At 45.8% G+C, this 126931-nt stretch overlaps 2 protein-coding genes across 2 annotated transcripts; both read right to left on the reverse strand.

Annotated features, from left to right (window-relative positions):
• Window positions 1–7845: 7845 nt before the first annotated feature.
• Window positions 7846–67526, reverse strand: LOC137541159 (F-box and WD repeat domain containing protein 10B-like). The gene is made up of 13 exons (XM_068262318.1): window positions 67016–67526; window positions 62890–63072; window positions 60977–61104; window positions 59163–59282; window positions 58967–59076; window positions 37605–37808; window positions 36077–36198; window positions 26570–26718; window positions 19059–19201; window positions 17850–18008; window positions 11169–11458; window positions 10101–10301; window positions 7846–8888 (listed from the first exon to the last, which is right to left on the reverse strand). Exons 1-13 carry the CDS (start codon window positions 67524–67526, stop codon window positions 8014–8016), a joined length of 3195 nt encoding a protein of 1064 aa, XP_068118419.1. The 3' UTR covers window positions 7846–8013.
• Window positions 67527–82060: 14534 nt separating this feature from the next.
• Window positions 82061–103569, reverse strand: LOC137540844 (cytochrome P450 2F2-like). Its single transcript, XM_068262015.1, has 9 exons — window positions 103345–103569; window positions 99576–99738; window positions 98461–98610; window positions 95964–96124; window positions 93103–93279; window positions 91611–91752; window positions 87287–87474; window positions 85493–85634; window positions 82061–82822 (listed from the first exon to the last, which is right to left on the reverse strand). The coding sequence occupies exons 1-9, from the start codon at window positions 103504–103506 to the stop codon at window positions 82644–82646; spliced, it is 1464 nt and encodes a 487-aa protein (XP_068118116.1). The 5' UTR covers window positions 103507–103569; the 3' UTR covers window positions 82061–82643.
• Window positions 103570–126931: the final 23362 nt, after the last annotated feature.

Below are 126931 nucleotides of genomic sequence, written 5' to 3' on the forward strand. Positions count from 1 at the left end.
GGCCACACTTTAGAGTGTAATGTGCGTTTATAGGTTAATGGGCCGATGTGTTGTCTTTACCTCTTAGTTTCAATTCCATGGAGATGTTTACTTTATATAAGGTTGTAACTTGTATAAGATTAGGGTATTCTTTAGATTTCCATGTGGAGGCTATGAGGTGTCTCGTAGCACAAATAACATGTGTTATATATAACCTTAGGTGAACAGGAATTTTGTTGAGGCCTATATGTAGAATAGCCAATTCAGGAGACATAGTGAATTGGTCCCATATATTAGTTACAATGAAATCTGTCACTTCTTGCCAAAGGTTTTTTATTAATGGGCAATGCCAGAAGATGTGTACTAAAGAGCCTGGCATTCCACACTCTCTCCAACACAGTGGAGATGTTCGAGGATCAAATTTAGAGATTTGAAGTGGCGTAGAATACCACCTAAGAATTAATTTTTGGAGAGTTTCCCAATGGGTGGTACATCTAGTATAGTGTGTTAGATTGTTGGAAGCCAGCTGGATATCAGATAGAGAGATTTGAGAGTGCAGATCATGCGACCATTTCGCAGTGAATTTTGTTAGTTGATTTTCACTACCTTCTAGCAGAGTTTCATAGCATAACTTAATCCCTTTACTAAGTGCAATAGGGGCTGTAATATATTGCAGTATATTTTTAGGGATACTTGGTATGTTATGTTTAATTTTGGACCAGAGGTGTTGGAGTTGAAAAAAGGTGAATTCTTCTGCTGATGGAATATGGAATTGCTCTTGGATTTGAGGGAAGGATTTAAATTTGTCCTTGGAAATTAGTTGAGAAAGATTGTTGATACCAGCTGTTTTCCAATCATATATATTAATATTGTCTATCAGGCATGGGGCAGACAATAGTGGTATTTCTGGCGTTGCATAATCTTTTGTGTTCGTATGTTTGAGAAGATGTCTCCAGGACTCTATAGTAGCTTTTATTGTAGGGGAAGGGGGAATCTTAATATCTTCTTTTATTAAGGAGGCAAGTAAAAAGGCTGCTAGGTCCTTTTTTAGGAGTTGTTTTTCTATGTGTACCCAGAGGGGGGCTGAAGGTAACTGTTGCCACCATGCTTTGGATACCTCTAGGTTACAGGCTATGTAGAGGGATCTGAGACACGGTACACCCATACCTCCCAACTTTTTGGGTGTCGATAAAATAGATAATTTGGTTCTATGACGTTTCCCGTTCCATACGTAGTCAGCAACTATTTTGTTAAGGTCTCTAAAGAAGCTTTGCTTAAGTGGGATGTGGACCGTTCTGAAAATATAGGTTATTTTGGGCAGTGTCTGCATCTTGTAAGCTGCTAACCTACCTGCCCAGGAGAGGTTGTGACCAGATAGATTGTGAAGTTCGGTTTTTATTTTCTGTAGAAGGGGTGAATAATTGTCTTTGAAGAGGTTATGATGAGATTTGGATAGGGTGATGCCCAAATACTTTATTGAGTTACTTACCCAGGGGAAGGGGTAGTGGGCTTTAAGGGTATTGGAAATCTGGGAAGGTATATGTACTCCCATAATTAAAGATTTGGATTGGTTAACTTTATAGTATGAGGCCTGAGAGAAGGCTTCCAATGTGTTTATTACATGAGGCATAGAATTTGTTGGGTCAGTTATCGCTAAGATGGTATCATCGGCGAATAAGCCAATTTTATGCTTATAGTTACCAATATCCAAGCCCTTGATCTGAGGATTGTTTCTAATGGCTATAGCCAGGGTCTCCATAATGAGGGTAAATATTAGGGGGGATAGAGGACACCCCTGGCGAGTTCCGTTAGTTATTGAGAACGATTTAGAGGTGAAGCCTGAGGATACTACAGTTGCCGTTGGGAAAGTGTACAATGCCATAATACTTTTTTGTATGTTACCAACCAGTCCAAATTTTGACAATGTATGCTTCAAAAAACCCCAGTGGACCCTATCAAATGCCTTCTCTGCATCGAGAAGGCACCTTGTTTGTATTTGCAAAATGCAACATATTTATAAACCTTCTTGTTCCGTCACTAGCTTGCCTTCCTTTCATGAAGCCTACCTGATCTAGACCAATTATGGAAGGTAATACTTTTAGAAGTCTAGAGGCTATAATCTTAGAAAATAACTTTGTGTCACCATTTAATAAGGAGATCGGTCTATAATTGGCCGTATTGCTTTCATCTTTGCCAGTTTTGGGAATGATTGAGATTCTTGCCTCCAGAAATTCTTTGGGAAGGAAGCCTTGATGAATGAAGGTGTTGAAAAGTTTACATAATCTAGGTGCTAGAAGTATGGGGAAAGTTTTATAATAGTTGTTTGTGAAGCCGTCCGGGCCTGGGGCCTTGTTTAATTTCAGATCTTTAATAGAAGAGTAGATCTCATCTATTGATACTGGAGCATTGAGTTTTCTTAGTTGCTCTTCAGATATCTTGGGTATATTTAGAGCATCTAGAAATTTGGTAATAATGGGGTCAGAGGGTTGTGGGGTGTGAGGATCATTTTTAAGATTATAGAGCGAACTATAAAAGTCACTAAAGGCATCCACTATTTGCTTTGGATTACAAAACTTTTCTTTAGTATGCGGGTGAATTATATATTGAATCCTTGTTTTGGCTTGTCTATGCTTTATCACATTTGCTAGCTTTATTGTTCTGAGAGTATTGTAAGAGTTTAGCTCTCTGCAGCATGTATTGGTATTCGTCTAACATGCATATTCTGAGCTCTTGTTTGGCATTGAACAATTTGGTTTGTGTTTCATACGAAAAGTTTTGCTTGAGGGAGGCCTCCAATGATTTGATTTGGTCAAGTATATTATTTATCTTAGTGATTTTGGCTCGCTTCTTAATAGCTCCCATTTTAATAAATGAACCCCTTATGACGGCCTTATGGGCAGCCCAAATATTAATTGGGCTAGAGTCGTCGGTTTCATTTATGGAGAAGTAATCTCTAAGGTGATTTTTAATCTGTTGTTGATCTGGATCAGACAAAAGTAGGGAGTTATTTAATTTCCATGAGTTTGATGAGGGCTGATGTCCACTAGTTTGTAGGGTCAGTGTGATCGGGGAATGATCCGACCAAGTGATGTTGTGAATCTCAGCATTCTTACATCTTAAAAGGGTGTTTCTTTCAACCAAATAAAAATCTATGCGCGACCAAGATTTATGCACTGATGAGTAATAGGAAAAATCCTTCTCTGAAGCGTGCATAGATCTCCATGGATCATACAAATCTTCTAGAGAAATAGTTTTAAGTAAGGAAGGAGTACGTGTTCTATTTGGATGTGTGGAATCATTTTTGGGGTCAATGCAGATGTTAAAATCTCCCCCTATGATCAGTTGGCCTTGTTTATGCTGGTTAACTTTAGAGAGCATTGACTTTAAAAAGGATATTTGTCTACTGTTAGGGGCATACACATTCACAATTGTAAATAATTGGTTTTCAATATTGCATATCACAATTATAAATATGGCCTGTGAGTCTTTAATAACCTCTTTGACTTGTACTGAGAGTTTTTGATGAAAACCCACCAATAGTCCCCTTTTTTTTGTGTGGTAATTATGGAAGATAACCGAGCTAAAGTCTTTTAGCTTGCAGAAATGTTCAGTTGTATCTAAAAGGTGAGTCTCTTGGGCAAGTATTATATCCGTTTTGAGAATTCTCAGTTCTTTGTTTAATGCAAACCGCTTAATAGGTGAATTGAGACCATTAACATTTAGTGATGTAAATCTAAGTTCCATAATGTCCTGGAAAGATGCAATTTAATAATGATAAAAGAAGCCAAGAGGTTGCAGAGTGTAACCAGGGATTATTGGGCGCGAGTTGGGTCTGGTGCATTGTCAGCCCAGAGTCTTTAAAGAACAAGTGACACCCATGCTAACCTAGAAATAAAAAACACATATATAAGTAGATAAATACTAGCTCTACTTACATAACAGATGTATTGCACTGTCCATGTTATGATTCCTGTGAATTGTATAAAAGAAAAGCAGAGAATCCTATTCTAGGCAGTTTCCATCTTGGTTACCTTTGAATGAAGCTAATCCTGACATCATTTCCTCCCTCACTCTTTTTTTTTTTTCTCCTCTTGATAATTGTGTATTGGTTACCCGCCCTCCTCCCAGAGTCTTCAGACACTCCCACTGAGGACTATACTAGGAAGTGCACTGTCTTATGTCATTAGAAGGAGGGGGAAATAAAGGGAAGAGGGGGAATATATTATAGATACAAAAATACCCCCCAGCATGCAACTGTTTTGCCAGCCGATGGCAATGGCAATTAAGTTTTGAATGCAGGATTAGCATCTTTATCACTTAATACACTCAGACCAGTTGCTGTTGAAATTTTTATGGTGACAATCCCACTTCAAAAACACTCACTAAAAGGCCCGCCCATTGAAAAACGGGCGCTAGGCTTCGGACACGCCTTTCCCTAACCCACGCATGAATGTGCCCACGCACAAGCCTGCTCGTCCCCCTGCTCCCGTCCTCCGCTCTCTGAAGTCTGTCCGCGTGCCGTGCATGCTCCCCCTGCACAACGCACAGACACAGGTACACTTTACTGGTAGATTTGGATTGGCACACTTTCCCGTACATGCAGGTGGGTGCATAACCTGGGTGTCAAGCCACGCCCCTAAAGTTACAGCAAAAGTCCAAAATAGATTTGCACACCATTTGTAAATGCTGATGTGGTTTATTTTTCACGGTATATGCCAACACAGCAGCTGACAATTGTTTCGGGGCCACGGAGGGTCCCTTCTTCAGGAATACGATCTGCACTTTCTGATGAAAGGGACCCTCCCAGGCACAGGACAGGTTTCTTGGGGGGACTTATGATTTAGGTTGTCGACCAGCCAATCTGTTCCACTTGCTGAGAAATTATACATCACTAGGGACGCTCTTTCGCATTCCGCGGAACTTTAAATTTCAGCATTTCCGATTGGAAAACGGAAATCAAAAAACGGAAATCTAATTCCTTGAAAATCCGATTTACCGCAGCTCGGGAATTTTAGCCCAATCACAGAACTTGGAAGCATTGCACCGATCAGAGAACGCAGAATTTATCTGCAAAACTTGGATCGCCGCGGTCACATTAGACCAATCGCAACACTGATTTCCCAATTTTTAATTTTTATTGTTTATTTTTTATTTGCATTTTTTATGCAAAAAAATAACTAAGGAAATACTCCTCAAATATCGGAAATCGGAATTGAGAAAAACCAGTGATTGGCGTTGGTGGAAATCGTAATTTTGGTGAAATCGGAAAAGGGCTTTCCCGACCATCCCTATTCGTCGGCTGCTCCGCTCTGTTCCTCAGCACAGCATGTAATCTGCTTCCCTGTAATCTGCTTCCCTGGAGCAGGTGCTCTGGCGCCTCTCAGTGGATCTGATAGAAAGTACACATACATTTACAACAATTCAAATAAATGAAGAATGAACGTATTAACTTAATATAATAAACTGACAGCTGATCTCTTCAACGGATGGCAGCTCAGTGCTGCCTGAGGGTGGTGAGACCCCGGGGAAAACACCATGCACGCCACCAACCCAATAGGCTTAACAAAGGTGCATGAGTAGAAAGGGCAAGGGTTGGGCCAAGGAAGAGGCGAGAGAGGCTCCAGCCTCAGGGCGCAGTGTGGGAGGGGGCGCAGGGCCAGGCAGAGGCGAGAAAGGCTCTAGCCTCAGGTTACAGTGTAGGAGGGGGGTGCAGGGCGAGGCAGAGGTGAGAGAGACTCCAGCCTCAGAGCGCAGTGTAGGAGGGGATGCAGGGCGAGGCAGAGGCAAGAGAGGCTCCAGCCTCAGGACACAGTGTAAGAGGGGGCGGAGGCAGAGGCGAGAGAGGCTCCAGCCTCAGGGCGCAGTGTAGGAGGGCCCGAGGGGCGCACAGCTCACTCAGCTATTATTGTTTGAAGTAGAGAGAAATAAGAAAAGGGGATACATGGCAGTGCCTGCAAGCCAGATAACTAGAGATGAAGGTGTTGGGGACCCTGGGGTGCCTCTTAGTCTAATAGCAATCAGTGTGTGACGGCTGGGGTGGGAGGGATGGAGGGGCGCACTTTGGTGTCTCTGCCTTGGGTGCTGGAGGACCTTGTCCCACCGCCGCGAGTGGAGGCGGTATCCAAAGCAATTGCCCAGCGGCCTGAACACCACAGGCGAGGGTCCCGGTGTGCAATATTATCCGCGGACAGCACTGGGCTGCCGTATGTGAAATCAGCTGTTTATTTATTATGCAGGTTTAATATTTTATTTATTTCATTGTAAATTAATGTGTACTTTTTATTTGATCCACTAAGAGGCGCCAGAGCAGCTCCAGTGAGGGCAGGCGTATGTTTTTTCCATCCCTAGGTCATCTGGCTCCACTCCCATGTGTAGCAGTCCCATTCCCATTCCATGTGCAGCCCCCTTTCCATGTGTACCCCAGCCCCTCACTTCCATGCACAGCCCCCTTGGCATAAACTCCCTTCTTCTATGTGTTGCTTCCCATTTGCAGCTAGCGATGCTCATTACGAGTGATAGCCACACCTAATCAAAATGTAAATAAATTTGGGCTGCCAACGGCCAAGGGGGGGTTAACTTACCCAGGCGCCAATGCACTCTATGCGTGTCCCACGTCACTCCCATGCTTCCCTCTCCAGCTTGGTAGAAGGAAGCATGGGAGTGACGTGGAACGCGATTAGATGTGGCGTAGGATGCTTTGTGGGATTCGAGTTAAACCCCCTCCGCCACAAGCAGTCCAAACTCGTCTACAGCTCCCCCTGTCCATGCTTAGCAGCCAGGGGAAAGGTGACAAGAGGTGATGGCCAGTGCGGACAAACAGACGGATGCCCGTTCACATTGGGATTTACGGGTACACCAGACGGCAGGTTTGTTGGTGGCTGGTGAACTGAAAGGCAAGCCGCTCACCCAGGAAACTGCACAGCAGCAAGTTTGTCCAACACTATTGTGGCCTCACTCGTGATGGGGGATTCATGGTTCTCACTGTTATGGTGACCGCATTGGTGTATGACACCTCTTAGATGGGGCCTTCATATCATATCAGGCAGGGATTAAACACCTCCTACCTCCAACGGATCTTCTAACCATAATGCCTTCATCACATCAAGGCTGGATTGCTGCAATGTTCTCTATACAGGCCTTCCAAACAAAGACCTGCCCCGCCTGCAGCTAGTAAAGAATGCCGCCGAAAGGCTGTTAACTAACCCACCCCACCATTGCCACATAACACTAATCCTTCACAAACTCCACTGGCTACCGATAAAATGGAGTATTAGCTTATTGACATTCAAATCCTTGCACAATCTGGGCCCTGGGTATCAGAAGGACTTGTTGCAACTGCATCATACCTCCCACAATCTTGGATCAGAAGGATGTAATACCTTGGTCACTCCCAGAGTACACCTCAAAACCTTTGAGGACAGAGCCTTTTGTCATGCTGCCCCTACACTTTGGAACTCCTTGCCACACCCACTCAGGACAGCTCCATTCCTGGAAACATTTAAGTCCAAACTGAAAAGCCATTTGTTTAGTCTGGGTTTTACAAACACCTGACTGTTTCTTCTGTAACACAGTCCAGCCTGCAGCCCTTTACTGATCTGAGACATATCCATGCACTTTGAGTCCAATGAGAGAGAAGCACTTTACAAATGGTATTGTATTGTTTTGTCTATCATAGGGCCACCGTGAGGGGATGGGGAGGGTTTGTCAACATTGGGGAAAGGGCATATCGTTTTCACTGATCTTAATAATTTGTAGTTCAAAGAGGTGAAATTCACAGTGACTTTAGCATCTATATTCATACTTCTAATTTCGATTGAACATTGATCAATCAAGATGTCTCCAGAACCCATCAAATACAATCGCAATTATCAGTAATGTTCCAACTCTGAGCCAGTGGACCACTCATGATCTCCATAGTTCATCAGTCTTAGAAAAACGTCCTCCATAAGCAGGTAGATCACTCCTCAGTTCTCCACTCTTCGAACAACTTCCTCCATGAGCAGGAAACGAGTCCTGTGGATTTCAGTACTGTGATTATAGATAGACGTTTGGCCCAAATTCAGGCGCAGCAATTTTCCCCTCCTTGGTGAAGCTATCGATGTTCTCGCCCTTGATTTTCCTCAGCCAGGCCTTCCTGCTCTCTTTGGTTTTGGTGGCTTGTGTGAGGGCCTCAGCTTCTCTGTGCTGGAACATCTTCTCCTGCTGGAACTCCTTCAGCTGCTTCACGGTGAGTAACTGGAATCCGCTCTTCTCTCGGTACGGATCTACCGAGGCCACCGGCGCTGTTGCTGCCCGTTTAGAGATGACCTTCTGGTGATTCTGGCCCATGACCATCCTTATAGGCTGCACAGATTCAGGGCTGGTATATAAGCCAATTCTCTTCACGCCGATCTCCACTGCTGAAGTGGACCTTCTGGGCAAGGCTGGCCTTCGCTCCTTCTTCCTGTAACCACAGCTGGTCTGAGGTCGCACAACTGCTGGAGCTGGTATGGTGGACTGAATCTCTGGCCCATGGAGAGACTCCTTCAATTTAAGACTCAATTTTCTCATCTCAAATGCCGTAATGATGTTCTTCATCTCAGCAGGAGCGGTGGAAGACTTGAGATACTCGAGAATGGCCGAAACGTCAACCTTTTCCGCTTCTTTTGAACGGGAAGCTTGACCCGCCTTCTCCTCTTGGCTTCTGGACAAAGGAGGTCGCCAGACATCCCGAATCCTGGAGTTGTACTCCAGATTTAGCCCGATCTCATCCACTCGTTGGAGATTCTGTAAGGTGCTGACTTTGAGGAGGATGTGGTCGGGACTCATTGGAGTGTGAGGGCCCCGCCCCTTCATACGACGCAATGTCGCGCTCTCGCTTATCGAAATGGCTGATTTTCGTCCAGGGGATCCGTAGCCTGACTCTCCATCTGGAATCAAATAAGAAAAGTAATATTAAGGGGCCTAAACACAATGGCCTCAACTCACTAAGGGCAGTTTGGTAAAATAATTTAGATAAAATACTGCATTCGGTAATTTACACTTTTTTTTTTTTTTTACAAATTCACTAAGATTTCCTGCATGCGGTAGAACTTCGGTAATATACCGAAAAAACATGCTTCAATTCACGAAGCCCTGCTTGGTAGTCTCACCGGCTGTGGAGCAGGTCAGGCAGCAAGCTATCAGTCTTCTCTTACAAATCTGTGTATGAGCCATTCTATTTTCTGTCCAGTGCATCTATGCTAACTATAGAGAGCTCTTCTGTGTATCAGTATACAGATATGCACAGCTATAGGGATACAGAAAAGCTTTTTTAAATGTCTCTTTCTCCTGATCTGCTGTTCTGAAGTACCACCCACTGGAGTATCGGATCAAATAGGGTGAGAAGCAGGGCTATGTGGCTCTCCCTATTGGCTGTCTGCTACATCTGACAATACGTTACTGCATGGAGATTGTGAGTTACCGGCTGGTCATAGCTGGAGATAAATACCGGACAGTTTTACTTGTTACCCAATGCTTTAATCGTTGTGCATTTCAATTTCTGGAGGTATTTACGGCACAAGTCAGTAATTTACCTCACAAGTTGGTAATTTTCAGTGCGGTAATAAGTTTAATGAATTGGCATTGGGCAAGGGGATCGGTAAAATCGGCTGATTTCTGCATTACCGAATGCGCTATTGCTTAGTGAATTGAGGCCAATGTCTCTACAGTCACCAGAAATGATCCATAGAGCTGTCAGTGTGGCCACGCTAACACCAAACAGCCAGTTATGAAATGTAATTATTCTCATTAGATGCTGGGATCTTTCTCTGAAAAGCTATGCAGAGAATTCCTATGTACTCTGTACAAAACTTCCTGATCACCACATCGACGACATACAGTATCGACTCGTGTCAGTGATTGTATGTGTATGCAGACCCCTTGGGAAGAGAGAGGAGGTTATATCACCTTCCCTGTCCTACCTGCAACACCCACACAATGAGTGGGGGAGGGAATTATACCACACAACAGAAATATGAATTGGAGGAGGAGACATCTTGCACTCTGCAAGACAGTCTTATATCAGCTGTATACACTGGGGCGAGAACTATCCCACAGGTCTCTGCCCTCTGTATAAGAACAATCATTGAATCTCTGTATACCTGAATCCTCATTGGCCTTCACATCGGGGGCAGTACTGGCTCTGCTATAGGCCTCTGCGCTGCTGTGCGCTGCTGTGTGCGGTCTGCAGGCTGATGGCGGCTTTCTAATGAACTCGGGCTGTAAGTCGATGTAGGCGTAGCTCCGGCGGTATTTTACTAGCTCTGGCCACGTCGACGGCTTTAGAGACTCCACATGCAGATCTGCAGAGAGACAAACAGGTTCACGTCTTGTGGACAAACCCACCAATGGCTGCTGTAACTGCCAGCCCCTAATGAGAGGGAGAATTCTGATCATCCTTTAACCAGTTGACCGCTGAGGAGTTTTTCCCCTTATGGTCCAGAGCAATTTTCACCTTTCAGTGCTCCTCCCATTCATTCGCCATTAACTTTATCACTACTTATCACACTGCAATGATCTATAGCTTGTTTTTTTTTCCACCACCAATTAGGTTTTCTTTGGATGGTACTTATTTGCTAAGAATTATTTTATACTATAAGCGTTTTAGCGGGAATAATAAGAAAAAAATGGGAAAAAAAATAATGACTTCTCAGCCATTATAGTTTTGAAATAAAACGTGATACTGTGGATAAAACCCCCCACATTTTATTTGCCCATTAGTCCTGGTTATTACAAAAGTTTAAAGGTTTAAAATATGTCCCAAGTATAATGTATGGTGACAATATTTTATTTGGAAATAAAGGTGTATTTTTTTCAGTTTTGCATCTGTCACCAATTACAAGCTCTTATTTGTGAAAAAATAAACAGTAATAAGCCCTGATGACAAACCTATTAAAAAAAAAGTTGAGCTCCTATTTATGTATTTTTTTTAAAATGTCACTTTTTTAATTTTATTTTTTTTATTCATGGGGGGGGGGGGGGGGGGTAAATTGATTACTATTCATTAGTATAGTGTATTCAATTTGGTGTACGTAGGTGTAATTTTATTTGGCCACTAGAGGTCCCCCCACTTATTCCTGTGTACTGTTAGCAGTTATGTTCTGTTTTCTGTAGTTATAAGTGGAGCATTGCAGTAATGCTGACTGTAGTGTCACTGTATTATACAGTACCGTGGGCCCGCTTGGTGCTCCTGGTGGACAGACTGCGTGCGTGATGGGTCAGCTGACTCCCGGCCTCCAGTCCCTCCCCTTCTCCCGTCTGGTAGATCTTCCTGTTGCTGGAGCCCACGCGTTTCATGCGCTGCGCCCGTACGTAGCTGTAGGGGCGGACCTTGATGGGGGAGGAGTGAAACCTCTCCCTCTCCTTCAGGACGTCCACGCGCTCTGAGGTCTGCGAGTAATCCCAGGAGACATCCTCAAACTGGAAGATCATGATGCTGCTCAGGACATTAATCACCATTCTGCAGACAGAATCTCGGCATTAATACAACAATCAAAACAAGGAGACACATCTATATTCATCAAGAGGACTGGCTTCTGCCCTCCCAATCAGTGATGAGCGTAATCTGCTCATTACGATTACGCAAATTTACGCATACATTTTCACAATTACGCCTATACGTAATTGTAAGTTCATAATTCAATTAACTTTGCATAATCAATCGTAATGTATGCATAATTTTTTGTCGACATTGCTATATATGTTCAGAAGAAGAGTGGGTACTAAAAAATAATTTTTTAAAAAGATTGTGTAGTTTTTGAGAAAATAAATTTAAAAAATGCAAAGAAAAATGGTTTTTAAAACTATTTTTGTATTTTTAAAATTGATTTTCTCAAAATCTTTTTGAACAATTCTTTTTGTAACTTGTACACACTATTCTACTTAACATATGTAGCAATTGTGGTAGCAATGGCATGTATGGGGACTTTGCTGTTCACCGCCAAAGTCGGCATGAAATTGCGCGTAAATGACGCGGAAATCCATGCGTAATTACAAATGGTAACATTTACCTACGAAAATTATTTACGCTATTCCCTCGAAATTTCACATTGCAATTACGATGCATAATTGCGTATTGCGATGCATAATTACGTATGTGCATCATTTCTGCTCATCACTACTCCCAATAACTGACAGCTATATGCATCCCTCCTAGCAACAGGGGGAGATACATGTTCCTAAACAGCTTCATATCATTTCTCTACATGGGGGTTCTTAGAGTTGTGTCAAGCAAAAGAACCCATAAAACTTCTTTCACACTCATACACACACAAACGCTGCTTGCTTAACCACTTAAAGGAGTTATCAGGCAAAATAATGTCAGTTAAAATGGCCTACCTGCAGCTGCTCACAAGCCTGATCTGTGCAGGATCGCATCCCTTTTTTTTCCCCCAGGGCTTCACCGGCTCCACAATTCGGGCCGTTTGTATTTGCTGCCCCGGAAGTAATATTACCATACAATGGCCATACTTCCCTGATCCTTTACTTGGAATGCAGGGGGAAGTTGTTTTGCAATGCGTGCTTCCATACATTCTTGTACGGCTGCACACACGTAGTAGAGCGCCGGAGGAGGGGTTGAGCTTGCCTTCGTCACTCGCAAGCCATACCCTCCGCATCAGCCACCGCCCATCAACACTCCCACTCCTTTCAGCCCACTCCCGTCAGCCGCCGCCTCGTCTCGTGCGCGCTCCCAGCACAGATCATCCGCGCATGAGACGCGGAGGCTGAGACCTTATTGGATTATTTCATCAGGCTAGGCGGCGGCTGAAGGGAGTGGGCGTGTTTTAGGGCGGTGGCTGAAGCGGAGGGTTTGGCGTGCGAGTGACGAAGCAAGCTCAAACCCTCCTCCGGCGGCTCAGTACGCGTAAACGGATGCACGCTTTGGAAGCTCTCTACGCCAGCGTCCGCACAGTGTTAATCATTATACTGCGCCTGCATTACCAATGTAGTTCCGGGTCGCTGAGGAGCCCGACCTCGGGGTCGGGTCCCCGACCGGAGCTTACCACAGAAAATAGATACATTTCTCAGGGAGAACGGAGAGGGCGATTCAGCTACAAAAAAGGTTAGTTACACGCAGACATGCGTGTTTAACTCCTTTAAGTCTATCTGGACAGATATATCCGTCTAGATAGACTATGCAGCTCCTGCTGCCTGAAGTGCACTCCTGCGCGTGCTCCCGCTGCCTGCCATTAGCCCCCCGATCAGTGAATGGGAATAAAGTTCCCATTCACCAATCTAAGTCCCCCGCAGAAAAACCAACGGTCTCTTATCAGAGGCCGCGGTCTTTCTGCCCCCAAAAAAAGTTTCCCGCCTTCTTTCTAGTTCCTGGAAGCGTGATCGTACGCTTCCAGGACTTTTTTGACCTTTTTGACTTTTTTGATAGTAAACTACACCCACATACATTTTTTATTAAATAATTACATTATATTACATTTAAAATTAGCCGTTTACCTCCCACACTAAAAATGACCCAAATACATTTTTTAATAACATTTTTTTTTTTAAATTACAATAAAAACAAACAAACAACATAAATAGTTACCTAAGGGTCTGAACTTTTTAAATATACATGTCAAAGGAGTATATTAATATATTTTTTAAAATTATAAGCTTGTAAATAGTGATGGACGCAAATTGAAAAAATGCACTATTATTTCTAAATAAAATATCGGCGCCATACATTGTGATAGGGACATAATTTAAATGGTGAAATAACCGGGACAAATGGGCAAATAAAATACGTGGATTTTAATTACAGTAGCATGTATTATTTTCAAACTATAACGGCCAAAAACGGAGAAATAATTATTTTTTTTCCATTTCTTTCTAAGGCCTCTTTCACAGTGGGACATTGCGTTTGATGCGACGTTAAGGTCGCATAACATGCCCCTAATGCAACGCATTGAAAGACTATAACTTGGACGTTATTTAGCCCTGTGTTTGGTGCGCCGTTTTCGTCGCACAGTGATTGAACAAAAACGGCGCATGCGTTAATTTTTTTTTTTTTTTTAAAACCTTACTGAGCATGTGCAACACACATAACGCAGCAAATGTATTGCTAAACGCACAGCATGCAGCACTTTCTAAATATTGCTACACGTTACACACAACGCAACGTGTGCACTGTGAGTGTTGCACAGACTTTAGTATTGATGTGCGGTATTCTGTGTTAAAATATTATCTAACGTGCGACTTTAACGTCGTGCTGTGAAAGAGGCCTTAAAGTGAACCTTAAGCCAGAAAAAAAAAAAGTTTTACTTACCTGGGGCTTCTACCAGCCCCCTGCAGCAGTCCTGTGCCCTCGCAGCCACTCACTAATCCTCCGGTCCCCCGCTGCCAGCTAGTTCTGCTCCTACCAGCCCCCTGCAGCAGTCCTGTGCCCTCGCAGCCACTCACTAATCCTCCGGTCCCCCGCTGCCAGCTAGTTCTGCCTCTACCAGCCCCCTGCAGCAGTCCTGTGCCCTCGCAGCCACTCACTAATCCTCTGGTCCCCCGCTGCCAGCTAGTTTCGTTTTTGCCGACAGGCCCGTCAGGACTGGCCACGCGTAGCTTTTTCCGCATTCCCGACTGTAATTCGCGCTATTGCGGGCCACAACGCGTACAAAAATCTATGCGTTTGTAATGTGGCAACGCGTATTTTTGTACGCGTTGCGGTCCGCAATAGCGCTAATTACAGTCGGGAATGCGGAGAAAGCTACGCGTGGCCAGTCCTGACGGGCCTGTCGGCAAAAACTAAACTAGCTGGCAGCGGGGGACCAGAGGATTAGTGAGTGGCTGCGAGGGCACAGGACTGCTGCAGGGAGCTGGTAGAAGCCCCAGGTGAGTAAAACTCATTTTTTATGTCTGGCTTAAGTGTCTCTTTAATCTTCTTGTTAAAATGGGTTTAAAATAAAATAATTCTTAGCAAAATGTACCACCCAAACAAAGCCTAATTGGTGGCGGAAAAAACAAGATATAGATCATTTCATTGTGATAAATAGTGATAAAGTTATTGGCAAATGAATGGGAGGTGCAGAAGGTGAACAACACTGTAGGCTGAAGTGGTTAAAGTAAACCTGTCATAAAAAAAAAACAGCCCCTGGGAGGTACTTACCTCGGGAGGGGGAAGCCTCTGGGTCCTAATGAGGCTTCCCTGTCCTCCGCTGTCCTGGTGATGCAGAGCTGCAGCACCCCAACAGCAGAGAGGTAAATCTATATCTATCGCAATCCAGCGCAGGCGCAGTAGAGTGGACCCGATCGGGCTCGGGTATTTCCGCAGAAGCCCATCAGAGAGCGGTCACTGCGCTGGATTGCAATAGGTAAATATTGCCGTGCCTGCTCGGTGCTTATCGGCACTTATTGGGGGAGCCATCAGGGCACTTTTTTTGTTACAGGTGTACATTAAAGGACAGCTACAGTGAGAGGCTGCCATATTTATTTCCTTGTAAACATTACCAGTTGCCTGGCTGTCCTGCTAATCCTCTGCCTCTAATACATTTAGCCACAGCCCCTGAACAAGCATACAGCCGAGCAGGTGACTTTAGTGTAACTGGATTAGCTGCATGCTGGTTTCTGGTGTGGTTCAGACACTACTGCAGCCAAATAGATCAGCAGGACAGCCAGGCAACTGGTATAGTTTATTTATTTAGTTAATAACTATGGCAGCCTCCATATCACTCTCACTTCAGTTGTCCTTCACTTCAGGGCAGGTTTAAGGCCCCGTTCACATCTAAAATCGCAAAACGAGAGCTAATCGCTAGAGTTTTGCTCAAGTCATTTTACTATGATTAGCGGGGTAAAAATCACTGGACACTTCCGAGATTTCAGAGCAATCTCGGTCATCGCTTTGTAAGCACTGTACCGTGATCGCTCCTGAATCATTCCAAAAATGCTGCAAGTAACGCGTTTGCGATTCGTTTTTTGGAACTGAGCTTAATATTTCAAAACTCTGATCGATGTTCCAGACACATATTTTACATTTTTCTCCCACTAATGGAAACAAAAAATGAGTGAAAATGCTGAGAGATTGCTTGGTTCTATACATCGAGAAATCGTCACTCTACCAAACACACCATTTAATTTTCATAAACATTGATCAGAAAAATCCACCTCTCCCGATCTTATTTTTTTTTTTTTTTGCAAAGAAAAATGGGAAATTCAAACAGATTAAAACAAATAATAAAAAAAAAGCTTTCAATTTCTCTGTACAACCGATCGTTTTTACCAAACTGCCAAAAAATTTGAACTTTTTATTGTATAGTGTGTGGCCACCTTGGAACATACTGTCATACACAGAGATTTGTTCTGTATCCGCTGTAAGGGCTGGAACCCCCTAGAGCGATTTTCTGAGCATTTAGGGAGCGATTCAAACCGCTAGCGATTTCCCTAAACGCTCAGCTAATGTTAATGGATGGGCCAAATTCCACTGGAGCGATTGCGATTACCAAATCGCAAAACGCAGGACATGCAGCATTTTTGAGCGTTAGCGATTAGCGTTTAGGCAATGTAAAGTATATAAACGCTGGCGTAATCACTCGTCAAAAGCTACATAGAGCGATTTTGCTAGCGTTTTTACATTACTGCACAATGTAACAAAATGAAAATTAATGAAAAGGACCAATCAGAATTAAAAATGCTAATCGCTACACAACCGCTGGTAAATTGATTATACTTTTTAAAATCGCTACCTAAAACGCTCATGAAATCACTTACAAACCGCTCATACAGAACGCTAGCGATTGCGATTAGCGATAGTGTTTTGTAGTTCCAGGCCTGAGAATGTTGTCCGTTCAAGTGAACTTTCACACTCTTTCACGCCCCCCCCCCCCCCCCCCCCCACTGCAGACCAATCAAAGTCTATGGGGACTTACACACGGACGCGGTACGACGGAAGTCTAGGGTGACGCGCGTGTGAAAACCCGCTGCAAGTTTTACGCATCACGCATGCGCGAACACGTATTGTTAACAATACGCTTCTGCGTACGTGACAGATTCGGCCACATGAAGTGAGTGTCACTTCGAGCTTGGCCGGCTGCCAGACGGGGATTACCGCGTATCAACGCGGTAATCCCTGAAGATCTGTTTTTGGCGGTGCGGTCGCCGCATCGCTACTGCCAATTCTCAGTGTGAAACCGGCCTTATAGTTCAGGGTCTGTCCCTAAATCTAATGGAAAGTGGGGAGTGTGTGCCTGCGCCCTACAGATCAGGTATGTTGCACTATTATGCGTCACAGATTCGTGCTCCCAGGCCTGTGTGTGGGGGGTGATCCTGATCTTTGTATACAGCCTGTTGTTTTCAGTAGTCACCAGGGCCGGGCCGCCCATGAGGCCAGGTAAGGCGGGTTCCTCAGGCGGCAAAGTCGGGGGGCGCACCTGCCTGGCCGTGGGTGGGAGGGGGCAGGAAGAGGGGCAGTGGCACAGCGGCGGGGAGGAGTATCAGACCCCCCTTCCCTCAACTGGGTACCCCGATCTGCGCTCCCCCTCCAGCTATTAAGCGCAACCGCATGGTATGATCACTGTGGCCTCTGCCCCCAACCTGCCTGCTACCCCCTCCAGCTACCTATTCTGGGGGGGGGGGGGGGGGGGGGGTTATTATACTGGGGGAGGGTGAGGAGAGGGGGCGGCATCTCCCAAGTTTGCATCAGGCGGCAAAAAGTCTAGATCCGGCCCTGGTAGTCATAGATGCAGAATAACTGGAACTGGGTTAATGTACAAGCTTCAGCAGCTCTCTGCGTAATGCAGTACTTTCCGGTGCGTCTCCAACATGCATAAAACAGGAACCAACAGCCCTCAGCAGTGCAGATCATCCTATAAGAAATGCAAGTAGCATAGTGCCATCTGCAGGCCAGATGTATGAACACGCCTCTGTCATACCTGTTGTCTTGGATGCACAATGCGGCCACCGGATCTCCACGGCTATTGGCCCTCATGACCCGCAGGCAGTCGCCATTCAGCAGATTAAATACGCGGATCTTACCGTCCGCACAACCCGTAATTACCCTGAGGAAGAGGAGCTCCAGGCACATCACCTCTCTGCAGAAACAAGATTATGTCATTATTATAATTATAGTATTATAATGAATCCCCCCCCTCCCCCCCAAAAAATCTCAGTGACTCTCTGCAGAGCACCAAATCTCAGTGACTCTCTGCAGAGCACCAAATCTCAGGGACTCTCTGCAGAGCACCAAATCACAGTGACTCTCTGCAGAGCACCAAATCTCAGTGACTCTCTGCAGAGCACCAAATCTCAGTGACTCTCTGCAGAGCACCAAATCACAGTGACTCTCTGCAGAGCACCAAATCACAGTGACTCTCTGCAGAGCACCAAATCTCAGTGACTCTCTGCAGAGCACCAAATCTCAGTGACTCTCTGCAGAGCACCAAATCACAGTGACTCTCTGCAGAGCACCAAATCACAGTGACTCTCTGCAGAGCACCAAATCTCAGTGACTCTCTGCAGAGCACCAAATCTCAGTGACTCTCTGCAGAGCACCAAATCTCAGTAACTCTCTGCAGAGCACCAAATCTCAGTGACTCTCTGCAGAGCACCAAATCTCAGTGACTCTCTGCAGAGCTCCAAATCTCAGTGACTCTCTGCAGAGCACCAAATCTCAGTGACTCTCTGCAGAGCACCAAATCTCAGTGACTCTCTGCAGAGCACCAAATCTCAGTGACCCTCTGCAGAGCACCAAATCTCAGTGACTCTCTGCAGAGCACCAAATCTCAGTCACCCTCTGCAGAGCACCAAATCTCAGTGACTCTCTGCAGAGCACCAAATCTCAGTAACTCTCTGCAGAGCACCAAATCTCAGTGACTCTCTGCAGAGCACCAAATCTCAGTCACCCTCTGCAGAGCACCAAATCTCAGTGACTCTCTGCAGAGCACCAAATCTCAGTGACCATGTGCAACTTTGCCTATATGAAGCAGGTATATAATAAGACCCTGTGATGGCCTGATGGTGGTGCTCTAACTGCTCTGAAGGAGTGGAGGATTTACCACTATAGGCGTTTAGCTATCAGGAATCAGCGGGCAAGTCCCTCCTCCTCAGTCTCACATATTATTAGCACATGATGGTCTCCTTACTTCGGATGTCTGAAGGTCATCAGTCGCTTCTGGAACTTTCCCATCATGCTCCAGGCATTGGCGTATCCATCCGCAGCCCCCGAAACCAGGTGCCACTGGTCAAAGGAGAGGCACTTGATCGCCCCCTGGTGGCCAGTTAATGTCTATGCATGAAACAAAAAGGCATGGCACTCCGTCAGACCGAACTGAAGTATTATCGTTATACATTGTGCCAATCTCCATCAAAACATTCTTCCATGTTATTTTTACAGCTTACCACAAGGTGGTGCTGGTTGCTCACGAGTTTTGTTGTTAGCGGTTTAACACCCAGCATTACAACTTTGCTTTAAAAGATTGCTTACAGCTTACAAACTATTATGCCAGATTTTTTTTTAAGCAGAAATTCACTGAATGGGTTAAACATGACATTTTAGTGTTGGATTTAACTAGGAATCCGCATCCGTTCTTATCTTTAGTTACAAAATGTATCTTTATTTGGAATACAAATAGACCTTTGAAAAGCCTGCCGGGGAAGCCCTCTTTGTTCTCTCAGAGCAGTGTTTGTTTGTTACATTGTAGATAGATACATTCGTAACTAAACAAGCAAGCACTGAGGAGGATTTCTAGCTAAATGCAGCACTAAAATGTCATTCAGTGAATTTCTGCTAAAAAAAAAAATCTGGCATAATAGTTTATAAGCTGTAAGCAATCTTTTAAAGCAAAGTTGAAATGCTGGGTGTTAGACCACTTTAAAGGGAACCCGAGATGAGAGGTATATGGAGGCTGCCATACAGTATTTACTGACTTTTTTAAAAAAAATACTAGTTGTCCGGTAGTCTCCCTGATCTGTGTCTCTAATACCTTTAGCCATAGACCCCGAACAAGCATGTGCAGATCAGGTACTCTGACCCAGGCTTTACTGGATTAGCCATATGCTTGTTCCAGGGTTTTGACTGACACTACAGTGGGTTGCAAAAGTTTGGGCAATTAATCGTCATAATTTTCCTGTATAAATGATTTTCCTGTATAAATCGTTGGTTGTTAGGATGAAAAATGTCAGTTAAATGTATCATATAGGAGACACACACAGTGATATTTGAGAAGTGAAATTAAATTTATTGGATTTACAGAAAGTGCACAATAATTGTTTAAACAAAATTAGGAAGGTGCATAAATTTGGGCACGACAAAAAAGAAATGAAATCAATATTTAGTAGATCTTCCTTTTGCAGAAATTACAGCCTCTAAACGCTTCCTGCAGGTTCCAATGAGAGTCTGGATTCTGGTTGAAGGTATTTTGGACCATTTCTCTTTGCAAAGCATCTCTAATTCATTCAGGTTTGAAGGCTTCCGAGCATGGACAGCTCTCTTTAACTCACACCACAGATTTTCAATTATATTCAGGTCTGGGGACTGAGATGGCCATTCCAGAACATTGTACTTGTTCCTCTGCATGAATGCCTTAGTGGATTTTGAGCACTGTTTAGGGTCGTTGTCTTGTGGAAAGATCCAGCCCCAGCGCAGCTTCAGCTTTGTCACTGATTCCTAGACATTGGAATCCAGAATCTGCTGATAGTGAGTGGAATCCATGCATCCCTCAACTTTGACAAGATTCCCAGTCCCTGCACTGGCCACACAGCACCACAGCATGATGGAACCACCACCATATTTTACTTTAGGTAGCAGGTGTTTTTTTGGAATGCTGTGTTTTCCTCCATGCATAACGCCTCTTGTTATGCCCAAATAACTCAATTTTAGTTTCATCAGTCCACAGCACCTTGTTCTAAAGGTGCTTTAGCATACCTAAAGCGGCTCTGTTTGTGCTGTGGGCAGAGAAAAGGCTTCCTCTGCATCACTCTCGCATACAGCCTCTCCTTGTGTAAAGTGCGCCGATGGTTGAACGATGCACAGTGACTCCATCTGCAGCAAGATGATGTTGTAGGTCTCTGGTGCTGGCCTGTGGGTTGACTGTTCTCACCATTCATCGCTTCTGTTTATCCGAGATTTTTCTTGGTCTGCCACTTCGAGCCTTAACTTGAACTGAGCCTGTGGTCTTCCATTTCCTCAATATGTTCCTAACTGTGGAAACAGACAGCTGAAATCTGAGACGGCTTTGTGTATCCTTCCCCAACCATGATGGTGAACAATCTTTGTCTTCAGGACATTTGAGAGTTGTTTTGAGACCCCAATGTTGCTACTCTTCAGAGAAAATTAAGAGTAGGGAAACTTACAATGGACTCCGTTAAATACTTTTTCTCATAATTTGATTCACCTGTGTATGTAGGTCAGGGGTGTCAGGCTAGTCTGGTCAATGACTATAGGTCAGGCTGTATGCCCATATGACTGACCTATAGCCCAGCCCGTAACACCTGCACAAATTCCTACCTAAGACAGAACTACAGTAACCCTGCAGGTAGATGTAGCATACAGACTGACAGATAGTATTCACAAACCAGTAGTGATTATACAAGGCACAGTATTCACAAGTAGTATAGTCACCTGAAGGCTGAGGCAGTCCAGATGATAGTCAGGTGACTGCAGGCTGGTGAGGCAGTTCAAAAGGTGCGTACACACGCATTACCAGATGCAACAACGGGTCCGTTGGACCCTCCCGCTGGGCGGTCTTTAGCCGACAGTGTGCGCGTATGTACGCGCTGTCGGCGGACTGATAAGGCTCTTTCTGAACAATCCGCTCAGAACGTCCACCTACACCTAAACACTTTACAGGTAGCGTGGTCAGTTCAAGTCAATGTCGGTCCAGGCAGAGTTCAAGGGAGTCCTTAATCAAGCAGGGGTCTATCCAGGCGGCAATCAGACGAGTCCAGGTACAAAGCAAAGTCGGCAACAGGTAATCCAATCGAAGACAAAGTCAGGAACAAGCAGTGGTCGGCAACAGGAAACAATCTAGAGTAAAGCTTGGTCAGGATACAAGGCAAAGTCGGCAACAGAGATCAATCATAGTGTGAGCGCATACCCAGCAACAAGCCACAGCTAATGCTATCACGGGCGATGTCTGAGGGCGCTCACCTTAGCTATATACAAGGACTAACCAATCAGAAAGTAAAGGAATCCAAATTAACCAATAACTCAGCAGCGTGTCCGCAGATCAGCTGACACGCAATGAACCCATGTGGCTACTGTTTACAGCGGCGAAGCGCGTACTGAGAACACGTCGACCGCTTATCCAATGGAAGCTGACATTTTTTATCATAACAACCAATTTATACAGGAAAATCATGACGATTAACAAGGTTGCCCAAACTTTTGCATCCCACTGTATTTATGCCAGAAGATCAACAGGACTGCCAGGCAACTGGCATTGTTTACAATAAAATAAATATGGCAATATATCCTTCTCACCTCGGGTTCCTTTAAAAGAACAACTGAAGTGAGAGGGATATGGAGGCTGCCATAGTTTCTTTCCTGTTAAACAATACCAGTTGCCCGGCAGCCCTGCTGGTGTATTTGGCTGCAGTAGTGTCTGAATCACACCAGAAACAAGCATGTGGCTAATCTTGTCAGATCGGACAATAATGTCAGAAACACCTGATCTGCTGCATGCTTGTTCAGGGGCTATGGCTAATAGTATTACAGGCAGAGGATCAGTAGGGCTGCCAGGCAACTGGTATCGCTTAACCACTTCACCCTAACTGGACGAACATTTTCGTCCAGTTAGGGTGCGCGCACTCCCGCGGGTCGTGTGCGCTCCCGTGCCCCCCCCCCCCCCCCCGTGCGCGCCCCCACTGCTGGACATTAGCCCAGCGATCAATAAAAGGGATTATAAATCCCTTTCACTGATCGGACCCCCCCCGGAGAAAAGCCGACAGCATCTCTTCAGACGCTGTGGATTTTCTGAGATCAAAACGTTTCCCGTCTGCATACTTCTTCCTGGGAGCGAGATCGATCGCTCCCAGGACTTTTTGACTGTGGCCATCTTGTGGCCAAATAGCAAACTACACCAAAAAACACTTTGTATTGAATAAATACCGTATTTTTCGGACTATAAGACGCACTTTTTCTCCCCCAAAAGTGGGGGGAAAAAGTCACTGCGTCTTATAGTCCGAATACAGGGAGTCCCGGTTTGTTTAATCCCACTGCCCGGGTGTTATGTAGTTATCGGCAGCCATGTGTCACCGCCCCCCGCATTGTAATTAGCTACATCAGTATAATCTGATTGGCCCCCGCTGTGTAGTTAGCCGCTGCCATGAATACCTGATTGTCCCCGGGCCTGCAGTGTAATTCGCCGCATCAGCATAATCCAATGCGCCCCGCTGTGTAATTAGCAGCCATATCTCACCCGATCTCGGGAAGTCCACGCTGCTTAGAGACCCCCGCTGTGTAGTTAGCCGCTGCCATGGATAACCTGATTGTCCCCGGGCAGGCAGTGTAATTCGCCGCATCAGTGTAATCCAATGCGCCCCGCTGTGTAATTAGCAGCCATATCTCACCCCATCTCGGGAAGTCCGTGCTGCTTAGAGACCTCTCATATACGTCATTCTTTCCCCTAGTTCCGGCTTTTCATGTTGCGTCATTACAGGCGGCCGGCACTAGAGGAAAGAATGACGTATATGAGAGGTCTCTAAGCAGCGCGGACTTCCCGAGATGGGGTGAGATATGGCTGCTAATTACACAGCGGGGCGCATTGGATTACACTGATGCGGCGAATTACACTGCCTGCCCGGGGACAATCAGGTTATCCATGGCAGCGGCTAACTACACAGCGGGGGTCTCTAAGCAGCGTGGACTTCCCGAGATCGGGTGAGATATGGCTGCTAATTACACAGCGGGGCGCATTGGATTATGCTGATGCGGCGAATTACACTGCCTGCCCGGGGACAATCAGGTATTCATGGCAGCGGCTAACTACACAGCGGGGGCCAATCAGATTATACTGATGTAGCTAATTACACTGCGGGGGGCGGTGACACATGGCTGCCAATAACTACATAACACTCGGGCAATGCCCCCGGGGGGGGGGGGGGGATAGCTGAGGACACAACAGGACAAGCTAGGGACACACAGATTACACAAAAAGGACAAGCCTAGCACATAGGGGGACAAGCTGAGGACACAGAGGGACAAGCAGAGGAAACAGGTTGACAAGCTGAGGTCACAACAGGGCAAACATAGCACACAGGGGGACAAACAGAGGACACAGTTAGACAAGCTATGGGCACAACAGGACAAGCATAGCACACAGGGACAAACAGAGGAACAAGCATAGCATAGGGGGACAAACATAGGATACAGGGGCACAAACAGAGTAGGATACAGGGGGACAGATAGGGACACAGGAAGACACAAGGGGCATAGGAGGACACAGGGAGACGCACAAAGTACAGGAGGGCTATAATAATTGCTGTGAGAACATCCACAAGATGCCCCTGGACCATAGACACACCAGGTTTGCTATATTTTTTTTCCCCTGGTTTTTGCCCTCTAAACCTGGGTGCGTCTTATGGTCCGGAGCGTCTTATAGTCCGAAAAATACGGTACATTTTTAAACATTTAAAATCCCCTGTTTACCTCCCACACCAAAAAATACCCACATACAAGTTTTAATAAAAAATAAAATAAATTACAATAATAAGAAAAACAAAACAAACAAATAGTTACCTAAGGGCTGAACTTTTTTAAATATTCATGTCAAAGGAGTATATCAATATGATTTATTAAATTATGGGCTTGTAAATAGTGATGGATGCAAATTGAAAAAATGCACCTTTATTTCCAAATAAAATATCGGCGCCATACATTGTGATAGGGACATAATTGAAATGGTGTAATAAGCGGGACACATTGGTAAATAAAGTACATAGGTTTTAATTATGGTAGCATGTATTAATTTCAAACTAATGGCCAAAAGCTGAGCAGTAATGATTTTTTTCCATTTCTTTCTTAATATTCCTGTTAAAATGGATTTAGAATAAATTAATTCTCAGCAAAATGTATCACCCACAGAAAGCCTAATTGGTGGTGGAAAAAAACAAGATATAGACCAATTCATTGTGATGAGTAGTGCTAAAGTTATTGGCAAATGAATGGGAGGTGAAAGTTGCTCAGATGTAAAAAAAAATCTCAACCCTGTAAGCTGAATTGGTTAAAAGGAAATAAACATGGCAGCTGTCATACCCCTTTCACTACAGTTGTTCTTTAAATATAATACATTTCTATGGGTGATGAGAACTCAAAGGTAGCAAGGCCTAAGCAGCACATTTCAATTTTAAAGTTAAAAATGCATTTTTAAAGTTCTAGTTAAATCATTAGCTGCGCTCTCATATGAAATGAAGCAAATCAACTGCAGTTCTACTTAAATGCAAAGCTGAACTGAAAAATGAGAATCTAAATAAACATACACACATCATACTTACCTCCTGTCTGCGTAGTCTGCTCCTCACTCTCTTTCTCCTCTCCCGCATCCTGTTTGTCCACTGTGATCAATGGAATTCTCCGTCCTCCATTTTAAAAATGGCCATTACCCCATAACAGCTTCCTGGTTAGTACACTGCTGAACTGTAATATTTCCCACTTGAGCCATAGGGAAACATGGACATTACCTTGCACACCAGTTGCTCTTTCAGTTGTAACTGACAGCAACTGATGTATAACTGACAGCAACTGATATAGTGCAAAAGGGCCCTAATGGCTTCAGCTTCCTGAGAGACAAGTTTGACTAGATCTAGTCAGAACTGGAAGGAATTGTTGTTAGAAGAAAATGGTGAGCTTCTGAGAGGAACTGACGGCGAGGTAAGTATGTAATATTCATGGGAAGGTACATCATGTGTTTGTTTTACATCATTTTTCTCGGTTCAGGTTCCCTTTAAGCAGGAGTCAGGAACCTTTTTGGCTGAGAGAGCCATTAACGTCACATATTTTAAAATGTAATTCTGTGAGAGCCATACAATATGTTTTAAACTGGCACAGTGCGCATGCGCAGCAGAGGGCTCATGTCCCTGTTGCCATGGTGACGTGTATACAGTTATTCCTCCGGGCAGCGGAAGTGTCAGACACGTCTTCAGCCTCTCTTGGGTTTCAGCAACATCAGCAATTTCCCCGCCAGACAGGAGAAATGCCGACTAACCGCTTGTACAATTAGCTAGCTAAGTCGGGGGTTGATTCACTTTATTAGATAAGATCGCTGCACTTTGGCCCAATAGGTTGCTTGTCAAGTGACAGGCAGCCTATTGGGCCAATCAAAGTGCAGGGATCTCGTCCTACAAAGTCACTGGACCTGACGGGGTGTAGGGTGAGACAATTGGAGCAGTTGTTGGTTTTGGGGGAGCACAAGTAAGTTAGTAGTGCATGCTACAGCAGTAGAGTGCCTACTTTGAAAATGTTACTTGCACTGCCACACTGAGCTGTGCTGCTTGAGCAGTGTATATTAGTGAATCAACCCTTACTACTGATTTGTCTGTGAGCCAGATGCAGCCATCAGAAGAGCCACATCTGGCTCCCGAGCCATAGGTCCCCTACCCCTGCCCCCCTGTAATGCCGGTAGTGACAGTACCAGCAGCGACCCCTCCCCCGCTTTACCTTCATTAGTTCTGCAGACTCGATGTGCCAGACTTTCACCACTCCCTTCTCGCAGCCGCTCACCGCCATATTCTCCCGCATTTTCACCGCCAGCACCGCCTCCTTGTGCTTAAAGGTCCGCAGGCATTTCCCGGTCTCCACATTCCACACTGAGGAATAGAAAAGAGGCAGATTTACTGATATAAATAATGTGCAGAACAGGAGAAGTTCTGGTGTCGTGCACTTTGCCATGCCGGGCTTATGGGAAGGCAACACAGGCAACAGCCTAGGGAAGAAGAGCATTGTGGGTGAGAGGCTAGCTTTCCGTTTCATTGTCTTCACATATTTTCTTCTTCTATAAACACACGGCCATAAAGCAAAATACGTTTCCATCATTAGTATCCCCAGAGAGACACTTATCCTGTAAGTCCCTGATCATGGAAGATTGAAATAATGAAAACAAAATCACCGATAATTACCACAACATACATCTTCTGTGGTGATGCTCAGCTTGTAATAAACAATGCCGGTTGCCTGGCTTCTGTACTGATGCCCCGCCTCCAATGGTATAATTCATTGCCCCGGAATATACAATACAATAAATACAATAACATTTCTATAGCGCTTTTCTCCCATAGGACTCAAAGCGCTTAGGCTCTCTCAGATTCAGTAATTAGTAGGATGAAGTATTCACACAACAAAAGTTATAATTCTGCAAATGCCAAACTTAACAGGTGGGTTTTCAGTCTGGATTTAAACACGGCCAGGGATGGAGCTGTCCTGATCTGTTGAGGTAGGGAGTTCCAAAACATAGGGGCAGCATGACAGAAGGCTCTGGGACCAAAAGTTTCCAAGTGGACTCTGGGTATGACTAGATTATTAGAACCTGTGGATCTGAGAATGCGGGGATTGCTATGCAGCTGCAACATATCTTTCATGTATCCAGGGCCTAGATTATTCAGGGATTTAAATGTCAGTAGGCCGATCTTGAATAGAACCCTCTATTCTATAGGTAGCCAGTGAAGGGAGTGCAGAACTGGCGTTATGTGGCAGTGACGGGGTTGGTTGGTTAGCATGCAGATTAGATGTGTGACTCTGCTGGCGGCGTGCTTGTTCCAGGTCTGATTCCACTGGCTGCATGCTTGTTCCAGGTGTGACTGCTGGCTGCATGCTTGTTCCAGGTCTGATTCCACTGGCTGCATGCTTGTTCCAGGTGTGACTCTGCTGGCTGCATGCTTGTTCCAGGTGTGACTCCGCTGGCTGCATGCTTGTTCCAGGTCTGATTCCACTGGCTGCATGCTTGTTCCAGGTGTGACTCTGCTGGCTGCATGCTTGTTCCAGGTGTGACTCTGCTGGCTGCATGCTTGTTCCAGGTGTGACTCCGCTGGCTGCATGCTTGTTACAGGTAAGGCTCAGCTGGCTGCATGCTTGTTCCAGGTGTGACTGCACTGGCTGCATGCTTGCTGCAGGTGTGACTCTGCTGGCTGCATGCTTGTTCCAGGTGTGACCCCGCTGGCTGCATGCTTGTTCCAGGTGTGACTCTGCTGGCTGCATGCTTGTTCCAGGTGTGACTCCGCTGGCTGCATGCTTATTCCAGGTGGGGCTCTGCTGGCTGCATGCTTGTTCCAGGTGGGGCTCTGCTGGCTGCATGCTTGTTCCAGGTGTGACTGCACTGGCTGCATGCTTGTTGCAGGTGTGACTGCACTGGCTGCATGCTTGTTGCAGGTGTGACTCTGCTGGCTGCATGCTTGTTCCAGGTGTGAGTGCGCTGGCTGCATGCTTGTTCCAGGTGTGTTCCCACTGGGTGCATGCTTGTTCCAGGTGTGACTCTGCTGGCTGCATGCTTGTTGCAGGTGTGACTCTGCTGGCTGCATGCTTGTTCCAGGTGTGACCCCGCTGGCTGCATGCTTGTTCCAGGTGTGACTCCGCTGGCTGCATGCTTGTTCCAGGTGAGACTCCGCTGGCTGCATGCTTGTTCCAGGTGGGGCTCTGCTGGCTGCATGCTTGTTCCAGGTGTGACTGCACTGGCTGCATGCATGTTGCAGGTGTGACTCTGCTGGCTGCATGCTTGTTCCAGGTGTGACTCTGCTGGCTGCATGCTTGTTCCAGGTGTGACTCTGCTGGCTGCATGCTTGTTCCAGGTGTGACTCCGCTGGCTGCATGCTTGTTACAGGTAAGGCTCAGATGGCTGCATGCTTGTTCCAGGTGTGACTGCACTGGCTGCATGCTTGCTGCAGGTGTGACTCTGCTGGCTGCATGCTTGTTCCAGGTGTGACCCCGCTGGCTGCATGCTTGTTCCAGGTGTGACTCCACTGGCTGCATGCTTGTTCCAGGTGTGACTCCGCTGGCTGCATGCTTGTTCCAGGTGGGGCTCTGCTGGCTGCATGCTTGTTCCAGGTGTGACTGCACTGGCTGCATGCTTGTTCCAGGTGTGACTGCACTGGCTGCATGCTTGTTGCAGGTGTGACTCTGCTGGCTGCATGCTTGTTCCAGGTGTGAGTGCGCTGGCTGCATGCTTGTTCCAGGTGTGTTCCCACTGGCTGCATGCTTGTTCTAGGTGTGACGCCGCTGGCTGCATGCTTGTTCCAGGTGTGACGCCGCTTGCCGCATGCTGGTTCCAGGTGTGATTCCGCTGGCCGCATGCTTGTTCCAGGTGTGATTCTGCTGGCCGCATACTTGTTCCAGGTGAGACTCCGCTGGCTGCATGCTTGTTCCAGGTGTTACACCGCTTGCCGCATGCTTGTTCTAGGTGTTACACCGCTTGCCGCATGCTTGTTCCAGGTGTGACTCTGCTGGCTGCATGCTTGTTCCAGGTGTGACTCCACTGGCTGCATGCTTGTTCCAGGTGTGACTCCGCTGGCTGCATGCTTGTTCCAGGTGTGACGCCGCTGGCTGCATGCTTGTTCCAGGTGTGACGCCGCTGGCTGCATGCTTGTTCCAGGTGTGACGCCGCTGGCTGCATGCTTGTTCCAGGTGTGACTCCACTGGCTGCATGCTTGTTCCAGGTGTGACTCCGCTGGCTGCATGCTTGTTCCAGGTGTGACTCCGCTGGCTACATGCTTGTTCCAGGTGTGACTCCGCTGGCTGCATGCTTGTTCCAGGTGTGCCTCTGCTGGTTGCATGCTTGTTCCAGGTGTGACTCCACTGGCTGCATGCTTGTTCCAGGTGTGACTCCGCTGGCTGCATGCTTGTTCCAGGTGTGACGTCGCTGGCTGCATGCTTGTTCCAGGTGTGACTGCGCTGGCTGCATGCTTGTTCCAGGTGTGACGTCGCTGGCTGCATGTTTGTTCCAGGTGTGACTGCGCTGGCTGCATGTTTGTTCCAGGTGTGACTGCGCTGGCTGCATGCTTGTTCCAGGTGTGACTGCGCTGGCTGCATGCTTGTTCCAGGTGTGACTCCGCTGGCTGCATGCTTGTTCCAGGTGTGACTCCGCTGGCTGCATGCTTGTTCCAGGTGTGACTCCGCTGGCTACATGCTTGTTCCAGGTGTGACGCCGCTGGCTGCATGCTTGTTCCAGGTGTGACTCCGCTGGTTGCATGCTTGTTCCAGGTGTGACGCCACTGGCTACATGCTTGTTCCAGGTGTGACTCTTTGCGGGATGTTTGTTTACTGGGAGTTCTAAAGCCAGATGAAAAAAATTCCTGATCTCCAGAATGCTCTGGGAGGAGAATTCTGCATAGCTAAACAGCCTAGGCTGTGACATCACTGGGAAGGCGGAGCTACATACCAAGATACAGAAATATATAGATACAGGAAGTGTTTCTGATGCTGAAACCAGGATAATTAACTGCATTCTGCTATATGTCACTACAGGGCCTTTTTACTGCATTCTGCTATATGTCACTACAGGGCCCCTTTACTGCATTCTGCTATATGTCACTACAGGGCCTCTTTACTGCATCCTACTATATGTTATTACAGGGCCTCTTTACTGCATCCTACTATATGTTACTACAGGGCCTCTTTACTGCATCCTACTATATGTCACTACAGGGCCTCTTTACTGCATTCTGCTATAGGTCACTACAGGGCCTCTTTACTGCATCCTACTATAGGTCACTACAGGGCCTCTTTACTGCATTCTGCTATATGTCACTACAGGGCCTCTTTACTGCATTCTACTATATGTCACTACAGGGCCTCTTTACTGCATTCTACTATATGTCACTACAGGGCCTCTTTACTGCATTCTGCTATATGTCACTACAGGGCCTCTTTACTGCATCCTACTATATGTCACTACAGGGCCTCTTTACTGCATCCTACTATATGTTACTACAGGGCCTCTTTACTGCATCCTACTATATGTCACTACAGGGCCTCTTTACTGCATTCTGCTATAGGTTACTACTGGGCCTCTTTACTGCATCCTACTATAGGTCACTACAGGGCCTCTTTACTGCATTCTGCTATATGTCACTACATGGCCTCTTTACTGCATTCTACTATATGTCACTACAGGGCCTCTTTACTGCATTCTACTATATGTCACTATAGGGCCTCTTTACTGCATTCTGCTATATGTCACTACAGGGCCTCTTTACTGCATCCTGCTATATGTCACTACAGGACCTCTTTACTGCATTCTGCTATATGTCAATACAGGGCCTCTTTACTGCATTCTGCTATATGTCACTACAGGGCCTCTTTACTGCATCCTACTAGATGTCACTACAGGGCCTCTTTACTGCCTTCTGCTATATGTCACTACAGGGCCTCTTTACTGCATCCTGCTATATGTCACTACAGGACCTCTTTACTGCATTCTGCTATATGTCAATACAGGGCCTCTTTACTGCATTCTGCTATATGTCACTACAGGGCCTCTTTACTGCATCCTACTAGATGTCACTACAGGGCCTCTTTACTGCCTTCTGCTATATGTCACTACAGGGCCTCTTTACTGCATCCTACTAGATGTCACTACAGGGCCTCTTTACTGCATTCTGCTATAGGTCACTACAGGGCCCCTTTACTGCATTCTGCTATAGGTCACTACAGGGCCCCTTCACTGCATTCTGCTATATGTCACTAGAGGCCTCTTTACTGCATTCTGCTATATGTCACTACAGGGCCTCTTTACTGCATTCTGCTATATGTCAGTGCAGGGCCTCTTTACTGCATTCTGCTATATGTCACTACAGGGCCTCTTTACTGCATTCTGCTATATGTCAGTACAGGGCCTCTTTACTGCATTCTGCTATAGGTCACTACAGGGCCCCTTTACTGCATTCTGCTATAGGTCACTGCAGGGCCCCTTTACTGCATTCTGCTATATGTCACTAGAGGCCTCTTTACTGCATTCTGCTATATGTCACTACATGGCCTCTTTACTGCATTCTGCTATATGTCAATACAGGGCCTCTTTACTGCATTCTGCTATATGTCACTACAGGGCCTCTTTACTGCATTCTACTATATGTCACTACAGGGCCTCTTTACTGCATTCTGCTATGTCACTACAGGGCCTCTTTACTGCATTCTGCTATATGTCACTACAGGGCCTCTTTACTGCATTCTACTATATGTCACTACAGGGCCTCTTTACTGCATTCTGCTATATGTCACTACAGGGCCTCTTTACTGCATTCTGCTCTATGTCACTACAGGGCCTCTTTACTACATTCTGCTATATGTCACTACAGGGCCTCTTTACTGCATTCTGCTATATATCACTACAGGGCCTCTTTACTGCATTCTACTATATGTCACTACAGGGCTTCTTTACTGCATTCTGCTCTATGTAACTACAGGGCCTCTTTACTGCATTCTGCTATATGTCACTACAGGACCTCTTTACTGCATTCCGTTCTATGTCACAACAGGGCCTCTTTGCTGCGTTCTGCTATATGTCACTACAGGGCCTCTTTACTGCATTCTGCTATATGTCACTACAGGGCCTCCTTACTGCATTCTGCTATATGTCACTACAGGGCCTCATTACTGCATTCCGCTATATGTCACTACTGGGCCTCATTACTGCATTCCGCTATATGTCACTACGGGGCCTCTTTACTGCATTCCGCTATATGTCACTACAGGGCCTCTTTACTGCCTTCTGCTATATGTCACTATAGGGCCTCTTTACTGCATTCTGCTATATGTCACTACAGGGCCTCTTCACTGCATTCTGCTATATGTCACTACAGGGCCTCTTTACTGCATTCTGCTATATGTCACTACAGGACCTCTTTACTGCATTCTGCTATATGTCACTACAGGGCCTCTTTACTGCATTCTGCTATATGTCAGTACAGGGCCTCTTTACTGCATTCTGCTATAGGTCACTACAGGGCCCCTTTACTGCATTCTGCTATAGGTCACTGCAGGGCCCCTTTACTGCATTCTGCTATATGTCACTAGAGGCCTCTTTACTGCATTCTGCTATATGTCACTACATGGCCTCTTTACTGCATTCTGCTATGTCACTACAGGGCCTCTTTACTGCATTCTGATATATGTCACTACAGGGCCTCTTTACTGCATTCTACTATATGTCACTACAGGGCCTCTTTACTGCATTCTGCTATGTCACTACAGGGCCTCTTTACTGCATTCTGCTATATGTCACTACAGGGCCTCTTTACTGCATTCTACTGTATGTCACTACAGGGCCTCTTTACTGCATTCTGCTATATGTCACTACAGGGCCTCTTTACTGCATTCTGCTCTATGTCACTACAGGGCCTCTTTACTACATTCTGCTATATGTCACTACAGGGCCTCTTTACTGCATTCTGCTATATATCACTACAGGGCCTCTTTACTGCATTCTACTATATGTCACTACAGGGCTTCTTTACTGCATTCTGCTCTATGTAACTACAGGGCCTCTTTACTGCATTCTGCTATATGTCACTACAGGACCTCTTTACTGCATTCCGTTCTATGTCACAACAGGGCCTCTTTGCTGCGTTCTGCTATATGTCACTACAGGGCCTCTTTACTGCATTCTGCTATATGTCACTACAGGGCCTCCTTACTGCATTCTGCTATATGTCACTACAGGGCCTCATTACTGCATTCCGCTATATGTCACTACTGGGCCTCATTACTGCATTCCGCTATATGTCACTACGGGGCCTCTTTACTGCATTCCGCTATATGTCACTACAGGGCCTCTTTACTGCCTTCTGCTATATGTCACTATAGGGCCTCTTTACTGCATTCTGCTATATGTCACTACAGGGCCTCTTCACTGCATTCTGCTATATGTCACTACAGGGCCTCTTTACTGCATTCTGCTATATGTCACTACAGGACCTCTTTACTGCATTCTGCTATATGTCACTACAGGGCCTCTTTACTGCATTCTGCTATATGTCACTACAGGGCCTCTTTACTGCCTTCTGCTATATGTCACTACAGGGCCTCTTTACTGCCTTCTGCTATATGTCACTACAGGGCCTCTTTACTGCCTTCTGCTATATGTCACTACAGGGCCTCTTTACTGCATTCTGCTATATGTCACTACAGGGCCTCTTTACTGCATTCTGCTATATGTCACTACAGGGCCTCTTTACTGCATTCTGCTATATGTCACTACAGGGCCTCTTTACTGCATTCTGCTATATATCACTACAGGGCCTCTTTACTGCATTCTACTATATGTCACTACAGGGCCTCTTTACTGCATTCTGCTCTATGTCACTACAGGGCCTCTTTACTGCATTCTGCTCTATGTCACTACAGGGCCTCTTTACTACATTCTGCTATATGTCACTACAGGACCTCTTTACTGCATTCCGTTCTATGTCACAACAGGGCCTCTTTACTGCGTTCCGCTATATGTCACTACAGGGCCTCTTTACTGCATTCCGCTATATGTCACTACAGGGCCTCTTTACTGCATTCTGCTATATGTCACTACAGGGCCTCTTTACTGCATTCCGCTCTATGTCACTACAGGGCCTCTTTACTGCATTCCGCTATATGTCACTACAGGGCCTCTTTACTGCATTCCGCTATATGTCACTACAGGGCCTCCTTACTGCATTCTGCTTTATGTCATTACAGGGCCTCTTTACTGCATTCCGCTATATGTCACTACAGGGCCTCTTTACTGCATTCCGCTATATGTCACTACAATGCCTCTTTACTGCATTCTGCTATATGTCACTACAGGGCCTCCTTACTGCATTCTGCTATATGTCATTACAGGGCCTCATTACTGCATTCCGCTATATGTCACTACAGGGCCTCTTTACTGCATTCCGCTATATGTCACTACATGGCCTCTTTACTGTATCCTGCTATATGTCACTACAGGACCTCATTACTGCATTCCGCTATATGTCACTACAGGGCCTCTTTACTGCATTCTGCTATATGTCACTACAGGGCCTCCTTACTGCATTCTGCTATATGTCATTACAGGGCCTCATTACTGTATTCCGCTATATGCCACTGCAGGGCATCTTTACTGCATTCTGCTATATGTCACTACAGGGCCTCTTTACTGCCTTCTGCTATATGTCACTACAGGGCCTCTTTACTGCATTCTGCTATAGGTCACTACAGGGCCTCTTCACTGCATTCTACTATATGTCACTACAGGGCCTCTGTACTGCATTCTACTATATGTCACTACAGGGCCCCTTACTACGTTCTACTATATGTCACTACAGGACCTCCTTACTGCATTCCACTATATGTCACTACAGGACCTCTTTACTGCATTTTACTATATGTCACTACAGGGCCTCTTTACTGCATTCTGCTATATGTCACTACAGGGCCTCTTTACTGCATTCGGCTATATGTCACTACAGGGCCTCTTTACTACATTCTGCTATATGTCACTACAGGGCCTCCTTACTGCATTCCACTATATGTCACTACAGGGCCTCTTTACTGCATTCTGCTATATGTCACTACAGGGCCTCTTTACTGCATTCTGCTATATGTCACTACAGGGCCTCTTACTGCATTCTACTATATGCCACTACAGGGCCTCTTTACTGCATTCTGCTATATGTCACTACAGGGCCTCTTTACTGCATTCTGCTATATGTCACTACAGGGCCTCTTTACTGCATTCTGCTATATGTCATTACAGGGCCTCTTTATTGCATTCTGCTATATGTCACTACAGGGCCTCTTTACTGCATTCTGCTATATGTCACTACATGGCCTCTCACTGCATTCTACTATATGTCACTACAGCGCCTCTTTACTGCATTCTGCTATATGTCACTACAGGGCCTCTTTACTGCATTCTGCTATATGTCACTACAGGGCCTCTTTACTGCATTCTGCTATATGTCACTACAGGGCCTCTTTACTGCATTCTGCTATATGTCATTACAGGGCCTCTTTACTGCATTCCGCTATATGTCACTACAGGGCCTCTTTACTGCATTCTGCTATATGTCACTACAGGGCCTCTTTACTGCATTCTGCTATATGTCACTACAGGGCGTCTTTACTGCATTCTGCTATATGTCACTACAGGGCCTCTTTACTGCATTCTGCTATATGTCACTACAGGACCTCTAAGTCATTATGTGTTTCAGTGTTGCAGCTCACCTTTGACATGGCCGTCCTTGGCTCCGGACAGCAGGAGGTCCTCTTGCACATCCAGGCATGTGATGGTCTTCATGTGACCATGGAAAATGTGAAGGCAGACCCCTGTGTGTATATCCCACTGCCTGCAAAAGAATGTACAGTGATATGCTGCTCCTCTCCTGCAGGTAGTGATACAACACCGCTGGACACTCCAGAGATACAGACAACATGCATAACTGCAGTACCTATACTCTCCATATAAGCTGTTACTCTGTGCTTCTACTGATAGTAAACTAGCTGCAGTGTGTGCTGATCCCTGCTGCCTCCAGTATGTACAGTATAAGCTGTTACTTTGTGCCTGTACTGATAGTAAACTAGATGTGGTGTGTGCTGATCTCTGCTGCCTTCAGTATGTACAGTATAAAATGTTTCTCTGTGCCTCTACTGATAGTAATCTAGCTGCAGTGTGTGCTGATCTCTGCTGCCTCCAGTATGTACAGTATAAGCTGTTACTCTGTGCCTGTACCGATAGTAAACTAGCTGCATTGTGTGCTGATATCTGCTGCCTCCAGTATGTACAGTATAAGCTGTTACTCTTTGCCTGTACTGGTAGTAAACTAGCTGCAGTGTGTGCTGATCTCTGCTACCTCCAGTATGTACAGCATAAGCTGCTACTCTGTGCTTGTACTGATAGTAAACTAGCTGCAGTGTGTGCTGGTATCTGCTTGCCCCAGTATGTACAGTATAAGCTGTTGCTCTGTGCCTGTACTGATAGTAAACTAGCTGCAGTGTGTGCTGATCTCTGCTGCCTCCAGTATGTACAGTATAAGCTGCTACTCTGTGCTTGTACTGATAGTAAACTAGCTGTATGCTCCACATCTTCAACTGCAATCTTAGCCCCCTCTCTTCAGACAATCATATAATCTGTCATTCCTCAGGAGGCCGCAATAGCAGCATAGGGGGCGATATACAGTCTGGGACCGCGAACAATCACTCGCGTTCCCATGCCTGTTGGCCGGTGACGGCCAAACCGGAAGTGTTCCCCGGCGGGTCCTGGACCATCGGAGCGGAGCTGCGAGGGCACCGATTGGCTGCAGGGGGCTGAGGGAAGCCCCAGGTGAGTTAATCTCATTTTTTTAACTTCACTTTAGGTTCACTTTAAGCTCAGCACACACCATACAATCTTGGTTGTACAGATTTACCAAATCTATGTAGTATAAGGGCCAACAGATTTAAAATACCTTGAATGATTGACTGGATAAGCTCTTATACTACATGAAAGTGGTACGATTGAACAACCAAGATTGTATGGTGTGTGTTGAGCCTTACCCAGTGTCACCCCTCTGTTAATTTATTGCCTTCTCAGCCATGTCTTGATATGACCCAGGGCTGCATGGTTTTGTTACATTATAGCAGATGTTGTATAATCATTGCAGGGCAGGTTTTCGGCATTACTCATATTCTCATACCCAGAGACGCGGGATATCATCAGTGACTTTGCATCCACCAGCTAGGTGCATTGTGGGTAAGAAGCAGATATTTCTCTCACCTGATACTGAGATCGAACCCTCCGCTGAACACAAAGCCTCTGTCCTCGCACAGCCGCACAACGCGAATGCTCCCGGAGTGCCCCTGGATAAGGGGCGGGGCTTGCGCCATCTCCGCCATATCGTACAGCTTCACCTTCCTGTCTGTGGATCCTGCCGCCACCAGCCGGCCGCCATCGAAGTGGATCACTCTGTGCGGATCCCCTCTGAGTGACGACAAAGAGATGCGTGTGAGATATATGTGACCGGGACCATACATCAGACAATCATAATCTCTCTCCTAACGTGTAAGCAATTTTATGGCCAGTTTCTCCCATGTTCACACTATGCTTATTTGGTAATAAGTTAGAGGTTAGGGTCCCTTACAGGACCCTGATAGCCTCATCGCGGTGGAAGGGTTCAGTACAGAACAATCTACATGCAAACTGTTTTTGGAAGCTAACATCCTCCATTATGGTAATTGGAGCATCTGCTTTGAATGCAGGATGTGTACCCTGCCTATAATTGGGCCCTGTACACCTCTGCTGGTAGTCATTCAGACGCAGCCTGCTTTGGGAAGAGCTGCCACCTCTCCCTTCTGTCATGTTATTGCACCTATGCTGGTAGTCATTCAGACGCAGCCTGCTTTGGGAAGCACTGCCACCTCTCCCTGCTGTCATGTTATTGCACCTATGCTGGTAGTCATTCAGACGCAGCCTGCTTTGGGAAGCACTGCCACCTCTCCCTGCTGTCATGTTATTGCACCTATGCTGGTAGTCATCCAGACGCAGCCTGCTTTTGGGAATAGCTGCCACCTCTCCCTGCTGTCATGTTATTGCACCTATGCTGGTAATCATTTAGACGCAGCCTGCTTTGGGAAGCACTGCCACCTCTCCCTGCTGTCATGTTATTGCACCTATGCTGGTAGTCAGACGCAGCCTGCTTTGGGAAGCACTGCCACCTCTCCCTGCTGTCATGTTATTGCACCTATGCTGGTAGTCATTCAGACGCAGCCTGCTTTGGGAGGAGCTGCCACCTCTCCCTGCTGTCATGTTATTGCACCTATGCTGGTAGTCATTCAGACGCAGTCTGCTTTGGGAAGAGCTGCCACCTCTCCCTGCTGTCATTTTATTGAACCTATGCTGGTAGTCATTCAGACGCAGTCTGCTTTGGAAGAGCTACCATCTCTCCCTTCTGTCTTTTTGAACCTATGCTGGTAGTCATTCAGACTCAGCCTGCTTTGGGAAGAGCTGCCACCTCTCCCTGCTGTCATTTTATTGCACCTATGCTGGTAGTCATTCAGACGCAGCCTGCTTTGCGAAGAGCTGCCATCTCTCCCTGCTGTCTTGTTGAACCTATGCTGGTAGTCATTCAGATGCTGCCTGCTTTGGGAAGAGCTGCCACCTCTCCCTGCTGTCATGTTATTGCACTTATGCTGGTAATCATTCAGACGCAGCCTGCTTTGGGAAGAGCTGCCACCTCCCCCTGCTGTCATGTTATTGCACCTCTGCTGGTAGTCATTCAGACGCAGACTGCTTTGGGAAGCGCTGCCACCTCTCCCTGCTGTCATGTTATTGCACCTATGCTGGTAGTCAGACGCAGCCTGCTTTGGGAAGCGCTGCCACCTCTCCCTGCTGTCATGTTATTGCACCTATGCTGGTAGTCATTCAGATGCAGCCTGCTTTGGGAGGAGCTGCCACTTCTCCCTGCTGTCATGTTATTGCACCTATGCTGGTAGTCATTCAGACACAGCCTGCTTTGGGAAGCGCGGCCACCTCTCCCTGCTGTCATGTTATTGCACCTATGCTGGTAGTCAGACGCAGCCTGCTTTGGGAAGCGCTGCCACCTCTCCCTGCTGTCATGTTATTGCACCTATGCTGGTAGTCATTCAGATGCAGCCTGCTTTGGGAGGAGCTGCCACTTCTCCCTGCTGTCATGTTATTGCACCTATGCTGGTAGTCATTCAGACACAGCCTGCTTTGGGAGGAGCTGCCACCTCTCCTTGCTGTCATGTTATTGCACCTATGCTGGTAGTCATTCAGACACAGCCTGCTTTGGGAGGAGCTGCCACCTCTCCCTGCTGTCATGTTATTGCACCTATGCTGGTTGTCATTCAGACGCAGCCTGCTTTGGGAAGAGCTGCCACCTCTCCCTGCTGTCATGTTATTGCACCTATGCTGGTAGTCATTCAGACGCAGCCTGCTTTGGGAGGAGCTGCCACCTCTCCCTGCTGTCATGTTATTGCACCTCTGCTGGTAGTCATTCAGACGCAGACTGCTTTGGGAAGCGCTGCCACCTCTCCCTGCTGTCATGTTATTGCACCTATGCTGGTAGTCATTCAGACGCAGCCTGCTTTGGGAGGAGCTGCCACCTCTCCCTGCTGTCATGTTATTGCACCTATGCTGGTAGTCAGACGCAGCCTGCTTTGGGAGGAGCTGCCACCTCTCCCTGCTGTCATGTTATTGCACCTATGCTGGTAGTCATTCAGACACAGCCTGCTTTGGGAAGCGCTGCCACCTCTCCCTGCTGTCATGTTATTGCACCTATGCTGGTAGTCAGACGCAGCCTGCTTTGGGAAGCGCTGCCACCTCTCCCTGCTGTCATGTTATTGCACCTATGCTGGTAGTCATTCAGATGCAGCCTGCTTTGGGAGGAGCTGCTACCTCTCCCTGCTGTCATGTTATTGCACATATGCTGGTTGTCATTCAGACGCAACCTGCTTTGGGAAGAGCTGCCACCTCTCCCTGCTGTCATGTTATTGAACCTATGCTGGTAGTCATTCAGACACAGCCTGCTTTGGGAAGCGCTGCCACCTCTCCCTGCTGTCATGTTATTGCACCTATGCTGGTAGTCATTCAGATGCAGCCTGCTTTGGGAGGAGCTGCCACCTCTCCCTGCTGTCATGCTATTGCACCTATGCTGGTAGTCATTCAGACGCTGCCTGCTTTGGGAGGAGCTGTCGCCTCTCCCTGCTGTCATGCATTGCACCTATGCTGGTAGTCATTCAGACGCAGCCTGCTTTGGGAGGAGCTGCCACCTCTCCCTGCTGTCATGTTATTGCACCTATGCTGGTAGTCATTCAGACGCAGCCTGCTTTGGGAAGAGCTGCCACCTCTCCCTGCTGTCATGTTATTGCACCTATGCTGGTAGTCATTCAGATGCTGCCTGCTTTGGGAGGAGCTGCCGCCTCTCCCTGCTGTCATGTTATTGCACCTATGCTGGTAGTCATCCAGACGCTGCCTGCTTTGGAAGGAGGTGTCGCCTCTCCCTGCTGTCATGTTATTGCACCTATGCTGGTAGTCATTCAGACGCAGCCTGCTTTGGGAGGAGCTGTCGCCTCTCCCTGCTGTCATGTTATTACACCTATGCTGGTAGTCATTCAGATGCTGCCTGCTTTGGGAAGAGCTGCCACCTCTCCCTGCTGTCATGTTATTGCACCTATGCTGGTAGTCATTCAGATGCAGCCTGCTTTGGGAAGCGCTGCCACCTCTGCCTGCTGTCATGTTATTGTATCTATGCTGGTAGTCATTCAGACGCAGCCTGCTTTGGGAGGAGCTGCCACCTCTCCCTGCTGTCATGTTATTGCACCTATGCTGGTAGTCATTCAGACGCAGCCTGCTTTGGGAGGAGCTGCCACCTCTCCCTGCTGTCATGTTATTGCACCTATGCTGGTAGTCATTCAGACACAGCCTGCTTTGGGAGGAGCTGCCATCTCTCCCTGCTGTCATGTTATTGCACCTATGCTGGTAGTCATTCAGACACTGCCTGCTTTGGGAAGCGCAGCCAGCTCTCCCTGCTGTCATGTTATTGCACCTATGCTGGTAGTCATTCAGACTCAGCCTGCTTTGGGAGGAGCTGCCACCTCTCCCTGCTGTCATGTTATTGCACCTATGCTGGTAGTCATTCAGATGCTGCCTGCTTTGGGAAGCGCAGCCAGCTCTCCCTGCTGTCTAATATAATCACAGTGCTGTATAGAGTTGACGGATGGCCGTGTTACATTTGTATTTTTCTTACTATTCAGTACTAAAATAAAGTTGGCGATACATCTACCGATTTTGCATCTGATGAACCATCCGATTAAATTATTTTTTTTAAACAAATGAACATCAGATCAATTTCAGGCTGAAAGCAGTCATGCTGGAAAACAATGCGGTAATGGTGAGCAATATTGTAATGACCGACGTACGCAATGGATCCCCAGCCGCTGTCCTCCCAAGTGTTAAATGTCCACCCTGGTGCCCGTGGTCTGTAAATACTCACCTGTGTGTTGGCCCAAGTACTGGGCTCTTCCACCGTCACCCCCCCCCCCCCATGTCCAGCGTTACCACGAGTGCCTGTAGCAAGTGGCACCAGGCGCGTATGTGATGTCACGTGGTACACACGCCACGTAGTACAGCTTTCGTGGTAAGGCCAGACTCGGGTGATGGCAGAAAACTGTGGGAGTAGTGAGAATTTGCAGAGCTTGTGCACTTGGGGGGGGGCACACCGTGGGTGGGGGGCGCCAGGCAGGTGGTGGAGGTGGGGTCCTACTCCCTAGGCAGATATCTGATAGATTTCATGTTGAAATCGATCAGGAATCAATCTGTTATGTATGGGCAGGCAACAGATCTCTGATCAGGTTCAATCTTAGAGAGATTTGTCTCGTGGTTGATCTGCCCATCATCTTATGTATGAGCACCTTTTAAATGTTTAGTTTTATCACTATTCAGTTACAAAATTAACTTTACTGGGAGACCAACGGTTGGCGGTTGCTATGTTTAGATTCTTCAGGGCCCGGAGCTCTGGAACAGGGCAGGCAGGTAAACGCGTGGGCCTCCCTGTTCCCCCGCAGTCCATGCCTGGATTTGAATGCAGCCACACAGCAGATATCTGGAGTTCTGAGCTGGAGGCGAGCTGATTAGGATTGCAGCAGGTGTGCTGTAAGGTGGATGTGTGTTGCCTCCTGAGCTGTGATTACAGCGTGGACAGCTTGCTGGACTTATCCGTTATTTTCCCAAACACTGGCCTGTTTTCTGGACTAGAAGTTTGCTCTGAGAGATTTCTCTACAAAGCTGAAGTAAGTTATTTTGATTTACTTGTATTTCTGCCGTTTGCTGAAGAAAAGCCTATTTCTGTTTGGTCTTGACTTAACCCTTTGGGGACCGGCTGCCTAACCCCCTCTTAAGGACCAGGCGTCTTTGCTGAAGGGGGGGGGGGCGTGTTTGGGGGGGTCAGGCAGCCGGATCCCTAGTAGGGCTAGCCGAGCATAGTGTCCCCCATATTGGCAGCAGCTTCTATGCACCTCCTAGGCTCCAGTGATGAGCAGCTCTACCCCTCTCCGCTCTGGTCGGCATCCTCGCTCACGCTGCCATTAAGTTCCAGGTCAGGGCTTGATGACGTCATCAAGCCAGGACCTAAAACTTACGTCAGAGCGAGCAGGGATGCCGAGCGCAGGGCCGGTGCTAACATAGAGGCAAAGGGGGCAATTGCTCCAGGGCCCCAGAGCCTGTAGGGCCCCCCAAAGGTGCCCCTCCTCTCCTCCAGGTATGGTGACCCATAAGAGTGGGGATGCTGTGTGATTACTCTGTATAGCAAAAGGAGAAGGTGATTAATGGGAACCCCAAAAATGCTTTTTAGGGTACAATTGATGTATACCTGATGATATTGTGTGATGGGAGGGGGAGAATTAGATCAGGCTTCGCAGCCAGCTCAGGGGCCCTGGGGGTGATTTGGTTGGGGGGTATTAGGGGGGCCCCGCAGTTACTCTTGCCCCAGGGCCCCATTGTAGCTAGAACCGGCCCTGGCCGAGCGGAGAGCCGATCGCAGGGGGAACGTCAGGAAGGTGAGTGGATCCTCTTCTTTCCTCCTTACTGCTGCAGCTCTAATAATGATCACTATGATCCACCGGCGTTGATAGCGATCATGTGATCAGGAGCCAAAAACGATGGCTCCTGATCACTGAGGGGAGATGTCAGCTGTCATATGACAGCTTAATCTCCCCTCTCGGGTAACACACGATCGCAGCGGGAGCGAAAATGGCAGGTGGCGTAAATCCTACACCGCATCAGGCTTAGACAGCCACAAGTGCGGCGTAGGATTTACTACAGGTTAAAGGATACCAGAGCCAAAATAACCTAGGTAGCAGACGTATATTGTGACCTGTCCTGATGCCTCCAGCTCCCTAGGGTGGCCATCCGTCCGGATTTAGGCCAGACAGTCCGGTTTTTAGGGCTGGTTCACACGGGCGCCTGCTGAGCTTTTGCTTGGCATTGCGTTCAAACGCCAGCGTTTAAACGCCAGCGTTTAAAAGCTAGCTTTTGAAAGCTTTTGAAAAGCGTTCAAGGCTAGCAGTTCTGGTCTCTGCTATTGTTTCCTCGCGTTTACTGCCTCTGAAAGCAGCATGTTGCTTTTGAGACTAGACGCAACGCTGGGATCTACTGCCAGGCTTTCATGAAAGCCTGCAAAAGCCAGCTGTAAACGCTCCCATTCACTTGCATGGGATGGCAGTAGATCCCAAAAAACGCTGCGTCTGAAACGCTGCGTTAAAGGCCACAAAAACGCCCGTCTGAACCAGCCCTTAGACTACTTGTCCTCCGTCCGGCGCAAGGCCAGGACGGACAGCCAGATGTCCTCCTTTTTGGGCTGTGTGGAGGGGGGGAGCGCAGAGAAGAGGAAGCAGTGGGCACAGTGGGAAAGGGGGGACATTCCCCCCCCCCCTTTCCTCACCTTTGGGCTCCCCCTTCCTCGCTCTCCCCTCTAGAACTAAAGTTTTGGGGTGGCTGGCGGTGGGCGGGACTTACCTTGCCTCGCTCCAAGCGCTGAGTAATGATGTCCGTTCATGAGTCATTTGAGCCTGTTCTTTCCTGTGAGTTTAATGATCCGACTCATCCACTGAACCGAATCAGTTAAGTGGATGAGACAGGAACTGCAGCTGCGGTTCAGTGGATGAGTCGGATCATTAAACTCAGAGGAAAGAACCGGCTCAAATGACTCATGAACGGACATCACTACTGCTTCGCTGTGGAAGGAGGCAAAGGTAAGTTCCCCGCTGCCAGCCACCCCAAAACTTTAGTTCTAGAGGGGAGAGCGAGGAAGGGGAAGCCCAAAGGTGAGGAAAGTGGGGGAGAGATGTCCTCCTTTTCCCACTGCTGTACCTACCCCTCTCCCTTCACTGAGCTACCCCCTCCTGCCGGGGGCAGCTGGCTAACTATTCTGGGGACAACTACAGACCTGGCTACATATACTTGGGACACCGATAGACCTGGCTACATATACTTGGGACACCGATAGACCTGGCTACATATACTTGGGACACCCATAGACCTGGCTACATATACTTGGGACACTATACACCTGGCTATCTGTACTGGAGACACCTATACACATGGCTAACTATTCTGGGGGCACCTAAAGACCTGGCTACATATACTGGGGACACCTATAGACCTGCCTAACTATTCTGGGGACACCTAAAAACCTGGCCATCTGTGCCGGAGACATCTATAGACCTGGCTAACTACTCTGGGGACACCCAAAGACCTGGCTACCTATTCTGGGGACATTATACACCTGGCTACCTATTCTGGGGACAACTATACTCATGACTACTTATACTGGGGACACCTATAGACCTGGCAACCTGTGCTGGGGGTACCTATTTTGGGGGAACTGCTGTCAGATTATCTGTATTTATGGGGAACCGCTGCCATATTATGTATGTTAGGGGCACGGCTGCTGCCAGATTTTGGGGAACTGCTACCAGATTGTGTATGTTTGGGGGACCACTGCTGCCAGTTTATATGTATTTTGGGTGTTACGTGTATTTTGGGTGATCCGCTGCCAGGTTTTGCGTATTTTGGGGAACTGCTTCCAGATTATATGTATGTTGGGGGGAACTGCTGCTGCCACATTGTCTATTTTGGGGGAACCACTGCCATAATATCTGTATTTTGGAGGAACTTTTACCAGATTACGTGTCTTTTTGGTGAAATGCTGTCAGATTACATCTATTTTTGGGGGCTACACTACGGCAGAACTCAAACTTCGCCGGCAGACCATTTACACCACTGCTAAGGTCATGTATATTTGGCCCCACCCATGACCACACCCACTTTATGCTTGACCATGCCCACTTTTGGCACGCTCAGTACGATGTCCTCATTTTTGCGGTTCTGCAAGTGGCCACCCTGCCGCTCCCCCCGTTCTCCTCTGTGCCCCCGCATCATAGCTCAATGCCCCTCCAGCAGCCTCTACCTGAAGTCGGGCACTAACGTCCCGTGGCCGGAAGCGCTCTAAGCATGCGTATGACATCGCGCGTATGAGGTCATACACATGCGCGCAGTGCTCCTGGCCACGGACGCACTATAGGATGCGTGCAGTCCGGCCAGTGCCTGCGCAGTAGTGCCCGACTCCGGCAAGAGTCTGCCGGAGGTGCATTTAGGTATAATGCGGGGGCAGAGAGTAGAAGGGGGAGCAGTGAGCACCAGGAGAGGTCACAGAATATTCCTGCTCCCTCCACTGATGTAGGTGATTTTAACTCTGGTACCCTTTAAATAAACTGGACTTCCTGGTACACCTGCTGTCTGCTGCGTGCCAGAGGTAGTAAACTTTACACTACCGTGAGTGCGAGTTTACCGACGCCAGCCCCCATGCCCCTCTTAGGCCTCTTGCACACTACATGCGAATACCATTTTTTTTTAAATCTGATCCGATTTTGGATTCCGCTTATCGGATCAGATAAAAAAATGGAATTGCATGTAGTGTGCAAGAGCCCTTATAGAGAACCTGAGGTGGGTTTGAAGAATATTATCTGCATACAGAGGCTGGATCTGCCTATACAGCCCAGCCTCTGTTGCTATCCCAAACCCCCCTAAGGTCCCCCTGCACTCTGCAATCCCTCATAAATCACAGCCACGCTGCTGACAAACAGCTTGTCAGAGCTGGCTGTGTTTATCTCTATAGTGTCAGTCTGCTGCTCTCCCCGCCTCCTGCAGAACTCCAGTCCCCGCCTGCATCCCTTTCCTCCCTGCTGATTGGAGGCAAGGGACGGGGGCAGGGACCGGAGCTATGCAGGAGGCGGGGGAGCAGCTGAGACTGACACTACAGATGTAAACACAGACTCACAACACGACTGTGATTTATGAGGGATTGCAGAGTGCAGGGGGACCTTAGGGGGGTTTGGGATAGCAACAGAGGCTGGGCTGTATAGGCAGATCCAGCCTCTGTATGCAGATAACATTCTTTAACCACTTCGGGACCACAGTCTTTTCGCCCCTTAAGGACCAGAGCCTTTTTCTCCATTCAGACCACTGCAGCTTTCACGGTTTATTGCTCGCTCATACAACCTACCACCTAAATGAATTTTACCTCCTTTTCTTGTCACTAATAAAGCTTTCTTTTGCTGCTATTTGATTGCTCCTGCGATTTTTACTTTTTATTATATTCATCAAAAAAGACATGAATTTTGGCAAAAAAATGATTTTTTTCACTTTCTGTGCTGACATTTTTCAAATAAAGTAAAATTTCTGTATACATACAGCGCGAAAAATGTGGACAAACATGTTTTGGATAAAAAAAAACCCATTCAGTGTATATTTATTGGTTTGGGTAAAAGTTATAGCGTTTACAAACTATGGTGCAAAAAGTGAATTTTCCCATTTTCAAGCATCTATGACTTTTCTGACCCCCTGTCATGTTTCATGAGGGGCTAGAATTCCAGGATAGTATAAATACCCCCCAAATGACCCCATTTTGGAAAGAAGACATCCCAAAGTATTCACTGAGAGGCATAGTGAGTTCATAGAAGATATTATTTTTTGTCACAAGTAAGTGGAAAATGACATTTTGTGACAAAAAAAAAAAAAAAGTTTCCATTTCTTCTAACTTGCGACAAAAAAAAATGAAATCTGCCACGGACTAACCATGCCCCTCTCTGAATACCTTGAAGGGTCTACTTTTCAAAATGGGGTCATTTGTGGGGTGTGTTAACTGTCCTGACATTTTGGGGGTGCTAAATTGTAAGCACCCCTGTAAAGCCTAAAGGTGCTCATTGGACTTTGGACCCCTTAGCGCAGTTAGGCTGCAAAAAAGTGCCACACATGTGGTATTGCCGTACTCAGGAGAAGTAGTATAATGTGTTTTGGGGTGTATTTTTACACATACCCATGCTGGGTGGGAGAAATATCTCTGTAAATGACAATTTTTTAATTTTTTTACACACAATTGTCCATTTACAGAGTTATTTCTCCCACCCAGCATGGGTATGTGTAAAAATACACCACAAAACACATTATACTACTTCTCCCGAGTACGGCGATACCACATGTGTGGCACTTTTTTGCACCCTAACTGCGCTAAGGGGCCCAAAGTCCAATGAGTACCTTTAGGATTTCACAGGTCATTTTGCGACATTTGGTTTCAAGACTACTCCTCACGGTTTAGGGCCCCTAAAATGCCAGGGCAGTATAGGAACCCCACAAATGACCCCATTTTAGAAAGAAGACACCCCAAGGTATTCCGTTAGGAGTATGGTGAGTTCATAGAAGATTTTATTTTTTGTCACAAGTTAGCGGAACATGACACTTTGTGGAAAAAAACAATTAAAATCAATTTCCGCTAACTTGTGACAAAAAAATAAAATCTTCTATGAATTCCCCATACTCCTAACTGAATACCTTGGGGTGTCTTCTTTCTAAAATGGGGTCATTTGTGGGGTTCCTATACTGCCCTGGCATTTTAGGGGCCCTAAACCGCGAGGAGTAGTCTGGAAATCAAATTCCGCAAAATGACCTGTGAAATCCTAAAGGTACTCATTGGACTTTGGGCCCTTTAGCGCAGTTAGGGTGCAAAAAAGTGCCACACATGTGGTATTGCCGTACTCGGGAGAAGTAGTATAATGTGTTTTGGGGTGTATTTTTACACATACCCATGCTGGGTGGGAGAAATAACTCTGTAAATGGACAATCGTGTGTAAAAAAATCAAAAGATTGTCATTTACAGAGGTATTTCTCCCACCCAGCATGGGTATGTGTAAAAATACACCACAAAACACATTATACTACTTCTCCCGAGTACGGCAATACCACATGTGTGGCACTTTTTTGCACCCTAACTGCGCTAAAGGGCCCAAAGTCCAATGAGTACCTTTAGGATTTCACAGGTCATTTTGCGACATTTGGTTTCAAGACTACTCCTCACGGTTTAGGGCCCCTAGAATGCCAGGGCAGTATAGGAACCCCACAAATGACCCCATTTTAGAAAGAAGACACCCCAAGGTATTCCGTTAGGAGTATGGTGAGTTCATAGAAGATTTTATTTTTTGTCACAAGTTAGCGGAACATGACACTTTGTGGAAAAAAACAATTAAAATCAATTTCTGCTAACTTGTGACAAAAAAATAAAATCTTCTATGAATTCCCCATACTCCTAACTGAATACCTTGGGGTGTCTTCTTTCTAAAATGGGGTCATTTGTGGGGTTCCTATACTGCCCTGGCATTTTAGGGGCCCTAAACCGTGAGGAGTAGTCTGGAAATCAAATTCCGCAAAATGACCTGTGAAATCCTAAAGGTACTCATTGGACTTTGGGCCCTTTAGCGCAATTAGGGTGCAAAAAAGTGCCACACATGTGGTATTGCCGTACTCGGGAGAAGTAGTATAATGTGTTTTGGGGTGTATTTTTACACATACCCATGCTGGGTGGGAGAAATAACTCTGTAAATGGACAATCGTGTGTAAAAAAATCAAAAGATTGTCATTTACAGAGGTATTTCTCCCACCCAGCATGGGTATGTGTAAAAATACACCACAAAACACATTATACTACTTCTCCCGAGTACGGCAATACCACATGTGTGGCACTTTTTTGCACCCTAATTGCGCTAAAGGGCCCAAAGTCCAATGAGTACCTTTAGGATTTCACAGGTCATTTTGCGACATTTGGTTTCAAGACTACTCCTCACGGTTTAGGGCCCCTAGAATGCCAGGGCAGTATAGGAACCCCACAAATGACCCCATTTTAGAAAGAAGACACCCCAAGGTATTCCGTTAGGAGTATGGTGAGTTCATAGAAGATTTTATTTTTTGTCACAAGTTAGCGGAACATGACACTTTGTGGAAAAAAACAATTAAAATCAATTTCTGCTAACTTGTGACAAAAAAATAAAATCTTCTATGAATTCCCCATACTCCTAACTGAATACCTTGGGGTGTCTTCTTTCTAAAATGGGGTCATTTGTGGGGTTCCTATACTGCCCTGGCATTTTAGGGGCCCTAAACCGTGAGGAGTAGTCTGGAAATCAAATTCCGCAAAATTACCTGTGAAATCCTAAAGGTACTCATTGGACTTTGGGCCCTTTAGCGCAGTTAGGGTGCAAAAAAGTGCCACACATGTGGTATCGCCGTACTCGGGAGAAGTAGTACAATGTGTTTTGGGGTGTATTTTTACACATACCCATGCTGGGTGGGAGAAATAACTCTGTAAATGGACAATTGTGTGTAAAAAAAATCAAAAGATTGTCATTTACAGAGGTATTTCTCCCACCCAGCATGGGTATGTGTAAAAATACACCACAAAACACATTATACTACTTCTCCCGAGTACGGCAATACCACATGTGTGGCACTTTTTTGCACCCTAACTGCGCTAAAGGGCCCAAAGTCCAATGAGTACCTTTAGGATTTCACAGGTCATTTTGCGACATTTGGTTTCAAGACTACTCCTCACGGTTTAGGGCCCCTAGAATGCCAGGGCAGTATAGGAACCCCACAAATCACCCCATTTTAGAAAGAAGACACCCCAAGGTATTCCGTTAGGAGTATGGTGAGTTCATAGAAGATTTTATTTTTTGTCACAAGTTAGCGGAACATGACACTTTGTGGAAAAAAACAATTAAAATCAATTTCTGCTAACTTGTGACAAAAAAATAAAATCTTCTATGAATTCCCCATACTCCTAACTGAATACCTTGGGGTGTCTTCTTTCTAAAATGGGGTCATTTGTGGGGTTCCTATACTGCCCTGGCATTTTAGGGGCCCTAAACCGTGAGGAGTAGTCTGGAAATCAAATTCCGCAAAATTACCTGTGAAATCCTAAAGGTACTCATTGGACTTTGGGCCCTTTAGCGCAGTTAGGGTGCAAAAAAGTGCCACACATGTGGTATCGCCGTACTCGGGAGAAGTAGTACAATGTGTTTTGGGGTGTATTTTTACACATACCCATGCTGGGTGGGAGAAATAACTCTGTAAATGGACAATTGTGTGTAAAAAAATCAAAAGATTGTCATTTACAGAGGTATTTCTCCCACCCAGCATAGGTATGTGTAAAAATACACCCCAAAACACATTATACTACTTCTCCCGAGTACGGCGATACCACATGTGTGGCACTTTTTTGCACCCTAACTGCGCTAAGGGGCCCAGAGTCCAATGAGTACCTTTAGGCTTTACAGGGGTGCTCAAAATTTAGCACCCCGCCCACTTGCCAGGACAGTTAACAAACCCCACAAATGACCCCATTTTGGAAAGAATACACGCTAAGGTATTCCATGAGGGCCATGGTGAGTTCATAGAAAATTTTATTTTTTGTCACAAGTTAGCGGAAAATGACATTTTGTGAAAAAAAAAAAAAAACACAAAACCACAATTTCTGCTAACTTGTGACAAAAAATAAAACATTCTATGAACTCACCATGCACCTCACGGAATACTTTGGGGTGTCCTCTTTCCAAAATGGCATCATTCGTGGGGTCTGTCCTGGCATTTTAGGGTCTCTGCAATCATTACATGTATGGCCAGTATTAGGAGTTTCTGCTATACTCCTTATATTGGGCATAAGGGTAATGCACTGTGGGCTGAAAGGAAAAATGAACGTCAAACAATCAATCAATGTGGATGCCAAAAAATTTTGAAAAAAAAAAAAGAGGAGGAAGGCGTCTGCCAGGACATAGGAGCTGCCGCCCCAAAAATCCAAACCCACCAGCTCGTATGCCCTGGCAAACCTGATTTATCCATTCACACTGATCGATGTGGATGAACAAATCATTGCCAGAGTTCTTTTTTGATACAAAGTGTTTGCCAAAGCATATGAATCCCCAACACCACTCCTCGGCCCATATGCCTCGGCAAACGTATCTTTTTGACTGCGGAGGAGAAATCTCGTCCTGCAGCGCTACATGCACCGACTTGTGTGTAAGCTGACAGACGCGCAATGTTCTGTCAGGATGCACCATCAGTGCTGCAGCTGATTGGTCGGTCTGGATAGAAAAAAAGACAAAACAATACAAAAAGGAGGGGAAGGCGTCTGCCAGGACATAGGAGCTGCCGCCCCAAAAATCCAAACCCACCAGCTCGTATGCCCTGGCAAACCTGATTTATCCATTCACACCGATCGATGTGGATGAACAAATCATTGCCAGAGTTCTTTTTTGATACAAAGTGTTTGCCAAAGCATATGAATCCCCAACACCACTCCTCGGCCCATATGCCTCGGCAAACGTATCTTTTTGACTGCGGAGGAGAAATCTCGTCCTGCAGCGCTACATGCACCGACTTGTGTGTAAGCTGACAGACGCGCAATGTTCTGTCAGGATGCACCATCAGTGCTGCAGCTGATTGGTCGGTCTGGATAGAAAAAAAGACAAAACAATACAAAAAGGAGGGGAAGGCGTCTGCCAGGACATAGGAGCTGCCGCCCCAAAAATCCAAACCCACCAGCTCGTATGCCCTGGCAAACCTGATTTATCCATTCACACCGATCGATGTGGATGAACAAATCATTGCCAGAGTTCTTTTTTGATACAAAGTGTTTGCCAAAGCATATGAATCCCCAACACCACTCCTCGGCCCATATGCCTCGGCAAACGTATCTTTTTGACTGCGGAGGAGAAATCTCGTCCTGCAGCGCTGCATGCACCGACTTGTGTGTAAGCTGACAGACGCGCAACGTTCTGTCAGGATGCACCATCAGTACTGCAGCTGGTTAGTCGTTCGCTCGGTCCACCTGGAAGGTTATTGGATGGAAAAAGAGAAAAAAAAACCCAAAAAACAAGCAAGCAGCAAAGCAATTACTTCATTAACATTAATAACCTTTGAACTTTTTTAATAAAAAACTTAACATTGCAAACCAAACATTAACTTCTTTGCTTACCTGTTTTTTGTTTTTTTTTAACTTACCTCCCGAGGACAAACCTCTCCTCCCCCATGGAACAATGTGCGAAGTGCAAATCGCACAGAGTTGTGGCGAAATACATTCCGCAATTTGTCCCAAGTGAAAGGAGAGGTTTCTGGCAGCCCTGTGTATTAGGGTCTCTGGAAACCCGATGTTTGGTTTCACACTGCATATTGACATATCCGGTGGGTCGAGCCCGCCGCACCGTATCGTCCAAAACAGACCTTCAGGCAATACCACAAGAGTAGCATTCGGCCTAGTAATGAACTGCGTCGCCATAGACTAACATGACTTCCGCGCCGATCGATATTGCCACAGAAGCCACGCAGTAACGTAGGCATGCACTAGCGTTAAGTCAAGCACTTCCGGCGTAGGGGGGGACCGCAAAGTGTGACTTTTGCTAGGCATTTTGCCCTAACGCATCGCAGCAGTGTGAAATAGCACTGAGAGACCCTTGTGTGCCTACCGCTGTGTGTGGAGTTCCCTATTCTCTAATAGTGTACCTGCTCGTGGTACCTCTCAAAACACTCCCCTAGGCATAGGCCAGGCTGGTCAGGACAGGTGGGACAATAAACAGTGGTGTCACGCCTTATTCCAGCCCTGCTGCAGACACGACAGCGTTTTCTTCGGATTCGTTGACCTGGGGTAGTCGGAATTGGATAGGCGTAATGCCTTCCATGTAGCCGGCTAGTTGCATCTTGGGGTTGGGCCACGGCACCTCCTGGATACAGGAGTTCCATCACGATCTGTTTATTAAATTGAATAAACGAGCCAGTTCTCCCAGCCTTACTGTAGAGAACAAAGCTGTTGTAAATTGCCAATTGAATGAGGTAAAAAGACACTTTTTTATACCAGCGTCTTGTTTTTCGAGCAACTAAATAGGGCGCTAACCTCTGGTCATTGAAGTCCACCCCTCCCATGTTAGTATTATACTCGTGGGCGACAAGGGGTTTTTCAATGACCTTAGTTCGCCGTTGAATTTCAACTGTCGTGTCTGCGTGAATGGTGGACAGGAAGTAAACCTCCCTCTTGTCCTTCCATTTCACCGCGAGCAGGTCGTCAGCACACAAGGCGGCCCTCTGCCCCCGTTGAAGTTTGGTGGTAATGAGCCGTTGGGGGAAGCCCCGGCGACTAGGCCGCACGGTGCCACAGCATCGGATTTTTTCTATTTTTAAGTGCTGAAAGAGGGCCACACTTGTGTAATAATTGTCCACAAAAAGATGGTACCCCTTCTGGAACAAGGGTGACACCAAGTCCCACACAACCTTTCCACTGCTCCCCAGGTAGTCAGGGCATCCGACCGGCTCCAATTTTGAGTCTTTTCCCTCATAGACCCTAAAATAAGATGTATAGCCTGTGGCCCTTTCACAGAGCTTATACAGTTTCACCCCATACCGGGCGCGCTTGTTTGGGATGTACTGTTTGATGCGAAGGCGCCCGGTAAAGCGTATGAGGGACTCGTCTACGCAGATGTCCTGGTCAGGGGTATAAGCATCTGCAAATCTGGATGACAGGTGGTCTATGAGGGGTCGAATTTTGTGGAGCCGGTCAAAAGCAGGGTGGTCACTTCGATGACAGGTTTCGTTGTCATTGAAGTGCAGGAAGCTCAGGATGTTCTCAAATCGTGTCCTGGACATGGCAGCAGAGTACAGGGGAACATGATGTGCTGGGTCCGTAGACCAATAAGACCGCAACACATTCTGCTTTACTAGTCCCGTGTGAAGGATAAGGCCCAAAAAAATTTTCATTTCGGAAACTTGGACTGGTTTCCACCGAAAAGGCTGGGCAAGGTACTTTTCTGGATTGGCGGTTATATATTGTGTGGCCTTACGGTTGGTCTCTGCCACAATTAAGTCCAAGAGATCCTGGGTGAAGAACAGATAGAAAAAGTCTAGGGCCGATCCTAGATTATCTGTCTCCACCTGGACTCCAGACTGGGCGGTGAAAGGGGGAAGTACGGGTGCGGCGGAATCAGGGGATTGCCAATTTGGGTTTGCCAGCACCTCTGGTAAATTAGGGGTAGTACGGGCCCGTCTTCTTGGTGGCTGCGACTGGGATCTTACTGCACGTGCCACCGAACCAGTTTCATCTTCCATGCTGGTGCTCGCCACTTCACCAGGGTCTACGGAAGTACTGGTGCTAGGTCCAGGAGATGTTGTGCTGCTGGTGCCTGCCCCACTATGAAATCTCAGACCAGCACGAACACCACTCTGCTGCCCTTGAGGCTGATCCTGCGCCACCTGCGGTCCAACAACATGGGGTGTGGTACGCCTGGCTTTAGCCGGGACCTCAACCTCGTCATCACTATCGGTCAGTGAGCCACTGCTCAATTCAGGTTCAAACTCTGACCCGGAAGATTCGTCGAATGAGGCGTCCCAATCGTCCTCATCCGACTGGGCCATGTACCTGAGAACCTCATCATCGGAATACCCCTTTCTTGCCATGGTGGGCTGCTAAATTTAGGGGGTATTCCTCTGAGACTACGCAGAAAAAAGAGCACCTACCTAGCAAAAGGGAGTATTTGAGAGGTAGAAAGCTGTGCTCACTGAGTTTTGATAAAAAAAATAAATCAAAACTGAGGTTTACAGTGCCACAGCTATTGTACAGTGTTTTTTGCAGTGATCAGAAAAAAAATTCTGTCACTGCGGTGGGGCGGGCTGAACGCAAGTGCAGGCGAACGATCAGGCCTGATCGGGCAAACACTGCGTTTTTTTTTGTGGATCCTAGTGACCCTAATAGATCTGACTGCGATCAGTAATGATCACTTACAGATACTATATAGTACCAATGTTGATTAGCGACAGTGATGACGCTAATTAGTGACTGTGGTGCAGTGGGCTGAGCACTAACTGACACTTACAAAGGGGCCTAGCTAACTGGCCTAACTGCTAACACTAGTGATACTAAAAAAGTGACAGTTTTCACTGTTTTTAGATCACTTGGATAGTGACAGGGGGGTGGTGGCGAGTGGGGAATCGGAGGCAATCAGAAACAATCACAGGACAATCAAAGGCAATCACAGGGCAATCGCAGGCCAATCACAGGGCACTCAATTCCCGGGACAATCAAAGTCAATCACAGGGCAATCAAACCAATCACGACACAATCAAAGCCGATCACAGGCCAATCAAAGCAAATCACAGGCCAATCACAGGCCAATCACAGGGCAATCAAACCAATCACGACACAATCAAAGCCGATCACAGGCCAATCACAGGGCAATCAAAGCCGATCACGGGACAATCAAAGCCGATCACGGGACAATCAAAGCCGATCACGGGACAATCAAAGACGATCACAGGCCAATCACAGGGCAATCACGGGACAATCAAAAAAATCACGGGACAATCAAATACAATTACAGCACAATGAAATTGAATGTCAGCACAATGAAATTGAATGTCAGCACAATCAAATACAATTGCAGCACAATCAAATACAATGCACTGGGAAGGTGATTGGGGGGGGGGGGGGGCTGAGGGCGATCTAAGGGTGTGGGGGGTTGATTAGGTGCCCGCACGGGGCAGACTGGGTCCTGATCTGGTGGGTGGCAGACACAGGGGGTGACGATAGGAGATCAGTGAGGGATTACAGGGGAGAATAGATGTAAACAATGCACTGGGGAGGTTATCAGGAGGGGGGGGTCTGAGGGCAATCTGAGGGTCTGGGTGGGTGATCAGGTGCCCCCAAGGGACAGTTTAGGGTCTGCGCTGATGGGTGGTGGTGACAAGGGGTGATAGACAGGTGATAGATGGGTGATAGACAGGTGATCAGTGGGTAAGGCAGCTATATAGCTGTATACACTATACAGGGGGGTGGTCTGGGAGGGGGGTCTGGGGGGGATCTGAGGGTAGGGGGGGTGATCAGGGGACCCTAGGGGGCAGTTAGGGACCTAACCTAGGGGATAGCGTCCCTAGATAGTGACAGGGAGTGATTGATGGGTTTTATGGGGGTGCTTGGGTGCAAAATGTGGTGTGCTGGGGTGAGCAGGGGGGGTTCTGAGGGCTGGGGTGGGCGATCGGGTGGTCTGTGTGGGTAAAAACGGGTGTTGATATGCTCACAGTAAGGGCTGCCGTCCTCTCTGATGGTCGCACGACGAGTGACCATCAGCGGAGGAGGCAGCCAGTATAATACACTTTGTTACAATAACAAAGTGTATTATACTCCTCTGATTGGCCGGATCGCCGCATTTGAAACCCGCCGGCGCTGCTAATTGGCCGGCGGGTTTCCGTGCAGAGTGGGCGGAGCCTATTGCCGGCGGCGATCGCGTCATTGATGACGCGATCGCCGCACAGCCACCGCTGATGCCGCCCCCGCCGATGGGCGTATTGCGGTCGTTTGGGCCCGGACTTTGCCGCCGCCCATCGGCTGGGGGCGGTCGTTATGTGGTTAAACACACCTCGGGTTCTCTTTAAGGTGTCCATGATGAACGGTGCAATATTTTCCTCAGATGCGATCATTGAAATTATCGATGGCTCCCATAAACGGGCAGATTAGGGCACATCCTCTCTTCAGATACGATCATAAAATTCAGCATTCCGACCAACAAAATTCTGTATTCCCGTCGACCATAGAATCGTTTCACATCGATTTTTCTCCACATACTGAGTGGTTTTCTGTACAATTCTATCGTAAAATCTGATCCAAGGATCGCATCTAAGGAATATTGTACCGTTAATAGTCACCCAATCCCTGCTGTGTGTGGCCTCCCCGGGTCTATGGTAGCCTGTGTCGCCTGCACTGGCAGCTGTATGAGAGTGTTACCCATATGGCAGGAGGCCACAAACGGCAGCAAGGGCGCCTCTGGCCATTTTGTCACTCCAGGAAACCTGTGGCGCCTCCCCCCCCCACCATGAAAATAATCGTAATGCAGCAGCATGTCACCAGAGAATAATCATATTACAGTTGTGTTTCAGTGCAATACTACGGGCCTCCGATCTACCGCCTCTATATCACTGTGTCCAATTGAACAATGTACTGTTTGATCGTAATTTTGATACATTTTTGCCGCGGATTGATTGAAAATATGATCAATGTGGGTGGTTGATAATCACCAGATCCAAATCATAGTGAAATAATCTGTCAGTAAAAGTGAATGCATATATTGACAGCTATAGGCTAGGGTTACTGATAACAAGATTGGGGTGATTAAATTGTGAGGGTAAGATGGGGGGGGCAAAGTAGAGAGCGACCAGGAACATTTTAATTGCGTTTTTTTTCCTGGCAGACTCAAATTGCTTGAGCTGCAGCCACTAGGGGGCGCTCTATAGGCAGTAGCAGTGTTAGGCCAGAGCTGCAGCCACTAGGGGGCGCTCTATAGGCAGTAGCAGTGTTAGGCCAGAGCTGCAGCTACAATGGCGCGCTCTATAGGCAGTAGCAGTGTTAGGCCGGAGCTGCAGCCACTAGGGGGTGCTCTATAGGCAGTAGCAGCGTTAGGCCGGAGCTGCAGCCACTAGGGGACGCTCTATAGGCAGTAGCAGCGTTAGGCCAGAGCTGCAGCCACTAGGGAGCGCTCTATAGGCAGTAGCTGTGTTAGGCCAGAGCTGCAGCCACTATGGCGCGCTCTATAGGCTGTAGCAGTGTTAGGCAAGAGCTGCAGCCACTAGGGGGCGCTCTATAGGCAGTAGCAGCATTCGGTCGGAGCTGCAGTCACTAGGGGGCACTCTTTAAGCAGCAGCAGTGTAAACCAGAGCTGCAGTCACTAGGACGCGCTCTATAGGCAGTAGCAATGTTAAGAAGTCTCGCCCAAGGTCTCCTTACTGAATAGGTGCTGGCTTACTGAACAGGAAGAGCCGAGATTTGAACCCAGGTCACCTGTGCCAGTGGCAGAGGCCTTAACCACAGCAGAGACACGGGGATCGCCCAGCGTCTGCCTGTATACTCGCACTCCTGGCAGGCGGACGGGCTGGTCTTCCATACACCACCATGTACTTCTAAATGAGTAAATACTAACTTTTATTTGGACTGCATCTCGGTGTCAGGACTCCCGATAAACTGGACTTAAAAAATGTTGTGTTCAGTAGTCACAGATGAAGAATTACTGAAACTGGGCTTATTTACAGCATTCACCTGTTTTCTTCATGTCTCCAGTCAAGCAGAACAGGAACCAGTGACCCACAGCAGTCTAGATAATCTAATGCAGGTATACAAGTAGAACAGTGCCATCTACAGGCCAGATGTATGTGCACATAAAGGTGTGTACACTCACACACGCACTCAAAGATTGCTGCCTTGCACTTACTGTCCTGTGAGGATGAGAACGTTATAAGATCCACAGAAGAGGTTCCTCTCCTCCATAACCACCATCTCTGTCTCTGTCTCAGCATACACCGCCTCCAGGCTCTCCCCTGCCTGAGGACACATAAAGAAAAGCCACGCCCACTCATTATTCACATGCAAATCACTAATCAGCATATCGGAGAACAGTCTCCACTCACTTTGACATCTTTGTAATACTTCTCCAGCCTGGGCAGAGTGTTGCCATCTTCTCCTAGTTTCGGCACCGGTATTGGTTGTCTTTTGGCGTAGGAAACGCTCACGCCTTTATAGGAAGTTCCCTGGGAAGATAAAGACTTGTTCATCAGGGATGAGACAAAATGATGCGTTTTCGTGATCACAACACGAAACTTGCAATTAATTGTAATTAATCAGAAAAATCTTAATTGAGTAATTTTGTGTTAAATCGGAATTTCATGTTTCTGTCTTTATTCTGTAATGTATCGAAATTACGAAAATTACCAAAAACGTAAATCGTAATTCCTTGTTTGACATCAAATTACACGTAACGTGAAATTGGAATTTCATGTTCTACATGGAAATTCGTCTCAAACAATCGTAATTACAAAAATGATTGTAATTACGGAAAATGTGTGTAAGGTTGTAATTACGCAAAAATTCGCACAATTTTTAGTGATTATGATTTTTCCATTACAGATGCAGTCGTAATTACAAAAATTATGCAGAATTTTGTGAAATCGTAATCACACATATCGCTCATCACTGGTGCTGAGAACAATAATGATTTTCAATTTAAGCCCCCAGTGCAGACTGGGACAAATCGCAACTACAGGACCTCTTATCATCCAGAACCTTCTCACAAACTCAGGTCAAATCTCAGCAGAAACAGAAATCTCTGCTAAACAGCGGCGTTGCTAGGATGCGAAGACATCCAGGGCACTTTTGGGCGCTCCTGCTGGAAAATGGGTGTGGCCATGCACCAAAATGTGGGTGTGGTCATGGGTGGAGCCAAATTTACTCGTCTTAGTAGGCCTGCCCAGCAAAATGTTGGATGACGTCCCCTCTCCATTAATACAAAAAAAAATGCAGCATGGCACATACGTAAATAGGCAGTGTCACTTAAACATAACTAGGCCGAGTTACCTGGCTTCTGTGCTGGCTGGTCTGGCTTTCTGCTGGGTGGGCCAGCCTGCTGCCAGGTTAGGTTATCTGGAAGTTCCGCCATAGCATTCCCTGACCTTCTAGTGGGCCCCCTCCCATGCTCCCACGGCCTCCCATTGAGGCACTACAACTCCCAGCATGCCCCCATAGAAGAACCACAGCTCCCTGTATGCCCCCATAAAGGCACCACAGCACCCAGTGTGCCCACATAGAGGCACTACAGCACCCAGCATAACCCCCAGTTGATGCACCACAGCTCCCAGTATGCCCACCATTGAAGCACCATAGCTGACTCTGCCTGGGGGACATCCGGGGCACCCTAGAATAGATCCGGGGCACGTGCCACTGATCTTTTTGGCTAGCGACATCCCTGCTGCTAAATACTGCCTCCTGTTCCTGCACACCTCACAGAAGGTTATGTACGGGTGGAGAACTGCTGGCTACAAGAGCTCAGGTTCTCCACTGTCCTTGCTTTGAGATCATTTCTGATGCAGATTTTCCCCGCTTTTTCCCTGGACCTCTAAGCACAGCCCCACCCCCACAGCAAATTCACCACCCTGGGCCTCCTAGCTGGCTGACAGGCCCCATCCCACCCCCAGGCAGGACACAGGAGGCAGCACCATGCTCTATGCTCTGGTCTTCACCTCTTCCTCATTCCCTGCAGGCATGATTAGGGTCACCATAGCTGTGGGGGAGGAGGGGAGACACTTGGGGGAGACTACATGTTCTGCAGCCCTGGGGAAGTTGCCTCTATGGAAGCGCCATCGCTGATGGGGCATCTGATTAATCAGTAATTCTGCAGAACATCTGCCCAACCAGAGGACCTAAGAAGTGTGATGTAATAGAGCTGTACCTGCAGGATCATGGCCTCATTCCGCACCAGCCTCTCAGCCTCCAGGTCCAGCAGAAGCTCCTTCGTTAGGTAACACCAGTGATGGGACACCAAGAGACAACCGAAGAGCTGCTTCTTCTTCAAGTATCCTAACAGCAACAAGAAACAGAAGAGGACAACAAGGACTGGCACCAGGGGCAGAACTAGAGGGGCCCAGAGCTGTGGGGAGCCCCATCTACTAACCTTCCCTTCCTCCGATACAGGGGACTATACTTCAGATTAGATGTGTTGTGGCTACACTTGTTATGGGTTTGAAGATCATGATGGCCACACTTGTGTTATGTCCCTTGTGAGATGGACCCCCAGGCCGTAAAGGACATCAAGGGGAGGCAAGGGAAGGGGTGTGACCATTGGGGGGGGGCATGAAAGGTTTTCTGGGGAACCCCATGAATTGTAATTAGGCCACTGTCTGGCAGTCAGGAGCATGGGCGGGCAGACTTTACCGGACAGGTCCAAGGATAACTGGAATGGACATGTTCTCTTTGTTCTTACAACAAGGTTTAGACTTGAAACATCCGGGTACCAGGCCAGTTCCAATAGCAAATCACTTTTCTATTGCATCCTCAGTAAAACAGACAAACAACCTGTTGTGGACAGCCTGACAGCCATTTCACGGGTCTCACTCGCTTCCTCAGAGGCCACAGATAAAGTTCCCGGTGAGACTTGCCAAGAGGCTGTTGAGCCATCCACTCCATGTTGTTTGTCTGTTTTACTGAGGATGCAATATATCAAGATAACAACAAAGAAATTCCACCAAGACAACAGAAGCAGAGCTATCGGCACTAAATGCAGGATTGGTCAGTAACTGAGGGAATCTGGTAAATGGCTCCGGTCTCCGGTGGACCAGACAATTGGTACGACAAAGTTTAGACTTGAAAGATCTGAGCACCAGACCAGTTCCAATAGCAAATCGCCTCTTTTTTTAGGCCAAGAGGTGTTATATATATATATATATATATATATATATATATATATATATATATATATATATATATTATTCGCTGGTGGAAGTTGGAGATGATTTTGCATTAAAGAGACTCCGTAACAAAAATTGCATCCTGTTTTTTATCATCCTACAAGTTCCAAAAGCTATTCTAATGTGTTCTGGCTTACTGCAGCACGTTCTACTATCACCATCTCTGTAATAAATCAACTTATCTCTCTCTTGTCAGACTTGTCAGCCTGTGTCTGGAAGGCTGCCAAGTTCTTCAGTGTTGTGGTTCTGTGATGCATCTCCCCCCTCCAGGCCCCTCTCTGCATACTGCCTGTGTGTTATTTAGATTAGGGCAGCTCCTCTCTTCTCTCTTATCTTTTACAAGCTGGATAAATCCTCCTCTGAGCTGGCTGGGCTTTCACATACTGAGGAATTACATACAGGCAGAGCTGTCTGCACTCTGCAGGAAGAAACAGCCTGACACTTCAGTGGAAGATAGCTGCAGGGGGAAAGAAACACACAAATGATCTCTTGAGATTCAAAAGGAAGGGTGTATACAGCCTGCTTGTGTATGAATGTATTTTCTATGTGTGGACATACTGTACATCAACCTACTTCCTGTTTTGGTGGCCAATTTGTTTGTTTATAAACAAACTTTTAAAAACTGTTTTTAACCACTTTTAATGCGTCGAGGAGCGGCGAAATTGTGACAGAGGGTAATAGGAGATGTCCCCTAATGCACTGGTATGTTTACTTTTGTGCGATTTTAACAATACAGATTCTCTTTAAATCATTAAATTTACTAAATTCCCCGACCAAGAGCAAAGATCATGAAAGAACCTCTACATTCCCCCTCTAAATCTTGATGGCCTGGGCATATGCCTGAGTAGCCTATCCAGCTGGCAGAGCCTTGGCACAGAGTAGACGTTTGTGGACTCACCTAGGATCTTTTTGGAGAGATGGACCGGGAGGCAGCGTATGAAGTCCCGGTACTTCATCACACCGGATGTGGACTGGAAAGAAGTAGGGACCACCATGAGTGCCGGGTCATCTTCTGTCTGGTGGTCCGATACCTCCAGCTGGACTCGCCCACCATCAGCCTCAACTGCTTCCTTCTGGGTCTCTGTGGGAGTAAATACAGAAAACCTTAACTAGTGGTGTCCAGCAGGGGTGCTGCTAAAGTTTTATTTGTGGCCCCAAGCGGCAAATAATTTGTGCCAACCCTCGCCACCCATGTGGGTCACATGGCCCAGATCCAACCCCCGGGCCCCAAAACTCCCCCGTTCTCCTGACGGCCGCCAGGGACTCTAAAGTGAGGCCCTAAGCAAAGGCTTGGCTTGCTTGTACCCTAGCGACGCCCCTGGTGGCCAGACAATCAGAGGAGGGTAAAAAATCTGAAATATTGAAGGACACGGCTCTCTCACTACTGTTTCACATACAAACCTCCCAACTTTTTGAGATGAAAGAGGTACACTTAAGCCACACCCCTGATCACGCCCTGGGCACACCCCTAGTCACGCATACTATGAAGAGTTCATAAGAAAAATATGTTGTTTTGTAATTCATACCACACTGGTCCTTTCTATCCTGGTTCATTTTCCTTCATATTAACATTTTAAAATTAGTAATATATCAATTTAAAGGATGGGAATAAAGTTTAGAGTCAAACACATTTTTTTTAGTAGAGAAATATATATAATTACATAAAAAGAGGGACAAAGTCCTGAAAGAGGGACAAATGAGGATGAAAGAGGGACAGGGCTTCCAAAGAGGAGCTATGCACATATTGTATTTTCATAGGATCTAGTTGGTCTATGAATTACCTCTATGTATATGTATGCACTGGTATTGTTGGCTGTTTCTGTTGTAATAGGCATGACCTGTATATGTCCTGTATACCTGTTATCATCTATATCGCAGTCTGGACAGCACTACGGAAGATGGTAGCACTATATAAATGAGTGAATATTAGTAGTAATAGCAGCAGCAGTACTGCTAATAACAGCTGAGCTTTACATTTGGTGTAGGGAAAAGTTCCACAGCTCACCAGGAAACTAATGAATGATATATGAGACGACACAAATGAACGTTGACAAATAAGAGTTCCCTGGTAAGAGAGGGGTCCGCTTACATCCCTGTGCAAAGCTGCCAGTAAATGATCTGCCACGTATAAATGTCACCAGTTCTGCAATCCATATCAACCCCCCCAAACCTGTGCTGGTGGGGGGTCTACAGAGTTCTGATGGGTGACATCACTCCTGCCAGTTCTTCAGACTATATGTCACTGCTCCACCTTCTACCTGCTCCCCACCACTGTGAAGACCACCTAAGCACCTCCACTCCCAGCACCAAACCTCAGTGGCTCTCTGCATAGCAACTAATCTCAGTCACTCTGCAGAGCAACAAATCTCAGTAGTTCTGTACATAGCACTAAATCTCAGGGACTCTCTGCAGAGCACCAAATCTTAGTGACTCTCTGCAGAGCACCAAATCTCAGTGACTCTCTGTAGAGCACCAAATCTCAGTGAGGGCTCATCCACACTATAAGCGCTTTTCTGAGCGCTTGTGATTAAAGAGAACCTGTACTGAGTAAAAATATTTAAAATAAACACATGAGGTAACTTCAAATGAACATTACAGAGTTACCTCGCCATCAGTTCCTCTCAGAAGCTCACCATTTTCTTTTGACAATAATCCCTTCCAATTCTGACAATATTTTGTCAGAACTGAAATATATCAGTTGCTGTCAGTAAAATATCAGTTGCTGTCAGTTATAGCTGGGAGGAAAACTGATGTACCAGGTAATGTCCATGTTTCCCTATGGCTCAAGTGGGCGATGTTACAGTTTAACTGTGTGCTGACCAAAAAGCTGTTATGGGTAATGGCCATTTTCAAAATGGAGGACGGAAAATTCCCATGATCACTGTGAACAAACAGGACGCGGGACAGGAGAAAGTCACTGAGGATTAGACTACATGGAAGGTAAGTATGACTTGTGTATGCTTATTTTGACTTTTAATTTTCAGTTCAGGTTTTCTTTAACAACCGATTAAAAATTGATTTTTTAAAAATCTCTCCCATTCACTTTCATTAAAATCGCAGTAAAAATTGCAGCGATTGCGTACGTGAAAAATCGATGCGCTTTTTATCACAATTTTAATGAAAGTGAATGGGAGCGATTTTTAAAAAGCGCTCAGAAAGGCGCTTATAGTGTGGCTGAGCCCTGACTCTCTGCAGAGCACCAAATCTCAGTGACTCTCTGCACAGCACCAAATCTCAGTGACTCTCTGCAGAGCACCAAATCTCAGTGACTCTCTGCAGAGCACCAAATCTCAGTGACTCTCTGCAGAGCACCAAATCTCAGTGACTCTCTGCAGAGCACCAAATCTCAGTGACTCTCTGCAGAGCACCAAATCTCAGTGACTCTCTGCACAGCACCAAATCTCAGTGACTCTCTGCAGGGCACCAAATCTCAGTGACTCTCTGCAGAGCACCAAATCTCAGTGACTCTCTGCAGAGCACCAAATCTCAGTGACTCTCTGCAGAGCACCAAATCTCAGTGACTCTCTGCACAGCACCAAATCTCAGTGACTCTCTGCAGAGCACCAAATCTCAGTGACTCTCTGCACAGCACCAAATCTCAGTGACTCTCTGTACAGCACCAAATCTCAGTGACTCTCTGCATTGCACCAAATCTCAGTGACTCTCTGCACAGCACCAAATCTCAGTGACTCTCTGCAGAGCACCAAATCTCAGTGACTCTCTGCAGAGCGCCAAATCTCAGTGACTCTCTGCAGAGCACCAAATCTCAGTGACTCTCTGCAGAGCACCAAATCTCAGTGACTCTCTGCAGAGTTCCAAATCTCAGTGACTCTCTGTACAGCACCAAATCTCAGTGACTCTCTGTACAGCACCAAATCTCAGTGACTCTATACAGCACCAAATCTCAGTGACTCTCTGCACAGCACCAAATCTCAGTGACTCTCTGCAGAGCACCAAATCTCAGTGACTCTCTGCAGAGCACCACATCTCAGTGACTCTCTGCAGAGCACCACATCTCAGTGACTCTCTGCAGAGCGCCAAATCTCAGTGACTCTCTGCAGAGCACCAAATCTCAGTGACTCTCTGCACAGCACCAAATCTCAGTGACTCTCTGCACAGCACCAAATCTCAGTGAATCTTTGTATTGCACTAAATCTCAGTCTTTGTGTAAAAGAAACACACAAAGTAAGATATTATTAGAGGATCGTCCAGGAATACAGAACACGCAGCGACACGGACAGACTAGCATAGCGTAGTTATGTTTGTAGTTGGTTTATCGATAGTTATGGAAGGGGACACACAGACCGAGGCATCCATAATAGCAGCCAGTGTCAGGAGGTGGGAGGAGTGCTGTTCTCACTGTGTGGGGCCCCCTCGGCCATGTGGGCCTCTCCAAAACAAAATACCAGTCTGGTCATACGATGGGGTACTAAGGTGCCCAGTCTGAACTAAACTGTGTAGAACTGGATGGAAGGTGTTGGCCAACCTGTACCGAAGACAAATGGCCATTTATCCAGAAATGTACATCCAGTTTTAAACTCTCTTTTTAAGAGGACCTGTAACCCAGCATTGAACATCACCCTAATCAGTAGCCAATACTCCCTTTCCCACGAGAAATCTTTACCTTTTCACACACAGATCATCAGGGGGTGCTGTATGGCTGATATTGTGGGGAACCCCCCCCCCCCCACAGTGTGATGTCATGACCAACGTCCTGACAGTTTGCTGTGTGTGAACCTCATTGCATTATGGGAATTTTTTTTCCCCAACTGCTAATCTAGCAGAATCTCCCTCTGTGTACAGATCACCTGGCAGAAATAAAGATGTCACCACCAATGATAATTTTCAGAATCAGGGAGAGGAAAGATTTTACAATGGGTAAACACTGACTAATCTATAAATGAATATTCTAAAAAAAATAAGCAATGTTATTTTCACAACAGGTCCTCTTTAAGTTATGTTAGTTTACATTGAGCTCCTCCTAGTTATCAGTGACCGGTCCTGCCTACGATCTTCTCTCTTACCCCGCTGCTGCCTGTGGCGAGCGATCAGCACGTGGATGAGGTTGGCAGCGCCGTGCAGCAGGTGTGGGCTGCACATTTGCAGCAGCAGTAAAGCGTAGTTAGCTTTGGTCCAGTAGGACCCGTTCTTGAACCAGTCCCAAGTCTCCACCATGAACTGGAGCAGCAGGTGGCGGTTCAGTGCCCGGTCCGAGCTGGCGGTGCTGAGGTCCTGCACCAGGCTCGGGTTTATCCTGGAGCGGCTGTAGGTGAAATCTTTCCCTAAGGCCGGCTGCAGGACCCGCTCCACGTACGCCAACAAGTCCAAACTCTTCAGCCGCCTGACGACCCCGAACAGGAACCTCCGCTGGGAGTTGTCGCCCGCTCTGATGAACCATTCCTTGGTGACGGCGAGTTTTCCGGCCAGCACGCAGCTCTCGCACGCCTGGCACAGCGGCACGCCGCTAGCTTGGCTCTCGCAACGCAGGTCTGCCCCACACTGCAGCTTGAGCTCCGAAATCTCCATGGCTTTCATCCTGCCGGTCAGTCAGCGGTGCAAGGGGGTCTTCCTCCAGAGTCAGACCATCCTCTCACCACCATCTAACGTGTGCCATCGAGGCCGGGAAATCATGTCACAGATTCACTCCCAGGACAGCCGCTGTTTGCACAACTTTCTCTCCATTGTTGTGGAATCCAAGGAGACGGTGAAAGCCACAATTACTGGAGTACGGCAGCCAGGCCAGGGGAGGTACCGTAATCCATACAATAGCCTGCCTGTCGCTGCACAGGAAGGTGCGGTGACTGAATTAACCCTGCAGTGACCACAGCACCAGATCGCCCCACCGATATCACCACACGGTGCCAGATATGTGACTGAGAGGAAAGCCAGCGGCTCAACTGCCTCAAGGTGGCGCCAAAAGACAACTGAAGTGAGGAGAATATGGAAGCTGCTATATATGTTAAACAATACCAGTTGCCTGGCTGTCCTGCTGATCTGTTTGGCTACAGTAGTGGATGAATCACACACCTGAAACAAGCATGCAGCTAATCCAGTCTGACTTCAGTCAGAGCACCTGGTGATCTGCATGCTTGTTCAGGGGTTATGGCTAACGTATTGGAGGCAGAGGGCTGCCAGGCAATTGGTATTGCTTAAAAGGAAATAAATATCTCAGCCTCCATATGCCTGTCACTTCAATTGTCCTTTAAGCTAGCCAGACATCTAGTCATTTTAATTGTAGAAAAAAAATCACATAATTTTATCGAATTGGATAAAAATTGTTGCAGCAACAACCAAGAAATCGATTGAATGTATCGATAGAGCATGTTGGGAGCTTAGACCAATGTGGTCGATTGGGTGCACAGTGGTAACGTCATGTGATATTGCGATGACCGATGAACACGAAGGAAACCTCGCCCGCTGTCCCCCAAAATGTATATGTATCCCCCATGGCCATACATTGAAATCAACGTCACAAGGCCAATTCCTGAGAGATTTCATGCTGAAATTGATTGAGAATCGGTCTGTAGTGTTTGGGCAGCTGACAGATCTCTCTCTGATCAGGTTAGATAAGTGGGAGATCTTCCCATCATCAACTGATGTATGGCTACCTTTTAATATTTACTGTACATCATTCTGTAAGATGGGGATACTTAGCTACAAGCCAGAAGCTACCTTCCCACTAGAGTTGGGCGAACAGTTCGGCTGTGTTAGCCGAACTGCAGCCGATCTGTTCGGCTGCCCAAGCTGTCATTTATCTGTGTCTCTTACTACTTCCGGGTCGCAATGACCCGGAGTAGTACGTCTGCGCTGGCCCGGCGGAGCGCGTCCTAGATCGCGCTCCCGTTGCCGGGCACTCTCTGCGCATGTGTGTGACGTCATGAGTGTGTGCGCGTGTAAGTCTGAATCTTGGTGGACTATCAGTCCCAGCCACACCAGTACTGTCATGCAATGTATCTTGAGCACCGCGTGTGGGGGCCGCTTCCAATGCGGATTCCGCCGTTTTCAATGCGGATTCCGCCGTTTCCAATGCGGATTCCGCCGCTCTGCCTAAGCGGCATGCGGCGGTTTTTCCGCGTTGTGATGCCCTGCTGGGCGCGGAAACAGCCGCCTCACTTTGAGAGACAGCGGCTTTTCCGCGTTTCATCACAAATACATTGCAAAACATGTCTGGTGTGGCTGGGACTGATAGTCCACACAGGTTCAGAAGGACGCGCGCGCGCGCTGAGAGGCAGAGCTTATATGACAGCCAGAGGAGAGTCAGTTGACCAAGCTGGTCAGCTGACATTTTCACTAGTTCTCATTGGTCCAGCACTTAGGGGTGGCGCTGGAGAGCGCTATAGTATATATACTGGGTGCTGGTCATTTCTCTGGTGTCTGGCGTTGCGATCACTACGTGGTAGCACTCAGACCTTGTCAGTATCTGTGTTCTAGATCAGTTTCCAAAGGTGTTGATGATCACGGAGCTCACACCTTAGCTTAGGAATATTGTATTATTTGTTATGACCTTCTGCCTGCCTGACCATTCCTCTGATTTCTGATTCTGTATCTTGCTATTCTGATATCCTGTTGCCAAACTTTGCTCGTTCCTGGACTCTGTATCTGCCTCCTGATTCTGTACCTTGCTATTCTGATACTCCGTTGCCAAACTCTGCCTGTCCATTGGATTACGTATTTGTCTCCTGAATCTGTACCTTATCTGTCTGTGTGTTATCGACCTGGCTTGCCCGACCTCGAGAACTCGCCTTACTGTTAGAGGCAGTTCCCAGACCTGTCAGTGACACCCTCACTGGTGTCACTCACTCTCTGTCCTTCCTACTCTCAGCCTAGCTCCTCCCCCGGGAGAGTCTAGGCTAACGGAAGGAACGTACTTCTGTGCAGTATTCCTTACTGCTTCTGTACCTACTTCTGAGGTACAGTACTCAAAGTATTACTGTCGCACCTAACATTCTCAGATCTCAGGTGTCCAGAGGTTAGAAGATATATCTGATTATCGGTGATACTGCAGATCACCAATAATCGGGTATATTCTGCATTCTCGGTGATACTGCAGATCACCGGTAATCAGACCCTCTCTGTGTTACACCGATCGTTACAGAACGCCAGACCAAAATACAAATGGACGCACACTCTGACCGTCTGGGCGCACTTGCCACTTCGGTGGACAACATCAACCAAGTGCTGGGTAGTCACAAGACTATGATTGACGCCTTGTCTGGTTCTTTACAAACCCTCCAGATGGCAGTGGACGAGGTGCGATCCCCTCCTAGCTCTGACATACGTTTGCCTGTACCTGAGAAATTTTCTGGTCACAGATCTGACTTCCGAAACTTTAGAAGTAGAGTGTTAGCTTACTTTGAGTTGAGACCCCGATCTTCAGGAACTGTGGCCCAAAGGGTCACATTTATTAAGACTTTATCAGGCGATTCTCAGACATGGGCGTATAGTTTGCCCACCGAAGATCTAGCCCTGACCTCAGTGGATGAATTTTTTAAAGCTATGGCAGTAATTTACGACGACCCAGACCTTGCTTCAACTTCTGAGCGAAAGCTCAAGCTTTTGCGTCAAGGCAAGGGTCCGGTCGAGGATTATGCAGCAGAATTTAGGAGGTGGTCAGTTTCAGCCAGGTGAAACACCTATGCCCTCTTGGATTGTTTCCTATCAGGGTTGTCAGATGAGGTCTCTGATCTGATGTTAAGTCAGCCTGAACCTAAAACAGTCGATGAGGCCATTTCATCGGCCATTCGAGTCGACCGCAGGCTGCGCTATCAGAGGCAGACCCGGGGTAGTAACCGTGTAAGAATGGTGTCCTACGCTGCGCCTCCAGTAACTCCACCTCCTCCCGTCTCGCCTCCACCCGAACCAATGCAAATTGGTCGGTCGAAACTATCCCAAGTGGAGCGGAGACGTAGGATGTCTGAGCAGCTGTGTCTTTACTGCGCAGAGGGGGGTCATAGAGTACGGAATTGTCCTAACAAGTCGGGAGTTGTGGGGGGTAACACCCTGGGCGTGCGACTTTTACCCCTAGAGGATAAACGGTTACTTCTTCCCTGTACTGTTACATGGGAAGATAAAACTGAGGTTTCTGAGGCCTTTATTGATTCAGGCTCTGCAGCTAATTTTATGGATTTCGAATTTGCTAAGAAATTAGGTATTCTGCTCATCCCGGTAAAACCACCCATTCAGGTTACAGCAGTAGATGATTCCCCCCTGCAAAGTAATCATCCTCTGTCTCAAACACCAGAGGTGGAAGTCACTATAGGGGTGCTACATAGGGAGAAACTACAGTTTTTTGTATTACACATGACAACCTCCACAGTCATCCTTGGCATGCCATGGCTGCACCTTCACTCTCCACAGATTAATTGGGCGACCGGTCAACTAACAAGTTGGTCAGAGCATTGTTTTCAGCAGTGTTTAGGGAGGGTGACACTGGGCCAGACCAGGATTCATTTGGAGGGGGTACCAGTACAATATTCCGAGTACTCTGATGTGTTTTGTCCCAAGGCTGCTGATAAGTTACCTCCACATCGCCCTTTTGATTGCCCCATTGATCTCCGATCTGGTTGTATGCCCCCTAGGGGCCATCTCTACAATTTATCTGGGCCAGAGAAAGTGGCCATGCAGGAGTACATTCGTGAACATTTAGCCAAGGGGTTCATTTGCTGTGAGGAAACGCGGAAAAGCCGCCGTCAGTACTCAGAGTGAGGCGGCTGTTTCCGCGTCCAACATGGCGGCACAACGCGGAGAAACGGCCGCATGCCGCATGGGCAGAGCGGTGTATTCCGCGTTGAAAGGGGCAGATTGCGCGCATGACAATGTTAATGACAGTGTGGTTGGACGCGGGTAGGCCGCCGCTTGCTTGGAGAGCAGCGCGGCAGGTCCCGCGCCCGAGTCAGCAGATGCAAAACATGTCTGGTGTGGCTGGGACTGATAGTCCACACAGGTTCAGAAGGACGCGCGCGCACGCTGAGAGGCAGAGCTTATATGACAGCCAGAGGAGAGTCAGCTGACCAAGCTGGTCAGCTGACATTTTCACCAGTTCTCATTGGTCCAGCACTTAGGGGTGGCGCTGGAGAGCGCTATAGTATATATATACTGGGTGCTGGTCATTTCTCTGGTGTCTGGCGTTGCGATCACTACGTGGTAGCACTCAGACCTTGTCAGTATCTGTGTTCTAGATCAGTTTCCAAAGGTGTTGATGATCACGGAGCTCACACCTTAGCTTAGGAATATTGTATTGTATTATTTGTTATGACCTTCTGCCTGCCTGACCATTCCTCTGATTTCTGATTCTGTATCTTGCTATTCTGATATCCTGTTGCCAAACTCTGCTCGTTCCTGGACTCTGTATCTGCCTCCTGATTCTGTACCTTGCTATTCTGATACTCCGTTGCCAAACTCTGCCTGTCCATTGGATTACGTATTTGTCTCCTGAATCTGTACCATATCTGTCTGTGTGTTATCGACCTGGCTTGCCCGACCTCGAGAACTCGCCTTACTGTTAGAGGCAGTTTCCAGACCTGTCAGTGACACCCTCACTGGTGTCACTCACTCTCTGTCCTTCCTACTCTCAGCCTAGCTCCTCCCCCGGGAGAGTCTAGGCTAACGGAAGGAACGTACTTCTGTGCAGTATTCCTTACTGCTTCTGTACCTACTTCTGAGGTACAGTACTCAAAGTATTACTGTCGCACCTAACATTCTCAGATCTCAGGTGTCCAGAGGTTAGAAGATGTATCTGATTATCGGTGATACTGCAGATCATCAATAATCGGGTATATATCTGCATTCTCGGTGATACTGCAGATCACCAGTAATCAGACCCTCTCTGTGTTACACCGATCGTTACAATTACCAACTAGAGACTTTCTAAGACGCACAGGGATCCACGGCAAAGCCCTGACATCCAAATCCATAATCTGGGACTCCAGTTCCACCCACTGCTTCATATCCCGGCTATGATTCCAGTCTACTATATGGGATAATGCTATTGCCTTATGGTACAATTCAATTTCCGGTAAGCCCAATCCGCCCCCCATTTTATTCTTTGAAAACCGAGCATACCAGAGATGCGGCACCTTCTTATAGCCCCAAATATATCTAGCAAACATTGATCTAATCGATTTAAAGATCTCTTTAGGAATATTGTGGCACGAGTTAAGCAGGCACATTACCTTATTCAAACAGGGTTCCATCTTGCGGCCTGTTCTGGGGAATCCAGTCTTTAATCCAGGCCTGCAGTTCCCTTTCACCTCTATGGCACTCCTACCACAGACTTACTGCATCCTTTCCACTACAAATTGTACTTGGTGGTGGCTCCAGCTTCAGATTTGTTTTTTTTTGGGGGGGGGGGGGGGGCTCAAAAGGGGCACAAGGGCTGGCAGGTGGCAAAAATGGGCGTGGTCATAATGTTGTGTGGGTGGGGCTAACTGTAATGTAGTTGCACCAGCTAATGTAGTTACATTAAAAAATGAAGTAAATGTACATAATGACAGACAGCGTTTCCACAGTAAATGCATGTAATGAGATACAGCGTTTCCCCAGTATATGCACGTAATGACAGTGTTTCACCAGGAAATGCACATAATGATAGACAGCGTTTCCCCAGTAATTGCATGTAATGAGACAGCCTTTCACCAGTAAATGCATGTAATGAGATAGCATTTCCACAATAAATGCACGGAATGAGAGACAGCGTTTCACCAGTAAATGCACGTAATGAGACAGCGTTTCCCCAGTAAATGCATGGAATGAGAAACCGCGTTTCCTCAGTAAATGCACGGAATGAGAGACAGCGTTTCCCCAGCAAATGCATGGAATGCGAGACAGCGTTTCACCAGTAAATGCACGTAATGAGAGACAGCGTTTCACCAGTAAATGCACGGAATGAAAGACAGCGTTTCCCCAGTAAATGCACATAAGAGACAGCGTTTCCCCAGTAAATGCACGTAATGAGACAGCGTTTAACCAGTAAATGCACATAATGAGAGACAGCGTTTCACCAGTAAATGCACGTAATGAGAGACAGCGTTTCACCAGTAAATGCACGTAATGAGAGACAGCGTTTCACCAGTAAATGCCTGTAATGAGAGACAACGTTTCACCAGTAAATGCACATAATGACAGACAGACAGTGTCCCCAGTATAGGTAGCCAGGTGTATAGATGTCTCCAGTATATGTAGCCAGGTGTATAGCTGTCCCCAGTATATGTAGCCAAGCTGGTGGTGGTGGGCTGGGGGCCCCAGGGCAGCTCAGGCCTGGCTGGTGGTGGGCCTCAGGCCTGGCTGGTGGTGGTGGGCTGGGCCCCCCAGGGCAACTCAGGCCTGGTTGGTGGTGGTGCCGGGCTGGGCTCAGGGCAGCTCAGGCCTGGCTGGTAGTGGTGGGCTGGGGGTCCCAGGGCAGCTCAGGCCTGGCTGGTGGTGGTGGGCTGGGCCCCAGGGCAGCTCAGGCCTGGTTGGTGGTGGGGCTTGGCTCAGGGCAGCTCAGGTCTGGCTGGTGGTGGTGGGCTGGGCCCCCCAGGGCAGCTCAGGCCTGGTTGGTGGTGGTGGGGCTAGGCTCAGGGCAGCTCAGGCCTGGCTGGTGGTGGTGGGCTGGGGGCACCCCAGGGCAGCTCAGGCCTGGTTATTGGTGGTGCCGGGCTGGGCTCAGCTCAGGGCAGCTCAGGCCTGGCTGTGGTGCAAAAAAAAAAAAAAACGCCCACCCACCTTCAGTCTTCCTTCCGCCTGCTGCTGCCTCTGCTCTGGCTCCAGTCCGACTCCCGAATTCTCTGAGGCTCGGACGTTTCCTGTCTGCTGTGCTGTCCGTGGGTGGGTGTCAGTGCTGGCTCTGGCTGGCAGCCAGTCACTCATTAAAGCTACGTACACACATGCGACAACGATCGTTCGTTGTGAACGACGAATTAACTTTTAATTGACGAAAGAACGACCTAAGTAAAGTTAGCTTTTAAAAGTGTGTAACGATCTGATCGTTAGAACGAACGTTACATCACGTAAAACAACTATTGCGCTTGCGCATAAAAATGAAAAGTTCCATAGAGAAATAGTGAAATGCGCATGTCAAGCCTAGTACGAACCACCGTTTTCCAATGATATACTACTTTTGCAAACAATCGTCGTTGGAAAAAATCCGCCAAGCTAGATCGTTCGTTTTTAACGATCTAGTTCGTCCGTCGTTAGATTTAATGGTCGTTGGCTGCTTTTTTTTAAACGACCATTGTTTGAAATGATTGGGGAACGATTGTTTCAAACGACTATAGTCGCATGTGTGTATGCACCTTTAGTCAAGTGATGCAGTCTGGTCTCAGACTCAGACAGTGGTGCCTTCTCTGCTCCCTATTCAGCCGTCGGCGGCAACTTAAGCTGAAGCTGCCTGGACCAGGCGAGCACGCTGCACGTGTCACGGGACACAAATTTATACGCAACCAACGTACCCTTGCGGGGCTGCTCTGCATGGCTGCATGTATGACCCAGGGGGCTGGGGGGCTTTAGGGGGGCTGATAAGTCGCCAGCTGGGGCTGAATCCTGGGTAAGCCCCAGTGTGGTGCCGCCACTGATTGTACTCGTTTGTTACTCTCAAAGAACGATTACAACTTGCTGATAGACACTTTCTACAACACATGCAAATCCGGAACTTCCTTCGGTTCCTGTCCCCAACTTAGATGTTCCCGAGGAAGACGGAGTTTGAGTGCATTTGGGAAATGTTCCCACAACAAAAGGGTTTATGTTGTATTCCTGGATAAATGCTCCTGTTCGTTTGTCTCTGGACTTAAAAAAAAGTTTTATATGCAATATTGGGACACGGCTTTTGGTACCACCACAGATAGCGAAGTATGGTCTTTGATATTGTTAAATGCAGCCAAAACATCTATTTGTGTCTTAACGAAAGAAATGATACCTTATATACTCACATATAAGCCTAATCTTTCAGCACACAAAATATGCTAAGTTCCCCCTTGGTTTATACACGAGTCACCTACACCTGCGGTGTGAAGACTGGCCTTTGTCCTCGAGTACATTGCCGATCGAATCAGTGTGCAGCAGTGATGCCAGAACCTAATGTTAGACTGCGGCATGATAATCTGTCCCCAAACCAATGCATATGTGTATGCAACACTTGTGTATGCTCATCATAAATATTAACCACTTCCGGATCCTAGGTACGTATATATATATGTCCCGGTTTACTTCACTTGCGGATCAGGAGCGTATATATACAGTATATATACGCACTGTTTACTTACCGCCGCCGTTCCCAATCAACACATCGTTTACATTTGCAATTGCTGCAATCATGCCTTTCCGTGATCAGGGTATGAGAAACAGCTGTTCCCAACCCTGATCACCGTGCCTGTGATGAAAGGGAGCTTGCGGCAGAGAGTTAACAGCAGAGGGGAGCTAAGTGTATTGCCAAATTGTGGCCAAAATGTAAAATACACCCAAATACACCATAATACACCTTTACATAGAAAAATTTTTATAAATCATTATTATTTGTAACCCCTATTTGTAAACTACGATGGCTGAAAGCTGAGAAATGATGAATTTTTGCAATTTTTTTTTTCTTCTTCTTCTTCCCTGTACAAAGTATATAAAATAATTCATAGCAAAAAGTACTGCCCAAAGAAAGCCTAGTTTGTCCCGCAACAAAATATGTAGATCATTTGAGTGTGATAAGTAGAAATAAAGTTATTGGCCAATGAATGGGAGGAGCATGATGTGAAAATTGCTCTGGTGTTGAAGGGAAAAAATACAGTGGTGAAGTAGAGTACCTGAGCAGTTATAAAACACTTTTAATTATCTGGGACTTCCTTTAATGTAATTGTATTTGGCATTTATTTCAATTATTAAAACGCAGGAGCTGCTACATTTCCGATCCTCTGCTTATATGCGGGTCAATCATTTTTTCCTTGTATCTGAGGGAAAATTGTGTGCCTCGGCTTATAGTCTGGTCGGCTTATACGCGAGTATATTCGGGTATATAAAATGATGATGATGTCTTATAGAATTCTGAAGTGGCTACATAAATGGTTTCCAGCTCTCTTTCGCCCCTCTGCTGGAGGGACTGTGCTCAGACGGGGTCATTACATCACATCTTCTAGGACTCCGCCCATAATGGGCAAATACTGGGATAAAGTTCTGCAACATACTGAGGTTGAGGTACCGAAAGATCCATGGATCTGCCTATTGTGTTGACCTATATAGTCACAAATACAGAAGGTTACTGAACCATTATCTGACAGCTATGAGATGTTTGATTGCTAAGCATTGGAGAGAGAGACAACCCCCCAGCATTGCTGAGCCATTCGCATGATTATCCTGTATTTATAGGATGGAGAAGCTGACGGCGAAACTGTCACATAAACTGTACCTGTTTGATAAGATATGAGGAACCACCACTTTATATGGATCCAAATATGTGGTCAATACTTACTATATCTTACCAGCAGGCCTAGATTTATCTCACAGGAGCCTATAGGCACAGATTTCCTGGTGCTTTAAGCCCCATCTACACGATACGATTCTTTGTGCGATTCGATTACGATTCTATTTACGATCCGATTAAATCCGACATGTCCAATCAGGATTCGATTAGATTCAATTCGATTTGCCATTGTTTTGCAATAGCAAATCGAATTGAATCGAATCCCGATCTGACATGTCGTATTTAATCGGATAGTAAATAGAATCATAATCTAATCGCACAAAGAATTGTATCGTGTAGATGGGGCTTTAGGCTTCACCCTCCATGAACCTACAAACACCTGCCAAACCCCACTGCAGGTGTGCTGGCTGGCCCAGCTGTCATGGCTCCCTTAGGCCCCTTTTCCACTAGCAATCGCTAGCGTTCGTGCTGAACGCTAGTGATTGCGATTCAGCAAAAGTACAAATTTTCGCATCGATTTCCCGACGTTTGCTATCGCGATTTTGCTATGCTTTGCACTGCATATCAAAATCGCGGCAATAATCACTCCGCCGCGCGTTCGCGATTAAGTAGTAGTGGAAATGACCTACCGCGATTCTTATGTTAAAAAGCAAACCATAGCGATTTGATAATCACTAGCGGTTTGCGATTTTGCGATCGCAAACGCTATAGTGGAAAAGGGCTCTTACTTCCCTTCCCATCACAGGTAGCTACAGGAGACCCTTAGAATTAGACAGAAGTACCCTCAATATTAGGTACCTAGTGGAACCTCAGTATTAAGTAGCTGGAGGTGCCCCTGACTAAAGGGAGATCTCGTCGGTGGAATGCCGAGAGCAGAGTGAGTAACCTCTCATTTACGATCTCATCGGGACTCTGCATAGGGAAGGAGGGAGGGACTTGGGGAGGGAAATGAGCCGCCCTTCCATAATCAGGCGCCTGTAGGCACGAGCCTACAGTGCCTAATGGTAAATCCAGCCCTGCTTACCAGGGTGCTTTGTCCCTACTACGGGGGCTGGTTATCAGCCAGCACACAACTCTGTCTCTGTAGTATCTTGTAGTTCTCTTCCTCTTTTCTTTCTCTTCTCTTTACCTTTTCTATCCTATCCTTAAAGTGAACCTCCGGACTAAAAATCGACTCAGCAGCACTGAAAAGGATTGGTGTTTCTTTAACAGTTTCACAGCATCAGAACTTTTCGCTGCACAGAAAAAAACTGCCCGGGCTTTTTTCCCCTGATGCTGTGCAAAGCATGATGGGATTTCTGATTTTGTTGTTCTCGTTCTGCTGTTTTAGTGCAAATTTTTTTTTTTTTACATTTTGAATTTGACATTTGAAGCCTAGCGTGTACAGCTGGGAGGGGTTATCAGGACACAGGACAGTTGGAACTGTGTCTCCTGCTCCTTGTCACCTCCTTTCAACCAAAAAGATGGCTGCCCCCATGACAAAGATGGCAGCCCCCATGAATCACAAACATTTGCCTGTTGTTTTAAAACAAGGTGGGTAAAAGATTATATTACCTATCTATTCTAATTAACATAACTAATGTAACTTAATAACAGTATGTTTGTTTAGGCTGAAGTACCCCTTTAAAGTGAATCCGAGGTGAACTTTTACTCATTGCATAATTGTGTTCCTTTCCTATTGTTTATAGGGCATTCCTCAAGCCAAATACTTTTTTTGTTTTGGTTTTAATACTCTAATTCCCTATAAACTAAACAAGCCACGCCCACAGGGTTTCAGAGAGCCTTGGCAGTAGCAATGGCTCATGGGAGCTCAGTCTGGGCAGGAGGAGGGGGAGGTATTACTAGGCATTGATTTCAGAGGCAGAGGGGAGGAGGAGAGGGGATTAGACTGATGGCTCAAGATACAGATAAGCCTGCCTCTGTGTAATGTTTACAAACAACATGGCTGCTGTCATTGTATCACAGGAAGAAATAATCATATTCTATTAAAACTGTTTGCAGCCAGATTTGTTGTTTAAACTATCTAAACTTTAGATAAGATATATAGACAAGTTACTTGTTATAGTTCGTTTTTCATCTCGGATCCGCCTTAAAGGACAAGTGTAATGAGAAGAATTTGGAGGCTGCCATATTTATTTCCGGTTAGGCAATCTGAAATGTTTCAAAGGAAATAAATATGGCAGCCTCCATAGCCCTCTCAATTCAGGTGTCCTTTAACTGGTTTATCAGCCTTCCATTGGTTGTTCATGCAAATGTAGTTTTGTGCGAGTTATGCTGGTTTATATCGCAGGAGGACGTCACAAGGGAATCGAGCCCTCGTCCTCCACTCTTAGGAGACTGTGTTGTTTTCTGATGGCGTATCTCAGGGTGGCCACTAATGATACAATTTGCTGAACGATCGATTACGAATGATTTTTTTCCTATGAACGTTCATACAGTAAATGATCGTTTGGGACCTATAATGGCCAATAATCTCCTAAACAATCCAATCAGATTGACGTGAAGCCAAAATTCGGATAGATTTCATTCATCTGATCAAATTGGTTAGAAGATTTTTGTCCATTAGTGGTCACAAACGATCATTTGTGAAAGTTCATAGGAAAAATCGTTAATCGATTGTTCAGCAAATTGTATAATTAGTGGCCGCCTTTATGTTTATGTGAAATGGACCAATGTTGCATATTTTCTGTCCTGAATAATTGTGGTTGGTTCTTGCTTCATAATATTGAATGATCATTCCATTGGACTTCTATTTTGATATATGCTTTAATAAAAATCGGAATACACACAAAAAATAATAATAGCTGAGCTGACAGCCAATAGAAGTATTACACATCGGTGACCTCAGAGCTAGCACTCTGCCAGCCTCTCCAACCAACCATGACTGTGTTATTGTAGTAATTAGTGTAAGAAACAAGATATTAAACACATAATACAGTGTACATATAATACATATGGGATAATCATGGCCTGAGAGGGTTTGGCACCTGGACATCAGCTATACATCAAAGGCAAACAGTGGCGTAGCAATAGGGGGTGCAGAGGTTGCGACCGCATCAGGGCCCTTGGGCCAGAGGGGCCCTCCCTCAACCGCTGTATTGGCTCTTTATTTGGTCTTTTACTGATAATAATCACTTCTATAGATGCTTTGACTAGTAGTAATTAACAAACTGCTCCCCCTCCCCTTTTTTCACCTCTGACGCTGTGGTTGTTCTTGGCAAGTATTATTGCACCATATCAGATGTTATGTATAGAGTACTTGGGGGAGTGGAGTGTATTGTAAAACTTGCACTGGGGCCCAGAGCTCCTTAGCTACGCCATTGAAGGCAAACACAAGATTTAGGCCCGGCGCACATTGTCACTAAAAACTATCCATTCAGCCGGATCCTAAGGGAGGTAAACGGATCCTTTTTCAATCAATCGCATCCGTTCACATTAGTCCATTAGAACCGATCCATTTGGCATAAACAGTGGTGGGATCTCCCTGCAGCAATTGTTTCTGCCCCTCCCACAATGGTGGGATCTCCCTGCAGCAATTGTTTCTGCCCCTCCCACAATGGTGGGATCTCCCTGCAGCAATTGTTTCTGCCCCTCCCACAATGGTGGGATCTCCCTGCAGCAATTGTTTCTGCCCCTCCCACAAAGCCAGGATGCAGCAGTCACTGCAGGAACCTCTTGCTCTTTGTAAACATTGTACAGTATAATCTGGAGAGTACATCACAGGAGGGCACTGCCATCATTTGGCTTGGGTAATGTGCTGTGGGGCTCCTGACAGACAGAAGAGGCCAGCATGCAAGCCAGACTTCCAGAAAACATAAGTACACATTTAGTGTGGAAATATGAGGACTGCTGTGCTTGTGGGAAAACATAAACCCGCCGGGATCAGAGATCACAATACATTCAGCATCATAGTAATAGTCCTGATCTGAAAGATATGAGCCCATATGGGACAGAGGCGCTAGGCTGAGACATTTGTTGCTGTATGCCTGATGAAGTGGGGGCCACACCTGTGAAACGCGTTGTAACTGGTTTCTGGAGTATATTAATAAATCTAAACCTTTGAAAATTGACAGTTTCAGGTCTGCTTTGAGGAGGTAAGTCCACCACTGCCTCCTCAGCAATTTTAAAGTTTTTAGCATATTATATCCTGTTGGTGCCTCTGTTCAATTCCTGCGATACCTGTGTCTACCCCTAGAGGGGTTATATACCCCCTTCTTTCCGATCTGCAGAGAGCAACTTCTTAATCCTGAGTGAGGACAGGTCCAATCTCCCCACCTGCATTTACAGTGGTTGCCTATCGGGTAACCCTGGTTTGTGAGTATCAATTTACTTACACTATCCATCAAATGCAATACATACCATGGGTGTAACAAGAGGGCCTGCAGCCCCTGCTCCCGCGGTGGGGCCCGTTTTAGGAGGCTGGAGGGGACGCAGCATGAGGGGAAAGCCATGACCTTACCTCGGGCTCTCGCCTCTGCGCTCCCCTCCAGCTTAAATTAGTGTCTGGGCAGCAGCGGGCAGATACATACCTTCCTTGCGTTCCACCAGGAATGATCCTCTTTCTAGCGTCTGACGTCACTTCATGTATAAACAGGAAGTAGCGTCAGACACTAGAGCGAGGAGTATCCGCGGTGGAACGCAAGGAAGGTATGTATCTGCCCGCCGCTGCCCAGACACTAATTTAAGCTGGAGGGGAGCGCAGAGGGGAGAGCCCCGAGGTGAGGGAGGGGAGGGACCGCCCCCCCTCCCCGCCGAGTGTGGCCAATGCTTTCCCCTCATGCTGCGGGACGCAGCCCCTCAAAATAGCCCTGAGCGGGCCCCAGGAGGGCCCGTCAGAATCTCTGCAGGGGGGCCCGGTGGCTCCTAGTTACGCCCCTGATACATACTACACTATTTTGGGCTCTCTGTGTTTCTCTTTTGGTATTCACCATACGGGAGTCCATGTGTAATACAATTGCAGAATGGCTGGAGGCAGCTGAGGTTCATCTCCTGGTCAAGAGGACATCAGAGTCTTCTGGGTTGTTGATGTGCTCTTCTTCCATCGACAGACACCACATTCATCGATGCACTTTTTGTTGGGACACTGAAATGTTTGTGCTCTGGGGAGCTGATCTTGAAAGCAACAACCCTCAAACCATTTCAATGGGTTTGGATTGAACATGAAGCCCATCCTGGTGGACAAGAACGTCTTTTCAGAAAATGCCCTCAAGTAATAAAACAGTCTTTATAAAAATATATATTATATCTCGGCTCCTTGGAGACCATCCATTTCCCTAAGAGCGTAATTCAGCGCACATATTGAACGGTTGGGGGTCGCGGGTTCCTCCCGGCACTAGGCCGATGGGTCCTTTCTCACCGGGAGGGAACTTCAGGTTGAATTTTTGGAGGAAGCTGACGAAGAAGATGAATAGTTCGGTCTTGGCCAGAGATTCCCCGATGCACGCTCGTTTACCTGGAGGCGGGAGAGAAGAACGAGGTCAGAGATTGTAGAGAGGAGACATCGACCATAATACTGGTCACACATATACAAGCCAATCTGAGGGCACAATCCTGGAAACCTTCCCACCATGGGTGTGATACCAGAAAACGCCCAGATAATGGTTCCAATCTGCTTCAATCACATCCATCCTCATAATATGCATCAACATGTGCGGGGGAGGTGTTCGTTTTAGGCATTAGGCAGGTAGTATGTGCTGGGGAGGGGGGGGTAGGGTTAAGGGGTGAATTTGGGCAGTAGGGAGGGGGTGGGGGGGGAGGAATTGGGTTTAGGCATGTAGTGTGTACTGGGGGTTTAGGTATTAGGTAGGTAGCATGTGCGTGGACGGTCATTTTTGGCATTAGTTAGGTAGTGTCTGTGTGGGGGGGAGGGGTTTAAGTTGAGGCATTTAGTGTGTGTGTGTGGGGGGGAGGGGGTTAGTTTTAGGCACTGGGTTGGTAGTTTGTTTAAGGGAAGGGGGGTAGGGTTAGTGTGGGTGGGGTTGGGTTTAGCCATAGTAAAATATCAGTATTAAATACCGATATCTTACTATTGGTATTACACATTTCCAGGCACTTTTTTGTAAGTACATGACGATGACTCCCCCTTGTTTCTGCACTGTCAGAGGAATTTGTGGTCACAACAGGCAGCATAAACTGAAATGAGTCAGCAAACTGCAAACAGTGCGTATTGAAATAAGGTGCAAGTTTGTACAAGCAAAAAAACTAATAACCTCAATGAAGCCAGCCCTGAACTCAGCAAACAGCCACACCTAACTACCCGACTACTATATACTGTACAAGAATATCTATCTATCTATCCATCCATCCATCCATCCATCCATCCATCCATCCATCCATCCATCTATCTGTCTTTCCAGCTATCTATCTATCTTTCCATCTATCTTTCCATCTTTCCAGCTATCTATCTATCTTTCCAGCTATCTATCTATCTTTCCAGCTATCTATCTATCTTTCCATCTATCTATCTTTCCAGCTATCTATCTTTCCAGCTATCTATCTATCTATCTATCTATCTATCTATCTATCTATCTATCTATCTATCTATCTATCTATCTATCTATCTATCTATCTATCTTTCCAGCTATCTATCTATCTATCTATCTATCTATCTATCTATCTATCTATCTATCTATCTTTCCATCTATCTATCTATCTATCTATCTATCTATCTATCTATCTATCTATCTATCTATCTATCTATCTATCTATCTATCTATCTTTCCATCTATCTATCTTTCCATCTATCTATCTATCTTTCCATCTATCTATCTTTCCATCTATCTATCTATCTATCTATCTATCTATCTATCTATCTATCTATCTATCTATCTAAGTAGGTTGAGATCTAAGCAACAGGAACCAGAGGCCAAGAATTCAAAAGAGGACCACAAAGAGTTTTGGCAAAGTTCTGGGAAGTACTATTAAAGTACATCCAAAGTGAGAGGGATATGGAGGCGGCCATATTTATTTCCTGTTAAACAATACCAGTTGCCTGGCAGCCCTGCCGATCTATTTGGCTGCAGTAGTGTTTGAATCACTCACCTGAGGCCATTTTCAGACCGGAGCAGCACCGCCAAAAAAAGGCCTTTGGGGAGTACTGCGTTAGTAGGCGGTAATCCCCTTCTGGCCAACATCCAAATAGGAAGTGACACTCGCTTGTGGTCACTTCCTGTTTCAGAAGTATGGAAGTGCAGAGAAGCTTATTGTACGCATGCTCGCCGACACGCCATCATTTTTTAAATCCCCACATCACCATAGACTTACAAGACTTACGGTCCGCCGCACGTCGCCGCAGGTGGGTGCCGAGGTCATGCAGCACGTCATTATGCGCCTGGCTGTCCTGCTGATCCTCAGCCTCTAATACTTTCAGCCATAGACCCTGAACAAGCATGCAGCATATCAGGTGTTTCTGACATTATTGTCAGATCTGACAAGATTAGCTGCATGCTTGTTTCTGGTGTGTGATTCAGACACTACTGCAGCCAGCCAGATAGACCAGCAGGGCTGCCAAGCAACTGGTATTGTTTAAAAGGAAATACATATGGCAGCCTCCATACCCCTCTAACTTCAGTTGTTCTTTAAAGAGAAACCGTGACCAAGAATTGAACTTAATCCCAGTCAGTAGCGGATATCTCCTTTCCAATGAGAAATCTGTTCCTTTTAACAAACGGATCATCAGAGGGCGCTGTATCGCTGATATTGTGGTGAAACCCCTCCCACAGTTTCCTGTCTGTGAACCTCATTGCATTGTGGGAAATAACAGCTGTTTACAGCTGTTTCCAACTTCCAAAAAAAGCAAGCAGCATCTCCTTCCACTGACATCACCTGCCAGCATTAAACATGTCGCCATGTGATAAATGTCAGAATGTAAATCAGTGAGAGGAAAGATTTTACATGGGCGAACACTAACTAAATCATTTATACATAGTTATTGTAAAAATTAATCACTTTTTAATTACATTGTTTTCACTGGAGTTCCCCTTTAAGTTCCTGTTTACCTGAACTACAAGTGTAAACACTTGCTGTCTGTTCCAACAGCTGAGACTTCCTGCACCTGATCGGGTGGGAGAGGGGAGGAGGGGCAGCAATGCAAATGAGAGAGGAGTGAATCCTCTGCACTCACCAGCTCCAAAGGGAATAAGAGCGTCATTCTTCACAAACTTGCCATTTTCATCCAGAAAACGCTCAGGGTTGAACTCCTCAGGCTTATCCCAATATTTCTTGTCAAAAAGAGCTGAATGGAGCATGGTGACAATCTGTGTGTCCTAAAAATCAAAGTATTCATTTTACCCTCAATTATTTCACAATGTCGCACCAATCCTATCACATCAGTCTCTGCACCAGAGGAGCTTACACTCTAATGTCCTCACCACAGTCACACACTATTATTATTATGCATTTACATAGCTCTGACATATACCACAGCGCTGTACAGAGATCACTGACCCATTCCCATCAGTCTCTGCACCAGAGGAGCTTACACTCTAATGTCCTCACCACAGTCACACACTATTATTATTATGCATTTACATAGCTCTGACATATACCACAGCGCTGTACAGAGATCACTGATCCATTCCCATCAGTCTCTGCACCAGAGGAGCTTACACTCTAATGTCATCACCACAGTCACACACTATTATTATTATACATTTATATAGCTCTGACATATTCCCCAGCGCTGTACAGAGATCACTGATCCATTCCTATCAGTCTCTGCACCAGAGGAGCTTACACTCTAATGTCCTCACCACAGCCACATACTATTATTATTATTATACATTTATATAGCTCTGACATATACCACAGCACTGTACAGAGATCACTGATCCATTCCCATCAGTCTCTGCACCATAGGAGCTTACACTCTAATGTCCTCACCACAGTCACACACTATTATTATTATACATTTATATAGCTCTGACATATGCCACAGCGCTGCACAGAGATCACTGATCCATTCCCATCAGTCTCTGCACCAGAGGAGCTTACACTCTAATGTCCTCACCACAGTCACACACTATTATTATTATACATTTATATAGCTCTGACATATTCCACAGCGCTGTACAGAGATCACTGATCCATTCCCATCAGTCTCTGCACCAGAGGAGCTTACACTCTAATGTCATCACCACAGTCACACACTATTATTATTATACATTTATATAGCTCTGACATATTCCCCAGCGCTGTACAGAGATCACTGATCCATTCCCATCAGTCTCTGCACCAGAGGAGCTTACACTCTAATGTCATCACCACAGTCACACACTATTATTATTATTATACATTTATACAGCTCTGACATACACCACAGCGCTGTACAGAGATCACTGATCCATTCCCATCAGTCTCTGCACCAGAGGAGCTTACACTCTAATGCCCTCACCACAGTCACACACTATTGTTATTATACATTTATATAGCTCTGACATATTCCACAGCGCTGTACAGAGATCACTGATCCATTCCTATCAGTCTCTGCACCAGAGGAGCTTACACTCTAATGTCCTCACCACAGCCACATACTATTATTATTATTATACATTTATATAGCTCTGACATATACCACAGCACTGTACAGAGATCACTGATCCATTCCCATCAGTCTCTGCACCAGAGGAGCTTTCACTCTAATGCCCTCACCACAGTCACACACTATTGTTATTATTATACATTTATATAGCTCTGACATATTCCACAGCGCTATACAAGCTGAACTTGCCTCTCATTTTACTGCAACATTTTACTAATGCACTTTAAAAAATATTTGTCAGTGAGTTGCTAACATTTTTGACTTGCATGCACGATTAATGCAAATTGTATGCATATAGGAACTGATACAGTCAGATGCAGTTGCAGCTGATTTGATAGTCACCATCAGATGTTTGAGTGATGACCTGGGAATGTTTACCTTTGGTATAATGTATCCTTTAAACTTGATGTCTTTCAGAGCAGCATGGGGCAGTCCGTTGGGCACAACGCTGGAGAATCTCTGCACCTCGTGAATGACGGCGTCCGTGTACGGTAAGGAGACACGGTGTTCTAGGGACGGGCATACTTCTGTGCCAATCACTTTATCAACCTCCGCCTGAGCTTTCTCTGCAAGAGCAAATGATAAGGTTATGTCAGCCCCGCCCATCTGTCACTTCCTCCCCCCGAGGACCATTTCTGCCCACCCCGAGGCTCTTTCCCGCCCACCCCTGAGGCCCTTTCCCGCCCACCCCATGTGTTAATTCACTCACAAAATTATTCCTATCCAAAAATATAGCAACATTTCAGAAAACAAATAATAAAATAAAAAAACGAATCACTAAGATGGAGAACTGGTCCCTTTGCCTCCTGAAAAATACTTGTAATATTCAGCTGTTTACTAACCACTTTCTCAGTTGTACACTAAATTAACTGGCTTCCATCTCTGATCAGATGTCATGATTTTTATTTAGGCTGCTTACACAGTAAGACGTTACAGGCGCATGTTAGTGCGCCTGTAACGCTCCCCCAACGCACAGCAATGTAACACAAGTGGGCTGTTCACACAGCCCACGTTGCGTTACATGTAACACTGCACGTTCTGAGCAAAGTGCAGCATGCTACGGCGTTGGAACGGCTATAGCCGCGTTAGACTGTTTGCACATGCGCAGTGGGGGGCGGAGAGGAGGCGGGGAGAGCCAGCTACAGTAGCTGCGCACATGGCTACTTAATATTCACTGCACTGGCGGGCGCTGATTGGCCGGCGGGACCACGTGATGCGGAGTGTCTCGCTCCGCATCACGTGGTCCCGCTGGCCAATCAGCGCCACTCTGGGAGGCATTATAGGACTCGAGCCGCCTAACTCACTCTACCGTCGGCTCTTGCAGCACCATACGTTGTGTTAGGTGCACGTTATGCGACCTTAACGTGCCACCTAATGCAACGTCTTGGTGTGCAAGAAGCCTTATTTAGCATCAATCCAACTATTTCTGGAGTATTCCATTGCTTGGTAGTGCAACTGAAAGCAAACAATCAACTATGGGTGGTAAGGAACTGTCAAAAGATCTCGGGGAAAGTTGTAGACGGGCACAAGTCAGAAACTATTTGTATAAAAATTAGTGAAGCCTTACTCCCTAAAAACCTCATAAAGGTTAAAATTAAGAAGTGGAAAGTGGCACTACAAGAGCCCTCCCTGGATCTGGCTATACCTCAAATAAGGCCACATTAATTCTAAAAAATTGAGGTTTGCAAAAACCCTCCTTGAAGATTTTGAGGCAAAATAGGAAAAAGGGTTTTGGTCAGATTATGTGATTATGTAGCCAAAACAGTGGCAAAAGTAACCACTCCATGGCTGGGGGAGAAAAAGTTGAACATCCTTGTGTGGCCTACTCAGAGCTCAGACTTAAACCCAACTGAAAATCTGAGGAATTCAGCCCAATAGAGGTCACTGTCCAATGTGACTGGGGTGGAACATCTGTACAGAAGAGGGGCAAATAGTGCACAGGGTAGATGTGTGAAGCCAGTAGAGAATTATCCCAACATACTCAAGGCTGAGGTGGTCCCACAAGGTACTGACCCAGCGGGCTGAGATGTTACCCATCTTTGGGAATCTGGTTTCTATTGCTGTGCATTGAGAAAATACAGAGGTGTGTCTTCAGGGCAGTGCAGCTTGGGAAATTTTGCCAAAGTCATTTTCGTATCATAAATGCAATTTTCGATTTTGAGAAATTTTATGCGAAAAATAGCTTGTATTTTCGTATTTTTGTGAAAATGCGAAAATCGCTATTTTTACAGCGAAAACTCAATATTTATACCATGAAAAATCGCAAAAAGCATGACAACACTTAATTATATTTTTACTGCAACAATTTTCTCCACGAAAAAGGAAAAAAAATCTATTTTTTACCGTTAAAATTTCAGAAAAAACGTAAAAAAAACACTATGGTAACTCCAGTGCAGCTCTCACCGTCTACCATCTGGATGCAGCTGGTGGGCGGGTCAACCAGACGTAACGTGACACCCTAAGTAGGAGGAACAATGCACACCTGACTTCAAATGGTGAGATACTGTAGGAACTCTAGAGCTTGTGAGACAAGTTGTCCTAGGCCTGCAAGGATAGGTGCACCGCTACAGGCATGCACAGCCGCACTGTGGATCTCTGAACTTAGAGTTCAACGCTGGACCTCATGTTTATAATTCCAAAAATTAGTATCAATGCTTTGTGAATTTGTCTTGTTCAGTTTTGGGTATAGTTGGGCATTAAAGAGGAACTCAAGTGAACATTTTACTGTTGGCAGGTGATGTAGCTGCTGCATGGTTTTTGGCAGTTGGAAACAGCTGTAAACAGCTATTTCCCACAAAAGTTCTAACTTTTCTTGTGGGGGGGCTTACTTGTGGGAGGGGTTTCACCACAATAGCAGTCATACAGAGCCCCCTGATGGTCTGTTTGTGAAAAGGAATAGATTTCTCATGTAAAAGGGGGTATCAGCTACTGATTGGGATAAAGTTCAATTTTTGGTCGGAGTTTCTCTTTAAATGCCTCCATTGCAAGGCGAGTCTCTGTTTTTGTCTGTCTACAAAACATGGCAATATAGTTATTTTAAGGTTACTCTGAATCCTAGAGTAGGAGTCCTGGTGCCTATGGTGTGAAGGGAAAATCGGGTGCCAAATAGTGTGTAATGGTTAAAGGGGCACTATGGTGAAAAATTGTAAAATTTAAAATATGTGCAAACATAAACAAATAAGAAGTAAGTTTTTTTCCCAGAGTAAAATGAGCCATAAATTACTTTTCTCCTATGTTGCTGTCACTTACAGTAGGTATTAGAAATCTGACAGAAGCGAAAGGTTATGGACTAGCCTATTTCCTCATGGGGGATTCTCAGGGATTTATTTATTTTCAAAAGCACTTAGTGAAGGCAGTTTCTCTGTCCAACTGCCAAAAAACTGTGTAGTGAGCAGGGAAGCCGGCCAGCATCATTGTTTAAATCCTTTTTCAGGAATATCTTTATAAAGTATAAAAGCCTTGTTGAGAATCCCCTATGAAGAGATGGACTAGTCCAAAAACTGTCGGTTCTGTCAGATTTCTACTACCTACTGTAAGTTACAGCAACATAGGAGTAAAGTAAAGTATGGCTCATTTTACTCTGGAAAAAAGTTACTTCTTATATGTTTATGTTTGCACATATTTTAAATGTTAAAAAGTTTCGCCATAGTGCCCCTCTAAGCATATTACCCTCTCTCTGTCATCTCTTCAGCATTTAGAACCACGTGTGGGAAGGTAGCTTCTGGCTTGTAGCTGAGTATCCCCATCTTACAGAATGATGTACAGTAAATATTAAAAGGTAGCCATGCATCAATCGATGATGGGAAGATCTCCCTCTTATCGAACCTGATCAGAGAGAGATCTGTCAGCTGCCCATACTTCTTATTTGTCTATCTTTGCACATTATTTTAAATTTTACAATTTTTCGCCATAGTGCCCCTTTAAGGGCTCTGCCTCCGGCAGAGGAGACCAGGGTTCAAACCTCAGCAAATCTCAGCTTTTCCTGCTCAGCAATCCAGCACCTATTCAGTAGGAGACCTTGGGCAAGGCTCCCCAACACTGCTTCTGCCTTTAGAGAGCCCCCTAGTGGCTGCAGCTTTGGCGCAATATAAATGTTGTGCCTTGTCTAGTATCGCTAGATGTTCAAAGAAGAACAGGAAATTACAGTAATAGATACTCATGAAAAAGGGTTGCAGACTTGCCACCACTGTATACACCTGCAGGGAAATAAACGCCCCTGATCGGTATCCAAGATCCTCAGGAACCTGGTCAGTGGCTCTGCCTGGGATATTCCTAATTGTAGTAAATTACAAGTTCGGACAGACCATCAACACCAAAGGAGGAGCCTAGACACTAAACCATGAAAAATTGTGGGAGGTGCCCATCGTATAATATACAATGTGCCCTACATTTTGGACCTATATCAATAAGTAAATAGAGGTGTCTTACCTCTTCAGATGATACACAGAAATGGGAAATACGTTTGTTTTTTTTAATTGATGATGGTTAAACTGTAGACAACACGTTTCACGCGTCTTCGCCTGCTTCTTCAGGTCAGTAATACAGAATTCTACTGTGCAGACTGCGTGGGACGTGAGCGCCTGTATCTTCTTTTGCATCAATTGGTGTGTATCATTTGAAGAGGTAAGGCAAATTTGGTCTAAACACGGCAATAGGCTGACAGACCCCACATCTGCAAGGGACAGTTTCCATCCATTCTTACTCTGGATCTCCGGATACTCCAGCATGAACTTCAGCAGCCAGCGCAGGGTGGAGGCGGTGGTGCCGGTGCCAGCGATGAACAGGTTAAATGTCGTCATGGTCAGGCTCTCCAGGGTGAAGTGAGAATCTGGGCTCCCCTCCTCCTACGGGCAGAGATTGGCAGAGAGTACGAAGACACACAGGACAGAGTTATCAAAGATGGCTGCAAAGAAACCCAACGCAAACATGGACTCAACAGAGCAACCAATCAAGTTTCAGATGTTTGAAGTGGCCCGGTGGTGGGTGTGTACATCTTTATCATGAAGAAACGTAGCATTAATCCTTCAGCAGAACTCATTGCAATCAACAACAAAGCTCCACTGAGCCCCTGTAAGACCCCATAGTTGGATGAGATGGCTCCTTCAATAGTGGGGAACCTATGAATGGCCCGGAAGCCTCCAGGATCTTGGTGGAGCTCACAATTCCGGCACAGGGTCTCTCTAAAGCAATTCAACAAAAGCTGGTGGAATGGGTGTCTTTTAGCTGCACCCCACCTTGGATGAGCAGCTCTGCTGGACATGCTGAAGTAAGGTCCACGCATGCCCAGTCCAGGCTGGGACCACAGCCAGAAGATGAGGAGGGACCCTAGAGTGGAACAATGGCCAACGCTGGGATATTGCAAGTCCCCGGGCTATCCAGAGGCGTAGCTTTGGGAGGCAAAGGGGGACAGATGTCCCCAGGCGCAGCACTGTGAGCGTGCTAAGTCAACACAGCCACTACACCCCCACGTGCATGAGAGGCGACTCGCTGGCTGCGCGAAGTGCCCCTGCTTCTCTCCCTGCCTCTGCAGAGAAGAGCAGAAGTGTTAGCAGCAGCAGGAAAAGCGGGGAACATCTAGCTATCTAAACCGGGAAAGAAGGGGCACATCTGGCTATCTAAAGGGGGCATATTTGGCTATTAAAGGGGCACATCTGTCTCTCTGAATGGAGAAGGGGGCATATTTGGCTATATAAAGGGGGGGGGAGAGGGAGGCACATCTGGCTCTCTATGGGGAGGAGGCACACCTGGCTATCTAAAGGGTGCCACATTTAGCTATTTGAAGGGGGCAGATCAGGCTATCTGAATGGGGGAGTGGGGCACATCTGGCTAAACAATATTTGTACATTTGGCTCCACCCATGACCAAGACCACATTCTGCTGCGTGGCCACGCCCATTTTGCTCAGAGTGGGACGCAAAAGCTGTCCATGTCCCTGGGTGCTGAAAACCTTAGCTATGCCTCTGGGGCCATCCAGAGGCTTTCCACTACTTAGGTGAGTATCTAATTCTTACCCCCCCCCCCCCCCCCCCCCCAGACACACACACACTTGCTTCAATGAAGGAAGGATTCCAATTGGTCGCTCCATGTTTGCTTCTGTTTTCTTGGCATCTTTGTTGACCATTCTATCCCAGTGCCCAGGGCTTATCTAGCTGCCCGGTGCTCCCACCAATGATAGAAGGGAAAGCCTTGTCTTACCTCCTCCATCCTGTTCAGGAAGCTGTCCACGAAGTCCCGGGGGCAGTTGGGGTCTCGTGTGAGGATGTGGTTGTCTATGAGGCCTCTCAGGTAGGTCTGCAGCATGGTGCCGTTCTGGAAGATCTTGTTGTGGTCCCCGGGAAGCCAGCGGAGAATCTCTGGGAAGGCATTGTAGAGCTGCAGGAAGAGAACAAACCATCATCACAGGCTAGAAACATCCGGACGGATTCACTTATAGTGACCTCAAGACCTGGGAGGACTTGGAGAACATGAGTCATCCTTCAAACCTGGCTTGGGTTTAAGTGTTGCCCTCGTTGTTGGGTGGGAAGAAATTGTTGCACCTCCAGAGAGGAGATCATAAGTCATGTGGAAACCTGGACTGGAACTGTCCTTTTAAAGGACACCCGAGGCGAAAATAAACTAATTAAATAAACCTCTGTATCTATCTTCCTTCTCCTAAAAAAATGACTTTTTAAGATATTCCACAGTTTTATTTTATGTTTAAATCTACTTTTTAAGTTTTAACGGTTTTATTTTTCTTGCTCAATGACACATTCCTTGAAGTATGCCAGAGCTAAAATCTATGAACCATTGACCTTTTTTATCTCTTTCCTGCTCTCAGAAGCCATTTGCTGCTAGGAAAGTGTTTTATAGTTATAATTTCTTATCAGTGAAGGTCACGCTGTAGTCTGACCCAGTTCTGACTCAGACAGGAACTGCCACTTACAGACCTGATGTTTAACTCTTTCAGGCAGAGAAAGAAAAAAAGGAACCCAACATAGTTATTTGTGTGCTAGGCACTGTGCATACCCATGTCTATCTCATGTCACATGTCACTTCGGGTATCCTTTAAGTGGTATGACACTCAGGATTTCTTATTTGCTCTAAAATATTCTATACAGCAAAAAAGGTACTACCAGAAAAAAGCACTGGTAGCAGAAAAGCATTCAAACAGTTAAACACAGCACTTTCTCCTTCAGTGGGAAGCTTAGCACTCTTGCTGAACTTGAGGAAGTGATTACAATAGTAGCTAATAAGAAAACAATCTAATGTAAACAGTACTGCTAGCAGTGTCTCATCTGAATACAAGCCAAATGTGTACACAGGAGATGACACATTCTCCTTGGATACATTGTAATATATAAATACAGCAGCTATGCAATGCATTACATTACAGCTTTCAGTGCAGATAAACTGTACTTTGGAAATTTGTAGACAGACAATATTACTTGTGCACAAAAGCAAATATAACTGTATGGGTGATAAAAAGTAGAAAACATGTTTTTACTGACTGTTATGTCAGAGTTGAAGCCCTCTTTAAAGAGGAACTGTAACGACAAAACCTCCCCTGGGGGGTACTCACCTCGGGTGGGGGAAGCCTCCGAATCCTAATGAGGCTTCCCACGCCATCCTCCATCCCTCAGGGGTCTCGCTGTAGCCCTCCGTACAGCGGCGACGTAAATATTTACCTTCCCAGCTCCTGCGCAGGCGCTCTGATGGCTGTCGGCTCCGAAGTAGGCGGAAATACCCGATCGCCGTCGGGTCTCCTCTACTGCACAGGCGCAAGTTTCCGGCGCGTGCGCAGTAGAGCGGACCCGACTGAGATCGGGTATTTCCGTCTATTTCCGTGCCGAAAGTCGCCACAGCGCCCCCGCTGGAGCCAGCAAAGGTAAATATTGAAGTCAGTCGGGCCTGTCGCCAGCTGTTCGGAGGGCTGCAGCGAAACCCCCGTGGGACAGAGGACGGCGTGGGAAGCCTCATTAGGATCCGGAGGCTTCCCCCACCCGAGGTGAGTACCCACAGGGGAGGTTTTTCATGTTACAGAGTCTCTTTAAGGTGCTCGAACATCTAATGATGTATGGAAATGTCGACCAAGAGACAGATCGCTCTCTGATCGAATCTGATCAGAGACAGATCTTTTGGCTGCCCATACACGGCAGGCTGATTCCCGATCGTTAGCATGAAATCACTTAGAAATCAGCGTTGCAATCGATACATTCAGTAGGCTTGTCAATTGGGCATGCTTGTTGTAGCACCAGTTTTCATCTGATTCGATAAAATTATTGAACTGGATGGTGGATCGGACCAGGATATTGGTAGCTTTGAATTGTCTGCTATCTGTTGATAAGATAATTCAGCCCTCACCTGGGTCATGCAAGATCAAAACTTCTCTACAGCTGCCCCCATTCCCTGGAACCCCTTAAAGAGACACTGAAGCGAAAACAAAAATATGATATACCGGTAATGAATTGGTTGTGTACTATAAAGAATTACTAGAAGACTAGCAGCAAAGAAAATATTCTCATATTTTTATTTTCAGGTATATAGTGTTTTTTCTAACATTGCATCATTCTATAATATGTGCAGATTACACAACACAAAATGATTCTTTCAGAGCAGTCTGTGAACTAATGACCTCTCCTCTGGCAGAGAAAAAGAAAACTGTTCACTTACAGTTGAGATAATAAAAGTCAGAAGACAGCCCTCTCCACGACTTTGAAAGTCGTAGAGCTTAATGGCTTTTTTGCATAGAGATAACAACTGGAGTTTCTTAACTCTTCCTGTACTGGAAACAATTAGACTGATGTATCTGATCTTAATGTTTTATTTCTTAGCTGTACTACACATACAAATCATAATATCATACATTTTTTTTCGCTTCAGTGTCTCTTTAACTCACCCCCTTAGGCCTCCTACATTTAATACATTTAGACAAGTCCTCAAAAAGCACCTCTATTTATCGACCTCTTTTTACCATCACTATTTAGCCACAGTCCCTTCTCCTCTGCCTGTTGTGTGCTGTTGTACTGGATAGAGGGTGCCCATTCTATATAAAAAAAATTAAAAACGGTTTGAATCACCTGGAAGCCTCGTCTCCCCAGGAAAGTCAGATTCTCAAGCAGCATTCTGTGCAGCGTCTGGAATGTCTCGTCTTGCGTGTCGAATCGCTCTCCGAAGACGATGGAGCAGATGGCATTGGACACGGCGGCCGTCATCTCAGGGCCGGGATTGAACGGTTTCCCTGATGAAGAAGAATACAATTATTACCCCGGATCTGACAGGCCCGTTACCCCACACACCCCAATATCTGTAGAAGTGAGAGGTCAGCACCACTTCTGAAAACTCTTTAGCTGGAAATGTAATGACTGCTTGCCAGACAGACAATAAAAGTGTCCCCACATTTAGCGATTTTGAGGCCCGAACAACATCTGATTTGATAATTCTACATATCTAACCAGGGCCATCTTCTGACAGTGTATTTTGGTGGGGGGTTATTATGTTTTTTTGTATCACTTACAGACTGTATATAAGTTTCCCCCCGACGAAACCCGCTAAGAGTGAAACATGTTGGGTGTTTGTGTGAGAGAAGAGATTATATACTAGTTTACCACCCACTGTCTGCTGCATTGAGGTCTTAGGAGGGGGACAATGTGGTAGCAGCAAGAACAGACACATAGCTACCACTTTCCCTATGTGCAGCAACTCACTCCCTGCACTTACGAACCCTGCAGTCACAGAATGAGTCCAAGATGGCTGCCATCCTGGTGTTTTTTTATAGGTGGCTGAGGGGTCCAGGAGGGGATGCTAGCTAATTGGCTTCCATGTGTCTGCTGACTGTGAGGTAAGGGGTCAAAGTTTAGCTCAATGATGACGTATAGGGGGCAAACCAAATCCACCAAGTATTCTCCTGAGGTGGCGAATGTGAATTCGCAATCTTCTTTGCGAATTATTCACCTGGCGACTTCTTCGGCCCATCTCTATGCATGTGTAAAGTGTCCAGCGGGTCAGCTGACTGGTGAACAACCAATCACATTATTGTTGACATCTCTGCTATATACAGACTGTGTCCTACAACACGGATACCACCACGTTTAACGGGCTTTCTCAAAACTACACTAGTTCTTGTATGTGTGTATGTGTGTGTGTTGTATGTCGTTGCCCCAATTTATTTTTGATTTTACTTGCTAACTAATAAAATAAACATTTAAAGTGATTTGTTGGGTGGGCCTTTCCTATTGTATCAAGATAAAACAATTCTACATATCCGCCCATCGATGATTCAATCGATTACAGGCCAAAATTGGTTGAATGTATCGATCAAGCATGCTGGAAAATCTAGTTTGAAAGTGCTTGATCAGGTGCACAGCAGATCCCTGGCCGCACTCCCCCAAAGTGCAAAATGTCCCCCCTTTGATGCTCGTGCTGTTTAAATTCTCACTTGTCCCACTGGCGTTACTCCCAGACTAATCCCCCATTATCAAGTGCCTGTACCACTTGACACCAGGTGCATGTGTGAAGTCACAGCAGTTGGTGACTTGGCGCTGCGGCAGGTAAGAGTTACTATTTAGTACTTATATAGCGCTGATATCTTCCGTAGTGCCGTACAGAGTATATTGTCTTGTCACTAACTGTCCCTCAGAGGGGCTCACAATCTAATCCCTACCATAGTCCTATGTCTATATCATGAAGTGCATGTATCATAGTCTAGAGTAGGCGTGGGCAAACTTGGCCCTCCAGCTGTTAAGGAACTACAAGCGCCACAATGCATTGCAGGAGTCTGACAGCCACAGTCATGACTCATAAAGGCAAATGCATTGTGGGATTTCTAGTTCCGTAACAGCTGGAGGGCCGAGTTTGCCCATGCCTGGTCTAGAGCCAATTTTTAGGGAACTACCACTTAACTTATCTGTATGTTTTTGGGGTGTGGGAGGAAACCGGAGTGCCCAGAGGAAACCCACGCAGACACGGGGAGAACATACAAACTCCATGCAAAATACAAATTCCATGCAAATAGTGCCCTGGCTGGGATCCGAACCGCGAATGGAGCGCTGCAAGGCGAGAGCGCTACCCACTATACCACTGTGCTGCCCAGAGTTTACACATCACAGGCATAGGAAGGGGAGGGGGGAGTGGGGCAGGGCTGAGGGGCATTTTACATGGGGGAGCCAGGCAGGCAGCATTGCTAGGCTGATTGCAGATATATTTCATGCTGAAATGTATTCGGAATCTGTCTGTGATGTGTGGGCAGGCATTAGATCTTTATTCGATCAGAAAGAGATCTGTCTCCTGAACAATCTGTCCATACATCCGCTCCAAAGATAATAGAAGAACATTCTGCACAATAGACTGTTTTCTTAGCACTAGCTAGAGATACTGCACAGAAATGGCTTCTGTCAGGTCATTTCACTCTAGGCCAAAACACCGGAACGTTTTTCTCTCTCATATAACAGAGGAAAAACCTGTTTGACCATAAATTGCACTAACCAACGTGACTTGGGTGACACTTTCATCCTTCTTGAATATTTGGAAAGGGAGAGGCTTCAGTTAAGGGAAAGACGCTCACACAGAGACCGTTACCATTTTTTGACTTGAAGAACTCCACCAGGAACATGGCCTCCTCAGCCACCCGTTCCTCAATGCTCCTCTTCCCCATCCCAAAGTTCTTCAGAGTGGTCAGGGCAAACTTCCTCTGATGGAACCAGTGAGGTCCGTTAGAGAACACCACACCTGGAATACAAAACAGAGATTTTACAACAGTGAGCACCGGAGATAGAGCAGAACTAGAGACCCTCAGCTGATGTCGGTGACGGGACAACACTGTCACTTGTCTATCCTTCCCACTCAGGAACTTTTGTCCTGCTGGATGACTACACAGCAACGTGCCCATGCTTCTAACAAGACATGAGGAGAAACAAGCAGCCATGATGGGTGTCTTTTAGCCCCCCTATACCTTCCTAGTGGTTCTGGGTCACCCTGAGCTGTCTGGGTATTCTGTAGTACTGGCCCAAACCCTGTCCCATAGAGATGTATCAATCTCTGCCATCCACTGATGAGGACCAATAAGTCTGAAACAGGCTGTCTGCATGTGGGGTTGGTGTGGCTCTGTAAAATGTATAAGCTTCAGGCTCACTATACACCAGCGGTTCTGGATGTGTGCCTGGCTTTCAAGGGCATAAAGAGATGATTTGCATATTCAGGAGCGATGCATTGTTGGAGACCACAGTTGCTCACTTACAGTCGAATTATCGCAAATACCTTCTGTTTTAAGAAGGCAAATTACACTCTTTTGGGTCTCTATTAGTCCCCTATACCTTCCTAGTGGTACTGGGTCACCCCGAGTTATGTGGGTATTCTGTAAACCATGTTGGTTCAGTGACTTTATGGAAGAAGAACCCAACATCTGCCTTTCTGCTGACCCTTTCCTGACTGCATATTTCTGGTGTACCCAGGCAATGAGGTTATTAATAATTCTCATGATTATATTCACAGCTTGCACCTTACAATTGAAACTCAAAGGTTGTAGACCTGTATCGCTATATCCAAAATCAAAATATTTGCCTTCAACTTCCTGTATCCTAGCACTAAGATGGTGTCATGTGATCTGTTGCTTTCAGCTGATGATATGACCTTTGGGCAGACAGTTGCCGGAGACTAGGCAACCACAGGAGTGTTCGCGTATCGGACGGCTTTACCTTTTCTTCTCGCGATTCGCTCAAACACGGGTACAATGCCTCGTCCACTGAAGTCCTCGGCCTGGCCCAGGAGGGCATCTTTCAGGGTGTCGTAGCCATAAAGAAACACGACCGGTTTCCAGCCAAAGTAGAGAGTGTAGACACCGCCATACTTCTCCCCAAGCTGGTGAGAGAGGCAGAAAGATATGGTGATGTACTTAGCTGTCAGGAGGCTGGTTACTGATTCACCGGATGGAGAAGGTCAGCGCCAAACAGCTGCCACACCTTACAGCTATGGCAGGAGAACCAGGATATAATTATAATATGAACATTAGACTATGACTATGGTAAGATTAGAGTGTGAGCTCCTCTGAGGACAGTCAGTGACATGACTATGTACTCTGTAAAGTGCTGCAGGAGATGTCACTGCTATATAAATACAGAATAATAATATGGTAGGTCATAAGACTATGACTATGGTAGGATTAGAGTGTGAGTTCCTGAGAACAGTCAGTGACAGGACTATGTACTCTGTAATGTGCTGCAGAAGATGTCAGTGCTATATAAATACATAATAATAATATGGTAGGACATTAGACTATGGCTATGGTAGAATTAGAGTGTGAGCTCCTCTGAGGACAGTCAGTGACATGACTATGTACTCTGTAATGTGCTGCAGGAGATGTCAGTGCTATATAAATGCATAATAATAATATGGTAGGACATTACACTATGGAAGGATTAGAGTGTGAGCTCCTCTGAGGACAGTCAGTGACATGACTATGTACTCTGTAATGTGCTGCAGAAGATGTCAGTGCTATATAAATACATAATAATAATAATATGGTAGGACATTAGACTATAACTATGGTAGGATTAGAGTGTGAGCTCCTCTGAGGACAGTCAGTGACATGACTATGTACTCTGTAATGTGCTGCAGGAGATGTCAGTGCTATATAAATACATAATAATAATATGGTAGGACATTAGACCATGACTATGGTAGGATTAGAGTGTGAGCTCCTCTGAGGACAGTCAGTGACATGACTATGTACTCTGTAATGTGCTGCAGAAGATGTCAGTGCTATATAAATACATAATAATAATATGGTAGGACATTAGACTATAACTATGGTAGGATTAGAGTGTGAGCTCCTCTGAGGACAGTCAGTGACATGACTATGTACTCTGTAAAGTGCTGCAGAAGATGTCAGTGCTATATAAATACATAATATGGTCGGACATTAGATTATGACTATGGTAGGGATTAGAGTGTGAGCTCCTCTGAGGACAGTCAGTGACATGACTGCAAAGTGCTGCAGAAGATGTCAGTGCTATATAATACTGATTAGTAATAATAACATAGGGCCTTGGCACACTATTACACTTACACAAATGCATGCACCTGTATTGTTCTCTGTTGCTGCGCAGACCCCATTCAACTAGAATGAATAGAACCGCTCCAGAGCAGGATCATCCACCAGGTAACCTAGGCAGGTGCCTGGGGCGTGGTGGGTGTCAAAGGGCCCACCTGTCACCTTCTCTGACCTCTCTTTACTTCAGATTACCAAAAAGACCACAAGGGGGCATCACGACCATGCTTAGAGCCCCATTACATCTAAAAGTGGACCTGAAAAGGGTGAAGGAAAACCTAGAGAAATGCACCCTGTATGTATTTAGAGAGTTTAGCCTGTCTAATTCCCTCTCATCTGTGACTAATCACAAGTTGTAATTTGATCTTTCCCCGTGTCATAGATGGCAGATAAGCCCATTGGAAAGCACAGGCTGTAAACAATATATCTGCTCCCATGAAAGCAGGAAGTAGAAACACTGCAGATTTATTTTAGGATTTGTATGAGCTGTAACAAAGAAATGTTTTTCTGTAAAGGTTATTATGCTGTTGCTTATCTTTTAGAGTAGAGAGGAAGTTCTGAGTAGAGATGCTCAAATCCGGATCCGGGAGACACCCGGATAGTTGCTATCCGGATATCTCCCAGTTACCTGTGCGGGGTGGGCGGGGTCAATCTTACCCATCTGACGTCTTCTTCGGTCCGCCCCTCGGCGCCTCCCACGCTCCACACGCGTCACGTGATTACAAACACTTCCTCCTTCAACCCGGAAGGAGGAAGTGTTTGTAATCACGTGACCGCCGCTTGGACCGCATCGTGGGAGGCGCCGAGGGACGGACGAAGAAGACATCAGACAGGTAAGCTTGACCCCGCCCACCCCGCACAGGTAACTGGGAGATATCCGGATAGCAACTATCCGGGTGTCTCCCGGATCCGGATTTGAGCAGCTCTGGTTCTGAGTTCAAGTCCGCTTTAATCCATTTCTGGGCAGCTGTGTGTTGCGCACAGAAAGTCATGCAGCAGTGCGCTGTCCCAGCTGACATCCCCTCAGTGGTGCTGCACACGGTGTGCCCAGGTTCTCACTCACACAGGGCAAGCTTTTCACTCCTATAGTAAATGAGAGATAGAACAAGCTGCAGACAGACTGGGTCCCTCCTGCTGCAGATGATAACCCCGGGAATTCAGAGGCACAGCCCGCCTGGCTTGACAAGCGCAAGGTTTTCTTGGCTGATTTGCAGAGAAGACAACATTTTGTTGTTTCTGTTTTTTAAAGTGCGTCGTGCAGAGGAATAGGGGCGCCCTGGAATCTCGTGTGAAGGGCTGAATTGTTTGGCTGAGTCCTTTTAACATTCTTCTAACATTCTGCGGCAGTAAAATACGGTAAAACATTGTGCAGTATTTGTGTGAGGACATTGTTTAGCTATTCTTAGGCATTATTGCCTGAGTATTTGTACACATCAAGCCTTATATGGAAGCACTGCGCGGTACTGGGCAGCACTCCCACCTTGCAGCACTGAGATTCTGGTGCGAATCTGGGCCAGGACACTATCTGCATGAAGGTTGTATGTTCTCCCTGTGTTTGTATGGGTGTTCCTCTGAGGACAGTCAGATACATGACTATGTATTCTGTAAAGTGCTGCAGAAGATGTCAGTGCTATATAAATGCATAATAATAATATGGTAGGACATCACACTATGACTATGGTAGGATTAGAGTGTAAGCTCCTCTGAGGACAGTCAGTGACGTGAGTATGTACTCTATACAGTGCTGCAGAAGAGGTCATTGCTATATAAATACATAATAATAATATGGTAAGACATTAGACTATGACTATGGTAAGATTAGAGTGTGAGCTCCTCTGAGGACAGTCAGTGACGTGACTATGTACTCTATACAGTGCTGCAGAAGATATCAGTGCTATATAAATACATAATAATAATATGGTAGGACATTAGACTATGACTATGGTAGGATTAGATTGTGAGCTCCTCTGAGGACAGTCAGTGACATGACTATGCACTCTGTAACGTGCTGCAGAATATGTCAGTGCTATATAAATACATACTAATATGGTAGGACATTAGACTAGGACTATGGTAGGATATTAGATTGTGAGCTCTGAGGACAGTCAGTGACATGACTATGTACTCTGTAACGTGCTGCAGAAGATGTCAGTGCTATATAAATACATACTAATATGGTAGGACATTAGACTAGGACTATGGTAGGATATTAGATTGTGAGCTCTGAGGACAGTCAGTGACATGACTATGTACTCTGTAAAGTGCTGCAGAAGATGTCAGTTCTACGTAAATTAACAATAATAATAGTATATAGCAGTTAGACCCTTGGTTACCCTCTGTAGCCAGCTTTTATACAGAAAAGCATAACCATAAGCTGTGATAAATGCTTCTGACTATATACTGTGCTTGCAGCTCACCTGTATAAACGTGTTGTACGGGGCCACCTTGTCAATCTGGTGTAGATTTCCTATGATGGGCCAGGGAGTGGGCCCAGGGGGTAAGGTGCGCTTGCTTCTCCATGCAGAGAGGTAGAAGTAAGCCAGCAGGGCCAGTAATCCAGCGAGCAGAACAGGCAGCATAGTGAGGCCTCTTCTGAGATCTGACAAACACTGAACTCCTTCCTACATATAAGAGAGGTCCCACCTCTGTCCACAAACTGCTAACTGATGTAACTGGCCAGCAAGGCAGAGGGAGGGGCCTGCAATGCAAATTCCTACAAAGCCCAGTCTCATTACAGCAAGAATGTAACAGAAGCATTGAGAGAAGGGGAACTCTTCAGTCACAGGAGGGTCAGGCAGGATACATGCGATATATGATGAAACACAACAGAAATCATCTCTTTATCTGTTTGCTACTTTTGCTATGGATTTAGCATTCATGTAGGAAACATGCATCCATTCTTTCCTTTAAAGCATACTTGAAAGCAGGGCAGTTTCTAGGCTAAACTGCTCCCAGGGCTAGGGTGTAATAATTGCCCTATCCCCCTGTAGGGTCCAGAACTTTATTTCCGATGCGGTATTTAGCCACTAGTATAGGTAGTCAGTTATAGGTGCCCCCAGTATAGGTAGCCAGGTATAGGTTCCCCCAGTATAGGTAGCCAGGTATAGGTGCCCAAGTATAGTTTAGCCAGGTATAGGTTCCTCCAGTATAGGTAGCCAGGTATAGGAGCCCCAGTATAGGTAGTTATTTATAGGTTCACCAGTTTAGGTAGCCAGGTATAAATGCCCCTATATAGGTAGCCAGGTATAGCTGCCCCAATATAGGTAGCCCCAGTATAGGTAGCCCCACCCAGTATAGATATCCAGGTATAGGTTCTCCCCAGTATAGTTAGCCAGGTATAGGGGCCCCCAGTATAGGTAGCCAGGTATAGGTAGGCTAGTATAGGTGCCTCCAGTATATGTTAGTTAGGTATAGATGTTTTTGTTGAATCGCAACAACTTTAGCAGTGCAAACTCTTACCCAGCACGGCTACCTATACTGCGAGCACCTATACCTGGCTATCTCTTCTGGAGGCAACTATACCTGGCTACCTATACTGGGGGCACCTATACCGGGCTACCTATACTGGGGCACCTATACCTGGCTACCTATACTGGGGGCACCTATACCGGGCTACCTATACTGGGGCACCTATACCTGGCTACCTATACTGGGGCACCTATACCTGGCTACCTATACTGGGGGCACCTATACCTGGCTATCTCTTCTGGAGGCAACTATACCTGGCTACCTATACTGGGGGCACCTATACCTGGCTATCTATACTGGGGCACCTATACCTGGCTACCTATACTGGGGCAACTATACCTGGCTTCCTATACTGGGGGCACCTATGCCGGGCTACCTATACTGGGGGCACCTATGCCGGGCTACCTATACTGGGAGCACCTATACCTGGCTACCTATACTGGGAGTACCTATACCTGGCTACCTATACTGGGGGCACCTATACCTGGCTACTTATATTGGGGGCACCTATACCTGGCTATCTCTCCTGGGGGTACCTATACCTGGCTAACCAATACTGGGACACCTAATAAAGGGAGGCCCTGCCCAGTATTAGTATAATGTTCCTAATAAAGGGAGACCCTGCCCAGTATTAGTATAGTGTTCCTAATAAAGGGAGGCCCTGTCCAGTATTAGTATAGTGTTCCTAATAAAGGGAGGCCCTGTCCAGTATTAGTATAGTGTTCCTAATAAAGGGAGGCCCTGTCCAGTATTAGTATAGTGTTCCTAATAAAGGGAGGCCCTGTCCAGTATTAGTATAGTGTTCCTAATAAAGGGAGGCCCTACCCAGTATTAGTATAGTGTTCCTAATAAAGGGAGGCCTTGCCCAATGTTAGTATAGTGCTCCTAATAAAGGGAGGCCTTACCCAGTATTAGTATAATGTTCCTAATAAAGGGAGACCCTGCCCAGTGTTAGTATAGTGTTCCTAATAAAGGGAGGGCCTACCCAGTATTAGTATAGTGTTCCTAATAAAGGGAGGCCCTGTCCAGTATTAGTATAGTGTTCCTAATAAAGGGAGGCCCTGCCCAGTATTAGTATAGTGTTCCTAATAAAGGGAGACTCTACCCAGTATTAGTATAGTGTTCCTAATAAAGGGAGGCCCTGCCCAGTATTAGTATAGTGTTCATAATAAAGGGAGACCTACCCAGTATTAGTATAGTGTTCTTAATAAAGGGAGGCCCTGCCCAGTATTAGTATATAGTGTTCCTAATAAAGGGAGGCCCTGCCCAGTATTAGTATAGTGTTCCTTATAAATGGAGGCTCTACCCAGTATTAGTATAGTGTTCCTTATAAAGGGGGGCCCTACCCAGTATTCGTATAGTGTTCCTAATAAAGGGAGGCCCTGCCCAGTATTAGTATAGTGTTCCTTATAAAGAAAGACCCTGCCCAGTATTAGTATAGTGTTCCTAATAAAGGGAGGCCCTGCCCAGTATTAGTATAGTGTTCCTTATAAAGGGAGGCTCTACCCAGTATTAGTATAGTGTTCCTTATAAAGGGAGGCTCTACCCAGTATTAGTATAGTGTTCCTTATAAAGGTAGACCCTACCCAGTATTAGTATAGTGTTCCTAATAAAGGGAGGCCTTGCCCAGTATTAGTATAGTGTTCCTAATAAAGGGAGGCCCTGCCCAGTATTAGTATAGTGTTCCTAATAAAGGGAGGCCCTACCCAGTATTAGTATAGTGTTACTAATAAAGGGAGGCCCTGCCCAGTATTAGTATAGTGTTCCTAATAAAGGGAGGCCCTACCCAGTATTAGTATAGTGTTCCTAATAAAGGGAGGCCCTGCCCAGTATTAGTATAGTGTTCCTAATAAAGGGAGGCCCTACCCAGTATTAGTATAGTGTTCCTAATAAAGGGAGGCCCTGCCCAGTATTAGTATAGTGTTCCTAATAAAGGGAGGTCCTGCCCAGTATTAGTATAGTGTTCCTAATAAAGGGAGGCCATGCCCAGTATTAGTATAGTGTTCCTAATAAAGGGAGGCCCTATCCAGTATTAGTATAGTGTTCCTAATAAAGGGAGGAACTACCCAGTATTAGTATAGTGTTCCTAATAAAGGGAGGCCCTACCCAGTATTAGTATAGTGTTCCTAATAAAGGGAGGCCCTACCCAGTATTAGTATAGTGTTCCTAATAAAGGGAGGCCCTACCCAGTATTAGTATAGTGTTACTAATAAAGGGAGGCCCTACCCAGTATTAGTATAGTGTTACTAATAAAGGGAGGCCCTACCCAGTATTAGTATAGTGTTCCTTATAATTTGTCTAGTGAGTGAGATACACCAGCGCACAACCTTTGAACAGAGTGTAGATTTGCATTATGCCTAGTCACCAGAAATCATCACTTTATCATCACTTTTGCTGGTTTTGGCGGCAGCCAGGTAGATTAGGCTACAGAGTGTGACATGGCATTGCTGTGATGTTTCATCACTGGCTGCAGTTTATTGCTTCGGGCAGCTTGGCGTTCAGACACAGATAAACTTTCCCTTACATTTATTGACTCTCATTTCTCCTAAACCACAACCTGCACATTTATAGGCAAAGTCCACCAAATCCAGGAAGAGGCAAGGGAGGTGGCCAATGTCATACACCGCAGCCCCCACTGGAGGCGCTGTGACAGGCCCACTGACTCTGGAAGGCAGACCTACACAATATGCATGTGTAAGGCAGACTTGCGGTTATGAAGGGATCCTTTTGTAAAACACAATTCTTCTCAATCATTAAAGGGAGTCTAAACTGAGAAGGATATGGATTTTTCCTTTTTAAAATAATACCAGTTGCCTGACTCTCCTGCTGATCCTGTGTCTCTAATACGTGTAGCCACAGCCCCTGAACAAGCATGCAGATCAGGTGCTCTGACTGAAGTCAGACTGGATTAGCTACATGCTTGTTTCAGGTGTGTGATTCTGCCACTACTGCAGCCAAAGAGACCAGCAGGACTTCCAGGCAACTGGTATTGATTAAAAGGAAACATCCATATCCATAGTCCCCAACCGTCTGGTTTTCTTCGGGATTCTCCCAATTTTAGGGGGCTCTCCCGCTATCCCGGTATGAGCCCCCCAAGTCCCGGGCGTCTGTCAGTATTGACAGCCGCCCATAACAGGAGGGGAGCAGCACAGTGGAGGTAGAGCTTTGGGCGGCGGCGGAGAAGGGGGCCATCTCCCCCCCTTCCCTCACCTTATGGTGCTCTGCCTCCCTCGCTCTCCCCTCCGATACAAGTTTGGCGGCGTTTGGCACTTGGCAGCGGGCGGGACTTACCTTCCGTGTCGCTCCATGCGCCGGCCGGAAGTTCTGGTTCTGCAGCCACTGCTCTGGTCTGGATCAGACCAGAGTAGTGGTAAATCATCCCGCGCCGGCGACGAGACCAGACGGGACAGAGACACGGAAGGTAAGTTCCGCGCCTCTGCCAGCCACCGCACTTAGTTCCGGAGGGGACAGCGAGGGAGGGAGAGCACTCTAAGGTGAGGGAGGGGGGGGATGGCCCCCCTTCTCCATCGCTGCCCACCGCTCTCCCTCTTCTCTGCACTGCTCCCCTCCTGCGGGGGGGGGGGGGACACCTGGCTACCTATTCTGGGCACATATACACCTGCCTACATATACTGGCTACATACACCTGCCTACATATACTGGCTACATACACCTGCCTACATATACTGGCTACATATATACCCTGGCTACATATACTGGCTACATATACACCTGCCTACATATACTGGCTACATATACACCTGCCTACATATACTGGGGACATATACACCCTGGCTACAGATACTGGCTACATATACACCTGCCTACATATACTGGCTACATATACACCCTGGCTACATATACTGGCTACATATACACCTGCCTACATATACTGGCTACATATACACCTGCCTACATATACTGGCTACATATACACCTACCTACATATACTGGCTACATATACACCCTGGCTACATATACTGGCTACATATACACCTGCCTACATATACTGGCTACATATACACCTACCTACATATACTGGCTACATACACCTGCCTACATATACTGGCTACATATACACCTGCCTACATATACTGGCTACATATACACCTGTCTACATATACTGGCTACATATACACCTACCTACATATACTGGCTACATATACACCCTGGCTACATATACTGGCTACATACACCTGCCTACATATACTGGCTACATACACCTGCCTACATATACTGGGGACATATACCCCTGTCTACATATACTGGCTACATATACACCTGCCTACATATACTGGCTACATATACACCTGCCTACATATACTGGCTACATATACACCTGCCTAAATATACTGGCTACATACACCTGCCTACATATACTGGCTACATACACCTGCCTACATATACTGGGGACATATACCCCTGTCTACATATACTGGCTACATATACACCTGCCTACATATACTGGCTACATATACAGGATCTTCTCAAAAAATTAGCATATTGTAATAAAGTTCATTATTTTCTGTAATGTACTGATAAACATTAGACTTTCATATATTTTAGATTCAAATACACACAACTGAAGTAGTTCAAGCCTTTTGTTGTTTTAATATTGATGATTTTGGCATACAGCTCATGAAAACCCAAAATTCCTATCTCAAAAAATTAGCATATTTCATCCGACCAATAAAAGTAAAGTGTTTTTAAAACAAAAAAAAGTCAACCTTCAAATAATTATGTTCAGTTATGCACTCAATACTTGGTCGGGAATCCTTTTGCAGAAATGACTGCTTCAATGCGGTGTGGCATGGAGGCAATCAGCCTGTGGCACTGCTCAGGTGTTATGGAGGCCCAGGATGCTTCGATAGCGGCCTTACGCTCATCCAGAGTGTTGGGTCTTGCATCTCTCAACTTTCTCTTCACAATATCCCACAGATTCTCTATGGGGTTCAGGTCAGGAGAGTTGGCAGGCCAATTGAGCACAGTAATACCATGGTCAGTAAACCATTTACCAGTGGTCTTGGCACTGTGAGCAGGTGCCAGGTCGTGCTGAACAATGAAGTCTTCATCTCCATAAAGCTTTTCAGCAGATGGAAGCATGAAGTGCTCCAAAATCTCCTGATAGCTAGCTGCATTGACCCTACCTTTGATAAAACACAGTGGACCAACACCAGCAGCTGACATGGCACCCCAGACCATCACTGACTGTGGGTACTTGACACTGGACTTCAGGCATTTTGGCATTTCCCTCTCCCCAGTCTTCCTCCAGACTCTGGCACCTTGATTTCCGAATGACATGTAGTTGCTTTCATCCAAAAAAAGTACTTTGGACCACTGAGCAACAGTCCAGTGCTGCTTCTCTATAGCCCAGGTCAGGCGCTTCTGCCGCTGTTTCTGGTTCAAAAGTGGGTTCATGCTTCCATCTGCTGAAAAGTTTTATGGAGATGAAGATTTCATTTTTCAGCACGACCTGGCACCTGCTCACAGTGCCAAAACCACTGATAAATGGTTTACTGACCATGGTATTACTGTGCTCAATTGGCCTGCCAACTATCCTGACCTAAACCCCATAGAGAATCTGTGGGATATTGTGAAGAGAAAGTTGAGAGATGCAAGACCCAACACTCTGGATGAGCTTAAGGCCGCTATCGAAGCATCCTGGGCCTCCATAACACCTGAGCAGTGCCACAGGCTGATTGCCTCCATGCCACGCCGCATTGAAGCAGTCATTTCTGCAAAAGGATTCCAGACCAAGTATTGAATGCATAACTGAACATAATTATTTGAAGGTTGACTTTTTTTGTTTTAAAAACACTTTTCTTTTATTGGTCGGATGAAATATGCTAATTTTTTGAGATAGGAATTTTGGGTTTTCATGAGCTGTATGCCAAAATCATCAATATTAAAACAACAAAAGGCTTGAACTACTTCAGTTGTGTGTATTTGAATCTAAAATATATGAAAGTCTAATGTTTATCAGTACATTACAGAAAATAATGAACTTTATCACAGTATGCTAATTTTTTGAGAAGATCCTGTACACCTGCCTACATATACTGGCTACATATACACCTGCCTACATATACTGGCTACATACACCTGCCTACATATACTGGCTACATACACCTGCCTACATATACTGGCTACATACACCTGCCTACATATACTGGCTACATATACACCTGCCTACATATACTGGCTACATATACACCTGCCTACATATACTGGCTACATATACACCTGCCTACATATACTGGAACATATACACCTGCCTACATATACTGGGACATATACACCTGCCTACATATACTGGCTACATATACACCTGCCTACATATACTGGCTACATATACACCTGCCTACATATACTGGAACATATACCCCTGCCTACATATACTGGGGACATATACCCCTGCCTACATATACTGGCTACATATACACCTGCCTACATATACTGGCTACATATACACCTGCCTACATACAGTGGTGTGAAAAACTATTTGCCCCCTTCCTGATTTCTTATTCTTTTGCTTGTTTGTAACACTCAAATGTTTCTGCTCATCAAAAACCGTTAACTATTAGTCAAAGATAACATAATTGAATACAAAATGCAGTTTTAAATGATGGTTTTTATTATTTAGTGAGAAAAAAAACTCAAAACCTACATGGCCCTGTGTGAAAAAGAAATTGCCCCCTGAACCTAATAACTGGTTGGGCCACCCCTAGCAGCAATAACTGCAATCAAGCGTTTGCGACAACTTGCAACGAGTCTTTTACAGCGCTCTGGAGGAATTTTGGCCCACTCATCTTTGCAGAATTGTTGTAATTCAGCTTTATTTGAGGGTTTTCTAGCATGAACCGCCTTTTTAAGGTCATGACACAACATCTCAATAGGATTCAGGTCAGGACTTTGACTAGGCCACTCCAAAGTCTTCATTTTGTTTTTCTTCAGCCATGCAGAGATGGATTTGCTGGTGTGTTTTGGGTCATTGTCCTGCTGCAGCACCCAAGATCGCTTCAGCTTGAGTTGACGAACAGATGGCCAGACATTCTCCTTCAGGATTTTTTGGTAGACAGAAGAATTAATGGTTCCATCTATCACAGCAAGCCTTCCAGGTCCTGAAGCAGCAAAACAACCCCAGACCATCACACTACCACCACCATATTTTACTGTTGGTATGATGTTCTTTTGCTGAAATGCTGTGTTACTTCTACGCCAGATGTAACGGGACACGCACCTTCCAAAAAGTTCAACTTTTGTCTCGTCGGTCCACAAGGTATTTTCCCAAAAGTCTTGGCAATCATTGAGATGTTTTTTTTTAGCAAGATTGAGACGAGCCTTAATGTTCTTTTTGCTTAAAAGTGGTTTGCGCCTTGGATATCTGCTATGCAGTCCGTTTTTGCCCAGTCTCTTTCTTATGGTGGAGTCGTGAACACTGACCTTAATTGAGGCAAGTGAGGCCTGCAGTTCTTTAGATGTTGTCCTGGGGTCTTTTGTGGCCTCTCGGATGAGTTTTCTCTGCGCTCTTGGGGTAATTTTGGTCGGCCGGCCACTCCTGGGAAGGTTCATCACTGTTCCATGTTTTTGCCATTTGTGGATAATGGCTCTCACTGTGGTTCGCTGGAGTCCCAAAGCTTTAGAAATGGCTTTATAACCTTTACCAGACTGATAGATCTCAATTACAGTACTTTTGTTCTCATTTGTTCCTGAATTTCTTTGGATCTTGGCATGTCTAGCTTTTGAGGTGCTTTTTGTCTACTTCTCTGTGTCAGATAGCTCCTAATTAAGTGATTTCTTGATTGAAACAGGTGTGGCAGTAATCTGGCCTGGGGGTGACTACAGAAATTGAACTCAGGTGTGATAAACCACAGTTAAGTTATTTTTTAACAAGGGGGGCAATCACTTTTTCACACAGGGCCATGTAGATTTTGAGTTTTTTTTCTCACTAAATAATAAAAACCATTATTTAAAACTGCATTTTGTGTTCAATTATGTTATCTTTGACTAATAGTTAACGGTTTTTGATGAGCAGAAACATTTAAGTGTGACAAACATGCAAAAGAATAAGAAATCAGGAAGGGGGCAAATAGTTTTTCACACCACTGTATACTGGGACATATACACCTGCCTACATATACTGGGACATTTACACCTGCCTACATATACTGGGACATATACACCTGCCTACATATACTGGCTACATATACACCTGGCTACCTATTCTTGGCACATATACACCTGCCTACATATACTGGGTACATATACACCTGCCTACATATACTGTGGACATATAACCCTGCCTACATATACTGGCTACATATACACCTGCCTATATACTGGGATATATACACCCTGGCTACATATAATAGGCACAGATCCCCCTGGCTACATATACGGGGCACATATACCCCTGGCTACATATACTGGGCACATATACCCCTGTCTATATATACTGGGCAAATATACCCCTGTCTATATATACTGGGCACATATACCCCCTGCCTACATATACTGGGCACATATACCCCTGCCTACATATACTGGGCACATATACCCCCTGCCTACATATACTGGGCACATATACCCCTGCCTACATTTACTGGGACATTTACCCCCTGACTACATATACTGGGGACATATACCTCTGGCTACATATACTGGGCACATATATTTCTGGCTACATATACTGGGGACATATACCTCTGGCTACATATACTGGGCACATATATCCCTGGCTACATATACTGGGGACATACCTCTGGCTACATATACTGGGCACATATATCCCTGGCTACATATACTGGGGACATATACACCTGGCTACATATACTGGGCACATATACCTCTGGCTACATATACTGGGCACATATATCCCTGGCTACATATACTGGGCACATATCCCCCTGCCTACATATACTGGGCACACATACCTCTGGCTACATATACTGGGCACATATACCTCTGGCTACATATACTGGGCACATATATCCCTGGCTACATATACTGGGCACATATACCCCTGACTACATATACTGGGCACATATATCCCTGGCTACATATACTGGGGACATATACCTCTGGCTACATATACTGGGCACATATATTCCTGGCTACATATACTGGGCACATATATTCCTGGCTACATATACTGGGCACATATACCGGGCACATATACCCCCTGGCTACATATACTGGGGACATATATCCCTGGCTACATATACTGGGGACATATACCTCTGGCTACATATACTGGGCACATATATCCCTGGCTACATATACTGGGGACATATACCTCTGGCTACATATACTGGGCACATATATTCCTGGCTACATATACTGGGCACATATACCTCTGGCTACATATACTGGGCACATATATCCCTGGCTACATATACTGGGGACATATACCTCTGGCTACATATACTGGGCACATATATCCCTGGCTACATATACTGGGGACAGCTGGCTGTTTGTATGAGGGATATATTTATTAAAAAATATAAGGGCATCAATATTAAAAAAAAAATCTTCAAAAAACTTTATGGTAGGTGTGACTTGGGGGTGTGGTTAGGGGTGTGGCCTGTGGCCCGATTTCTAATTTTAAAATGTTGGGAGTTATGCATATCCCTCTCAGTTTAGGTTCCCTTTAAAGTGAACCCGAGGTGAGAGTGATATGGGGGCTGCCATATTAATTTCTTATTAAACAATGCCAGTTGCCTGGCAGCCCTGCTGGTCTATTTGGCTGCAGTAGTGTCTGAATCACACACCTGAAACAAGCATGCAGCAAAACTTGTCGGATATGACAATAATGCCAGAAGCACTTGATCTGCTGCATCCTTGTTCAGGGGCTATGGCTAAAAGTATTGGAGAGGATCAGCAGGAAAGCCAGGCAACTGGAAATAAATATGGCAGCCTCCATATCACTCATCTCGGGTTCACTTTAATGAAATTATTCAACAGAGAAAGTTTGAAAAAGTTGTCCGTTTTAAATCAGCTGTAAACAGAATTGTTAAGGAGGACCTGTATTGAAATGACATAATTAATACAATTGCTTATTTTTTGCAATATTCATTTATATATTATTTAGTCAGTGTTTGCCCATTGTAAAGTCTTTCCTCTCCCTGATTTACATTCTGACATTTATCACATGGCGACATCTTTAGTCCCGCCAGGTGATCTGTACGGAATGTTCGTTACTGAGAGTTCTATGCACAGAAGGAGATACTGCTTGCTTGGCAGGTGGAAAAAGCTGTTATTACCCACAATGCAATGAGACTCACAGGCAGCAAACTGTAGTACTATCTTTGCATGCATTAGATCATTGATCTTTAGTTTTTTGCTATACAATTTGTCGGCTGCCTTGCCCCATCACCTCCCCCCCCCCCCCCCCCCCCCCGAAACTACCGCCGACAAATTGTCGTACTGTGGCGCAGGCGCAGTAGTATGGGCTAAGGTGGAAATACCTAAGCCGTTTTGGGTCCGCTGTACCGTGCAGGCGATTTGCCTCCCCCCTCCCGAGGTAAGTGATCCCCAGGGGCACTTTTCAACGTTACAGGTTTTCTTTTAACATTTTTGTCTAATATAATTATCACCTATTAGCTGGGAGTCAGGACCATGGCCCTGACATCACTCTGTGGGAGGGGTTTCACCACAGTATCAGCCATACAGACCTGCCCTGATGATCTATTTTAGAAAAGGTAAAGATTTCTCAAGGAAAGTGGGTATCATCTACTGATTGGGATACAGTTGTTCTTTAACAGTAAATTTACACTGAATCCTATGCACATGTCACATCGCTACAACATTCAGCACCCGCAACATTGTAACACATCCGCCATCCTTTGTTATGCAAGCGTCGCATACGCAGTGTGTTCAGTAACACTGATTGGTGCAAGGGAACATGTGTTCCCCGAGCCAATCTGTGCCCGTTTTTCATCTTTTTTTGTGAATGATCGCTGCCCATCAGCCAGTGCTGTCTGTGCCTGATGCCCCCGGGTATCACACACTGAATGCTGGAATCTGCTCAGCCATGCCACAGTGTGCCCAGGCCCCTATCTATGGATAGAGGCGCCGGCGGTCCAATCCTGCGTTTCTATATTGCTACAATGAGAGTGATAAGAACCGCAGAGGCTCTTGCCATGTAACACAATATCTTGGCTGCAGCCGCACATTACATACAGCCCGGCAGTGCTCAGGAATGGATGGAAAGTACCCAGCGCTGTAAACACACAATGATTGTTTAAACTCTACCTACAGCCTGGGTGTGCCAAGACCTCACCTGACCCGACTCCACCCGAGTGCCAACATCCAAGTAGTGCAAAGAGCCGGGCGCTGCCAGCGGGAGCGGAAACTGCTGAGCGGCCATGATTCCTTTTTTTTTTTTTTTACCTTTGCAATTTTAGCATTCATTTGCTTAGTTGCATTGAGTAAATACAGATGGGATACTTATTTTTGTGTCTTCATTTAAAAAAATTTGTGAATATTTTGATTCTTTTCTAAATCCCCTCTAAGTGTAAACAATCCACTTTAACCCATTCGCGTTCCGTCGTTTTCACGTGAGAAATGTTCACCTCCCATTCATTAGCCTATAACTTTATCACTACTTATCACAATGCACTGATCTATATCTTGTTTTTTCCGCCACCAATTAGGCTTTCTTTGGGTGGTACATTTTGCTAAGAGCCACTTTACTGTAAATGCATATTAACAGGAAGAATAAGAAAAAAATGGAAAAATTCATTATTTCTCAGTTTTCAGCCATTATAGTTTTAAAATAATACATGCTGCCTCCATAATTAAAACTCACGTATTGTATTTGCCCATATGTCCCGGTTATTACGCCGTTAAAATTATGTCCCTATCACAATGTATGGCGACAATATTTTATTTGGAAATAAAGGTGCATTTTTTCCATTTTGCATCTATCACTATTTACAAGTTTAAAATAAAAAAAATATAGAAATATTTCATCTTTACATTGATATTTAAAAAGTTTAGACCCTTAGGTAAATATTTACATGTTTGTTTTTTTTATTGTAATGGTTTTTTTTTTTTATAGTAAACATTTTATTTGGGTAGTTTTGGGAGGGTGTGGGGTAAACAATAGATTTATAATGTAAATGTGTGTTAATTTTTATTTTTTTTTACTTTCAGTTGTAGTATTACTTTTTGGCCACAAGATGGCGGCCATGAGTTTGTTTACATGACGTCACTCTAAGCGTAACACACGCTTAGAGTGACGCATCGGGGAGGGAACAGCCAGAAAAAAGCACAGCTTCCGAGAGAAGCTGTCGCTTTTTCAGCGGGGGAGAGCAATCAGTGATCGGGCACCATAGCCCGATTCACTGATTGCCTGGCTAACGAACCGTGGGCCGGGAGCGCGCGGTAGCGCGCATGGTTCCTGGACGTAGTTTCTACGTCCAGGAACCAAAATAGGTTAAAGTGGCTTTAAACCTACTATTATTTTTGTAGTAAAATCATTCTTCAGTTACAACTGTTAGTAATGTTATTTTTCCGCCTTACCACAAAGTGGCGCTGTATCACGGAGGAATTTAAACCGAATGTAATACATTTCCAACTGCACTGAGCAAACAAGGGGGGGGCAGGACCCAAGCAGTACATTTGATTTTTTTTTTAAATACTGATTTCTGAGTAAGGTTATTAGTGCTCTCATTAGAAAATTAGTTAATAAACTGACTTTGGTTCCACAACTGCTTTCATGACTGCAATATTTATTACCAAGATGTAGGAGGAGTGGAAAAAATAAAATCTAGACTTTCTGTGAGACCTTAAAGTACAGCCGAAGCGAGAAGGATATGGAGGCTGCCATAGTTATTTCCTATTAAACAATACCAGTTTCTTGGCAGCCCTTCTTGTCTATTTGGCTGCAGTAGTGTCTGACTCACACACCTGAAACAAGCATGCAGATAATCCAGTCAGATTATGTAATCTGCAACACAAGTAGAAACCTGGGGGCACCTGGCTGGTGGGTTCCAGTGACTAGTCTGTTGTACAGGCAGAGGTGATGCTGTGAGCTATCCAGGCAAGCTAAATGTGCTTTAGACCAGTATGAAAGGAATCACCGCAGTCCGTACTTCCGTTATGCTAATAGGCTCCGCCCCTTAGAGATGAGCAGTTGTTGCTAGGAACTGACTGTGTGTGTTACGATGAATGAGGTGGGCATTATGAGAACGAAGCAGACAACCTTCATATGGGGAGGAGCAACGGGGGTACCGATGATAGCCTATTGGCTAAACTGTGGCTGTACAAACAAACACAGAACACTTATATCACGCTTTTCTCCTGGCGGACTCAAAGCGCCAGAGCAGCAGCCACTAGGACGCGCTCTATAGGCAGTAGCAGTGTTAGGGAGACTTGCCTAAGGTCTCTTACTGAATAGGTGCTGGCTTACTGAACAGACAGAGCCGAGATTCACACCCAGGTCTCCTGTGTCAGAGGCAGAGCCCTTAATCATTACACCATCCAGCCACCACTGTAAAGTGCATAAGTGAGGTACTGTACGGCCGCAGTCTCAGTTCAGTTCCTAGCAAGGATTGTGTGTCTATGGGGCGGAGCCTATTAATGTATTGGAAGTCTCCAGTGCCAGACACACTTAAAGGACCACTATTGCGAAAAAAGTAGGCAGTTAAAGGGGCACTATGGCAAAAAAATGTAAAATGTAAAATATGTGCAAACATAAACAAATAAGAGGTGTGTTTTGTCCAGAGTAAAATGAGCCATAAATTACCTTTCTCCTATGTTGCTGTCACTTACAGTAGTAGTAGAAATCTGACAGAAGCAACAGTTTTTAGGCTAGCCCATCTCTTCATAGGGGATTCTCAGGGATTTATTTATTTTCAAAAGCACTTAGTGAATGGCAGTTGCTCCGTCCAACTGCCAAAAAACTGTGTAGCGAGCAGGGATTTTAGGGAATATCTTTATAAATTGATAAGTCTTGCTGAGAATCCCCTATATGAAGAGATGGACTAGTCTAAAACCTGCCGCTTCTGTCAGATTTCTCCTGCCTACTGTAAGTGACAGCAACATAGGAGAAGAGTAATTTATGGCTCATTTTACTCTGGAAAAAACATACTGCTTAATTGTCTGTTTGCACGTGTATTACAGTTTGCAATTTTTTGCCATAGTGCCCCTTTAAAATTTGACAGAACCGGTTTTGGGCCAGTCCATCGCCTCATGGGGGATTCTCAAGGATTTCTATTGTTTTCAAAAGCATTTCCTGAACAGCAATTTAACTACCCAAACAGTAAGATGTCAGCCAGCCTCCCTACTCACTTGCAGACTATTTTGTCAGTTAGACTTTGCAACTGCTGTTCAGGAAATGCTGTTGAAAATAAAGAAAACCCTGAGAATCCCCTATGAGGAGATGGACTGGGCCAAAACCTGTCGGTTCTGTCAGATTTTAGCTGCATACTTTTTTCGCGATATTGGTTCTTAACGTTCCTGGCGGTAAGCCCCAGCTGAGCTCGGGCTATGCCGCGCAGGAAGATATCTCAGCCCCTGGTGGGGCAATTTGCTCCATTTAAAATGCTGTACGCGCAGCTAACACTTTGCTAGCCGCGCGTACAGCTTGATCGCTGCCGCTCTGCGGCGATCGCCCGCATGCAGCGGCGCAAGAGGCCCCCCCGCCAGAGCCCTGCGCTGCCCGGACCAATGAGTTCCGGGCAGCGCTATGGGCTGGATCGGAGGCGTCTGACGTCAGGACGTCGGCTGACGTCCATGACGTCATTCCGATCGGCGCCATGGCGACAGTAGAAGCCAAACAGGGGAGCGCGTTATATACTCGTTCCCCTGTTTGCTATTGATGCCGGCGACGATCGCACTAGAGGGACACATGCGCCCTCTAGTGGTGTTTCATGTAGCTACCACTCTGGTAGCTTACATGAAACAACAACAACAACAAAAAAAACAAAAAAAAAAGGATTTTTGCCTATATGGCAAAAAAAATTAACCGCCAGGAGGGTTAATGGCGGCTAGCTCAAACACTCTTTTGTGCACATTGGCCTCAAAGGAAGCGGAGTTTGCAAAATGGGTGTCCCCCGGCGCCTGCTGCCATCATCTTGTAGTACATGAACTGTTGGTAAGTTTACGTTTCAATGTAACCATCAGGGGTGTAACTAGAGGGGGGGGCAGCACCTGTGATTGCTGTGGGGACCCAAGCTGTGGGGGCCTCCAGCTACTAGCTTTCCCCTCCTCTGATACAGGGCACTGTACATCTGATCAGGTGTTTTATGGCTACACTTGTTATGGGTGTAGAGATTATAAAGGCCACACCTGTCATATGACTCTTGCAAGACCTTGTCTGTGAGGCTCTCCAGGGGCAGGCAAGGGAAGGGGTATGAGCGTTGGGGGGGCATCAATGTTTCACTGGGGATTTATAGTTTTGTCCATGTATCCATGTTTGCTATGCTATATCGCAGCAGCACTTTGCCTGGATAATATATAGCTTTTTAGTGCCCGACCTTTCTTCTCTGTGTTGAGTATGTCTGATCTGCATGTAATTTAGGGTCCATGGCTGGAAGTATTAACCATTTCTGCCCTCAGTGATTTTTCACTTCATGCATCTGAGCAATTTTCACCTCCCAATCATTCGCCAATAACTTTATCGCTACTTATCACAATGAAATGATCTATATCTTGTTTTTTCCGCCACCAATTGGGCTTTCTTTGAGTGGTACATTATGCTAAGAATTTTTTTTTTCTAAAGGCATAAAATATTAAGAAAAAAATTGAAAAAAAAATCATTATTTCTCAGTTTTCGGCCATTATAGCTTTAAAATAATACATGCTACCGTAATTAAAACCCATGTATTTTATTTGTCCCGGTTATTACACCATTTAAATTATGTCCCTATCACAATGCATGGCGCCAATATTTTATTTGGAAATAAAGGTGCATTTTTTCAGTTTTGCGTCCATCACTATTTACAAGCTTATAATTGAAAAAATGTTTGCAATATACCCTCTTGACATGGAAAAAAGTTCAGACGCTTAGGTAACCATTTATGTTTTTTGTTTTTCTTTGTTTGTTTTTTTTATTGTAATTTTTTTTTTCATTAAAAAATGTATTTGGGTAATTCTTGGTGTGGTAGGTAAACCGTTATTGTTAAATGTAATAATGTGTAGTTATTTAATTAAAAAATGTATGTGGATGTAGTTTTACTATTCGGCCACAAGATGGCCACAGTCAAAAAAATGTTTTAGCCCTGGAAGCGAACGCTCTCGCTTTCAGGAAGCATAAGGAGGAAGGGAAACTTAGGTCAATGAATGGGAACTACTGTTTGTTCCCATTCATTGATCTCCGGGCTAACTAAGGGCTCCACGGGCGCACACGCGATGGTGCACGCAACAGCATAGCAGCAGCCGCCTGACCGTGACAATCACGTCCAGGCGGCAGGAATGGTTAAGCTGTGTACACACACGTGATCAAAGTCATATGAGGCGGCCAGTAACGACCGGTTCAGCTGATAAACGTGTACAGTGCCCCCAAACACCGCTCCGCAAGCGATTCATCCAGTGGCTCAACTTGGCCGAGTAACGGCCCACTCCTTTGTGCACACCACTACCCCACCCGCCGGTCCGTTGTCCCTTGGGCCGGTCCGTTGTCCCTTCGCCTAGGGTTACTGCCTCATCTCTTTAAATACCGGCACATATAAATTATACATGCCTTTTGGCTAGTTAGATGCAGTTTAGGCAATGATTATGTGTGAGTAGCCCCAGAACCTGTATAACTCATATGTGCCTGTATTTAAAGGGATGAGGTGGCAACCCTGCTCCCCCCCCCCCCTCCCCCAGCATAGCAACAGAGCATGCCATCAGCTACACAACTGACTTTACGTCTGTTCAGCCCGGCCCAGCGATGTCACTCGAGGCAATGGGACCCGATCCCTGCTGGGTGACATCAGAGGTGTGTAAGCACCTTTAGAGGCAGAGGATCAGCAGGACAGCCAAGCAATCTGTATTTTTTAAAAGGAAAAAGATGACAGGCCCCATCCACCTCGCCTTTACTTTGATCCTGGCTTCCCCTAAAGCTCTGCCAAAGTGACTGAGCTGTCTTGTGTCTCTCCACCCTCCAGAGGGAGCTCTCATCGCAGGGATGCTGGGGATGTGTGGCGTTCAGTAGTCACGCAGGCAGGATAGCTGAAACTAGGTTGATTTTCAGGATTCTGCAACTCTCTACAAAGGCAGACTCTATGTTCCTAGCTAGGGCAGAACAGGAGCAAACGGCTGACAACAGTCTAATCTTATGCAGGAATAAAAAGCAGAACAGTGCTTGTATTGAATGAATACAATTTGTATGAAAGCTGCAGTTTAGTATCTCATAGACCAATTGTAGGCATGATCAAGAGATTGCACATTTTTCTGACTTAATGCAGATTTTATCACAATTTGTATGTAGCTAGGAAATGGGCCAATCCATATTGGCAGAAACGGCTTTGGACCGGCCCAATACACCCGAAAACAGAAAACAGACAAGCACCTTTAAAGCGGACCTGAACTCAGAACTTCCTCTCTGCTCTAAAAGATAAGCAACAGCATAATAACCTTTACAGAAAAACATTTGTTACAGCTGATACAAATCCTGCAATAAATCTGCAGTGTCTACTTCCTGCTTTCATGGAAGCAGACATATTGTTTACATCCTGTGCTTTTAAATGAGCTTATTTGCCATGGCAGTCATGTGACACGGGAGAGATCAAATTACAGTTGTGATTAGTCACAGATGAGGGGGAATTAGACAGGCTAAACTCTCTAAATACATACAGGGTGCATTTTTCTCGGTTTTCCTGCTGTCCTGTGCAAGAGTTCAGCTCCACTTTAAACAATAATCCACAAAATGATTTCCCCTGTGCAAATGTCATGAATGCATCAGAACGTACAGAAAGACCTGTTACAGGAATGTCACAGCCAGGAAGAGAACAGAGGTCCAAACTCCGCCCCACATCAACATACCCAACTTTATTAATCCATGACAATAGTACAAATCATTAAAAACAACAAGAACACACTGCGGTGGGGAGGCAAGGGTAAATTATAACAGAATAACACATAGGAAAATATACCGTTATATACATTTACTCACAGCAAATATAGACAATATATTATTATATACATTTACCCAAAAGTGAATACAGAAAATACATTAAATACATTATCACTTACACACAGTGCATACAGAAATCTATATGATTATACATACTTATGGTGAAGGTGTCCACAATGCAAAGATAAGGGGGGCAGTTTACTAAGGAAAATGGATACTACAAAGACATATATAAAATATAAGTACTGTATATACTCGAGTATAAGCCTCATTTTTGGGCAAAACAAGTGGCCCAAAAGTGGTGATCTTGGCTTATACTCGAATCACTACTCTTTCAGTAACCCCTACAGTGCCCCGCTATATGTATATGAGGGAGACCACACACTTAAAGAAAACCTGAACTGAAAATGAAAAGTCAAAATAATCATACACAAGTCATACTTACCTTCCATGTAGTCTACTCCTCAGTGTCTTTCTCCTGTCCCGCGTCATGTTTGTTCTCTGTGATCAAGGGAATTTTCCGTCCTCCATTTTGAAAATGGCCATTACCCATAACCGCTTTTTGGTCAGCACACAGTTAAACTGTAACATCGCCCACTTGAGCCATAGGGAAACATGGACATTACCTGGTACATCAGTTTTCCTCTCGGCTATAACTGAGTCTGACAGCAACTGATATTTTACTGACAGCAACCGATATATTTCAGATCTGACAAAATATTGTCAGAACTGGAAGGGATTATTGTCAGAAGAAAATGGTGAGCTTCTGAGAGGAATTGATGGCAAGGTAGCTATGTAATGTTCATTTGAAATTACCTCATGTGTTTATTTTAAATATTTTTACTCAGTACAGGTTCTCTTTAACATTTCCATGGGAGGTCCCAGGTAGCCTCATCTGGAGTTGTAGCCTGGACGGCATACAGGGACAGTGTCTACTGAGTGGTGAGAATCCTTGCATACCTATAGCAAGCTTTACAGCGTCCAGTGAAAAATGGCGCCGGCTAAATAATGGCGCCCCCTTCTGCCCGATATTTGTTTCAAACGATATTTATCGTTTTAAAGGTTAAAATAGTGCAGACCTTTTGAACAAAATTTATCGTTTTAAAACTTTTTTTTTTAATCCTGCCTGAACGATATTTATCGTTTTAACCCCTGCTTTGCTGCCGTTTGGAAAATATCTTCCCGCCGGCTTTAATGTTTAATAGCAAAGCCCCCTTAAAGAGAACCCGAGGTGTGTTTAAAGAATGTTATCTGCATACAGAGGCTGGATCTGCCTATACAGCCCAGCCTCTGTTGCTATCCCAAACCCCCCTAAGGTCCCCCTGCACTCTGCAATCCCTCATAAATCACAGCCGTGCTGTGAGGCTGTGTTTACATCTGTAGTGTCAGTCTCAGCTGCTCCCCCGCCTCCTGCATAGCTCCGGTCCCTGCCCCCGTCCCTTCCCTCCAATCAGCAGGGAGGGAAGGGATGCAGGCGGGGACTGGAGTTCTGCAGGAGGCAGGGAGAGCAGCAGACTGACACTATAGAGATAAACACAGCCAGCTCTGACAAGCTGTTTGTCAGCAGCGTGGCTGTGATTTATGAGGGATTGCAGAGTGCAGGGGGACCTTAGGGGGGTTTGGGATAGCAACAGAGGCCGGGCTGTATAGGCAGATCCAGCCTCTGTATGCAGATAATATTCTTCAAACCCACCTCGGGTTCTCTTTAAACGCTAAAAACACCAAATTTGCAGGGAATGTTAAGAAAAAAATTGTGAACAAGAGATATTTTTTTTTTCAAAAAGACCTTATGACCTTATAGTTTTTGAGAAAATCGATTTTGAATATTCTCCTTCTGACCGTGGGAAAATTAAACGCCCGCCGACTTTAGCGGTTAATAGCAAAGCTCCTTTAAATGCCAGAAACACCAAATGTGTAGGGAAATGTTAAGAACAGTGGGAACAAGAAGAAAATTTTTTTTCAAAAAGACCTTATAGTTTTTGAGAAAATCGATTTTAAATCTTCAAAGAGAAACATTATCTATTTAAATCGCGTAATGACATTTCTGCGGAAACAATTCCCACCGACTTTAGCAGTTAATAGCAAAGTCCCCTTAAATCCTAGCAACACCAAATTTGCAGGATATGTTAAAAAGATGCTGGGAAACAATATTTAAAAAAAAAAATTGAATTTTTTTTTTTTTTTAAATTTGTGCATTATGTTCTGAGTGTGGGAAAGTTTTTGAAAAAAGGAGAATATTCAAAATCGATTTTCTCAAAAACTATAAGGTCTTTTTGAAAAAAAAAATTTCTCTTGTTCACAATTTTTTTCTTAACATTCCCTGCAAATTTGGTGTTTTTAGCTTTTAAGGGGGCTTTGCTATTAAACATTAAAGCCGGCGGGCAGATATTTTCCAAACGGCAGCAAAGCAGGGGTTAAACAATAAATATCATTCAGGCAGGACAAAAAAAAAAAGTTTTAAAACGATAAATTTCGTTCAAAGGGTCGGCGCCATTTTTTAACCTTTTAAAACGATAAATATTGTTTGATAATGTAAGTTAATGGGGCGCCATTTTTCACTGACCCGAGCTTTACATACATGACTATGTGGCTCTGCATTCCTTGCTTTAGCTTTATGCCAGCCCACACCTTGCAACAGGAGTTCTTTGCATGTCCACCTCCATTGTAGGCCTATGTTCTGGCTTATTATTGCAATCTGCTGAATTTATGCTGCTTTTCTAATATATGGTTGTGGCCGGCCATGGCTGTGAGTGGTGTTGTGGCTGTGGCTTTTGCCACCCCCACCCCACCCACCTCTTTAAGGTTATTGTTGGGGGTCAGCTTATACTTGAGTATATACAGTAAATATCAGTGCTAAAGATTTATAGACTGGTTTCCAGAGCAGGATCATCCACCAGGCAAGCTAGGCAGGTGATTGAGGCCTAGTGGGTGTCAAGGGGCCCAGCTGCCACCTTCTCTGACCTCTCTCCATGACATGACTATGTACTCTGTAAAGTGCTGCAGGAGATGTCAGTGCTATATAAATACATAATAATAATAATAATAATATGGTAGGACATTAGACTATGACTATGGTAGGATTAGAGTGTGAGCTCCTCTGAGGACAGTCAGTGACATGACTATGTACTCTGTAATGTGCTGCAGAAGATGTCAGTGCTATATAAATACATAATAATAATATGGTAGGACATTAGACTATAACTATGGTAGGATTAGAGTGTGAGCTCCTCTGAGGACAGTCAGTGACATGACTATGTACTCTGTAATGTACTGCAGAAGATGCCAGCGCTATATAAATACATAATAATAATATGGTAGGACATTAGACTATGACAGGGATTAGATTGTGAGCTCTTCTGAGGGCAGTCAGTGACATGACTATATACAGTACTCTGTACAGCGCCGCAGAAGATGTCAGTGCTATATAAATACATAATAATATGGTAGGACATTACACTATGACTATGGTAGGATTAGATTGTGAGCCCCTCTGAGTCAGTGACATGACTATGTACTCTGTACAGCGCTGCGGAAGATGTCCGTGTTCTATAAATACTGAATAACAATAATAAGAGGAATAATGGACAGGGAAAAAACAAGGAAATTGACTTAATAGGGAAATACTTGTGGTAAAATGATTGACTTTTGGATAACTCTGAATTTGGACATACAGAATAAACAATGTTTTTTTGGGCTGTTTTCAGTATGTATGAGGGTACTTTTACGTTTAGTGTGGTACGTTTTCGCACTGCACCGGAGCCAAACACACTAACGCGCATTGCGACCCAAGAAAATATAATAAAATAACAGGGCACTTGCAAGATTACCGCGGAGGTCACACGGTACGCACTGCTGCCTCTGCGGTACCCGGAGCACTTCCGTCGCATTGCACCGCAGGCAGCAAGTCATGTTCCACTGCCTGTAGTGGTCATTGCGAGGAGCTACTATAGAAGAGAGCACCGCTACACGACGCAACACAGTGCATGCAAAAGGGCCCTAAAACATCTTACAACAGTTCATACAACACTGTAAGGCCCGGTTCGCACAGCGATAAACAATGGACATCACCGGTACCGTAGTTTACCGCCGATTCGCTTCATTTGCGCAAATGCTGCATTTCGATCCTGATTTTTTATTTTTTTTTAACAGTGTGAAGCGATCCTGAACGCAACCTGTTCACTGCAGCACTCCCGTGTCTCCCTGCGGGCGTTAAAAAAAATAAAAGCATTTGCCCCCACAAGCCAGCGCTTTACATGTAACGGACGCAGTGCAGTGCATTGTGCACTGAGAACATCTTTGCAGGTAAGGCTGTGCACCTGCAGCGTTGGTTAGTAGGAGAGGATCTGCATTATATTAGTCCGCCCTCTAGTGGTGACTGCTTGCTTTTACATTTTGTTATTGAAGAATCGTATTATTTTTAACACGTCCCTCTTTAGGAACCATCCCTCTTTTTCCTTCACAGTCTAATGCCC

This window comes from Hyperolius riggenbachi, chromosome 12, assembly GCF_040937935.1.
Source record: "Hyperolius riggenbachi isolate aHypRig1 chromosome 12, aHypRig1.pri, whole genome shotgun sequence".
Lineage (NCBI taxonomy): Eukaryota > Metazoa > Chordata > Amphibia > Anura > Hyperoliidae > Hyperolius > Hyperolius riggenbachi.

Bases quoted from the DNA above. Each gene is read 5' to 3' on its own strand.
- LOC137540844 (XM_068262015.1), bottom strand. From the start codon at position 103,506: ATGCTGCCTGTTCTGCTCGCTGGATTACTGGCCCTGCTGGCTTACTTC. The intron at 87,475-91,610 runs GTAAGAATGGAT...TTGCTCTTGCAG, and splicing joins GGAGTATCCGGAGATCCAGA to AGAAAGCTCAGGCGGAGGTT. The intron at 85,635-87,286 runs GTAAACATTCCC...TTTGATTTTTAG, and splicing joins AAGGATACATTATACCAAAG to GACACACAGATTGTCACCAT.
- LOC137541159 (XM_068262318.1), bottom strand. From the start codon at position 67,526: ATGAAAGCCATGGAGATTTCGGAGCTCAAGCTGCAGTGTGGGGCAGAC. The intron at 61,105-62,889 runs GTGAGTCCACAA...TGTTGCTGTTAG, and splicing joins TCTCTCCAAAAAGATCCTAG to GATACTTGAAGAAGAAGCAG. The intron at 36,199-37,604 runs GTGAGAGAAATA...ATTCTTTTGCAG, and splicing joins GGGTTCGATCTCAGTATCAG to GCAGTGGGATATACACACAG.